The 141,316-nt window shown below is 35.9% G+C and overlaps 4 protein-coding genes across 4 annotated transcripts; all 4 read left to right on the top strand.

The window, feature by feature from the left end:
- Window positions 1-41,271: 41,271 nt before the first annotated feature.
- LOC140158429 (uncharacterized) lies at window positions 41,272-42,921 on the top strand. Its single transcript, XM_072181520.1, has one exon. It carries the CDS (start codon window positions 41,272-41,274, stop codon window positions 42,919-42,921), a length of 1,650 nt encoding a protein of 549 aa, XP_072037621.1.
- Window positions 42,922-43,022: 101 nt separating this feature from the next.
- On the top strand, window positions 43,023-43,820 carry LOC140158428 (uncharacterized). The gene has a single exon (XM_072181519.1). The coding sequence runs from the start codon at window positions 43,023-43,025 to the stop codon at window positions 43,818-43,820; it is 798 nt and encodes a 265-aa protein (XP_072037620.1).
- Window positions 43,821-43,939: 119 nt separating this feature from the next.
- On the top strand, window positions 43,940-45,961 carry LOC140158427 (uncharacterized). Its single transcript, XM_072181518.1, has one exon. The coding sequence runs from the start codon at window positions 43,940-43,942 to the stop codon at window positions 45,959-45,961; it is 2,022 nt and encodes a 673-aa protein (XP_072037619.1).
- Window positions 45,962-68,540: 22,579 nt separating this feature from the next.
- On the top strand, window positions 68,541-140,920 carry LOC140158426 (serine/threonine-protein kinase ATR-like). Its single transcript, XM_072181517.1, has 61 exons — window positions 68,541-68,643; window positions 71,993-72,100; window positions 73,033-73,127; window positions 74,359-74,580; window positions 75,145-75,315; window positions 75,837-75,949; window positions 76,223-76,314; window positions 76,748-76,862; window positions 78,755-78,897; window positions 79,473-79,636; window positions 81,198-81,349; window positions 81,705-81,904; window positions 82,958-83,084; window positions 83,617-83,935; window positions 85,326-85,393; window positions 86,026-86,116; window positions 86,828-86,922; window positions 88,128-88,231; window positions 88,624-88,722; window positions 89,441-89,625; window positions 90,117-90,249; window positions 91,241-91,399; window positions 92,168-92,264; window positions 92,402-92,599; window positions 93,145-93,240; window positions 94,006-94,107; window positions 94,538-94,807; window positions 95,504-95,661; window positions 96,477-96,596; window positions 97,437-97,656; window positions 98,235-98,303; window positions 98,520-98,657; window positions 99,336-99,490; window positions 105,829-106,018; window positions 107,803-107,940; window positions 109,052-109,253; window positions 109,610-109,800; window positions 110,976-111,081; window positions 111,680-111,830; window positions 112,242-112,398; window positions 112,900-113,015; window positions 113,552-113,758; window positions 114,233-114,301; window positions 114,634-114,733; window positions 115,540-115,659; window positions 116,159-116,337; window positions 117,056-117,245; window positions 122,503-122,613; window positions 122,839-122,907; window positions 123,526-123,612; window positions 124,167-124,285; window positions 125,621-125,759; window positions 126,354-126,443; window positions 131,477-131,584; window positions 132,904-132,992; window positions 135,010-135,078; window positions 135,653-135,748; window positions 136,609-136,762; window positions 137,919-138,070; window positions 138,726-138,834; window positions 139,910-140,920. The coding sequence occupies exons 2-61, from the start codon at window positions 72,009-72,011 to the stop codon at window positions 140,081-140,083; spliced, it is 8,244 nt and encodes a 2,747-aa protein (XP_072037618.1). The 5' UTR covers window positions 68,541-68,643; window positions 71,993-72,008; the 3' UTR covers window positions 140,084-140,920.
- The last annotated feature ends 396 nt before the right edge of the window (window positions 140,921-141,316 follow it).

Genomic DNA, 141,316 nt, shown 5'->3' with positions numbered 1-141,316 from the left:
ATTATTAGCGGCCACAACGCATAAAGAGACGAACGGGAATCGGACCCCTAAATCCGGTCATTTATCGGACGTTGACCCCCAAATCCGGTCATTTGTCGGACGTTGAACGATCGAACATAAGACGCCTGCAGGATTATTAGCGGCCACAACGCATAGAGAAACGAACGGGAATCGGACCCCCAAATCCGGTCATTTGTCGGACGTTGAACGATCGGATATAAGACGCCTGCAGGATTATTAGCGGCCACAACGCATAGAGAGACGAACGGGAATCGGACCCATAATCCCACCGAATCTTCTGCCGGACTGGTGATTTTTCCACCGAATAAAATATTTTTGTATTCGGTGATGTACGTTGATCCAGTCCGTCGTAGTGTGACAGACCTACCACTTTGGTGACCACTCTCTGGCTAGTAAGGTTTGACGATTGATTCGTCTTCTATGGACCATTTAGAAAAAAATTAGCCACCATGTCCCTCGCGAAAATCCCGGCATTTTTTGCTAGAGGCCAAAATCCAAAATGGCCGCCGCCACCATTTTGAAAATTTAAGTTTTGAACCAGAGCACCTATAATCATGCACAAAGACACTTTTTTGGATTTTTCGATTACAAGGATTCCGATGCTGACATTAGTTTGACATTACGGCATAATTTTCACCCAGAAATCCAAGATGGTGGCCGGCACCATCTTGAAAAATTTAGTTTTGAACAAGAGGACCTAAAATCGTGTACAAAGACACTTTTTTGGACAAGTCGACCACAAGCATTTCAAATTTGACATTACTTTGACATTACGAACTCATATTTACCCAGATATCCAAGATGGTGGCTGCCGGCGCCATCTTGAAAAAAATAAGTTTTGAACCAGATTACCTAAAATCGTGTACAAAGACACTTTTTCCGGTAAGTCGACCCCAAGAAATCCGAATCTGACATTAATTTGACGTTACAACCATGGACGAAAGAGAAACAGACCGCGTACCATCAGTCAAAGTCCCCGTGTATTGTATGCTACCAGTTCTCGCATATTCATGAGGGCCGATTGTTCGATCATGCCGTGTCTAACAATCACGCCAGCGCTGCGTGCCTTCGCGTATACGCGATAGAGCGTTGCGTGCTTTAGCGATTACGCGACAGACCGTGAAAATACGCGGTAATTGCCTAGCAGTCTCGCCTGTCGCATTTCATGGAACAATCGGCCCTCATTATCGGATGAGGCGGAGACTTTGACTGGTGGTACGCGCTCTGTCTTATCTTACTCCTCTGTGGTTACAACATAATTTTTGCCCAGAAATCCAAGATGGCCCCCATTTGGTAGAGCGTAAATGTGATTTTTGAATGAGAGCAGAAGCACAAGTGTGTCATTTCCGCCTTATCTGGGGTTCATGTCTCTTATATGGGGTTTAAACTGCCTTATCTTGGGTTTACATCCCTTATCTAGGGATAAGGCGCCTTATCTGTGGTTTAGACGGCCTTATCCTGGGTTTACGTTCCTTACCTGTGGCTAAGATGCCTTAACCTTAGCATATCGCAGTCTAAACCCAGATAATGCATATAAACCCCAGATAATGCGTCGTAATCCCAGATAAGCGACGTAGACCCCAGATAAAGCAGTCTAAACCCCAAATAAGGTGCCTTAACCCTTAATAAGGAACATAAACCACAGAAAAGGCATCCAAACCCCACATAAGGTGCCTTAACTCTAGATAAGGGTTGTTAACACCAGATAAGGGTCGTAAACCTCAGATAAGGCATCTAAACCTAAGATAAGGCGCCTTAACCCCAGATAAGAGACGTAAACTCAGATATGGCAGTCTAAACCCCAGATAAGGCGCCGTCAAGGGTTTACTTCTCTTATCTTAGGTTTATGTTCCTTATTTAGGGTTAAGGCGCCTTATTTGGGGTTGGGACTGGTTTATCTGAGGTGTACGTCCCTTATCTGGGGTTACGGTGCCTTATCGGGGGTTTAGACTGCCATATCTGAGTTTACGTCTCTTATCTGGGGTTAAGGCGCCTTATCTTGGGTTTAGATGTCTTATCTGAGGTTTACGACCCTTATCTGGAGTTAACGACCCTTATCTAGAGTTAAGGCACCTTATGTGGGGTTTAGATGCCTTATCTTAGGTTTATGTTCCTCATTTAGGGTTAAAGCGCCTTATTTGGGGTTTAGACTGCTTTATCGTCGGTCTACGTCCCTTATCTGGGGTTACGGCGCATTATCCGGGGTTTAGATGCCTTATCTGGGTTTAGACTGCGATATGCTAAGGTTAAGGCATCTTAGCCACAGGTAAGGAACGTAAACCCAGGATAAGGCCGTCTAAACCACAGATAAGGCCTTATCCCTAGATAAGGGATGTAAACCCAAGATAAGGCAGTTTAAACCCCATATAAGAGACATGAACCCCAGATAAGGCGGAAATGACACACTTGTGCTTCTGCTCTCATTCAAAAATCACATTTACGCTCTACCAAATGGGGGCCATCTTGGATTTCTGGGCAAAAGTTATTACGTCAAATTAATGTCAGATTCGGATTTCTTGGGGTTGACTTACCGGAATCAATCGTCAAACCTTACTAGCCAGAGAGTGGTCACCAAAGTGAACTTTTTCCCCTAACTATATTCAGTAGATAGAACAAAAAACTACATGAGTTTAAAATTATAAACCAAAAGAAAATGTCGCAACATTTGAAATTTTAATTTGATCTTCAGAAGATAGCACACCAGTAACATGATTCTATAAAAATCGCTTTATCTCGTTCAGCAGATAAAAATGACAACCAGCGAGCATTTAAATTTGAGCTATCTGCAGTTGATAGCAAAACTACGCAAATTCAACAAAAACCAAATGACATAAAACTGATAGAGAAATGCAAAGGCTTTATTTCAAAGTTTGTTTCAGCGTCGCACGGTATTCGGTTCTTGAGATATTTTAATTTTAATATTACCCCTGTAAATCAATGCAGGAGCTTTATAGACACAGGCACCAGAATCGAGCAAATTACGGCATGTCTCGCCACAATTTATTTGAGTATAAAGTTATGGTAAATTCATGTTTTTACTATTACTACTGACGGTAGCTTCATTAAATTGATGGTGTAATTTTGGTCTCCAGTAGTCTATCTACTGAAGATCAAGTTAAAATATGCAAGCATCATAGGCCTATCAGTTAAAATATTCAAGCAGTTAGGTCTGCAGACTGAGTGGTGGACATTATTTTTGAAAAAGAGTACGAGAACGTCATGAGCGTAACGGATGCGCGGATAACGCGTGCAGCGTCAAATCATCGCGTGTTTTCCGCAATTACGCGCGACATTCGCTCTATCATCTTCAGTAGAATAGCAAAACCATGGTGAGAAACAAGTTAATACTGAAAAACCTTTATTCACACTGACTTTTTCACAGTCAAAGTATTACTACTCACAAGTTGCGCAACACGGTATTTTGTTTATTTATTTCAATCAAGATATTTTTGCTCATGAAACGTGTTTTAAAATGAGTTTTCCCGTTATAATGTATTCGTGCGCATTTGCTATCTACCGAAGATAGCTCAAATTTAATGCATTTTGTTATTCTTATCTCTTGAACGAAATAGATTGATGTTTTTAGAATTATGATAGTGGCGCTATCTATTCAAGATCAAAGCAAAATTTCTAAGTGTTGCGAAATTTTCTTTTGCTAGGCATGATAATGATCCACGTCGTGCTTTTCTATCTACTGAAGATAACTCAAAATTAATGCATGTTGTCATTTTTGTCTCAAAGAGATAGCTTATTAATTCAGAACCGTGTTAGTGGTGCTATGTACTGAAGACAAGGACATTTCCAGTATGATGGTAAAAAATAAACATTTTAAAAGCGAGCACTAAATAAACATGTTTAAAGCAAGTCTTCACTGCTTGAAATTTTATTTGGATCTCCAGTAGATATATATATAGCACCAAGCATGTAGCGGGATCAATCTATCTCGTTCAGGAAACAAAAATGACAACATAGGCCTGCATTTAAAATTATAAACCAAAAGAAAATGTCGCACCATTTGAAATTTTAATTTGATCTTCAGAAGATAGCACACCAGTAACATGATTCTATAAAAATCGCTTTATCTCGTTCAGATAAAAATGACAACCAACGAGCATTTCAATTTGAGCTATCTGCAGTTGATAGCAAAACTACGCAAACTCAACAAAAACCAAATGACATAAAACTGATAGAGAAATGCAAAGGCTTTATTTCAAAGTTTGTTTCAGCGTCACACGGTAGTTGGTTCTTGAGATATTTCAATTTTAATATTACCCATGTAAATCAATGCAGGAGCTTTATAGACACCGGCACCAGAATCGAGCAAATTACGGCATGTCTCGCTACATTTTCTTTGAGTATAAAGTTATGGTAAATTCGTGTTTTTACTATTACTACTGACGATAGCTTAATTAAATTGATGGTGTAATAATATTTTGGTCTCAAGTAGATATATATATAGCACCAAGCATGTAGCGGGATCAATCTATCTCGTTCAGGAAACAAAAATGACAACATAGGCCTGCATTTTATTTCTGCTATCTTCAGTAGATAAGAAAGAAAACACATGAATTTAAAATTAAACCAAAACAAAATGTCGCAACATTTGAATTTGAATTTGATTCTCAGTAGATATAGCACCAGTAGGCCTAATTCGATTCGAAAATATCACTCTATCTCGCGCACGGGACAAAAATGACAACATAGGCCTGCATTTTATTTCAGCTGTATACCTATTCAGTAGATAGAACAAAAAACTTTTGTCTCTTTCCCAAAGAAATGGTGTTGTTACTTTGCTTCCTAAAAAGGACCGTGATCCTATTTTTGTTAAAAATTACCGTCCTATTTCCTTATTGACGACTGATTATAAGCTTATTGCAAAGACCATGGCTAATCGTCTCAAACTTGTTCTTCAGGATCTTATTCATGATGATCAAACTGGTTTCATGAAGGGTAGGAATATAGGTTGTAACATTCGTAACATTATTGATTTGATTGAATATTCCGATATGAATAATATCCCAGGGTCTATTGTCTTGTTAGATATAGAAAAGGCTTTCGACAGCGTTGAACACAGTTTCTTATTTCAGGTTTTAAGTCGGTTTAATCTTGGGGATAATTTTATTCAGTGGGTCAAAACTTTTTACAATTGCCGGAAAAGTTATGTTATCAATAATGGTTTTCTCAGCAATCCTATTGACATGTCTCGTGGACTTTTTCAAGGCTGTCCTATTTCACCCTTTTTGTTCCTTTTTGCCATTGAAATTTTGGCTATCGCAGTTCGCAGTAATGAAAAATAAAAGGTCTTAAAGTGGGTAACATAGAAAAGAAAATTAATTTGCTGGCTGATGATACCACATGTTTCTTACAAGGGGATTTAGAATCTTTCCAATTTCTCTTCAACGTCCTTGATAAATTTGCTTCCTTTTCAGGTTGCAAAATCAATATGTCAAAATCTGACGCCATTCATATTGGCAGCTTAAAATGTTCTGATTTCCATCCCTTTGAAGATATTGGGCTGAAGTGGAAGACAAACACCTTTAAAACCTTAGGTGTTAATTTTTCTCTTAATACACATGCTCTTTTTGAGCTCAACTTTACCCCTAAACTTCATCAAATTGAGCAAACACTCAATTGCTGGAGGAGTAGATATTTATCTCTCTTGGGCAAAGTTACAGTTGTAAAATCCCTGTTGTTACCCCAGCTCTTGTATCTCTTTTCTGTTCTTTGTATAAACATTCCAAAAAGTTTTTTCAAGAAACTGAATAGTATGCTTTATAAATTCATTTGGAATGGCGGAGGGAATGACAGAGTTAAGAGGGATGTCATGTGTAATGATTATGATAATGGTGGTCTTCGGATGATTGACCTTCTTGTGTTCTCACAGGCTCAAAAATTCGTGTGGGTTAAGCAGCTGCTTGATCCTAATTATTCTAGTTTTTGGAAATCCCTTGAACTTTCTGTTTTATCTTCTTTTTATCCAGATTATACTGTCTTGTTGAAGGCAGATGCTCCAGATTGTGTTTTAAATACCCTGTCAAATTGTCAGCTAATTGAGACTATCAAATTATGGTATTTATACAAATGCAAGATGAAGGAAAAATTAAACTGGTCTGATTTCCATCTCCAGGACCCAATTTGGTGGAATAAAGATGTTCGGTTAAAAACAAAAAAGTTTTTCTTTTACCCTACTTGAGATGAAAAAGGGATCCATTGCATTTCAGATCTTTATATGGGTCACAATTTAGTTAAAACCTTTGAAGATTTGGTTTTAGAATTTGATATTTCCATTAAAGACAGGAGAAAATACAATTATTTAATGAATGGGATTTATTTGGATTGGTTCCAGAACCCTAAGAACATTCAAGAAAACATTTTTGATGCTATTTCTGCTTCGCTTTTAGATGCAGAGAAGGTTTCAAAACATGCCTACTCAACTCTTAGGAACCAAGCCACTGTTGAAGCTGAAAACAAATGGGTTGATTGCCTCGATGTGTTTGATGAAATTGAATGGAACTGTGTGCATAGTAGCAATTTTAAATGTACTATTGAAACCCAGTTACGATCTTTTTATTTTAAAGTTTTTCATAGGGCAATTTGTACAAATAATTTTCTTCACAGAATTGGTAGGGTGGATTCACCCAATTGTTACTTTTGTAATGAATTGGAGGAAACAATTTTACATTTATTTTGTGAATGCAAGAATGTGTCTCCCATGTGGGATGAACTATGTTTTTATGGGGACTGCTCTATAATCCGAAGGTTCTATAATCCGAAGGTTCTTTAGTCCGAAGGTTCGCTAGTCCGAACACGTGTTCATAGCATTCGTTAGTCCGAATTTTAAAAGAGGTTCTCTAGTCCGAAAACAAATTGAAAAGAGGTTCTTTATTCCGACGATTCTTTATTTCGAAGGTTCTATAGTCCGAATTTTAAAAACGGTTCTCTAGTCCGAATATGAAAATAGTCTCTATAGTCCGAATTTAAAAAAGGGTTCTATAGTCCGAATATAAAAATAGGCTCTATAGTCCGAATTTTAAAAAGGGTTCTATAGTCCGAATATAGATAGGCCTATAGGCTCTATAATCCGAATTCAAAAAAGGGTTCTCTAGTCCGAAATTGCAAAACGGTTCTATAGTCCGAAACGGATACCGTGTTCTTTAGTCCGAATCAGTAAAAAGGTTCTATAGTCCGAAATTTAAAAACATTAACATATACTGCGCGCTCTAGCTAGATAATACGTAAGCGTTTATGGTAAACGGGATGATGTGGAAAAAATAAATATTTGAGACCCACACATGAACTTGGATCACCCAAAAAGTTGCATAACACAATTTTTGAATAAAGTAGGCTCTCGGGTTTTCAGTGTAGTGAACGGGTCGAAAATGATGATGATTTAATCACAAGACTACCCGTACATTGAAATATTTTACACCCAGGCACCCCCCCCAATCGCAAGATGAAACTATACTTTAACTATTCTGTTAACTAATTTGTTTAAATGACTAAAATTTGTTTAAATGAAAAAGCCGCAGCATGTATATGGCGGGGTGGCGCTATAAAAATTTGAACTCGACAATGCCCGAATACATCGTAGAGTACTAGTATATAATATTATAATGGAATGAAAAACGGATAAAAATGAAGAATATATCACCAGAATACGAAAAATATCCAGATTAACCAACCATGTTGAACTTCAGCGGATTTGTATTTAACAATTGATTATTTGACACTAAAACAAATGATAAAAATAAAATTCGGACTATAGAACCCGTTTACCAATTCGGACTAAAGAACACGGTATCCGTTTCGGACTATAGAACCGTTTTGCAAATTCGGACTAGAGAACCTTTTTTCAAATTCGGATAAGAGAACCTATTTCTATATTCGGACTAGAGAACCTTTATTTTAAATTCGGACTATAGAGCCTATTTTCATATTCGGACTAGAGAACCGTTTTTAAAATTCGGATTAAAGAACCTCTTTTAATATTCGGATTAGGAAACCTTTTTTAAATTCGGACTATAGAACCTTCGAAATAAAGAACCGTCGGAATAAAGAACCTTCGTAATAAAGAACCGTCGGATTAAAGAACCTTCGGACTAAAGCACCGTCGGAATAAAGAACCGTCGGACTATAGAGCTTCCACCGTTTTTATATCAACAGTGTCACTGGGGATTCTTTTACATTTTCCAAATTTGATAAAATGTTTGGTATCAGGGATACCTCAGAACATGACCTGTGTATTAATTTCCTTTTTCTGTGCCTTAAATTTTACATTCATAAGTGCAGATTTAAACAGACTAACCTTAGTTTCAATGCTTTTCTGAATATGGTCAAATTGAAGCAGAAAATTGAGTATAAAATTGCTGAAAGTAAAGGTAAACTGCGGCTCCATTTCAAAAAATGGACCATTGATCTTGAAGCATCTTAAATTGTTGTCCTTTTCTTCAAAGTTCAATTATTTTCCAACTGATTATGGCAGGATCGAGATGGGTGTAACCAAGTAATGTGTACACTTGTTTGACACAAGACTGGTGCTTGTGTTTTGTTTGTAAGAGTGAATGTTCTCTTTGTCCATCGTCTTTGTCTCTTTTGTAATTGTCCTTTGTACCTGTTCTTAAAAATTTTGACTATAATATTATGTTTTAATTCATGATCGTTGGGAACTGGTGGCCCATTGTGTATATTTTTTCTCCCTCCAACAGTTCCAAGAACAGGGAATAAAAAACTTCAAAAAAAAAAAAAAAAATATCCCGCATATTATGCCTCATCAGTTACTTGGTATAACTGATTTACTATAGAATGTTCTTATACCATAAAATGTATTAAAATATTTTATCATAATCATCAATGCCAAATACCAGGAAATAAACTGACATATGTCAATTCAGTTCGTATAAAAAAAAAATTAAAAAAAAAGTTAAAATATTCAAGCATCAGTTAAAATATCCAAGCAGTTAGGTCTGCAGAGTGGTGGACATTATTTTGAAAAAGAGTACGAGAACGTCATGAGCGTAACGGATGCGCGGATAACGCGTGCAGCGTCAAATTATCGCGTTTTGTACGCCATCGCGCGCGACATTCGATCTATCATCTTCAGTAGAATAGCAAAACCATGGTGAGAAACAAGTTAATACTGAAAAGCTTTTATTCACACTGACCTTTTCACAGTCAGAGTATTACTAATCAAAAGTTGCGCAACACGGTATTTTGTTTATTTCAATCAAGATATTTTTGCTCATGAAACGTGTTTTAAAATGAGTTTTCCCGTTATAATGAATTCGTGCGCATTTGCTATCTACCGAAGATAGCTCAAATTTAATGCATTTTGTTATTCTTATCTCTTGAACGAAATAGATTGATGTTTTTAGAATTATGATAGTGGCGCTATCTATTCAAGATCAAAGCAAAATTTCTAAGTGTTGCGATATTTTATTTTGCTAGGCATGATAATGCTCCACGTCGTATCTACTGAAGATAACTCAAATGCATATTGTCATTTTTGTCTCAAAGAGATAGCTTATTAATTCAGAACCGTGTTAGTGGTGCTATCTACTGAAGACAAAGACATTTCCAGTATGATAGTCAAAAATAAACATTTTAAAAGCAAGCACTAAATAAACATGTTTAAAGCAAGTCTTCACTGCTTGAAATTTTATTTGGATCTCCAGTAGATATATATATAGCACCAAGCATGTAGCGGGATCAATCTATCTCGTTCAGGAAACAAAAATGACAACATAGGCCTGCATTTTATTTCTGCTATCTTCAGTAGATAAGAAAGAAAACACATGAATTTAAAATTAAACCAAAACAAAATGTCACAACATTTGAATTTGAATTTGATTCTCAGTAGATATAGCACCAGTAGGCCTAATTCGATTCGAAAATATCACTCTATCTCGCGCACGGGACAAAAATGACAACATAGGCCTGCATTTTATTTCAGCTGTATACCTATTCAGTAGATAGAACAAAAAACTACATGAATTTAAAATTATAAACCAAAAGAAAATGTCGCAACATTTGAAATTTTAATTTGATCTTCAGAAGATAGCACACCAGTAACGTGATTCTATAAAAATCGCTTTATCTCGTTCATCAGATAAAAATGACAACCAGCGGGCATTTAAATTTGAGCTATCTGCAGTTGATAGCAAAACTACGCAAATTCAACCAAAATCAAATGACATAAAACTGATAGAGAAATGCAAAGGCTTTATCTCAAAGTTTGTTTCAGCGTCGCACGGTATTCGGTTCTTGAGATATTTCAATTTTAATATTACCCATGTAAATCAATGCAGGAGCTTTATAGACACCGGCACCAGAATCGAGCAAATTACGGCATGTCTCGCCACATTTTCTTTGAGTATAAAGTTATGGTAAATTCGTGTTTTTACTATTACTACTGACGATAGCTTAATTAAATTGATGGTGTAATAATATTTTGGTCTCCAGTAGTCTATCTACTGAAGATCAAGTTAAAATATTCAAGCATCAGTTAAAATATCCAAGCAGTTAGGTCTGCAGAGTGGTGGACATTATTTTGAAAAAGAGTACGAGAACGTCATGAGCGTAACGGATGCGCGGATAACGCGTGCAGCGTCAAATTATCGCGTTTTTACGCAATCGCGCGCGACATTCGATCTATCATCTTCAGTAGAATAGCAAAACCATGGTGAGAAACAAGTTAATACTGAAAAGCTTTTATTCACACTGACCTTTTCACAGTCAGAGTACCGTAGAAACCCGTCTATAAGGAATAGAAGCGACTGTGATGATAGCATATTTCACGCTAGCGCCCTCCACAATATTATATCATTATGGAATTTGAGCAAATCATTTACCGACACAAGCAGGTATACAATGTATTATTTATCTTTATTTCGCATCTCACGAGCATAGCTCACTTGGCAAGGCATAAGACTTTGGTTCTTTAGATCGGAAGATGGTGAGTTCGAGCCTCATCACGGTCACACAAACTTTTATAAACAAAATATTGTTCAAACTTTTCATTTATATTTTCTTGCATTTTCTAAAGACTCCTTTCGTGATCATTTTTTTTTTTCATATTTAGTTTAATTTATTCTATTGTTTTTCTTTTATTGTTTCTTTTCTTTGTCTTTTTTTTTTTCTTGTTTATTTTTATTTTTTCTTTATTTTTCTTTTATTCATATAATATTGGCAGGATAAGGAGAGGAGGGAACTAAAGACCCATTCAGTGATTTGCTCATCCGGACGATCGTAAAAATCATCAAAATTCACCTTTGTCATTGTCATAGATGTGGTAACATAGCCTGCTAGTGGTTCAGCAGAAAACCGTGTGACACATAATATACATTTGGCTACATTTTATTATACGATAAATACGAATTTATTAAACATGGTAACAAATATTCTCTAGCAGATCGGTTATACGATGGAACTGGTAGGCATAGGCCTATTATAAATTCGGGATATTAAATATCTTCCTGACGAGACAGATCTGCGCATGTGGTCAAAGACGATTCCTTATAGCCACAGACCGTCCGCTGGAATTAGTTGAACATGAACCATTCGCTATGGCTGTTGGTCGGACCTCTCATCTCTCCACATCGATTGTGACCTATAATCCCCGACATTGCCCTTATGAACTCACATCCTCCTGTTTTATTCAATACACTGGCGAAGTTACGTAATAATCGGATTAACTACCATAGCAATAGGTGAAAACAATTTTTGAATATACCGCGTTATACACTGATACGTTCAGGCGGTACCTCTTCATTGAACCATATCATGCTGCACCTGTAAGATCTTTGAAAAGACCAGTATTGTATTCAATCTATGATTGCAGACATACACAGTACAGGTGATGAGTGTAACCTGCTTGTAGCGCAGCGCGATATGTTCAAAATTGTTTTCACCTATTGCTATGGTAATTAATCCGATTAATTACGCAACTTCACCAGCGTATAATGGCCGAATAAATTCTGACCATCACTTGGCTTGTTGGATTCGTCTATACTACAATTCGCTGTCGAAGTGACGTAATAATCGCAATAACTACCATCAAGCAGATTGCACTAATCACCCGCGTATGTCACCAAACATAGATTGAATACCACTCTTTCATAAATACTAATCTTACATGGCGAGTGATTAGCATTTCTTTGACAACTATGGTTTAATGCATAGGTGCCACGTGAACGATGAAGTGCAGGGCTATATATTCGAAATTGTATTCATCAATTGCTATGGTAGTTAATCCGATTAATTACGTCACATCGACAGCGAATAGCCTATAGTATGGGTTCAAGTGGAACAAAAAATAGTGTATGTCCATTGCTAGCTATGGTAATTAATCATGTTAGTGTTTACATCACTACTTCGGTGAAGACAAGAGAAGTGTGCCTTCTCTACCAACGCCTGTGATATAACAGGTGCAAGCGAAACAAAATTGAATGACCAGAATAGTTTCCTTTGTCAGATGAATTGATTGAAGTTTTTGAAGACACTCTATTCTTGATGGGACAATAGATTCAAATATGGAATAATTATTATTCCTCATCTATTTTTATTGAAAAAACTGCAATTGTGGCAACAGAACAATATTTATTTTGATTTCATTTCAAGTAGAAACAAAATCGTGCTTAAGCCAAAAACGCACCCTACCTACCATTCCTCAAGAATTGGGATGGCACAAAGGTGCAACATAGGTTTTATTGCAAAGAAGAGGACAGACAAGTAGTTACAACACATCTGTCTAACCGTGGGTTTCGCTATTATTTAGAATAAATGCTTTTACTAGTTTCTATAAAACCACAAAATTACTAAAAAAACTATAAAAAACTATTAAAAAAAAAAAAAAAAAATACACACCTAAAATTAAAAGTAGAAAGGTAGATTTGAAGAAAGATAAAAAGAACATGTCAAAAAGTTAAAATTAAACGAGAATGAAAAAACGGAACCGGTGCCCGGACCATGCTCTCTTCAGCATGTCTTCAGTTCCAAAGTCTGACGCTCTATCAATTGAGCTATACGATCCTGATATACGAAACAGTCGTTATTATGTCAATACAATTGATTGGTGTTACAACATACTTAGATGGAATGCATAGCCACCCAGTGCCAGTATATATTTGTTCAAACTCCAAATACAACAAGCAACCAATTTTATTGAGGGCGTTTCTTAGGTATATCCTTGTAGACGGGGTTTTACGGTATTACTAATCAAAAGTTGCGCAACACGGTATTTTGTTTATTTCAATCAAGATATTTTTGCTCATGAAACGTGTTTTAAAATGAGTTTTCCCGTTATAATGAATTCGTGCGCATTTGCTATCTACCGAAGATAGCTCAAATTTAATGCATTTTGTTATTCTTATCTCTTGAACGAAATAGATTGATGTTTTTAGAATTATGATAGTGGCGCTATCTATTCAAGATCAAAGCAAAATTTCTAAGTGTTGCGATATTTTATTTTGCTAGGCATGATAATGATCCACGTCGTATCTACTGAAGATAACTCAAATGCATGTTGTCATTTTTGTCTCAAAGAGATAGCTTATTAATTCAGAACCGTGTTAGTGGTGCTATCTACTGAAGACAAAGACATTTCCAGTATGATAGTCAAAAATAAACATTTTAAAAGCAAGCACTAAATAAACATGTTTAAAGCAAGTCTTCACTGCTTGAAATTTTATTTGGATCTCCAGTAGATATATATATAGCACCAAGCATGTAGCGGATCAATCTATCTCGTTCAGGAAACAAAAATGACAACATAGGCCTGCATTTTATTTCTGCTATCTTCAGTAGATAAGAAAGAAAACACATGAATTTAAAATTAAACCAAAACAAAATGTCACAACATTTGAATTTGAATTTGATTCTCAGTAGATATAGCACCAGTAGGCCTAATTCGATTCGAAAATATCACTCTATCTCGCGCACGGGACAAAAATGACAACATAGGCCTGCATTTTATTTCAGCTGTATACCTATTCAGTAGATAGAACAAAAAACTACATGAATTTAAAATTATAATCCAAAAGAAAATGTCGCAACATTTGAAATTTTAATTTGATCTTCAGAAGATACCACACCAGTAACGTGATTCTATAAAAATCGCTTTATCTCGTTCATCAGATAAAAATGACAACCAGCGGGCATTTAAATTTGAGCTATCTGCAGTTGATAGCAAAACTACGCAAATTCAACCAAAATCAAATGACATAAAACTGATAGAGAAATGCAAAGGCTTTATCTCAAAGTTTGTTTCAGCGTCGCACGGTATTCGGTTCTTGAGATATTTCAATTTTAATATTACCCATGTACATCAATGCAGGAGCTTTATAGACACCGGCACCAGAATCGAGCAAATTACGGCATCGGCATGTCTCGCCACATTTTCTTTGAGTATAAAGTTATGGTAAATTCGTGTTTTTACTATTACTACTGACGATAGCTTAATTAAATTGATGGTGTAATAATATTTTGGTCTCCAGTAGTCTATCTACTGAAGATCAAGTTAAAATATTCAAGCATCAGTTAAAATATCCAAGCAGTTAGGTCTGCAGAGTGGTGGACATTATTTTGAAAAAGAGTACGAGAACGTCATGAGCGTAACGGATGCGCGGATAACGCGTGCAGCGTCAAATTATCGCGTTTTTACGCAATCGCGCGCGACATTCGATCTATCATCTTCAGTAGAATAGCAAAACCATGGTGAGAAACAAGTTAATACTGAAAAGCTTTTATTCACACTGACCTTTTTACAGTCAGAGTATTACTAATCAAAAGTTGCGCAACACGGTATTTTGTTTATTTCAATCAAGATATTTTTGCTCATGAAACGTGTTTTAAAATGAGTTTTCCCGTTATAATGAATTCGTGCGCATTTGCTATCTACCGAAGATAGCTCAAATTTAATGCATTTTGTTATTCTTATCTCTTGAACGAAATAGATTGATGATTTTAGAATTATGATAGTGGCGCTATCTATTCAAGATCAAAGCAAAATTTCTAAGTGTTGCGATATTTTCTTTTGCTAGGCATGATAATGCTCCACGTCGTATCTACTGAAGATAACTCAAATGCATGTTGTCATTTTTGTCTCAAAGAGATAGCTTATTAATTCAGAACCGTGTTAGTGGTGCTATCTACTGAAGATAAAGACATTTCCAGTATGATAGTCAAAAATAAACATTTTAAAAGCAAGCACTAAATAAACATGTTTAAAGCAAGTCTTCACTGCTTGAAATTTTATTTGGATCTCCAGTAGATATATATATAGCACCAAGCATGTAGCGGGATCAATCTATCTCGTTCAGGAAACAAAAATGACAACATAGGCCTGCATTTTATTTCTGCTATCTTCAGTAGATAAGAAAGAAAACACATGAATTTAAAATTAAACCAAAACAAAATGTCACAACATTTGAATTTGAATTTGATTCTCAGTAGATATAGCACCAATAGGCCTAATTCGATTCGAAAATATCACTCTATCTCGCGCACGGGACAAAAAATGACAACATAGGCCTGCATTTTATTTCAGCTGTATACCTATTCAGTAGATAGAACAAAAAACTACATGAATTTAAAATTATAAACCAAAAGAAAATGTCGCAACATTTGAAATTTTAATTTGATCTTCAGAAGATAGCACACCAGTAACGTGATTCTATAAAAATCGCTTTATCTCGTTCATCAGATAAAAATGACAACCAGCGGGCATTTAAATTTGAGCTATCTGCAGTTGATAGCAAAACTACGCAAATTCAACCAAAATCAAATGACATAAAACTGATAGAGAAATGCAAAGGCTTTATCTCAAAGTTTGTTTCAGCGTCGCACGGTATTCGGTTCTTGAGATATTTCAATTTTAATATTACCCATGTACATCAATGCAGGAGCTTTATAGACACCGGCACCAGAATCGAGCAAATTACGGCATGTCTCGCCACATTTTCTTTGAGTATAAAGTTATGGTAAATTCGTGTTTTACTATTACTACTGACGATAGCTTAATTAAATTGATGGTGTAATAATATTTTGGTCTCCAGTAGTCTATCTACTGAAGATCAAGTTAAAATATTCAAGCATCAGTTAAAATATCCAAGCAGTTAGGTCTGCAGAGTGGTGGACATTATTTTGAAAAAGAGTACGAGAACGTCATGAGGGTAACGGATGCGCGGATAACGCGTGCAGCGTCAAATTATCGCGTTTTTTACGCAATCGCGCGCGACATTCGATCTATCATCTTCAGTAGAATAGCAAAACCATGGTGAGAAACAAGTTAATACTGAAAAGCTTTTATTCACACTGACCTTTTCACAGTCAGAGTATTACTAATCAAAAGTTGCGCAACACGGTATTTTGTTTATTTCAATCAAGATATTTTTGCTCATGAAACGTGTTTTAAAATGAGTTTTCCCGTTATAATGAATTCGTGCGCATTTGCTATCTACCGAAGATAGCTCAAATTTAATGCATTTTGTTATTCTTATCTCTTGAACGAAATAGATTGATGTTTTTAGAATTATGATAGTGGCGCTATCTATTCAAGATCAAAGCAAAATTTCTAAGTGTTGCGATATTTTATTTTGCTAGGCATGATAATGCTCCACGTCGTATCTACTGAAGATAACTCAAATGCATGTTGTCATTTTGGTCTCAAAGAGATAGCTTATTAATTCAGAACCGTGTTAGTGGTGCTATCTACTGAAGACAAAGACATTTCCAGTATGATAGTCAAAAATAAACATTTTAAAAGCAAGCACTAAATAAACATGTTTAAAGCAAGTCTTCACTGCTTGAAATTTTATTTGGATCTCCAGTAGATATATATATAGCACCAAGCATGTAGCGGGATCAATCTATCTCGTTCAGGAAACAAAATGACAACATAGGCCTGCATTTTATTTCTGCTATCTTCAGTAGATAAGAAAGAAAAACACATGAATTTAAAATTAAACCAAAACAAAATGTCACAACATTTGAATTTGAATTTGATTCTCAGTAGATATAGCACCAGTAGGCCTAATTCGATTCGAAAATATCACTCTATCTCGCGCACGGGACAAAAATGACAACATAGGCCTGCATTTTATTTCAGCTGTATACCTATTCAGTAGATAGAACAAAAAACTACATGAATTTGAAATTATAAACCAAAAGAAAATGTCGCAACATTTGAAATTTTAATTTGATCTTCAGAAGATAGCACACCAGTAACGTGATTCTATAAAAATCGCTTTATCTCGTTCATCAGATAAAAATGACAACCAGCGGGCATTTAAATTTGAGCTATCTGCAGTTGATAGCAAAACTACGCAAATTCAACCAAAATCAAATGACATAAAACTGATAGAGAAATGCAAAGGCTTTATCTCAAAGTTTGTTTCAGCGTCGCACGGTATTCGGTTCTTGAGATATTTCAATTTTAATATTACCCATGTACATCAATGCAGGAGCTTTATAGACACCGGCACCAGAATCGAGCAAATTACGGCATGTCTCGCCACATTTTCTTTGAGTATAAAGTTATGGTAAATTCGTGTTTTACTATTACTACTGACGATAGCTTAATTAAATTGATGGTGTAATAATATTTTGGTCTCCAGTAGTCTATCTACTGAAGATCAAGTTAAAATATTCAAGCATCAGTTAAAATATCCAAGCAGTTAGGTCTGCAGAGTGGTGGACATTATTTTGAAAAAGAGTACGAGAACGTCATGAGCGTAACGGATGCGCGGATAACGCGTGCAGCGTCAAATTATCGCGTTTTTTACGCAATCGCGCGCGACATTCGATCTATCATCTTCAGTAGAATAGCAAAACCATGGTGAGAAACAAGTTAATACTGAAAAGCTTTTATTCACACTGACCTTTTCACAGTCAGAGTATTACTAATCAAAAGTTGCGCAACACGGTATTTTGTTTATTTCAATCAAGATATTTTTGCTCATGAAACGTGTTTTAAAATGAGTTTTCCCGTTATAATGAATTCGTGCGCATTTGCTATCTACCGAAGATAGCTCAAATTTAATGCATTTTGTTATTCTTATCTTGAACGAAATAGATTGATGTTTTTAGAATTATGATAGTGGCGCTATCTATTCAAGATCAAAGCAAAATTTCTAAGTGTTGCGATATTTTATTTTGCTAGGCATGATAATGCTCCACGTCGTATCTACTGAAGATAACTCAAATGCATGTTGTCATTTTGGTCTCAAAGAGATAGCTTATTAATTCAGAACCGTGTTAGTGGTGCTATCTACTGAAGACAAAGACATTTCCAGTATGATAGTCAAAAATAAACATTTTAAAAGCAAGCACTAAATAAACATGTTTAAAGCAAGTCTTCACTGCTTGAAATTTTATTTGGATCTCCAGTAGATATATATATAGCACCAAGCATGTAGCGGGATCAATCTATCTCGTTCAGGAAACAAAAATGACAACATAGGCCTGCATTTTATTTCTGCTATCTTCAGTAGATAAGAAAGAAAACACATGAATTTAAAATTAAACCAAAACAAAATGTCACAACATTTGAATTTGAATTTGATTCTCAGTAGATATAGCACCAGTAGGCCTAATTCGATTCGAAAATATCACTCTATCTCGCGCACGGGACAAAAATGACAACATAGGCCTGCATTTTATTTCAGCTGTATACCTATTCAGTAGATAGAACAAAAAACTACATGAATTTGAAATTATAAACCAAAAGAAAATGTCGCAACATTTGAAATTTTAATTTGATCTTCAGAAGATAGCACACCAGTAACGTGATTCTATAAAAATCGCTTTATCTCGTTCATCAGATAAAAATGACAACCAGCGGGCATTTAAATTTGAGCTATCTGCAGTTGATAGCAAAACTACGCAAATTCAACCAAAATCAAATGACATAAAACTGATAGAGAAATGCAAAGGCTTTATCTCAAAGTTTGTTTCAGCGTCGCACGGTATTCGGTTCTTGAGATATTTCAATTTTAATATTACCCATGTACATCAATGCAGGAGCTTTATAGACACCGGCACCAGAATCGAGCAAATTACGGCATGTCTCGCCACATTTTCTTTGAGTATAAAGTTATGGTAAATTCGTGTTTTTACTATTACTACTGACGATAGCTTAATTAAATTGATGGTGTAATAATATTTTGGTCTCCAGTAGTCTATCTACTGAAGATCAAGTTAAAATATTCAAGCATCAGTTAAAATATCCAAGCAGTTAGGTCTGCAGAGTGGTGGACATTATTTTGAAAAAGAGTACGAGAACGTCATGAGCGTAACGGATGCGCGGATAACGCGTGCAGCGTCAAATTATCGCGTTTTTTACGCAATCGCGCGCGACATTCGATCTATCATCTTCAGTAGAATAGCAAAACCATGGTGAGAAACAAGTTAATACTGAAAAGCTTTTATTCACACTGACCTTTTCACAGTCAGAGTATTACTAATCAAAAGTTGCGCAACACGGTATTTTGTTTATTTCAATCAAGATATTTTTGCTCATGAAACGTGTTTTAAAATGAGTTTTCCCGTTATAATGAATTCGTGCGCATTTGCTATCTACCGAAGATAGCTCAAATTTAATGCATTTTGTTATTCTTATCTCTTGAACGAAATAGATTGATGTTTTTAGAATTATGATAGTGGCGCTATCTATTCAAGATCAAAGCAACATTTCTAAGTGTTGCGATATTTTCTTTTGCTAGGCATGATAATGCTCCACGTCGTATCTACTGAAGATAACTCAAATGCATGTTGTCATTTTGGTCTCAAAGAGATAGCTTATTAATTCAGAACCGTGTTAGTGGTGCTATCTACTGAAGACAAAGACATTTCCAGTATGATAGTCAAAAATAAACATTTTAAAAGCAAGCACTAAATAAACATGTTTAAAGCAAGTCTTCACTGCTTGAAATTTTATTTGGATCTCCAGTAGATATATATATAGCACCAAGCATGTAGCGGGATCAATCTATCTCGTTCAGGAAACAAAATGACAACATAGGCCTGCATTTTATTTCTGCTATCTTCAGTAGATAAGAAAGAAAACACATGAATTTAAAATTAAACCAAAACAAAATGTCACAACATTTGAATTTGAATTTGATTCTCAGTAGATATAGCACCAGTAGGCCTAATTCGATTCGAAAATATCACTCTATCTCGCGCACGGGACAAAAATGACAATATAGGCCTGCATGTTATTTCAGCTGTATACCTATTCAGTAGATAGAACAAAAAACTACATGAATTTAAAATTATAAACCAAAAGAAAATGTCGCAACATTTGAAATTTTATTTTGATCTTCAGAAGATAGCACACCAGTAACGTGATTCTATAAAAATCGCTTTATCTCGTTCATCAGATAAAAATGACAACCAGCGGGCATTTAAATTTGAGCTATCTGCAGTTGATAGCAAAACTACGCAAATTCAACCAAAATCAAATGACATAAAACTGATAGAGAAATGCAAAGGCTTTATCTCAAAGTTTGTTTCAGCGTCGCACGGTATTCGGTTCTTGAGATATTTCAATTTTAATATTACCCATGTACATCAATGCAGGAGCTTTATAGACACCGGCACCAGAATCGAGCAAATTACGGCATGTCTCGCCACATTTTCTTTGAGTATAAAGTTATGGTAAATTCGTGTTTTTACTATTACTACTGACGATAGCTTAATTAAATTGATGGTGTAATAATATTTTGGTCTCCAGTAGTCTATCTACTGAAGATCAAGTTAAAATATTCAAGCATCAGTTAAAATATCCAAGCAGTTAGGTCTGCAGAGTGGTGGACATTATTTTGAAAAAGAGTACGAGGACGTCATGAGCGTAACGGATTCGCGGATAACGCGTGCAGCGTCAAATTATCGCGTTTTTTACGCAATCGCGCGCGACATTCGATCTATCATCTTCAGTAGAATAGCAAAACCATGGTGAGAAACAAGTTAATACTGAAAAGCTTTTATTCACACTGACCTTTTCACAGTCAGAGTATTACTAATCAAAAGTTGCGCAACACGGTATTTTGTTTATTTCAATCAAGATATTTTTGCTCATGAAACGTGTTTTAAAATGAGTTTTCCCGTTATAATGAATTCGTGCGCATTTGCTATCTACCGAAGATAGCTCAAATTTAATGCATTTTGTTATTCTTATCTCTTGAACGAAATAGATTGATGTTTTTAGAATTATGATAGTGGCGCTATCTATTCAAGATCAAAGCAAAATTTCTAAGTGTTGCGATATTTTATTTTGCTAGGCATGATAATGATCCACGTCGTATCTACTGAAGATAACTCAAATGCATGTTGTCATTTTTGTCTCAAAGAGATAGCTTATTAATTCAGAACCGTGTTAGTGGTGCTATCTACTGAAGACAAAGACATTTCCAGTATGATAGTCAAAAATAAACATTTTAAAAGCAAGCACTAAATAAACATGTTTAAAGCAAGTCTTCACTGCTTGAAATTTTATTTGGATCTCCAGTAGATATATATATAGCACCAAGCATGTAGCGGGATCAATCTATCTCGTTCAGGAAACAAAAATGACAACATAGGCCTGCATTTTATTTCTGCTATCTTCAGTAGATAAGAAAGAAAACACATGAATTTAAAATTAAACCAAAACAAAATGTCACAACATTTGAATTTGAATTTGATTCTCAGTAGATATAGCACCAGTAGGCCTAATTCGATTCGAAAATATCACTCTATCTCGCGCACGGGACAAAAATGACAACATAGGCCTGCATTTTATTTCAGCTGTATACCTATTCAGTAGATAGAACAAAAAACTACATGAATTTAAAATTAAAATCCAAAAGAAAATGTCGCAACATTTGAAATTTTAATTTGATCTTCAGAAGATACCACACCAGTAACGTGATTCTATAAAAATCGCTTTATCTCGTTCATCAGATAAAAATGACAACCAGCGGGCATTTAAATTTGAGCTATCTGCAGTTGATAGCAAAACTACGCAAATTCAACCAAAATCAAATGACATAAAACTGATAGAGAAATGCAAAGGCTTTATCTCAAAGTTTGTTTCAGCGTCGCACGGTATTCGGTTCTTGAGATATTTCAATTTTAATATTACCCATGTACATCAATGCAGGAGCTTTATAGACACCGGCACCAGAATCGAGCAAATTACGGCATCGGCATGTCTCGCCACATTTTCTTTGAGTATAAAGTTATGGTAAATTCGTGTTTTTACTATTACTACTGACGATAGCTTAATTAAGTTGATGGTGTAATAATATTTTGGTCTCCAGTAGTCTATCTACTGAAGATCAAGTTAAAATATTCAAGCATCAGTTAAAATATCCAAGCAGTTAGGTCTGCAGAGTGGTGGACATTATTTTGAAAAAGAGTACGAGAACGTCATGAGCGTAACGGATGCGCGGATAACGCGTGCAGCGTCAAATTATCGCGTTTTTTACGCAATCGCGCGCGACATTCGATCTATCATCTTCAGTAGAATAGCAAAACCATGGTGAGAAACAAGTTAATACTGAAAAGCTTTTATTCACACTGACCTTTTTACAGTCAGAGTATTACTAATCAAAAGTTGCGCAACACGGTATTTTGTTTATTTCAATCAAGATATTTTTGCTCATGAAACGTGTTTTAAAATGAGTTTTCCGTTATAATGAATTCGTGCGCATTTGCTATCTACCGAAGATAGCTCAAATTTAATGCATTTTGTTATTCTTATCTCTTGAACGAAATAGATTGATGTTTTTAGAATTATGATAGTGGCGCTATCTATTCAAGATCAAAGCAAAATTTCTAAGTGTTGCGATATTTTCTTTTGCTAGGCATGATAATGCTCCACGTCGTATCTACTGAAGATAACTCAAATGCATGTTGTCATTTTTGTCTCAAAGAGATAGCTTATTAATTCAGAACCGTGTTAGTGGTGCTATCTACTGAAGATAAAGACATTTCCAGTATGATAGTCAAAAATAAACATTTTAAAAGCAAGCACTAAATAAACATGTTTAAAGCAAGTCTTCACTGCTTGAAATTTTATTTGGATCTCCAGTAGATATATATATAGCACCAAGCATGTAGCGGGATCAATCTATCTCGTTCAGGAAACAAAAATGACAACATAGGCCTGCATTTTATTTCTGCTATCTTCAGTAGATAAGAAAGAAAACACATGAATTTAAAATTAAACCAAAACAAAATGTCACAACATTTGAATTTGAATTTGATTCTCAGTAGATATAGCACCAATAGGCCTAATTCGATTCGAAAATATCACTCTATCTCGCGCACGGGACAAAAATGACAACATAGGCCTGCATTTTATTTCAGCTGTATACCTATTCAGTAGATAGAACAAAAAACTACATGAATTTAAAATTATAAACCAAAAGAAAATGTCGCAACATTTGAAATTTTAATTTGATCTTCAGAAGATAGCACACCAGTAACGTGATTCTATAAAAATCGCTTTATCTCGTTCATCAGATAAAAATGACAACCAGCGGGCATTTAAATTTGAGCTATCTGCAGTTGATAGCAAAACTACGCAAATTCAACCAAAATCAAATGACATAAAACTGATAGAGAAATGCAAAGGCTTTATCTCAAAGTTTGTTTCAGCGTCGCACGGTATTCGGTTCTTGAGATATTTCAAGATACATATTACCCATGTACATCAATGCAGGAGCTTTATAGACACCGGCACCAGAATCGAGCAAATTACGGCATGTCTCGCCACATTTTCTTTGAGTATAAAGTTATGGTAAATTCGTGTTTTTACTATTACTACTGACGATAGCTTAATTAAATTGATGGTGTAATAATATTTTGGTCTCCAGTAGTCTATCTACTGAAGATCAAGTTAAAATATTCAAGCATCAGTTAAAATATCCAAGCAGTTAGGTCTGCAGAGTGGTGGACATTATTTTGAAAAAGAGTACGAGAACGTCATGAGCGTAACGGATGCGCGGATAACGCGTGCAGCGTCAAATTATCGCGTTTTTTACGCAATCGCGCGCGACATTCGATCTATCATCTTCAGTAGAATAGCAAAACCATGGTGAGAAACAAGTTAATACTGAAAAGCTTTTATTCACACTGACCTTTTCACAGTCAGAGTATTACTAATCAAAAGTTGCGCAACACGGTATTTTGTTTATTTCAATCAAGATATTTTTGCTCATGAAACGTGTTTTAAAATGAGTTTTCCGTTATAATGAATTCGTGCGCATTTGCTATCTACCGAAGATAGCTCAAATTTAATGCATTTTGTTATTCTTATCTCTTGAACGAAATAGATTGATGTTTTTAGAATTATGATAGTGGCGCTATCTATTCAAGATCAAAGCAAAATTTCTAAGTGTTGCGATATTTTATTTTGCTAGGCATGATAATGCTCCACGTCGTATCTACTGAAGATAACTCAAATGCATGTTGTCATTTTGGTCTCAAAGAGATAGCTTATTAATTCAGAACCGTGTTAGTGGTGCTATCTACTGAAGACAAAGACATTTCCAGTATGATAGTCAAAAATAAACATTTTAAAAGCAAGCACTAAATAAACATGTTTAAAGCAAGTCTTCACTGCTTGAAATTTTATTTGGATCTCCAGTAGATATATATATAGCACCAAGCATGTAGCGGGATCAATCTATCTCGTTCAGGAAACAAAAATGACAACATAGGCCTGCATTTTATTTCTGCTATCTTCAGTAGATAAGAAAGAAAACACATGAATTTAAAATTAAACCAAAACAAAATGTCACAACATTTGAATTTGATTCTCAGTAGATATAGCACCAGTAGGCCTAATTCGATTCGAAAATATCACTCTATCTCGCGCACGGGACAAAAAAATGACAACATAGGCCTGCATTTTATTTCAGCTGTATACATATTCAGTAGATAGAAAAAAAAACTACATGAATTTAAAATTATAAACCAAAAGAAAATGTCGCAACATTTGAAATTTTAATTTGATCTTCAGAAGATAGCACACCAGTAACGTGATTCTATAAAAATCGCTTTATCTCGTTCAGCAGATAAAAATGACAACCAGCGGGCATTTAAATTTGAGCTATCTGCAGTTGATAGCAAAACTACGCAAATTCAACCAAAATCAAATGACATAAAACTGATAGAGAAATGCAAAGGCTTTATCTCAAAGTTTGTTTCAGCGTCGCACGGTATTCGGTTCTTGAGATATTTCAATTTTAATATTACCCATGTACATCAATGCCGGAGCTTTATAGACACCGGCACCAGAATCGAGCAAATTACGGCATGTCTCGCCACATTTTCTTTGAGTATAAAGTTATGGTAAATTCGTGTTTTTACTATTACTAACTGGCCCATTCCATGTCAACTCCAGGGATGTGCACCGCAGCACCTCTTCAATTTTTTTCTTTTTCTGTGTGGTGGTAGATATTGATGAGAAAGTAAAATCCCGAAAATTTGAGCTTCATACTCCATTTCGTTTTCCCGTAGCATCAATCTGAAATTTAGACGGGTCAGCGTAAAAAATGCGTCGCAACGCGAAAGACGATGTTTGGAGGTTCATGAATGTATAAAGGAACCATTTACAACTTTGAAAAGTTCATGAATGTATAAAGGGAAAAATTTACAACTTTGAAAAACTCCAAATGTATCCTGGGGTACTTATTTGTGTAGAAGCCCTTCAAATCTGGCATCAGAAAACTTGTAACTCCTTTACTTAAAAGATATAGGGCCCTCAAATACCTGCAACTTCGTCCATCCAGGGCACCAACAGGGGGTCAAAACTCCAAAAAAAAATAATTTTACTGTCCATTTTTTGCTAGTCAGAGCCCTTTGGTAGGACATTACTCTTAACTCAATATTGAGCCTATTAGAGTATGTCCTACCAAAGGGCTCTGACCAATAAAAACCCCACAGTAAATTATTTTTACTTTTGGAGTTTTGACCAATGTCAAAGTTGGTCCTGGATGGACGAAGGCATTTTGAGGGACCCATATTTTTAAAGTAAAGGAGTTACAAGTTTTCTGATGCCAGATTTGAATTCTACACAAATAATACCCCAGAATACATACTTTTCAAAGTTGTAAATGGTTCCTTTTATACATTTATGGACCTCCAAACGTTGTCTTTCGCGTTGCGACACATTTTTTACGCTTAACCCCCTAAATTTCAAATTGATGCCACGGCAAAACGAACTGGCGCATGAAGCTCAAATCTTCGCCATTTTACTTCCTCATCAATATCTACCACCACACAGAAAAAGAAAAAAATTGAAGAGGTGCTGCGGTGCACATCCCTGGAGTTGACATGGAATGGGTCTACTGACGATAGCTTAATTAAATTGATGGTGTAATAATATTTTGGTCTCCAGTAGTCTATCTACTGAAGATCAAGTTAAAATATTCAAGCATCAGTTAAAATATCCAAGCAGTTAGGTCTGCAGAGTGGTGGACATTATTTTGAAAAAGAGTACGAGAACGTCATGAGCGTAACGGATGCGCGGATAACGCGTGCAGCGTCAAATTATCGCGTTTTTTACGCAATCGCGCGCGACATTCGATCTATCATCTTCAGTAGAATAGCAAAACCATGGTGAGAAACAAGTTAATACTGAAAGCTTTTATTCACACTGACCTTTTCACAGTCAGAGTATTACTAATCAAAAGTTGCGCAACACGGTATTTTGTTTATTTCAATCAAGATATTTTTGCTCATGAAACGTGTTTTAAAATGAGTTTTCCCGTTATAATGAATTCTTAGTCAGTGGGAGTGGTCTAGTTCGTATACACATTTCTGATTGGATAATCGCATGATTTCGGGTGCCGTCTATCAGGCCGTAGACGACCCCACGTCATCATGCGTCTTGATAATGCGTAACATGCGTGTAGAGGTGCGCGTATGTATCGCGCTGGATGCGTAGACTAGTGCGGAATACGCGAACGCGCTAGCAATACGCGCAACAGAATACGTGAAGTTGTAAACAAGTTTCGTTCATTTTATAATGAGGGGAGTTCTTATGTCGGTAACTTAGTTTTTGCTTAAAAAATTTGTTTACAGTTATTAAAATAATATTTAACTGACTAAGAATGAGAATAAACGATAGGAATTTTTATTTTGCCTATCCTCTACCTATGATAGACGAAAGGTGCGTCCAATATTTTTATCGTAGTGGATACCGGCTGCGCCGGCATCCACTACTCAAAATATTGGACCTGCCTGTCGTCTATCACACGGTAGAGGATAGGCAAAATAAAATTCCTATCGTTATTCTCTAATTCGTGCGCATTTGCTATCTACCGAAGATAGCTCAAATTTAATGCATTTTGTTATTCTTATCTCTTGAACGAAATAGATTGATGTTTTTAGAATTATGATAGTGGCGCTATCTATTCAAGATCAAAGCAAAATTTCTAAGTGTTGCGATATTTTATTTTGCTAGGCATGATAATGCTCCACGTCGTATCTACTGAAGATAACTCAAATGCATGTTGTCATTTTGGTCTCAAAGAGATAGCTTATTAATTCAGAACCGTGTTAGTGGTGCTATCTACTGAAGACAAAGACATTTCCAGTATGATAGTCAAAAATAAACATTTTAAAAGCAAGCACTAAATAAACATGTTTAAAGCAAGTCTTCACTGCTTGAAATTTTATTTGGATCTCCAGTAGATATATATATAGCACCAAGCATGTAGCGGGATCAATCTATCTCGTTCAGGAAACAAAAATGACAACATAGGCCTGCATTTTATTTCTGCTATCTTCAGTAGATAAGAAAGAAAACACATGAATTTAAAATTAAACCAAAACAAAATGTCACAACATTTGAATTTGAATTTGATTCTCAGTAGATATAGCACCAGTAGGCCTAATTCGATTCGAAAATATCACTCTATCTCGCGCACGGGACAAAAATGACAACATAGGCCTGCATTTTATTTCAGCTGTATACCTATTCAGTAGATAGAACAAAAAACTACATGAATTTAAAATTATAATCCAAAAGAAAATGTCGCAACATTTGAAATTTTAATTTGATCTTCAGAAGATACCACACCAGTAACGTGATTCTATAAAAATCGCTTTATCTCGTTCATCAGATAAAAATGACAACCAGCGGGCATTTAAATTTGAGCTATCTGCAGTTGATAGCAAAACTACGCAAATTCAACCAAAATCAAATGACATAAAACTGATAGAGAAATGCAAAGGCTTTATCTCAAAGTTTGTTTCAGCGTCGCACGGTATTCGGTTCTTGAGATATTTCAATTTTAATATTACCCATGTACATCAATGCAGGAGCTTTATAGACACCGGCACCAGAATCGAGCAAATTACGGCATCGGCATGTCTCGCCACATTTTCTTTGAGTATAAAGTTATGGTAAATTCGTGTTTTTACTATTACTACTGACGATAGCTTAATTAAATTGATGGTGTAATAATATTTTGGTCTCCAGTAGTCTATCTACTGAAGATCAAGTTAAAATATTCAAGCATCAGTTAAAATATCCAAGCAGTTAGGTCTGCAGAGTGGTGGACATTATTTTGAAAAAGAGTACGAGAACGTCATGAGCGTAACGGATGCGCGGATAACGCGTGCAGCGTCAAATTATCGCGTTTTTTACGCAATCGCGCGCGACATTCGATCTATCATCTTCAGTAGAATAGCAAAACCATGGTGAGAAACAAGTTAATACTGAAAAGCTTTTATTCACACTGACCTTTTCACAGTCAGAGTATTACTAATCAAAAGTTGCGCAACACGGTATTTTGTTTATTTCAATCAAGATATTTTTGCTCATGAAACGTGTTTTAAAATGAGTTTTCCCGTTATAATGAATTCGTGCGCATTTGCTATCTACCGAAGATAGCTCAAATTTAATGCATTTTGTTATTCTTATCTCTTGAACGAAATAGATTGATGTTTTTAGAATTATGATAGTGGCGCTATCTATTCAAGATCAAAGCAAAATTTCTAAGTGTTGCGATATTTTATTTTGCTAGGCATGATAATGCTCCACGTCGTATCTACTGAAGATAACTCAAATGCATGTTGTCATTTTTGTCTCAAAGAGATAGCTTATTAATTCAGAACCGTGTTAGTGGTGCTATCTACTGAAGACAAAGACATTTCCAGTATGATAGTCAAAATAAACATTTTAAAAGCAAGCACTAAATAAACATGTTTAAAGCAAGTCTTCACTGCTTGAAATTTTATTTGGATCTCCAGTAGATATATATATAGCACCAAGCATGTAGCGGGATCAATCTATCTCGTTCAGGAAACAAAAATGACAACATAGGCCTGCATTTTATTTCTGCTATCTTCAGTAGATAAGAAAGAAAACACATGAATTTAAAATTAAACCAAAACAAAATGTCACAACATTTGAATTTGAATTTGATTCTCAGTAGATATAGCACCAGTAGGCCTAATTCGATTCGAAAATATCACTCTATCTCGCGCACGGGACAAAAATGACAACATAGGCCTGCATTTTATTTCAGCTGTATACCTATTCAGTAGATAGAACAAAAAACTACATGAATTTAAAATTATAATCCAAAAGAAAATGTCGCAACATTTGAAATTTTAATTTGATCTTCAGAAGATACCACACCAGTAACGTGATTCTATAAAAATCGCTTTATCTCGTTCATCAGATAAAAATGACAACCAGCGGGCATTTAAATTTGAGCTATCTGCAGTTGATAGCAAAACTACGCAAATTCAACCAAAATCAAATGACATAAAACTGATAGAGAAATGCAAAGGCTTTATCTCAAAGTTTGTTTCAGCGTCGCACGGTATTCGGTTCTTGAGATATTTCAATTTTAATATTACCCATGTACATCAATGCAGGAGCTTTATAGACACCGGCACCAGAATCGAGCAAATTACGGCATGTCTCGCCACATTTTCTTTGAGTATAAAGTTATGGTAAATTCGTGTTTTTACTATTACTACTGACGATAGCTTAATTAAATTGATGGTGTAATAATATTTTGGTCTCCAGTAGTCTATCTACTGAAGATCAAGTTAAAATATTCAAGCATCAGTTAAAATATCCAAGCAGTTAGGTCTGCAGAGTGGTGGACATTATTTTGAAAAAGAGTACGAGAACGTCATGAGCGTAACGGATGCGCGGATAACGCGTGCAGCGTCAAATTATCGCGTTTTTTACGCAATCGCGCGCGACATTCGATCTATCATCTTCAGTAGAATAGCAAAACCATGGTGAGAAACAAGTTAATACTGAAAAGCTTTTATTCACACTGACCTTTTCACAGTCAGAGTATTACTAATCAAAAGTTGCGCAACACGGTATTTTGTTTATTTCAATCAAGATATTTTTGCTCATGAAACGTGTTTTAAAATGAGTTTTCCCGTTATAATGAATTCGTGCGCATTTGCTATCTACCGAAGATAGCTCAAATTTAATGCATTTTGTTATTCTTATCTCTTGAACGAAATAGATTGATGTTTTTAGAATTATGATAGTGGCGCTATCTATTCAAGATCAAAGCAAAATTTCTAAGTGTTGCGATATTTTATTTTGCTAGGCATGATAATGCTCCACGTCGTATCTACTGAAGATAACTCAAATGCATGTTGTCATTTTTGTCTCAAAGAGATAGCTTATTAATTCAGAACCGTGTTAGTGGTGCTATCTACTGAAGACAAAGACATTTCCAGTATGATAGTCAAAAATAAACATTTTAAAAGCAAGCACTAAATAAACATGTTTAAAGCAAGTCTTCACTGCTTGAAATTTTATTTGGATCTCCAGTAGATATATATATAGCACCAAGCATGTAGCGGGATCAATCTATCTCGTTCAGGAAACAAAAATGACAACATAGGCCTGCATTTTATTTCTGCTATCTTCAGTAGATAAGAAAGAAAACACATGAATTTAAAATTAAACCAAAACAAAATGTCACAACATTTGAATTTGAATTTGATTCTCAGTAGATATAGCACCAGTAGGCCTAATTCGATTCGAAAATATCACTCTATCTCGCGCACGGGACAAAAATGACAACATAGGCCTGCATTTTATTTCAGCTGTATACCTATTCAGTAGATAGAACAAAAAACTACATGAATTTAAAATTATAAACCAAAAGAAAATGTCGCAACATTTGAAATTTTAATTTGATCTTCAGAAGATAGCACACCAGTAACGTGATTCTATAAAAATCGCTTTATCTCGTTCAGCAGATAAAAATGACAACCAGCGGGCATTTAAATTTGAGCTATCTGCAGTTGATAGCAAAACTACGCAAATTCAACCAAAATCAAATGACATAAAACTGATAGAGAAATGCAAAGGCTTTATCTCAAAGTTTGTTTCAGCGTCGCACGGTATTCGGTTCTTGAGATATTTCAATTTTAATATTACCCATGTAAATCAATGCAGGAGCTTTATAGACACCGGCACCAGAATCGAGCAAATTACGGCATGTCTCGCCACATTTTCTTTGAGTATAAAGTTATGGTAAATTCGTGTTTTTACTATTACTACTGACGATAGCTTAATTAAATTGATGGTGTAATAATATTTTGGTCTCCAGTAGTCTATCTACTGAAGATCAAGTTAAAATATTCAAGCATCAGTTAAAATATCCAAGCAGTTAGGTCTGCAGAGTGGTGGACATTATTTTGAAAAAGAGTACGAAAACGTCATGAGCGTAACGGATGCGCGGATAACGCGTGCAGCGTCAAATTATCGCGTTTTTTACGCAATCGCGCGCGACATTCGATCTATCATCTTCAGTAGAATAGCAAAACCATGGTGAGAAACAAGTTAATACTGAAAAGCTTTTATTCACACTGACCTTTTCACAGTCAGAGTATTACTAATCAAAAGTTGCGCAACACGGTATTTTGTTTATTTCAATCAAGATATTTTTGCTCATGAAACGTGTTTTAAAATGAGTTTTCCCGTTATAATGAATTCGTGCGCATTTGCTATCTACCGAAGATAGCTCAAATTTAATGCATTTTGTTATTCTTATCTCTTGAACGAAATAGATTGATGTTTTTAGAATTATGATAGTGGCGCTATCTATTCAAGATCAAAGCAAAATTTCTAAGTGTTGCGATATTTTATTTTGCTAGGCATGATAATGCTCCACGTCGTATCTACTGAAGATAACTCAAATGCATGTTGTCATTTTTGTCTCAAAGAGATAGCTTATTAATTCAGAACCGTGTTAGTGGTGCTATCTACTGAAGACAAAGACATTTCCAGTATGATAGTCAAAAATAAACATTTTAAAAGCAAGCACTAAATAAACATGTTTAAAGCAAGTCTTCACTGCTTGAAATTTTATTTGGATCTCCAGTAGATATATATATAGCACCAAGCATGTAGCTGGATCAATCTATCTCGTTCAGGAAACAAAAATGACAACATAGGCCTGCATTTTATTTCTGCTATCTTCAGTAGATAAGAAAGAAAACACATGAATTTAAAATTAAACCAAAACAAAATGTCACAACATTTGAATTTGATTCTCAGTAGATATAGCACCAGTAGGCCTAATTCGATTCGAAAATATCACTCTATCTCGCGCACGGGACAAAAATGACAACATAGGCCTGCATTTTATTTCAGCTGTATACCTATTCAGTAGATAGAACAAAAAACTACATGAATTTAAAATTATAAACCAAAAGAAAATGTCGCAACATTTGAAATTTTAATTTGATCTTCAGAAGATAGCACACCAGTAACGTGATTCTATAAAAATCGCTTTATCTCGTTCAGCAGATAAAAATGACAACCAGCGGGCATTTAAATTTGAGCTATCTGCAGTTGATAGCAAAACTACGCAAATTCAACCAAAATCAAATGACATAAAACTGATAGAGAAATGCAAAGGCTTTATCTCAAAGTTTGTTTCAGCGTCGCACGGTATTCGGTTCTTGAGATATTTCAATTTTAATATTACCCATGTACATCAATGCCGGAGCTTTATAGACACCGGCACCAGAATCGAGCAAATTACGGCATGTCTCGCCACATTTTCTTTGAGTATAAAGTTATGGTAAATTCGTGTTTTTACTATTACTACTGACGATAGCTTAATTAAATTGATGGTGTAATTTTGATCTCCAGTAGTCTATCTACTGAAGATCAAGTTAAAATATTCAAGCATCAGTTAAAATATTCAAGCAGTTAGGTCTGCAGAGTGGTGGACATTATTTTTGAAAATGAGTACGAGAACGTCATGAGCGTAACGGATGCGCGGATAACGCGTGCAGCGTCAAATTATCGCGTTTTTACGCAATCGCGCGCGACATTCGATCTATCATCTTCAGTAGAATAGCAAAACCATGGTGAGAAACAAGTTATACTGAAAAACTTTTATTCACACTGACTTTTCACAGTCAGAGTATTACTAATCAAAAGTTGCGCAACATGGTATTTTGTTTATTTCAATCAAGATATTTTTACTCATGAAACGTGTTTTAAAATGAGTTTTCCCGTTATAATGAATTCGTGCGCATTTGCTATCTACCGAGATAGCTCAAATTTAATGCATTTTGTTATTCTTAGGCCTATCTTGAACGAAATAGATTGATGTTTTTAGAATTATGATAGTGGCGCTATCTATTCAAGATCAAAGCAAAATTTCTAAGTGTTGCGATATTTTCTTTTTGCTATGCATGATAATGATCCACGTCGTGTTTCTCTAGGGGCCTATATCTTCTGAAGATAACTCAAATGCATGTTGTCATTTTGTCTCAAAGAGATAGCTTATTAATTCATGACCGTGTTAGTGGTGCTATCTACTGAAGACAAAGACATTTCCAGTGTGATGGTCAAAAATAAACATTTTAAAAGCAAGCACTAAATAAACATGTTTAAAGCAGTCTTCACTGCTTGAAATTTTATTTGGATCTCCAGTACACTGTTAAAATAAAAAATGTAAAAAAACAGCGTTTATCGCTGGCAGCTGGGATTCAAAATATGTCCCGCTGTTAAATCACGATGGGGTGTAAACATACAAAAATACCGAATAACTGTTAATTTACAGTAAAACCCTGTGAAAAATAAAACTACTGAAAATCTGTAAAAAAAAACAGCGTTTATCGCTGGCAGCTGGGATTCACAATACGTCTCGCTGTTAAATCACGATGGGGTGTAAATTATATAAAAATACTGAATAACTGTTAATTTAGAGTAAAACTGTGAAAAATAAAACTACTGGACAACGGTATTTTTACAGGCGGCTAATAAAACTGTAAGAAAAAAACGTCTCGAACCGTTAAATAACAGTTGGCAATAAAATACAATAACCACAGGGTTACTGTTAATTTACAGTAAAACCTTGTTAAAAAACAAAGCAGTAAGAAAACGGTTTTTGGGACTGTTAAATAACGGTGTTTGGAACTGTTATATAACGGTGTTTGGGACTGTTAAATAACGGTAGGCGTTTTTGTGACTGTTAAATAACGGTGTTTGGGACTGTTAAATAACGGTACGAGATGTTTTTGAGACTGTTAAATAACGGTAGGCGTTTTTGAGACTGAACGGTGTTTGGGACTGTTAAATAACTGTAGGCGTTTTTGGGACTGTTAAATAACGGTGTTTGGGACTGTTAAATACTTACTTGTCACTTACCTTAGGGTACTTACCGGGAATCGAACCGTGGACCTCTATGTCATTAGTCTGATGCTCTACCGACTGAGCTAACGGGGTTTCTATATTTGATGAAGTATTTTAAGTTAATATAAGCAATATTTTTATAACTAAACCTGCTAAAGTGCATCTTTTGAGGATATTGATCAAATTTACTGTAAATATTGATGACATTATTTTGCTATAAATATTAATTCTATTTATTACATTTTATATTAGGGTTATATTATTATTATTTTTTTTAATTATTATTATTATTATTATTATTATTATTATTATTATTATTATTATTATTAATTAGTGTTATTATTATTGTTATCATTTAATAGGCCTATTAGTATTGTTTTTATTATTTTTTTTTTTAATTTATAATAATTATTATTACTATTATTAGTTTATCCTACTGGGGCTATTATAGTCTTTATTTAATTCGATCGAATATATATATTTGATGTCACATTTAAATACGCCTGGTAAATAGAAAATATAAACTTGACCATTCCTATGACTTCGACAACAGTATACTATACTGTTTACCAATGTTGGTCTGATGTCCGCATTCCGACCGCCATATTAAGGTTGGTCCAACCTAACATGAAAATCTTCGTAAAATTACAAACAGAAGCTTATTATTACGAGAGATATACTACGGTCAACGTAAAATCACGATCTATTCTCAAATACGATGGTATTTTTACCGACAGAATTTTATTTTACTTTAAATTACATTTAAATTGTAATTATACCGCATATATCACTGCAAAAAAAAAACCGTTCGGTTTGTTTAATTAATCCTGTCGGCTGTTGTTTGACACCAAACTTACAATAAAGTTACGATTTCACTTAGTACAATCATGGAGGTATATAAATAAATGGAGGATGATCCAGCCAAGCCTCTTTTGTACTACGTTGGTTATGACCAATTATTGTTGAATAGGCAATTTCAGGTTTATATTGATTATGCTAAGCTGATTACATTGTGAAGTCTGTTTCACTGGCCATTGATTTCAATGGGGTAAAATGAAGTTTATACTTATTGGAAATTAAGTGCTCATGTTTCATAAAAGTTTGATATCAAAATCTCATTTTCGCCAAAAATTGAGTGCTTAAATTGCATTAAAAAATCAAACAAAAAAAAAAAAGAAACACCTTATCTGTTGTCATCTTGTGACTCCCTACATTTTGGTCATGAAAAATTGAATTAGGCCTATGACTTTTTTTTTTCCAAAAGTTATGACCCCCCCTGTATATTTGGAACCCCTCCCTCCAAAGAAAATGATAGCCTCCTAATAATATTAATAATCATTTAGGCCTAAATACTGCTAATTATTTATTATACAATGAGAAGTTTAATGATGATGATTTAGGCGGCCTATACGATTTCATGACAATACAGAATTAAAAGTTTAAAAACAATAACATGACATATCCGTCATGGCACTCAATCAATTTGACCCGAAGCTTCAACCAAAATCACGATTATCATACACTAAACTATGAGAAACTGTTTAAACAAAGTATATAGGGCCTATACATTCCATATATCAATTTCTCTCTAGAAAAGATTGTCTGATCATCACTTTTGCTTGAATTCCGAAGTACTTCCGGTAAATTTTTCTCGCTCGTAACTCAAATGGCCCAAATTGGCCCAACATAATTGTTTCACAATCGGAAGGTAAAAACGTTTTGCTTTCATTTGCACTATATTTGAACTCCCTCAGACCCCTTAAAAGCTTGATATATGAACATGAAAACTAAGTATATTTGTCAAGTTACGGCACAACTAGTGTAGAAAACAGTTTCATAACTTGAGAACAGAACATCCGAATTTCTTCGGGTTTTCGCACGATCATACATTGAAACTATAAGCTATCAAAACTGGTGACTTTGAACTAGCTGATTGACTAGCTGACGTCATTATACAGTCTCTTTTACAAGGCTTCCGGTACGGGTCATTGTAGGGTCAATTCCTATGAGGAAATTTTGGGAGTGATAATCAATGAACCATGGTAGAGGCTCATAACCATCGTGGATATCAATAGCTTGGCTGAAATGGCTGGTCAATTCAAGTTTGGTGACTCATTGAATAGAGGTAACGGGATAATCTCCACTTAGGAGATTAGAATTCTGGCGATCATTCTCCATTTATTTATATACCTCCATGGTACAATTACATGCATTTTTAACAGTTACGGTATTCTTCGTAAAATTACCGCCCAAAAATAGTATAAATAGTATCTTCTTTATCGTAACATGAAAATGTCTGTAAAATTACAGACAGAAGCACTTATTATTACGAGAGATATACTACGGTCAACGTAAAATCACGATCTATTCTCAAATACGATGGTAATTTTACCGACATATTTTTTTTTTAGTTTGTTTTACATTTAAATTGTAATTATACTGCATATATCACTGCAAAAATACCAAAAAACCAAAAAAAAAAACCGTTCGGCTTGTTTAATTAATCCTGTCGGCTGTTGTTTGACACTAAACTTACTATAAAGTTACGATTTCACTAATAGTAAAATTACATGCATTTTTAACAGTTACGGTATTCTTCGTAAAATTACCGCCCAAAAATAGTATAAATAGTATCTTCTTTATCGTAACATCAAACATGAAAATTTCTGTAAAATTACAAACAGAAGCACTTATTATTACGAGAGATATACTACGGTCAACGTAATATCACGATCTATTCTCAAATACGATGGTAATTTTATCGACATATTTTTTTTACTTTGTTTTACATTTAAATTATAATTATACCGCATATATCACTGCAAAAAAAAAACCGTTCGGTTTGTTGAATTAATCCTGTTGGCTGTTGTTTGACACCAAACTTACTATAAAGTTACGATTTCACTTAGAAAAATTACATGCATTTTTAACAGTTACGGTATTCTTCGTAAAATTACCGCCCAAAAATAGTATAAATAGTATCTTCTTTATCGTAACATTAAAATTTCTGTAAAATTACAAACAGAAGCACTTATTATTACGAGAGATATACTACGGTCAACGCAAAATCACAATCTATTCTCAAATACGATGGTAATTTTACCGACATATATTTTTTTACTTTGTTTTACATTTAAATTGTAATCATACCTGTCGGTAAAATTACCATCGTATTTGAGAATAGATTGTGATTTTGCGTTGACCGTAGTATATCTCTCGTAATAATAAGTGCTTCTGTTTGTAATTTTACAGAAATTTTAAAGTTACGATAAAGAAGATACTATTTATACTATTTTTGGGCGGTAATTTTACGAAGAATACCGTAACTGTTAAAATGCATGTAATTTTTCTAAGTGAAATCGTAACTTTATAGTAAGTTTGGTGTCAAACAACAGCCAACAGGATTAATTCAACAAACCGAACGGTTTTTTTTTGCAGTGATATATGCGGTATAATTATAATTTAAATGTAAAACAAAGTAAAAAAAATATGTCGATAAAATTACCATCGTATTTGAGAATAGATCGTGATATTACGTTGACCGTAGTATATCTCTCGTAATAATAAGTGCTTCTGTTTGTAATTTTACAGAAATTTTCATGTTTGATGTTACGATAAAGAAGATACTATTTATACTATTTTTGGGCGGTAATTTTACGAAGAATACCGTAACTGTTAAAAATGCATGTAATTTTACTATTAGTGAAATCGTAACTTTATAGTAAGTTTAGTGTCAAACAACAGCCGACAGGATTAATTAAACAAGCCGAACGGTTTTTTTTTTTTTTTTTTTATTTTTGCAGTGATATATGCTGTTGATGCCATTTACCAAAATCAAAGTTTGTTTAAGTGTTGTGCATCCTTAATCATTGCATTCCTATGGCATGTTTGTTTATGTGATGAGCGCCCTTGAAGTGTTAAGCTAAACATAGCCTGCAGCCCATCAATCACATGTAATTTGGTGCCGAATTTGGCACTGGAGGCTGTCATCTTGGTTTTTGATGTATTGTAGTGTAGAAGCTCTCGGTAAAGACACAATTAATCTTTACCTGAACCAACATAATTATTAGTTGTGACAAGAACAAGAAGAAGAATAGCAAGTGAAGATAATAAACATCATCAAGATACGTTTCAGCTAAAGTGTATCCTTGGATTTGTGATGATTTGTGTCACTTTTTGTTGTTGGTTCCGAGTCATCGAAGATTGTATTATTTAGTACCAAGCTTCTGCTAACCAGGGGAGCAAAGCAAGTTTGCCCCTACATTTGTAAAGATTAATTTTCTGTAAAAAGATGCTATAGTTGGTAAATAGTTACCAAATAAAGGTTCAGTTGAGCGTCTGTTTTGTAAGCTTACCTAAAATAGCTAAAAGCTTAAGGTCGTGTCAGCAGTGTAAACATAAACATTGCATTGGCACAGACAGTCACCACAGCCTCCAGTCATGTCAGACGTCACTGAATATAGCAAATATTAATGAGTGTGCATGTAGATAAATGCACATTTGGTAGAAGCTTAAGGATTAGAACTTCAAAGAAGTTATTGAGGCCTATGAATCCGAATCGTAGAAATCAAAATAAAGATATCAGTAGTAGCTGCCTGTATGTACATTTCTAACACAGACATTAGATCTCTTGCACCGTTGTGCAGGAATGACTTGTAGAATCAAAAGCACAAACTGACACGGGACTACTACTGAAAAATAGCTTTGTGGTATTTTAATAAATATCTAATTAAGGGGTAACAAGTTTACTCCCGCGAGTCGCTTACGACAATTCAAATAAAGTTTGGTAGTAAAGTGCCTGCATGTACGCCTCTAATACTGACATTAGTAATCTTGCAGTTGCACAGCTAGTGCATGCAGGAAAAACTCATAGAATCATACAACACTGACACAGGACTTCTACCTAAAAAAGAGTTTTGTGGTATTTTGTTATCAATAAACGGGCGCAAAGAGCTTACTCCCGCCCGTCGGTGCACTATAAACGGGTGCATCGAGCTTTCTCCCACCCGTCGGTAAGCAACGTAGGGCCTGCATTCAAGCGAAGTTTCGTGTATACTGACATTCGCATTTATTTCAGGTTTCGACACATGTAGCCTCACAAAGCACACCTTACACAGGTCCTACGTATAGTTTCTCACATAAATTTGTGAACCGTTGTTCACTTTAGAAAAGTATTGCGCTTTGTTGCTTGCATCGGCGTCGTTTCGTTAATTCGTTCGTTTCGGTGCTATCGAAAACATCATGTCGAGTCATAAAAGCAGTTCCGAATTAAGAAGCAGAAGATCTTATAAAAGTGATGCATTATCAAAAAGTACAGAATATGCATTATTGCAAGCTGCAACTCGAAAGGTAGAACTAGAATGTCGAGCCAAAGCAATGAAGGAAAAACAAGCTTTAGAAAGTGAGGAATTTAATATCCAAGCAAGGGCAAGGGACTTACAACAACAAAAAGAGTGGTTGGAAATGAAGACCGAAATAAACATACAGCAAGCCAAAATAGATGTATTGGAGGATTATGAACATAAATCCCAGAGCCTAAGAAGTAGACCAAAATCGGTGCTTGATGACCTCACAGAAGCTCAACCAGATACAAACACATCAGTGAGGCAGTGGTTGAACCACAACACCAGAGAAGGTCAAGAAATTGATGGCAAGTTCCTAGCTAAACATGATACAATTGGTGCTGTAGGTCTAAATCCAGGGGCAAGACCAAAATACACACATGTGGAGTTGGGACCTGCAAAAGAGCAGCCAGCAGTGGGCATGACTACTGATGGTAAAGTACATACTGATTTAGGTCAACAAGTTCAGCCAAGAAGCAGGTTAACAACCAGTCAAGTTATGCAAGTCAACTTTCCACCACCAAGTGAAGTCTTGTTTCCTGCAGCAGCACCTGAGGAATCAGAAAGTACAGGGGACAGAATACCCCCACATTATTTGTCAGCCACGAAATATGAAAATATTGATGAACAGTATCGTCAGTATGGTCAAGAACAGTACAGTGAACAGTATGAACATGACGGGCCTTCATCAGTAAAGTATGGTCATAGAGTAACTTCGTCACCAGAGCCTGATGTGAAGAAAAAACAAGTCATGTTGCCACGGCAACATACAACAGAAGTGAAAGAAGAAGATAAAGATACCAGTATAGAAAATTTGGCACGCAACCAAGACAACTTAACAAGGCTGCTGGTGGAACAACATAAACAAGCGAGTCTACCAAAGCGGACATTACAGACATTTACTGGAGACCCGCTTCAGTATGTTACTTTCATACGAGCCTTCGAATTCATAATCGAAAATAAGAGCAAAAGCAATAGAGACCGTCTGTACTATCTTGAACAGTACACAAGAGGTGAAGCCAACAGTTTGGTAAAAAGTTGTATTCACATGGATGATGAGGTTGGTTACCTGGAAGCAAAAAGGTTGCTGGAAAGGAAATATGGTAATAAGCACAAGATTGCAGAGGCCTACTTAGCGAAGATGAGGCAGTGGCCGAATGTGAAAGGTGATAGTTCAGGGCTACAAGATTTGTCATTATTTTTGTTAGAATGCAAAATACCATGACCAGCCTGGGCTATACTAATGAGTTGCAAAGTACAGCAAACATTAGAATGTTGATGATGAAGTTACCATATAGTATGAGATACAGATGGAGGAGACAAGTAGATTATGTAGAAGAAGAAAGAAACAAAGTGGTAACATTTGAAGACTTCACCTCCTTCTTAGAAAAACAGGCTAGAATCGCAACTAATGCTGCCTACGGTAGAAGTGTGACGGAGAAGGAAGATAGTACTAAGAAGGAAGAAAGGGTAAAAAACCCAAACTATCAGACTTATAAAGCTAGAAGAAATCTAGCAACAAACACAGAAGCTGTGTCGGCAAGTGTGACATCAAATAGTCCAGGAGCCAGACCAAATGTAATGTCATATAGTCCAGGAGCCAGGCCAAATGTGTCGTCAAGTAGCCCAGGAGCCGACAAGCCGTGTACATATTGCAAGGGTAAAGATCACACTTTGGAAATGTGTAACAAATTGAAGGAAAAGCCTATAAATGACCGGTTGCAGTATCTAAGAGAGTTGGGAGTTTGTTTTGGCTGCCTAAAGAAAGCAACACATTACAGTAAAATCTGCAAATACAAGCTTACCTGCAAGACATGTAAAAAGCGCCATCCAACAGTGCTACATGTGAAACAGGAAGAGACACAGAAGTCTGGTGAAGTTGCTAATCAGACATGTGGGCTTACAGGCGCCGGAGTTAAATCTAGTGAATCATATCCAACAATAATACCAGTCATAGTCTACTCAAGAGTTTCCAGAATGTCTGTAGAAACATACGCCTATCTCGACAACGGCAGTGATGCTGTATTCTGTTCTGAAAGGCTGCAAAAGGAACTGCATGTTAAAGGCAAGAAAACCAAATTGGAAATTGAAACCATAACAGATGATATCATAGTAGACTGTGAAATCATCCAAGATTTAGAAGTTTCTGACATGAACAGAAATAATATCATCTCTCTTCCAAAGGCATATACACAAGATAAGATCCCTGGTGACTTGGCTGACATCATCAACCAGGATGATATTGATGCAATTCCTTATATGGAAGAAGTTAAGCTAGGAAGATTAAATGATGAATCTCAATGCCATATTGGTCTCCTCATAGGAAATAATGTGCCTAAAGCATTTGAGCCAATACATGTAGTAAATAGCCAAGGTGAAGGACCTTTCGCCTGCCAAACTAGACTCGGATGGACAGTGTATGGTGTCAAAAATAAAGAACACAAAAGGACATCAGTCATCCACAGAATTAAGGCACATGACACTATTGACCAGCAATTAGAGAAACTCTACAATGCTGAGTTCAATGAGCGAATCATTGACGATAAACCAGAGAGAAGCGTGAGTGAAGGACAATTCCTAAACAAAGTAGAAGCATCAATCAAGTATGTAGATGGGCACTACCAAGTAGGTTTCCCGCTCAAAGATGATGACATGAAATTGCCGAACAATATACATCAAGCCGAATTGCGAGCATGCCATCTGAAGAGGAAGTTAGAAAGGGACTCGGTTTTCAACGACCAATACACTGCATTCATGAATGATATGTTTAAAAATGATTATGCAGAAGAAGTGCCCAAAGATGCATGCAATAGAAAGGATGGCAAGGTGTGGTACGTCCCCACCATGGGGTGTTTCACCCCACCAAGGGCAAGCTGCGAGTTGTATTTGATTGTGCGGCGAAGTACATGGGCCAGTCTTTAAACTCACAATTACTAAAAGGACCCGACTTGACAAGCAACTTGGTAGGTGTGTTGACGAGGTTTAGAGAGCACCCTGTTGGAGTTGTAGCAGATATAAAAGCAATGTACCATCAAGTGCGTGTACCAGAATCAGACAGAGACTTAGTAAGATTTCTATGGTGGCCCTACGGTGACCTGAGTCTGCCTCTGAAGGAATATAGGATGAATGTGCACTTGTTCGGCGCAACTTCGTCACCTTCATGTGCGAATTTCGCACTGAGAAAGACCGCTGATGATGGTAAGGAGAAATACAGCGAAGAAGTATGCAACACGGTGCTGTCCAACTTCTATGTCGATGACTACCTCAAATCTATCGAAAGTGAAAGCAAAGCTATTCAACTCGTCAGTGATCTCACCAATTTGTGTAAGGATGGTGGTTTCAAGTTGACCAAGTGGTTGAGTAACTCAAGAGAAGTGTTGCAGTCAGTTCCTGAAGACGATAGAGCTGAGACTACAAAGACACTAGATTTGAAGAATGAAGAGTTACCATCAGAAAAGGTGCTGGGGTTGCTATGGTCACCACAAACCGACAGGTTCGGCTTCCATATTAAAGTAAAAGAGAGACCTCCTACCAGAAGAGGCATCCTAGCAACTGTAAGCTCCATCTATGACCCGCTAGGATTTGTTGCTCCAGCAATCCTGCCAGCAAAACAAATATTGCAGAACTTAAGCAAGCTGCAGCTTGGTTGGGATGAGTCTATTCCTAGCGAGCTACTGACCCGTTGGGAAAGATGGCTTGATGAAGTACCGAAATTGTCAGATTTCACCATCGAAAGATGTTTCAAGCCCAAGGACTTTGAAGAAAGTGAAGTCCAGATGCACCACTTCTGTGATGCAAGTCAGAAGGGTATGGTTCAGTGAGTTACTTACGATTCGTTAATGAGAGTGGTCAAGTGCATCTTACTCTCCTGACAGCCAAGGCAAGAGTTGCTCCTTTGAAGATCATAACTATACCTCGCCTAGAGTTAACTGCAGCTGCAATGGCAGTAAAGGTCAACAATATGTTGCAAAAGGAACTACAGTTGAAGGTCGAAAGCACATACTTCTGGACTGATAGTCAGACCATGATCAAGTATATTAACAATGACACCGCCAGATTCCACACCTTTGTGGCTAATCGAGTCGCATTGATTAGAGATGGCTCCCAGCCACACCAATGGAAGTATGTAGGAACCAGCTCAAACCCTGCAGACGACTGCTCAAGGGGCTTAGCCGTTGATTGCTTCCTCAAGAATAGAAGGTGGACTGATGGTCCAGACTTCTTACACAAAGCAGAAAACCAGTGGCCAAAGACTACCATTGGAAACAGCGCTGAAGAGCTAGCTGATGATCCAGAAGTTAAAAAGAAATTAGTAGTCAACACAGCGTCGACAGAAGAAGCAACAGATACAATGGAGAAACTACTTACACGATTCTCCTCATGGTATCAACTTTGTCGTTGTGTTGCTTGGATCCTCAGAGTCAAGAAATATCTCCGTAAGATCTGTCATGATAGAGATGATGATAGAGTTGATGATAGAGTTGATAATGGAGATGATGACGGTAGAAAGAATGATGAGAATGAAGAGCATGGCAACATTACAGATTTGCTTAATGTTGCTGACATGCAAGAAGCAGAAAGAGCTGTGATAGTATATGTCCAAACCAAGGCATATCCAGAAGAAATTAAGACACTAAAAGAGCTGCAATTGAGAAGTAATGACAGTCAGCCAGAAGACAACTTGCGACAAGTTAGCAAGATTAAGAAAGCAAGTCCTCTCTACAGACTTAATCCATTTATAGAAGATGGAGTAATCAGAGTAGGTGGTCGACTGGCTAAGTCAGCTCTACCTGAAAAGACAAAATTTCCATCAATTATACCAAAGAAGTCCCACATTGCAAAGTTGATTTTACATGACGTTCATGAAGCAACTGGACATGGGGGCAGAAACCACATGTTGGCTCACCTGCATAAGAAGTACTGGATAACAAATGCTAATGCAGCAGCTAGAAAGGTTATCAACAGTTGCATCACCTGCAGAAAGAGGAATGCAAAAGTACAACAGCAGATGATGAGTGATCTTCCCAAAGACAGAGTCACTCCAGGAGAGCCACCATTTTCAAGAGTTGGAATGGACTATTTCGGTCCACTAGAAGTTAAACAAGGCCGTAGTCAAGTCAAGCGATATGGTGTAGTGTTCGTCTGCCTTGCATCCAAAGCCATACACATTGAAATGGCAGCGTCTTTGGATACCGATGCCTGCGTAAATGTCATACGACGATTCGTGTCCAGAAGAGGCCAAGTGAAACAGATCCGCTCTGACAATGGCACCAATTTGATAGGGGCAGAAAGAGAGTTACGCCGAGAAATTGCCGCTTGGAATCAAGACAGAATCCATGACTACCTTCTGCAAAGAGAGATTGAGTGGACCTTTAATCCACCAGCAGGAAGTCACCATGGAGGCATCTGGGAACGTCAAATACGAACAATCAGGAAAGTGATGTGCTCTGTTATAAAGGAACAAATACTAACATATGACTCTCTTCATACATTACTGTGTGAGATAGAAGCCATAGTTAACAGCCGACCACTCACCAATGTTCCTGGAGAAGTATCTGATTTAGAGCCACTTACACCAAATCACCTTCTTCAACTAAAGAGTGACATGATCTTACCACCAGCCGCTGCTGCAGGAAAGCTGAGTCAGTATGCCAAGCGTCGGTGGAGGCAAGTCCAGTATCTGGCAGACCTGTTTTGGCGCAGATGGATCAAAGAATACCTTCCTCAGTTACAACAAAGACAAAAGTGGATTCACCCACAGCGAAATGCCAAGGTGGGAGATGTCGTCATGGTTGTAAATGAATCTACTCCCAGAAACATATGGCCCCTAGGCAGGGTGCTTGAAACACTCCCTGCAAGTGATGGACTGGTTCGACGTGTGCGAGTGAAAACTAGGACAAGCATTCTCACCAGACCCATTGATAAACTGTGTCTGCTGTTAGAATCAGAAGTCACAGACTAAACATCAGTTTACGTTAATTTGCTTCGAAAGGCAAGCTGACACCTTGCTTTCGCTTCAGAACAACTGATGCAAACTGTCAAATTCATCATGAGATCTACCAGATGTGACGACAGATGAACCTACCTGTACTACAGATGTCAAGACTGGTGATTCGTCTCTACAGCGATGTGTCTGCGTTTAGTGTGAAGTTGCCAGATTCGTATACAACTCATCGTCAAGATCAAGAATGAACATGTTTGTCACCGATCACCGCATCTGTGAATTTGATTTTGTAAAGACAATCCGCTGCATGCAATTTGTACCGATGGAACCAGTGTGCATCATTAGCAAGTTTGTTTAAAGTTTGGTACACCACAGGCCCATGGAGTTTTAATTTGCAAGATTCTACATCGTATTCTACTGCTTAAAATGTGTGCACAATTTGTTGGTTGTGTACAGTGATCTTCATGTAATCCATATTTGGGATACACATTTGAAAGTAATGTTCTCTGCGTGTATTTTGGAATCTCGATAATGCTCAAATTTGATTTCTCTTGAAAATATTGCTCTGCTATTAATCAAAGGGTATGCATGATCGAGGTCTGAAATAATTTCACTCAAGTTTGTAATTGTGTATTCCCTTCTACATGTACTTTGCAAGTAAATGCATCAAGTAAATCAGCATCTGGTGTTTTGACTATAACCTGGATTGACTGAATTTGCAAATTTGGGCCATGGCTGCTATGGTTGTGCACAGGCAGTCATATTATATCTAGTTGTGTTTTTCTCATGGCTGCTATGGTTGTGCACAGGCAGTCATATTATATCAAGTTGTATTCTCATTTACAAGGTGTACCAAACAAGATATTCGCATGCAAGGCATTTTGTACTTTCATCTAAAGGACAGCAACAGACTGCATTTCTAGTTTACAAACTGAACATTGTTGTGTTCATGTTGATATGTTGTGATCATGTTGCACTTGAAAAGTATCTCCCATGTGTTCAGTTGGCTTTCCAATCTCACCAAATTTGCCTTTTGTGTGGGCTTTTGTTTGGTTTTGTTTCAAGTAATTTTGGTTGGCATGGGCAGTTATCTCTTGAGTGCAGCATCATCTATCTTGTAAAATGAAGCTAAATAATTCTTTCATGTGAAGTTAAAATCACTTTGAAATGTCCAAAACTCAGTTTATTTTTCTTTTGGATCAAATCACTTGAAATGTTTTGAAATTGTTTTTGTTTTGAATCATAGCATTGATACAAGTTTTTTATCACACAAGTGAATCAGATAAAGGTTTTTGATTTCATAAACTTTATTCATGTTTCAAAATCAGTCAAGTTTGATGTTTTGAAGTTTAAGGGTCACAAAGGCACCTCTTGTAAAAGGTTCAGTTTTGTCAGTAAATGGCACACCAAAACTATGTTTTAAGAAGAATTGTTGCTGGTAGCAGACAATTAGGCGCCGGAATGTTGATGCCATTTACCAAAATCAAAGTTTGTTTAAGTGTTGTGCATCCTTAATCATTGCATTCCTATGGCATGTTTGTTTATGTGATGAGCGCCCTTGAAGTGTTAAGCTAAACATAGCCTGCAGCCCATCAATCACATGTAATTTGGTGCCGAATTTGGCACTGGAGGCTGTCATCTTGGTTGGTGATGTATTGTAGTGTAGAAGCTCTCGGTAAAGACACAATTAATCTTTACCTGAACCAACATAATTATTAGTTGTGACAAGAACAAGAAGAAGAATAGCAAGTGAAGATAATAAACATCATCAAGATACGTTTCAGCTAAAGTGTATCCTTGGATTTGTGATGATTTGTGTCACTTTTTGTTGTTGGTTCCGAGTCATCGAAGATTGTATTATTTAGTACCAAGCTTCTGCTAACCAGGGGAGCAAAGCAAGTTTGCCCCTACATATGCAGTATAATTACAATTTAAATGTAAAACAAACTAAAAAAAAAAATATGTCGGTAAAATTACCATCGTATTTGAGAATAGATCGTGATTTTACGTTGACCGTAGTATATCTCTCGTAATAATAAGTGCTTCTGTCTGTAATTTTACAGACATTTTCATGTTACGATAAAGAAGATACTATTTATACTATTTTTGGGCGGTAATTTTACGAAGAATACCGTAACTGTTAAAAATGCATGTAATTGTACTAAGTGAAATCGTAACTTTATTGTAAGTTTGGTGTCAAACAACAGCCGACAGGATTAATTAAACAAACCGAACGGGTTTTTTTGCAGTGATATATGCGGTATAATTACAATTTAAATGTAATTTAAAGTAAAATAAAATTCTGTCGGTAAAAATACCATCGTATTTGAGAATAGATCGTGATTTTACGTTGACCGTAGTATATCTCTCGTAATAATAAGCTTCTGTTTGTAATTTTACGAAGATTTTCATGTTAGGTTGGACCAACCTTAATATGGCGGTCGGAATGCGGACATCAGACCAACATTGGTAAACAGTATAGTATACTGTTGTCGAAGTCATAGGAATGGTCAAGTTTATATTTTCTATTTACCAGGCGTATTTAAATGTGACATCAAATAAAGACTATAATAGCCCCAGTAGGATAAACTAATAATAGTAATAATAATTATTATAAATTAAAAAAAATAATAATAAAAACAATAAAAACAATACTAATAGGCCTATTAAATGATAACAATAATAATAACACTAATTAATAATAATAATAATAATAATAATAATAATAATAATAATAATAAAAAAATAATAATAATAATATAACCCTAATATAAAATGTAATAAATAGAATTAATATTTATAGCAAAATAATGTCATCAATATTTACAGTAAATTTGATCAATATCCCTCAAAAGATGCACTTTAGCAGGTTTAGTTATAAAAAATATTGCTTATATTAACTTAAAATACTTCATCAAATATAGAAACCCCGTTAGCTCAGTCGGTAGAGCATCAGACTAATGACATAGAGGTCCACGGTTTGATTCCCGGTAAGTACCCTAAGGTAAGTGACAAGTAAGTATTTAACAGTCCCAAACACCGTTATTTAACAGTCCCAAAAACGCCTACAGTTATTTAACAGTCCCAAACACCGTTCAGTCTCAAAAACGCCTACCGTTATTTAACAGTCTCAAAAACATCTCGTACCGTTATTTAACAGTCCCAAACACCGTTATTTAACGGTCACAAAAACGCCTACCGTTATTTAACAGTCCCAAACACCGTTATATAACAGTTCCAAACACCGTTATTTAACAGTCCCAAAACCGTTTTCTTACTGCTTTGTTTTTAACAAGGTTTTACTGTAAATTAACAGTAACCCTGTGGTTATTGTATTTTATTGCCAACTGTTATTTAACGGTTCGAGACGTTTTTTTCTTACAGTTTTATTAGCCGCCTGTAAAAATACCGTTGTCCAGTAGTTTTATTTTTCACAGTTTTACTGTAAATTAACAGTTATTCAGTATTTTTATATAATTTACACCCCATCGTGATTTAACAGCGAGACGTATTGTGAATCCCAGCTGCCAGCGATAAACGCTGTTTTTTTTACAGATTTTCAGTAGTTTTATTTTTCACAGGGTTTTACTGTAAATTAACAGTTATTCGGTATTTTTGTATGTTTACACCCCATCGTGATTTAACAGCGGGACATATTTTGAATCCCAGCTGCCAGCGATAAACGCTGTTTTTTACATTTTTATTTTAACAGTGTACTGGAGATCCAAATAAAATTTCAAGCAGTGAAGACTGCTTTAAACATGTTTATTTAGTGCATGCTTTTAACATGTTTATTTTGACCATCACACTGGAAATGTCTTTGTCTTCAGTAGATAGCACCACTAACACGGTCATGAATTAATAAGCTATCTCTTTGAGACAAAATGACAACATGCATTTGAGTTATCTTCAGAAGATATAGGCCCCTAGAGAAACACGACGTGGATCATTATCATGCATAGCAAAAGAAAATATCGCAACACTTAGAAATTTTGCTTTGATCTTGAATAGATAGCGCCACTATCATAATTCTAAAAACATCAATCTATTTCGTTCAAGATAGGCCTAAGAATAACAAAATGCATTAAATTTGAGCTATCTCGGTAGATAGCAAATGCGCACGAATTCATTATAACGGGAAAACTCATTTTAAAACACGTTTCATGAGTAAAAATATCTTGATTGAAATAAACAAAATACCATGTTGCGCAACTTTTGATTAGTAATACTCTGACTGTGAAAAAGTCAGTGTGAATAAAAGTTTTTCAGTATAACTTGTTTCTCACCATGGTTTTGCTATTCTACTGAAGATGATAGATCGAATGTCGCGCGCGATTGCGTAAAAACGCGATAATTTGACGCTGCACGCGTTATCCGCGCATCCGTTACGCTCATGACGTTCTCGTACTCATTTTCAAAAATAATGTCCACCACTCTGCAGACCTAACTGCTTGAATATTTTAACTGATGCTTGAATATTTTAACTTGATCTTCAGTAGATAGACTACTGGAGATCAAAATTACACCATCAATTTAATTAAGCTATCGTCAGTAGTAATAGTAAAAACACGAATTTACCATAACTTTATACTCAAAGAAAATGTGGCGAGACATGCCGTAATTTGCTCGATTCTGGTGCCGGTGTCTATAAAGCTCCGGCATTGATGTACATGGGTAATATTAAAATTGAAATATCTCAAGAACCGAATACCGTGCGACGCTGAAACAAACTTTGAGATAAAGCCTTTGCATTTCTCTATCAGTTTTATGTCATTTGATTTTGGTTGAATTTGCGTAGTTTTGCTATCAACTGCAGATAGCTCAAATTTAAATGCCCGCTGGTTGTCATTTTTATCTGCTGAACGAGATAAAGCGATTTTTATAGAATCACGTTACTGGTGTGCTATCTTCTGAAGATCAAATTAAAATTTCAAATGTTGCGACATTTTCTTTTGGTTTATAATTTTAAATTCATGTAGTTTTTTGTTCTATCTACTGAATAGGTATACAGCTGAAATAAAATGCAGGCCTATGTTGTCATTTTTGTCCCGTGCGCGAGATAGAGTGATATTTTCGAATCGAATTAGGCCTACTGGTGCTATATCTACTGAGAATCAAATTCAAATGTTGTGACATTTTGTTTTGGTTTAATTTTAAATTCATGTGTTTTCTTTTTTATCTACTGAAGATAGCAGAAATAAAATGCAGGCCTATGTTGTCATTTTTTGTTTCCTGAACGAGATAGATTGATCCCGCTACATGCTTGGTGCTATATATATATCTACTGGAGATCCAAATAAAATTTCAAGCAGTGAAGACTTGCTTTAAACATGTTTATTTAGTGCTTGCTTTTAAAATGTTTATTTTGACTATCATACTGGAAATGTCTTTGTCTTCAGTAGATAGCACCACTAACACGGTTCTGAATTAATAAGCTATCTCTTTGAGACAAAAATGACAACATGCATTTGAGTTATCTTCAGTAGATACGACGTGGAGCATTATCATGCCTAGCAAAATAAAATATCGCAACACTTAGAAATTTTGCTTTGATCTTGAATAGATAGCGCCACTATCATAATTCTAAAAACATCAATCTATTTCGTTCAAGAGATAAGAATAACAAAATGCATTAAATTTGAGCTATCTTCGGTAGATAGCAAATGCGCACGAATTCATTATAACGGGAAAACTCATTTTAAAACACGTTTCATGAGCAAAAATATCTTGATTGAAATAAACAAAATACCGTGTTGCGCAACTTTTGATTAGTAATACTCTGACTGTGAAACGGTCAGTGTGAATAAAAACTTTTCAGTATTAACTTGTTTCTCACCATGGTTTTGCTATTCTACTGAAGATGACAGATCGAATGTCGCGCGCGATTGCGTAAAAAACGCGATAATTTGACGCTGCACGCGTTATCCGCGAATCCGTTACGCTCATGACGTTCTCGTACTCTTTTTCAAAATAATGTCCACCACTCTGCAGACCTAACTGCTTGGATATTTTAACTGATGCTTGAATATTTTAACTTGATCTTCAGTAGATAGCCTACTGGAGACCAAAATATTATTACACCATCAATTTAATTAAGCTATCGTCAGTAGTAATAGTAAAAACACGAATTTACCATAACTTTATACTCAAAGAAAATGTGGCGAGACATGCCGTAATTTGCTCGATTCTGGTGCCGGTGTCTATAAAGCTCCTGCATTGATTTACATGGGTAATATTAAAATTGAAAAATCTCAAGAACCGAATACCGTGCGACGCTGAAACAAACTTTGAGATAAAGCCTTTGCATTTCTCTATCAGTTTTATGTCATTTGATTTTGGTTGAATTTGCGTAGTTTTGCTATCAACTGCAGATAGCTCAAATTTAAATGCCCGCTGGTTGTCATTTTTATCTGATGAACGAGATAAAGCGATTTTTATAGAATCACGTTACTGGTGTGCTATCTTCTGAAGATCAAATTAAAATTTCAAATGTTGCGACATTTTCTTTTGGTTTATAATTTTAAATTCATGTAGTTTTTTGTTCTATCTACTGAATAGGTATACAGCTGAAATAAAATGCAGGCCTATGTTGTCATTTTTGTCCCGTGCGCGAGATAGAGTGATATTTTCGAATCGAATTAGGCCTACTGGTGCTATATCTACTGAGAATCAAATTCAAATGTTGTGACATTTTGTTTTGGTTTAATTTTAAATTCATGTGTTTTCTTTCTTATCTACTGAAGATAGCAGAAATAAAATGCAGGCCTATGTTGTCATTTTTGTTTCCTGAACGAGATAGATTGATCCCGCTACATGCTTGGTGCTATATATATATCTACTGGAGATCCAAATAAAATTTCAAGCAGTGAAGACTTGCTTTAAACATGTTTATTTAGTGCTTGCTTTTAAAATGTTTATTTTTGACTATCATACTGGAAATGTCTTTGTCTTCAGTAGATAGCACCACTAACACGGTTCTGAATTAATAAGCTATCTCTTTGAGACAAAAATGACAACATGCATTTGAGTTATCTTCAGTAGATACGACGTGGAGCATTATCATGCCTAGCAAAATAAAATATCGCAACACTTAGAAATTTTGCTTTGATCTTGAATAGATAGCGCCACTATCATAATTCTAAAAACATCAATCTATTTCGTTCAAGAGATAAGAATAACAAAATGCATTAAATTTGAGCTATCTTCGGTAGATAGCAAATGCGCACGAATTCATTATAACGGGAAAACTCATTTTAAAACACGTTTCATGAGCAAAAATATCTTGATTGAAATAAACAAAATACCGTGTTGCGCAACTTTTGATTAGTAATACTCTGACTGTGAAAAGGTCAGTGTGAATAAAAGCTTTTCAGTATTAACTTGTTTCTCACCATGGTTTTGCTATTCTACTGAAGATGATAGATCGAATGTCGCGCGCGATTGCGTAAAAACGCGATAATTTGACGCTGCACGCGTTATCCGCGCATCCGTTACGCTCATGACGTTCTCGTACTCTTTTTTCAAAATAATGTCCACCACTCTGCAGACCTAACTGCTTGGATATTTTAACTGATGCTTGAATATTTTAACTTGATCTTCAGTAGATAGACTACTGGAGACCAAAATATTATTACACCATCAATTTAATTAAGCTATCGTCAGTAGTAATAGTAAAAACACGAATTTACCATAACTTTATACTCAAAGAAAATGTGGCGAGACATGCCGTAATTTGCTCGATTCTGGTGCCGGTGTCTATAAAGCTCCTGCATTGATTTACATGGGTAATATTAAAATTGAAATATCTCAAGAACCGAATACCGTGCGACGCTGAAACAAACTTTGAGATAAAGCCTTTGCATTTCTCTATCAGTTTTATGTCATTTGATTTTGGTTGAATTTGCGTAGTTTTGCTATCAACTGCAGATAGCTCAAATTTAAATGCCCGCTGGTTGTCATTTTTATCTGATTAACGAGATAAAGCGATTTTTATAGAATCACGTTACTGGTGTGCTATCTTCTGAAGATCAAATTAAAATTTCAAATGTTGCGACATTTTCTTTTGGTTTATAATTTTAAATTCATGTAGTTTTTTGTTCTATCTACTGAATAGGTATACAGCTGAAATAAAATGCAGGCCTATGTTGTCATTTTTGTCCCGTGCGCGAGATAGAGTGATATTTTCGAATCGAATTAGGCCTACTGGTGCTATATCTACTGAGAATCAAATTCAAATTCAAATGTTGTGACATTTTGTTTTGGTTTAATTTTAAATTCATGTGTTTTCTTTTTTATCTACTGAAGATAGCAGAAATAAAATGCAGGCCTATGTTGTCATTTTTGTTTCCTGAACGAGATAGATTGATCCTGCTACATGCTTGGTGCTATATATATATCTACTGGAGATCCAAATAAAATTTCAAGCAGTGAAGACTTGCTTTAAACATGTTTATTTAGTGCTTGCTTTTAAAATGTTTATTTTTGACTATCATACTGGAAATGTCTTTGTCTTCAGTAGATAGCACCACTAACACGGTTCTGAATTAATAAGCTATCTCTTTGAGACAAAAATGACAACATGCATTTGAGTTAGTAATACTCTGACTGTGAAAAGGTCAGTGTGAATAAAAGCTTTTCAGTATTAACTTGTTTCTCACCATGGTTTTGCTATTCTACTGAAGATGATAGATCGAATGTCGCGCGCGATTGCGTAAAAAACGCGATAATTTGACGCTGCACGCGTTATCCGCGCATCCGTTACGCTCATGACGTTCTCGTACTCTTTTTCAAAATAATGTCAGGCCCGCGACACTCCGGCACTTGTTGGAAGACATATGGTACAGCAGACAGTACATGAACAATGTGATTTTCTCATTTATAATTAGGATTACGTCATTGCCAGAGCTTGTTTATTTGTTCATTAGAATGATTGACAGCGGTGGGCGGACTTATACGCTTTGTACCGCTCACAAAACAAAGCTCTGGCAATGACGTAATCCTAATTATAAATGAGAGAATCACATTGTACATGTACTGTCTGCTCACTCTACTGTATTAGATGTCTTCAGCTGCGGTATAGCACGGTATAGGCAGTTTGCAGAGAGTGTCGCTTCTCTACCTTTATTTTCTCTGATAATGTCCACCACTCTGCAGACCTAACTGCTTGGATATTTTAATTTTGCGCTAGCTTGGAAAACACTTCCACTTCAACGTCACATTTTCTATAGTCTTTATCCCTGTATTGTATCAAAATTCAGCATTACATTATCAACAGCAACAAGAATATACATGTGACCTGTTCCCACAACACCACCTTTTGAGAAAGGCATTTAAAACAGGCATACCATAAGACAAATTGTAGCTTTTATAGCACTACATAGCCGTTTTCGCCAAACGTTTGACAAACATTTAGTGGTCACAAACGTTTGCCAAACGTTTACGAAAATGTTTGACAAATGTTTGGCTCCTTATCCGTTTATAAACCGTTTGATTATAAATGTTTGACAAACGTTTGTGATCGACAATTGTTTGACAAACGTTTTAGTAGCGATGTATATTAAATGAATTAAATAAATGTTTGGCAAACAATTAATAAATACGTCTTGTTAATGTTTTTCCATAAAATCATCAGATTGATGTTTGTCAATTTTCATCAAATAAACATTTTGAAACAAAAGCACATTTTAGATTAAAAAGCACATTTTTATACAAAAATCACATATTTTTTTCAAAAATCACATTTTTTCTCCAAAATCACATTTTTTCCCAAAAATCACATTTTTTCCCAAAAAAGTAATTTTTTTCCAAAAATCACATTTTTTTCCAAAAATCACATTTGTTTCCAAAAATGTGATTTTTGGAAAAAAATTACATTTTTGGACAAAAATGAGAGTTTGGTAAAAAAACATGTGATTTTTAGTAAACATGTGTTTTTTTTTCAAAATGGATTTTTTTAATTGTTTGCCAAACATTTATTTAATTCATTTAATATACATAATAATAAAACGTTTGTCAAACAATTGCCGATCACAAACGTTTGTCAAACATTTATGATCAAACTGTTTATAAACGGATAAGGAGCCAAACGTTTGTTAAACATTTTCATAAACGTTTGTCAAACGTTTGGCGAAAACGGCTGTGTACCAGGGGTTGGATTGTACAGATTCATATCTTTATTGGTACAATGTAGGAAAGCAGTATTGTTGTTATTAAATCATGAAGCAGGAAATCAAGGAAGGAAGTTGTGTATATTGCCCTATGAAGACAACAATATGAGTATAGGAAATATATTGACCTGATTGAAATGAACTCTCTTGTCATGCCTGTCTCTCGCTAGCTCTCTTGCAAGTTGCATTCTCTCTTGCTCAGTAAGCCTCTCATTTTCTTTCTCATTCTCTATTTCTCACTGCTAACCATCTTTTTCTTTCTCTCATTCTTTCTTTCTTGCTTTGTCTATCACTTTTCTCTCTTTTTCCTCACTTTATTTCTGAAAAATCCAGACATTCCGTGTGAAACACCTATGACACTGTTTACACAGACCCTGAAATCTACTTCAGTTGAATATGAACTGGAATTTATTTGTGTGTAAAACTGGTCATTGTGTTTTGAATTCCACTTCTGATGACGACCTTTTATCGAATTCAAACTCAACCTTTCCAGTGTAAACAAACATGCAATTCAAAATCAAGATCACTCAATGGTTATTCAAAGCATAAGCAAATGGTGCAAAAGTCAAAATCACAATTGGTTTTGAAGTTGACTACCGTGTAAACACCTGGTCAAGAAACAAATGCTAATCCTTGGTCTACATCTGATTTCGATGTCGCAATTTAAATTGACTTTATCTGTGTAAACGGAGTCTATCTATCTTCCTATTTCTTTCCATCGCCTTCACTTCAGAATTTCTGTCTATTTTTGTGCTCTTCCATTCTCCTATTATTAGTTGTAACGGTTGAATTATCTTTCTTTTGTCTTTCATCCCCTCTCACTTTGCTCTCTCCATCTCTTTATCACATCTTGTTCCCTCTCTCCTCCATCGGTCTGTTTATCAGTCTCTGTCTGTCTGTCTGTCCCCCCTCCCTCTCTCTCTTTCATATCCCATCTTCCTTTGGCTGTCTGCCTGTCCAATCATACATCATCATGAGTTTTCAGCAAATAATTTTGCTAAAAACTGGGATTTAAAAACTACAGAAAATATTGTTGTATTTCAGGCACCCCCCTCCTGAAATCCGCCTCTGTATTTGTACAAAATGAAAGTCGAGTCGATCTATCAGATTTGCAAATCTAACAACTAAATCAGTCATTGTACATAAAGCTTTATTGCACTGACATGGCATGCTTGATATATGATAAGTGTCATCCTCCACAATGAGGATACCTGCATCTTCCATATAGTGACAAAATATCTTGCATTCCATATAGACATGTACACTACTGATTTACACTGATGTATTATACTTATAGATGTACAACTACTATTAATAGACATACTGACATGATGTTGCAGTGGTAATACCTTGCTTGCGTCCTGGGCCTTCACCTTTGGTACTCAGATTGACAGAGACTGTAGGCACTGTGAGGTTGATCATTATGAGAACAGAAACCCGGGGGGTCACTCCCATTGTGGCCTGTACACCATCCGCGATAATCAACTTTTGAAAAGCACCCTAAACAAGGATTTAACCATTGGCTAAAACGATACCCTAAACAGGGATTTTATTCTTTGCATCAAATTTCATACCCTAAATTTCATTTCCGCGTATTAGCAATTTCAATTTTGCTACCCTTTTTTCCAATTTTTGCTGTTTTTGACACCCTAAACACGATACGCGCGTATCGTGCCTACCCACGAAAAACTACCCTTAATACGCGTTTTCATTATCGCGGATGGTGTACAGGCCACAAAGAGAGAGACCCCCGGGAACAGAAAACATTTAAGATATGTATAATTTTGTTACAAGGCTGACACCCTCAAACATGAAATTGGAATTGGGTCAAAATGTAGGAAATAAAACCTTCTCCCTCTCCAATAAATCTAGTTTCTTTTATTAAGTTTGTTCCCTAAATCTTGAAAAGCAGAAATCATTTAAATACCAAATAATGCATATCAAGCTCTAACTTGCACACAATTAAAAAAAAAAAACATGCACATTTGTTTGTTTATGTGAAAATTTTGAAATGAGCAAAATTTAAGGTAAAAACATTTGAAATTGAAATGGAGTTGAAAATTAATTGCAAAAAATTCCACTTTTAATGTCAACATGTAGTTGTAAAAATTTTAGACTAGTGAAATACCTACTACATGTGCACCCCGACTTCTATACTAGTAATTGACATTCTGTTGGCGTTTCTTGATGCTCAATTACTTTGCAGTAAATGCAAATTTCACACGTTGAAACTGCATGGATTAGCATGTAAAATGCCTAATCACTACCTGTATCTTCAGTGCTTAGTGGGAGGCTAGCTAGTGAGAGTCTAAAAGTGGCAGGGAACCATCAAAGATCGGATGTAGGTTTATTTATTTTAGTCTTCCCTCATCAGTGTCAACAAGCTATCATTTTTCTCAGTCTTAGCACCTCATGAGAAGTGTAGTTAACCCAGGCTTGTTTATAGCTTCTGTGCTGTCTCATGGCAGGTACCGACGTCTTCATTGCTCTATTGATTGTTATACTGCATGTAACATAAGTAGAGTTTTGTTTGCAGGATCTGAAAATAGCTGCCTCAATTCTTCAGCATTATTTTTGCAGATGCCATTTCAGAATAAGAATGTGAGGTGAGGTTTTAAAGCAAAATGAGGCATTATTCCCTGAAATGTTTTTATGTTGAAATTCTGATCAGGATTATTTGCTGCCATATAACAATTAGGGCTGCACGACATAGGCTTTTTTAGTCGTCAACTAATCGCCACACACATAGTCGCTTCTACGACTATTGGCGACTATCAAAGGTAAAACTTTGCTTGAAGTTCAAGCTTAATTTTTGTTTGTTCAGAATACACTTAAAAACATACATTCTTTGTGCAGTAAACAGTCGGCCGATTACATTACAATTATACACAGGAAGGAGTAATAGGTTAACTTTTAACTACCTTTCACTAAGATTTTCAAGGCGGTAGCACAAGTTCTTAGACAATTTTTAGCACTTTTTTGTCTTTACTTCAATTTTGTTGCTTGTTGAACTTTCAGGAATAGTCGCCAATCTGCAATCATTCGTTGTAGTCGTGGCTATCGCCAAATAGTCGCGACCTCGACTATTGGTGACTTAGTCATGCAGGCCTAATATTAAATCTAATAGTTTGTTGAATAGATTATAATTATAGCAGATACAAACCTAAAGATTGATCAAGTTTTACTCAAACAAGCAACTCATCTTGTGTGATCCAGTCACTTCAGCGATACTCCCAAACCTTGTTATCTGCATATCAGCAACACATTGCTGAAGCATACTCCCAAACCTTGTAATCTGCATATCAGCAACACATTGCTGAAGAATACTCCCAAACCTTGTAATCTGCATATCAGCAACACATTGCTGAAGAATTGTGACAGCTATTTACATATCCTACAAAAAAAATCTATTTATAAAAAAATAAATAGCAAAATGGGAATTTTATAGTATTCTCAAATTCACCACGTACAGCTTATCCAAATAAGTTGTACACACCAATTTTGGAGTTAACTGAAAAGAATAGCTAGCAAACTATGCAAAGCAAACTATGTAATGAATCTGAAGAAAAATTGATAAACTCAACAAACTCAAACAATCAAAATTAATTTAATGTCCATTGTCTGCATGTGCCTGAAAATGTTGTCTTCAGTAGACAGCATTTAACATAGGCTATCTTCAGTAGATAGCATTTAACATAGGCTATCTTCAGTAGATAGCATTTAACATAGGCTATCTTCAGTAGATAGCATTTAACATAGGTATCTTCAGTAGATAGCATTTAACATAGGTATCTTCAGTAGATAGCATTTAACATAGGTATCTTCAGTAGGTAGCATTTACTAAACATGAAGGGTTTTACTTCCAATGGTATCTTAATAATGTTTTTTTCTAAATCCAATATCGGAATTTGGAACCTCTTCAAATGACCAGAATTATAGTATATTATGACCTTTTTTAATGCAAAATAGGTGGATCTTATGTTACATTTTGGTTTTAGAGTCTTGTCCATAATCACTGGAAATTGATGTGTGTCAATCATGTTTGGACAGCCTGTATCCTGGAATGCTCTCAGTGTTAATACTCAGCCTTTATGGCACTTCTTGTATGCCTGAAGTTGCCCTTAATTGATGATGATGAAAGTTGACTTATAAGCTTAATTGACCTTCAGTCTTGTCAACCTAATCAGTCATAATGTAGATTTATTATATCATAGCTGGTCAAGTATTCCATATTGACCACTAGGACACTGCTAGCTGGCTGGCTGATATGGAAATATGAACTATATATTATTTATTACATTAACATCAATATTATGAAGCTTGATAATTTGTTTGCAGTCAGTCATGTCCTAGCAGAGAGATAAACAGCCAGTCCATCACTTGATTCCAGCAACAAAAGATTTAAATACCTCATTTCCTCAATTAAATGCCCCCGGCGGCGTTGCATTTTCCAAAAGGGGGGCGTTTATTAGAGGCCATTTCTAAAACGATAATTCCCATTAAAATTATTAGGTAATTAAACTTAAAACTCATGCTGAAATGACGAACTATGAACTTAGGATCAATGACTTACGGTTCACTTCCGGGTTTACAATCGGACTCTGATGGCTACTCAGTTGCGGCCATTGAAAAATGTAAGTGTTATGAGATTTTACACACTGTTTCATGAACTTTTCAGGTGAAATTTGTAGTATTGCAGACAAAAAACATGTAAAATTGGGTCATTTGTTCATAGGGAGGAATTAGTTTAAGGGTTATTTTCATCACAAAAACTTCTGGGGGTCTTTATTTGAAGGGGAGCGACTATTTCGAGGAAATACGGTATGCAAATTAGAGCTGGCAGAGGTGGTGTCAGGAGCCATTCCCTCACTTGCTCCCCAGTCAAAATCAGAAATATTTCCACTCTTTGAGCAAGTAATTCCAAATTTTATGGGAATTTGTGGATTTTCCTTCCCCCTGAAATTCACTACTGAGTACTGGTTGCCACCCGAGGGGTCAGTGGGTCAAATCCCTGGCGGGGAAAACAACTTTTCTTCTTTCTTCCTTCCTTGGTTCCTTCACTAAGGCAAAATTGCTAAATATAAGCCCAGAATATAAGCTTACCCAATGCATAGCATGTCATTAGTATAGAAAGAGTGTCATCATGATTATGCAGTACTATTTGTATACATACGAGTATTGCATAGAGAAGATATATTGAAGGAAAGGTCATGCAATTAATCTTGGTAGTATGAAATTAAGGAAATGATGATTAAAGCATCGGTTGATGTGCAACGTATCAATCATGTTTAAAAGAGAAATCAGAGATTCACTAAAGCAGCACACTGTAAAATTAATTGACATTTGACAATTTTTGGAATAATCATAAATGCGTTATAACTTAGCAATTTAAATGGCAAGCTTGAAAGCAATCTATGAAATACGAAATCTGACATTTTGTTTTATTGCATTATCTTTGGTGATGACTGATGTTACCGCCAAACTTATTGGGATGCGGCTGATGTCTTTCCTAGTTGTGTACTAAATGATATAAATACTGTATAATGAATACTGTTGAATAGAAGTAATTAAAATCCCGGTTACATGTGTCCAATGTCTTCTACTGATTGAATCTATTTAATTAAACTGTCCCATTGTTTTTAGAGGAGCCTTGACTGTTTTATTATAGTTTAAGCTTAGCTTGATTAGGACCTTGAAACTCTATTTCCTGTTTCCTGTCGCCTGCGCGCATTATGAAATATCGCCTGCGTTTGTGAACCAAGAATCTGAAAAAAAAAAATCATTATTTGGTAAAATTGTACTTGAGGATATTTTTTTCTAAATATTTTAATGTTCTTCGAAGTGAAAACAGGCCGCAAAATCATTTAGGAAACAGGAAATAAACAATTCAGTGATCCCCCTATTCAGTCCAAGAGAACGCCAAATATGGATCAGGAGTATTACATAATAATACCCTGCTATGACAATAGCTGCACTAGGTTAATGGTATAATCTCCTTATGTGGTTAGCATGACTGGGCCAGGAAATCCACAAGGTCAGCCAATGTATGTACATGTATTCGGTACATGTACCATATCTTTTACAATGGGTGATAAATTTCTGGTTTGTTTTATTTCAAAACGCAACATTCGATATTCTAAAGCTTGGTCCAAATCCAAGAGAAGAACCAACTCTAGTAATTTATGTGGTTTCAAATTATATCAGACGTTGCCTTTTTGATAGAAATGGTGTTTGTTGATGTGCACAGTTTCCCATTAGATCATAACATGCTGCTGTACATCCAAGGTCAAAGGTCTTTTAATCCATATTTGGCGTTGTTCTGGGACTGCTATTCATTTTGCTATTTTGAAGTATAATTTTTGAGCTGACAAGAAAATAAACTGAGAATAGATATTGGGTGATGTTCTATTATTATATAAATCTGTGTTATAGACCTGTAGCTTGAAGGATTCAGTACTAGGTTTCATTATCATTGAGGTATAGGACTTTTTATTTTTTTGGAGAAGAGCAGGTAGGGCAACTACTTGATTATATTTCTACATTATTCATACTACATACTCTGAAAATTTTGGAAAATTCGCACGGGTCAGTTTTTCTAAAATCACATTTTTGTTCCAAAAATGGGGGTTATAGCGCCCTCAACAGGCACTCTCTCCATAGGGCTACATGTAAGACCAGTTATAGACAAATGGCCCTAAAATAAAACAGACTCGTTAATTTTTCCTTAAATTTTGCATATTATATGTAGATTTAACATCTGGAATGTAATGCAAGTGGTGTCGTTGCTGCTCTTCTAAATTCATTTATAAAATGTCCGCCCCAGACCAAGGTGATAACTCTCACAATTATCTATTTTCCCCATGTTAGTTGTGTATAAACTCTATATCAATAACTTCCTCTTTTTCATACAGGTGTTGCCATTAATGACCTAAAAATGCATTAGGCTTGGCACGGAGTGTTGACTATATACAATGATTTACATGTACAATTAAATCGGCCTGTTAGAAGCAGAATTTCAATGAAGTCATGTGATTAAACATACTTGCATGATAGAAATTTCTGAACCACAGTCGAAAAACAATAGGTGAACTGATTCTTAAAATGTGAAAGAACCTTTGGAAATGTCTATAAAGAGTATTAAAGCTTTCCTGTCAAAATATTCATTTCTAAAATTGAACGTTACTATCAATATAATAATCAGGGCATTGGATAAATAAACAGTGTGCTTAGTGGCTGACATAAAAATAAATGGATTTTACATAAAACATGTGACAAGTGAGCAATCTCAACCAAATGCGGATGTAATTCCATGATATCATGAAACATATGTGTCAGTGTTTTTGAAATAGTCATTTTACAGTATTTATACAATCAGTGACTCAGCAGCACCATTTGATTTCTAAGTACTGTTCATAGTGCCATGTGTTCTTCTCATTAGACATAATACAAGGGTGTATCACCAGAGATTGCCAAGACAGTCAACACACAGATGATATTCTGACATAATTTAAATCTGTTTATAATAAAGATGCCATCTGTATACCATAAAGTCATGTGTCTGCACTTAACACTGCCTGATTTAATGAAGTAGAACATAATAAGGAGTATGTGGCCATGTAAAATGTGATATCTACTAGAAATTGTCTTAGGTATTGGCATTTATGTGCTATTTACAGATAGTACATCATTGAGCATGAACTAGACATGCTGTCATTGGTTAGTAGCACATATCATGCCATCTCCAGTAGATAACATAGAATTCTGTCAGCTCTATAGGACCAAACTATATGTGGTGCCTTAATGTCAGTGATACCTGTCAATGAAACCTGTAAAGTGTGCTGAGGCAATGAAACCTGTAAATGAATCCTGTAAAGTGTGCTGTGGCAATGAAACTTGTCAATGAAGCCTGAAGTGTGCTGAGGCAATGAAACCTGTCAATGAAACATGTAAAGTGTGCTGACGATGCTTGTGGATCGACGCAATGTCTAGGCGTTGTGCCTGTGCGTAGCACGCTATAAATCACTGCGCTTTAAAAAAAAAAAAGCAAACCACCTGTTACCCCAATATCATACATGTTATCTTAGATAATACATATGTATTATCTTCAGTAGATAGCATTTGTAACCTTTATGCTCTCTTCAGTAATACTTCAAATACCTAACATAGGGTATATATCCTGTCTTTGGTAATAATGTTTTACGGGCGAAGCGAAAGGAAATACCATTCCTAGCTTGTTGTCTTAAGTAGATATTATGTAACTCAAACATAAAACCTATATGCTGTCTTTAGTAGATAGCAACCATATAGGCTATGGTCTTCATTAATACATTGAATTGAAACCTTACATGATATCATCTAGTAACATAAAGTACACATCTTATATAACCATTTGTCATGTTATGTTTAATAAATAGTATAGTATGTTACCAGACATAAAAACCTGCACTATCTTCAGTAGATAGCAGTTGTAACATTTGTAACCATTATATGTTATCTTCAGTAATAGTTGAAGTAACATAAATTACAACATTTTATCTATGAGAATTACCATTTCTAGTCTGCAGTAGACATAATGTAACTCAAACATAAAACCTACGCTGTCTTCAGTAGATAGCATAAACCTCATATGCTATGATTACCAATAATACTTTGTGATATATGATATATATGTTTTATGTGATATATACCATTTGTATAGCCTGTTATCTGCATAGCATACTATGTAAACATAAAAAACCTGTGCTATCTTCAGTAGATAGCATTTGTAACATTTATAACCTATGCTATCTTCAGTAATACTTGAAGAAGCATAAAGTACACATTTTATCTGTAATAAATACCATTTCCATCCTGTTATCTTCAGCAGATATCACGTAACTCAAACAAATATAAAAATGTATGTGCTGTCTTCAGTAGATAGCATTTATTATTTTATTATATTCTATCTTCAATCAATAGTGTTTATGGTAACATTAATATAACACATACATGATATCTTCAATATTGACCTTTTGGTACATTGACATGTGTTATGTCAACAGGTGTGTGGTCAAAAGTCATCTAGGGGTCACTTGAGGTCATTTTGCAAATATGTTTTGTTCTTTTTTTTACAAACCTTGAAAGCTGAGAAGGGTGGGACACATTTTAGTTACGCTCTGCATTATTTACTAATTAATCTACTTGTTAATATAGCTTTTATACTGACTGCAGTAAATAGCATGTAGGTTATGCATATCTTTCCCAGGTAAAGTTGATGCCATCTTCATTAGACAGTTTTACATAAACATGATTCTATTTATATCATGTGGTCTAATACAATGTGTGTTTATGTAAACTCAAAGTCAATTGACATCAGTGAAACTGATGAAGTCAGAGACACATCTAACAAATGCTTGACCACTCACACAGGGACTGGCTGCACCAGTACTGTGATAATTGATAGTGTACTTGTAGAAATAATGTAACTAACTTAAAACTGAATACTGATGCTATTAGCTATCTACCCCAACTATCAAACAAGCTAGTGTAAAAAAGTTCTATCTTCTTGTACCAATAATGCTAAACATTTTTTATCATGACACAGATAATGTGTACATTAAACATAAAGCTAGCTTTAAATACCTTTATAATGTTAAAGATCAATTTACCAATGGATTTAGCTCTGTGACGAAAATATACTTTGATTTGAAGAAAGAAAACAACATGTAACACTGAAATTAACCATGAATTTATAATGCAGACTATTGCCACTTATTGCAGGTACCGCCCAAAATAGTATAAATAGTATCTTCTTTATCCTAACATGAAAATCTCTGTAAAATTACTAATAGAAGCACTTATTATTACGAGAGATATACTACGGTCAACGTAAAATCACGATCTATTCTCAAATACGATGGTATTTTTACCGACATTTTTTTTTACTTTGTTTTACATTTAAATTGTAATTATACCGCATATATCACTGCAAAAAAACGTTCGGTTTGTTTAATTAATCCTGTCGGCTGTTTTTTGACACCAAACTTACTGTAAAGTTACGATTTCACTTAGTAATATTACATGCATTTTTAACAGTGTAGATATATATAGCACCAAGCATGTAGCAGGCCTAATTCTAAATATCAATCTATCTCGTTCAGGAAACAAAAATGACAATATAGGCCTGCATTTAGCTTTTATTTCTGCTATCTTCAGTAGATAAGAAAGAAAACACATGAATTTAAAATTAAACCAAAACAAAATGTCGCAACATTTGAAATTTTAATTTGATTCTCAGTAGATATAGCACCAGTAGGCCTAATTCGATTCGAAAATATCACTCTATCTCGCGCACGGGACAAAAATGACAACATAGGCCTGCATTTTATTTCAGCTGTATACCTATTCAGTAGATAGAACAAAAAACTACATGAATTTAAAATTATAAACCAAAAGAAAATATCGCAACATTTGAAATTTTAATTTGATCTTCAGAAGATAGCATACCAGTAACATGATTCTATAAAAATCGCTTTATCTCGTTCAGCAGATAAAAATGACAACCAACGGGCATTTAAATTTGAGCTATCTGCAGTTGATAGCAAAACTACGCAAATTCAACAAAACCAAATGACATAAAACTGATAGAGAAATGCAAAGGCTTTATTTCAAAGTTTGTTTCAGCGTCGCACGGTATTCGGTTCTTGAGATATTTCAATTTTAATATTACCCATGTAAATCAATGCAGGAGCTTTATAGACACCGGCACCAGAATCGAGCAAATTACGGCATATCTCGCCACATTTTCTTTGAGCATAAAGTTATGGTAAATTCGTGTTTTTAGTAATTACTACTGACGATAGCTTAATTAAATTGATGGTGTAATTTTGGTCTCCAGTAGTCTATCTACTGAAGATCAAGTTAAAATATTCAAGCATCAGTTCAAGCAGTTATAGGTCTGCAGAGTGGTGGACATTATTTTTGAAAAAGAGTACGAGAACGTCATGAGCGTAACGGATGCGCGGATAACGCGTGCAGCGCCAAATTATCGCGTTTTTACGCAATCGCTCGCGACTTTCGATCTATCATCTTCAGTAGAATAGCAAAACCATGGTGAGAAACAAGTTAATACTGAAAAACTTTTATTCACACTGACTTTTTCACAGTCAGAGTATTACTAATCAAAAGTTGCACAACACGGTATTTTGTTTATTTCAATCAAGATATTTTTGCTCATGAAACGTGTTTTAAAATGAGTTTTCCCGTTATAATGAATTCGTGCGCATTTGCTATCTACCGAAGATAGCTCAAATTTAATGGATTTTGTTATTCTTATCTCTTGAACGAAATAGATTGATGTTTTTAGAATTATGATAGTGGCGCTTTCTATTCAAGATCAAAGCAAAATTTCTAAGTGTTGCGATATTTTCGTTTGTTAGACATGATAATGATCCACGTCGTGTTTCTCTATCTACTGAAGATAACTCAAATGCATGTTGTCATTTTGTCTCAAAGAGACAGCTTATTAATTCAGAACCGTGTTAGTGGTGCTATCTACTGAAGACAAAGACATTTCCAATATGATGGTCAAAAATAAACATTTTAAAAGCAAGCACTAAATAAACATGTTTAAAGCAAGTCTTCACTGCTTGAAATTTTATTTGGATCTCCAGTAGATATATATAGCACCAAGCATGTAGCAGGCCTAATTCTAAATATCAATCTATCTCGTTCAGGAAACAAAAATGACAACATAGGCCTGCATTTTATTTCTGCTATCTTCAGTAGATAAGAAAGAAAACACATGAATTTAAAATTAAACCAAAGTCGCAACATTTGAAATTTTAATTTGATTCTCAGTAGGCCTAGATATAGCACCAGTAGGCCTAATTCGATTCGAAAATATCACTCTATCTCGCGCACGGGACAAAAATGACAACATAGGCCTGCATTTTATTTCAGCTGTATACCTATTCAGTAGGCCTAGATAGAACAACAAGAATTTATGCCTAATGTCCACCCTGTATAAGCCTGGGAGGAGCATGGGCCACGCAGTGACGCCTCTGTCTGGGGACCCGGACGCGATTATTTTATACGATCTTAGGTTAGGCCTATATGATCTTAAAAATTTGCAACGCACTGTGGTAAAATAAGTTGATTTTTTTTAAATCAAATTTTCAGTGAGTTTTGCTTCATTCCGTGTTAGCAACGGTGCCTCCATAGCAACGGGCCAAAATCACTTCCCTGCCCCCCCCCCCCTTGACCTGCTAAAAAACCTTGACCCTCCCCACGCCTTTCGACCTGCCAAAAATGCTTGCCCCACACCGCACTTTGGCCTGCCCAAAAATGTTTGCCCTCCCCCTATATATATAAATTGACCACCCCGGAGTACACTTTTTAGTTGGGTATCGGTGCACCTGCTAAAACAGGGATTTACAATGTTAGGACGCCCTCTTCTTAAAAACAACTGCGGTTTTTTCGGTGCTGGGAAAATAAGAAAATTCACAAGTTTCTTATGGTAAATTAACTTTATTCTTTCCATAGAGCACATCAAAAGTAAGTCAAACTTTGTGATAAATATAAAAATGTGAATTCTAATTCATTTAGACAACAGGCGCCCAAATAGAAGGTGGTAGAAAGTTTAGTTCCTGCGGCACTGTCAAACATGCAAACCTGCCGAATTTTGCTCCTCAGCTGATCTGAATCTGATTTCTAAGGTACGGTATCAGTATCAGTTAGTTCGCAACACAAACTTAAATAACGGGCAAAACAGACACATCGTTTATCGGTATGACATTTTCGTATTGGTGCTGCCCTATCTAAGTTTGCACTGAAGTGCCATCCCAGTTTTGGTGCGCCGATGTGGATCATGTGTTATTGAATTTTTATTTATTCTGGATAAATAATGGGGTATTAATTACAATTACAAGCATAAGAGTTTAGACAAGAAGTACAAGAAGCTGTGTAATTAATATTATGACAAACATGCAACTATTTTAGCTACAGGAGCCTTGTATTTTTTAGTGCAACGTTGCACTAGCATTTTGTATACACTTCATCCCATACATGTACCGTTGTGCAGAGCTACTACGGTATGGGTTCCTCGTACTAAGTATCAGTATCGGTTGTGTTGGATTCCGAAATCGCCTTAAATCGGCCCGATCAGATTCTGATTTAAAAAAAAAATTTCAAACAAGTGCCCTTGGTTGGAGAATTTCTCGATTTACATGGTCACAAAGTTAATGTTTTACTTTATTTTCTTGTGTATGAAAAGCTAACTAAAACATGCACGTCAGATCAAGCACAAAGTGAAATTGTATAAGCCGCACAGGTAGATCAGATACCGATAAGGTCAAAATCGGGCTGATTATTGTTTTGCCGATCATATCGGTTAAAGACACTAATTTTTATTTACAAAATTACTACATTTCACAAATTCTTTGACACTTTCCACTGATCTGATCATCTTTTTATGTGATGGAAGTGATCCTGATTTTATGAAGGATTGAAGGTATGTTTCTTGCTTTTCCGATAATTTTTTTAATGTTTTTTGAGCAAAAACTTTCCTAACAAAATGGCCGTTTTCACTTGTTTTCAAAAAGTTGTAAATTAACCTTTTTTTTTACCCCATAATTTCCCTCATTTATCGAAGCCCTGCCCTCCTTCCAATACATTAAACCTTGACTTTAAAGTGATTGGCAACTGTTTAAACTTGATGCAAAAGTAAACCTTGATGGAAAAGTAATAATTTAGTCCCTATATAGCGAGGGTGGTCTAAAGGAAAAGATCACCCTTATGATGAAGGCGCTGCTTGAAGACTTCCACTGTTGGTGAATTCACAACTTCATCTGGGGGCTCATTCCAATCAGCTACAGTGTGTACAAAAAATGATCCCTTGTGAACATCAAGTCTTGTGTACAGTCTCTGGAACTTGAGAGAGTTACTTCCTCTTGTCCTTGTGTCATTTGCTGGCATCAGATAGTGTTTTCCTATGCCCAGCGAGGTCACGTCACACTCGGGTGTGACGTGCCCTGGTGAACTCCCAATAACTTTCGTAAGCGACAGACAAATTGCAGGAAAGCGTGCCAATTTAAGCTTCCTGTAATATCTATTGCACATAACGTAAAAAGTCACAAACTTACAAACTTCAATATTCACTTCAAATACTGTAGACCAGCTGTTAATTATTACCGATCCTGTAGAATAACTTACATAATCTTCAATTTCATGGAATCCCGCTGCTCAGAATTGCAAATGTCGTTTTATCTGTCAAATCCGCTGTGTATGTGCTCAGAGATTTTATGATATGCTCCATAAATCACAGGTGTGAAACTGACTTTATACCACTCGCTCGCTTTTTAAAAGCTGGCAGAAAAGCGAAGCCTCCGGCTACCTCGTGGCATGACGTCATCATGGATGTGTACAAAATTTCCGATGGGCGCCTTATTTATTTGTAACCCATTTTGTGATTGGTTGCAAACACCGTTCATCGCAATCGTAAGCCAATCAATGAAGGCGACGGCCTTTTACGGTATGAATTAATGTGACCCGCCAGTTAAGTACGTCTAACCCGATTTGTTTACAAAAATAATTGGATAATTGCTAAGCCAGTCAGCGTGCTCGATGCTTAACAACCTGGTCGTAGAGGGTTTTTTTTTAAATAGGCGAATTCACATGGTGATCCAGCGATCGAGTATAAATTCAGCATGACTTCTGCTTTAACAGGTGCAATAACAATACGTGGACACAATCAGTGACATTTACACAATACAATAATGAATTATTTATGACATGCATGGGCTGGATTTTACGATCGAGGTAAGGTTTTCGGCCTGTCCCTGTGTGAATATTGTTTCTTTTCAGCATCAAAGATACTTCCGATGACCATTTTTTTGCGGACACTTTGATAACAGGTAACTTTTATAGGTCATAGGGTAGAAACGAAAGTTGTTTGTACAATTGAACGAAAATATACATTTTGTTATAGGCCTAAAATGTTTACAAAAATATATTGGTCCATAAACGTACGTTGTGCATGTATTCAGTTGTTCGACGTATAGTGTTTTCCCTCGATACCAACCAGTCCCTTGGTGATCTTGTACAGCATTTCTACTCCTCCTTTGTTCTAGTGTATCCCAACCCAGACGTGCGAGCATTGTTGTTACACTGCTGTATCTCTTGAAATCACTGCAGCAAAACCTCGCTGCTCTTCTTTGTATCATTTCAATCCTCTGCTTCTGGATGTTTGAGTGGGGATCCCACACCTCACCAGCATATTCGAGTATGGGGCGAACAAGCATGTTATATGTACAGGTCTTCACTTCCTCATTGCAAAACCATAGATTTCTTCGCAGAAATCCTAGTGTTCTGTTGGCTTTCTTGATTGTATTCTTGATGTGCACACTCCATATCAATTTGCTGTCAATCTCAACCCCAAGATATGGATGGGAGTCTACTTGCTGGAGCTCTTGACCACAAAATGTAAATGTTGAACTTGGAGGGTCCTTCTTGTATGATATTTGCATTGTTGAGCACTTCGATGGATTAAAAGCCATTTTCCACTTGTCCTGTCATTTCTCCAGTTTGTTGAGGTCTTCCTGAAGAACTCTAATATGGTTGTCATCTTTGCCAGCTGCATACACTAGGCAGTCGTCTGCAAATAGACGGACTCTGTCAACACTCCTTGGTTGCTTAGCAAAGTTAGAAGTAAGCTGGACAGGGTTGTGAGTGCACAATACTATTTATTACTCTCTTAGGTGTTTGTGAAGTTTTGATTTGAAAGAAAGAAGCTTTTAAAAGGGACATGACATATTTAGATAAATAAAACCTTTTTTCAATGAATGAATTAGTCAACTAGTGTCACATGTTCCTGTACTAATGATGGCTCATAATATTGATTTTCCAGATGTAAAGACTGAAGAATGTCTTCCAAGGAACCAGTAGGAGCAGGTGTGTCTGCTGCATCTTACAAAGCCTTACAAGCAGCTCTGGCAGTGTTGAAAGATACAAAAAGGTAATTAGACAAGAATCAAACAATGACTTGTGACCCGAGGTCAAATCAGTGACCCTAGTGACTGAGCTAAAAAATCAGGCTAGATGACTTGACTCGGCCTGTACCTTTGGTGGCTCATCACAACCCTGTCAAAGAATTACAAATTTTACGGGGCAGTTAGGAGTAACGATAAAGTAATGTACTTAAACCTAAAGCGTGACCGTCAACCACAAATTAAGTTAAGATTTTTACAGATTTGGAAAGATCATACCTGAAGCTTCAAAATGATGCTTCAACCAACTTTGAACGGTATCTTGAAATAAAGTTGTGTTTCTTCAAAATTTGCCTTACAACAGAGCGCAACACTAAGAAAACTGCACTTAAAAGTTATCAAAATTCTATTATTTCTGTTGAAACCAGCCACATAAAATGTGACATGATCAAGGGGAATGAGTCACATGTCGGCCCTGGTCGAAAATGAGTTTTACACATGATTCTAAAGAGGACATTTAGAGCTTTCAGAAACTGAAAACCCCATGTTGATACAACTTTCCTTTGTGAAGTTATATCAATTTATCAATTGCTGAAAACAATATAAAACAAAAGAATTTTAACACTTTCTTTGCCAATATCTCAAAATCAATATTAGCGACATCCGACTCATTTCCCTTGATTGTGTCACAAATGTCAATTTTTAATTATTTTTAGTTTTTGTATCTATAGCTGTGTAACTTTACAGCTGTGTAAGAGAAATATGAAATATTTCAAATCTGTAAAAATCAAATTTTTCTAAAAATATGACATTTTTGGATATTTTGAACTTAAAATCACATTTTCCGACTTCTGGACTCATTTGTGGTGGATGGTCACAAATGGAGAATTTGATGTCAGCGATAGATTTCATTGTTTTAATGTTTAATATTGCCAATGTTCTTCTTTATACACTCAAATAGTGCTGGCACACAACAAAGAGAAACGGTTGCACTGAAGACATGCAGACAGGGCATATGTCAACAGGTCAATGAGAGACTTACTGATTTATCTAAAGGTATGTATTGTTTATGATGTGTTAAAGATGTAGAATTAAATGTATGTGTGTCACAGTGTGTGCATATGATAATGTGTGTGTGCATTTGTGATGATCTGTAAACGAGAATATTTGCCGTAGAAGTAGTGATGTAACAGGATTAATTACCATAGCAGTAGATGAATACAATTTTTGAATGTTTTGCCCTGCACTACCAGTAGGTTGCACTCATCACCTGTCATGTCTGTATATGTGTGCAATCATAGATGAAATACAATACCGCTCTTTTCAAAGACACTAATCGTATAGGTGTGAGTGATGTTAGCATAATTTGACATTTCTATTGATGAGTTGACCTCAATGTTTATCAACAAAGGCAAGGGACTGGTATATCGATATGCTTGAGTGAACCCCATGCAACTACTACACTGTTCAATAGCCTTATTGTGATGTAGTGGGAGTTTTAAAAACAGGATCCCTGAACAAAATATGATGCGCACGCATACTGCCAGGCAAAAAACAATGGAAATTTTGATGATGCATGCGCATACTGTCAGGTATTGACGTCAGAAGTCAACTCATCTATAGAATTACGATCCAGGTCTTTATGCCTATTTGATAATCAGTGGTATGATGCAGAGTTACCGCGTACATCTAGTGCTGGGCAATGCATTCAAAAATTGTATTCACCTATTGCTATGGTAATTAATCCTGTTACATCACTACATCTACGGTGATTCATTTCATTTCATTTCATTTCATTTTATTTAGGATTCAAACCAAGGATAAAAAACACAGAAAAGAATACATTTAAAAGCACACTTATTTCCACTGTGGTCCTTGATGAGCCTAAGACTTAAAGGTACAAAAGTAAAGAAAATATTTGGATTGCACTTTACATATGATATTACACACATCAAGGTGGCACCACACCCCCTGACAAATCCTGTGACCAGTTTCGCACTCCTCCCAAGAAACAACCACACACCGGCAACAAAAAGCCATGCACACTACCCAAATAGCTTGATAACCAAGGATACCCAGATACCAAGACTACTAAATGTCTCGATATAAAGAAGAGAAGCAAGCAGTCAGCATTGCTAGAACGATATTGTGAACACATATAAAAAACAAACAATACAAAAATCATGCAATTGTGCAACATTAATACATTGTTTAATGAAGTTTGATTGACTACCTCTCATCCAGTAAACCAGAAAAAATAACTGTTTAAATTCTTGTTTCTACATAGTTTCTGCTGAGCTAGCTAAGGATGGTGTACCACAGTGTGTAGTGATCCTAAACTTTCTTCAGTTCTGTGTTGACCACTGCCCACTCATCTATGCTAATGTAAGATACCCTCATCCACATCATCAAAGTCCTCCCGGGAATGGGGAAGGTCTGCCTGGGTTATCACAACCTGCTGAACCAAGACCAGCAGATTCACAAGATGCTGAGTATCATGTATGCAAAGGTGGGTTGTTACTTCAAGCATTACAAAAGTATATAAAATGTGTGTTTCCTGTAAGTTGCTGGAATTTTGCTACACATCTTTATTCAACAAGTCCAGAACATACGATCTGAAAAAAAAAGCTGGGAGAAAAACTTCCAACAAATCATTTGATTACAGCCAACATGTGAAATAAATTAAAAGCAATTTACAACTAGGCAAGACTAAAAAACACACATTCAATTTTTCTTTCACAAGTACTTCTGAATAAGGGCAACATTTAAATAATTAAAAATTATAATCTTTGTATTTCCATGACATGTAACAGGAGAAACAAATACTTGGGACTTTTTGTAAAAAAAATAACAGATTTTAACTTGCATTCTTTTGGGATAGCAAGTACGAGATTTGTGATAACTCAACTCAAATGACTAACTCACATCTTGAGACTCATCTGAAGACACCACCTTTGTGACTTGCTTTCAATGTTTATCAAATATGTGTATTACAATAACCAATATGTCTTGTTAAGGGAGGTTTCAAGTACCTTTCCATTAAAAACTGATTAAATATATTTTCTTTCTACAGGATATATCACCTGGCTTTTATCCAGACTTTTGAGGATCTTAGCAGATCAAGGATGTGTTGAGATTCATGAACAAACAAGAAAACTGATGGTGTCTCTACTTCAGGCAGCCAAGTTTAAGTTCATGCCGCTGTTTCATGAACTGATGAGTGAAGTGTGCCAACTGTTAGCTGGTAAGATGTAAGGCTGTGATTTTCGGGTAATTTTGTGCCCGGGTACACTATGTAATTTACAGGTGGGTACCTGGGGTGCATTTTTCACCAGAGATCAAGTCGAATTGGAGCGCAAATTTGCACTTTTTTGTGTATAAATGATCTCTAAACAGTTGTGTGTATGAAGGAATGATATTTATTGAAAATATATACCTGCAAAATATTTACTGTGAGCAAGTTAAACAACAGCTTTGCATACCTTGTCAAAAGTGTGGTCTTAAGAATAGGAAACTTTTTTCCTGAAGACACCATGTCAACAATGCCTTGAAAAATTTCATTTTGCCTTGTAAAAGTACCATAATTTTTCAGCACGTGGATTATAGAGCATGCCTTTATATTTAGAAATACATAGTCAAAATTGTTCTTTGAATGAACAGTAGCTAACTTCCAAGTAGGCTAAAACACACATTATTAGCCAAAAATATTTAAAGAAATTGACACATTTGGTGGAGCCCTCAATTTTGGCATCATTTTTCTTGCAGAGTGTGCTTGCATCAGTGGTGATCGCTTTAAGAATGGCAACATCCAAGCGTTATCCTTGCCAGTTATTCTACCACATTTTGCCGTTGACGAGACCAAACTTAGAGACATTCCAGTGAGTAAAAGTTGAAAATTTTATGTTAATTTTCAATCAGACTTTCAACATAAAAATAGTTTAATACTACATGCGAAGAAAATGTGATTTATCTTGCACACCCCTGTTTATGATAGCATTTAAATCTCTTCTATGCAAAATATGTCAAAAAGTGGTTATAAATCTAGATTTCCCATACAAAAACAGAAATAATACTCTAAAATGTAGTAAAAAATAACATGAAATAGTCAACATATTTTATTACCATTCACACATTATTCATTTCTTCTTCAGGAAGCTAAAGAACTATCATTGATCTACACAAGCCCAAAGCCTCTTATGCTCCAATGTTATTCCAATTGTCATTTGCTTCAGATGGCTCTAAGGTAGGCTTTCCTCAATGAATTAGTGTGAATGGATTGGTGTATGTGTTTGTAAGTGGTTCGGGGTGTGAGTGAGTGAGTGGGTGTCAGGTGTGAAATAATATAAAATTTTTATGTGGAAGATTTAGCTCTTCCACAGAGGGAGTTCGGGTTTCAAATCGAATAGACAATTGAGTGATACAGGTGAAATGATATGGGTATAGCAGATTTCAAATCGAATAGCCCAATAAATGATGATTGAATGAACATAGTGGGTGAATGAATGAGACACATAGTAATTAATGAGTAGGTCAATTATATAATTTAAGTGTTTAATTAATTATTGTGAGTAGCGCATCTCTTGTTGGTCTGATTTATGTGAGTAAATGATATGATGATCACATTCAAACCATTATTTGATACTACCCTGTAAACATTTTGACATTTTTTCCCACAGTAAAGTACTAAATAGCCTTAGTATTGATGTGTGCTATATGATGAGTAGCAAGCATGCAGTCATTTGGCAAACACTTGGAGTACAGATAGAGGAAGGACATCTGGAGCTTAAACAGGTAATCTATACACAAAATTTGCATTAGTAGAAAGTCCGAGTTGAGCAGCAACATAGCTTGTGACACCATTACAGCATTTCATTCAGTGTGTGTTTGCAATCCTCTAGTCACATGACCACGGATGATCAAGTAACAGCAGATAGTTGTAAACACAAAGCTAAATGAAGTTAATGTGATGTTGTCGCAAGCTACGGTGCTGTTCAACTCGGACTCGGGTAGCATTATTGCTAATGTTAAAATAAGAGTCCAATATCAGTCTACACACTTCTACTTTATGCATTGTTTTTGAAACATTTTGCTGGAAAATTACTTATATATATTTTCAGTAACTACCTAATTGTAAGTAAATATTGCACACAAACATATGGCTTGTAAGATGCTGTTAGAAGTGTTAAATTTGGGCCATCATTGGCAATTAAATCAAAACTATACATATGCATCTGAATCTCACCTTCAAAATTGTTTGTTTTTGTTTGCTTAAGGGATCTAAAATGAGCGTTTATTATGCTTTCGACAGTATTTTTTGTGGGACATGAGAGCACCTCAGACCTATCGAATTGCATTCTGAATCTGAAGCATGTCTTTCTGATATCAAATAATTTTCATTTTTTGAAAATCACAATATAATACAAATTTTATGACAAATTATAAAAATTTGATATTTTTCAAATTTTGATATATAACAGCCCTCGGTAAATTATATAAATCTAATGATATATTCTTAAAGTGTATGTAGCAGGGAGGAAAAAGTTCAATTGAAAATTTGACCTTTCATATTGAAGATATAGATTTTTTTCCCAAAAAGACCTAATTTTTTTGGGTGTTTTGGGGAAAAAATCCATATCTTCAATACGAAAGGTCAAAATTTTCAATTGATCGTCGCATTTCATCCCACCTACATATTACGCTAAGTATAAATCATCAGATTTATAAAGTTTACTTCGAGTACTGTTAAATATCAAAAATATCAATTTTAATGATTTGCCATAAAATGTGTATTAAATTGCGAATTTCAAAAAACAAAATTATTTGATATCAGAATGACATTCTTCGTATTCAGAATGCAATTCGATATGTCTGATGTGCTCTAATGTCCCAAAATAAATACTGTCCAAACGCTCATACCCCAGCCCTTAATGAGGAATTTGATTGTCTCAAAAACATGATTATTCTTTTGGCCAAGCACTATATTTATAGGTGCAGGGTTGAGGAAAAACCATTGAGCAATTTTGTGTTTAAAGCATGGATCAAAATTTTTGAAAAGTCCAAGAGAGTTATTGCCATCAGAAATAATAAATTAGCCAAGCACACTAAAAAATGAGAGCTTTTGGCAATTTGATTTCAGAACTGCCTACAATTTAGTAGAGAAATCAAAGTAAAGCAAGTCCATGAAGTCACTTGTCCCCCAAAAAATTGTGAGTGCCAAAATCGATGACCCAATTCATACACTCACATGTGAGAATGTGATTAAAGCCATAATAATAGCGATGGGAAAATAATAATCTGTAAACTTTTCCATTTAAGATGCGTTATAACTTTCCATGTTTCCAATGATTGTTTCAGGACCAAATTCGGTACTTAATATAGAAAACCCATCAAATTTTAGGGCACATTATGACAAAAGAGTCAGTGCCCTTAACTACTATACTATGTTCAGCTCTTAATATACGAGAATTATTCAGTTTTTGTTACTGCACAAGTCAATAAAGTTCCAACTTACATACATTCACAAAAGTGCACGTCACTCACACAGTACGTAAAGCGCAGTTCGCGTTGGTACTGCATCCAGCTATATGTACGCCATTCTATATCAATCCACAATGTTATGAGTCCCGCCTATTACGAGCTGATCCGAGTATAATTATCTGTTGACATTATTTTCTTATTGTCAGATCTCTTTGGAAGTTGTAGGCAAGATGTTACAGCATCATCACATTGGTCTACCACCAGCCGTCATCTTTGATTATCTATTTGATCTCTTCATAGTCCTCTTCACATTTATTGTATCTTCTCAGCAGCAATGCCAAGAATACAAGTAAGAATTATATAACTATGTAGCATCTATACTATTTTGCACCTTGGCGAGTCAGTGACGTCAGTGCGCATTTAATTTCTCGAGCGTTTGCTTAAAGCACTGTGGTACACATACAGGTATTTAAAGACTCCACATTATATAGATGCACACACAAACAGCTGCCTTTACGCATTGACATCAATGATAGTGACTCAAAACTGTACAGCTTTAGCATAATGAACCACCTGTTAAAGTTGTGGTATTGTGCCCATTACGCAAGTGTAGAGTGCTCAGTTTATTATTCCTGTTGTCATTGAATGAGTAGCACTGATTGAAAACTGATATGGTACTGATTGATATTAGTATTATACCTGTTAATTGAAGTAATAACATTATGAATGGATTTTTACCTATTATGTACTTATTATACAACTTACCCTCTATACTGGGAGGGTAGCTCATTTTAGGTATCTTAGTCTCATAAGCATCTCTTCATTTAAATGTTCCATTGTTTTAATGAAACAAAGATGATGTTATGATAATGTTTTAGTTGTCTAATACATAACATAGCATATATTTTTGCTTTTATCAACCAGGGATGTTGCAGGTTTGGAAAGAGCTCTTGCCGTATGTCTGCTACAAATCTTTGAAGTGTGTGATGGTAAACCTATGTATAACCTTTCCCCATCACTAATAAATAACATGATGGAAACACTGACTAATGACCTGACACAGTATGGTCTACAAAGCTTGAAGACAGGTTAGTATATGCAATGTGACTATACCATTCAGCAAATTACTTCAGCGTTGTCAGTCTAATTATCGCGTAAAAAGAACTAGGTCACATGTTGCTACACAGCTTGACCAGCGAATGAGGTGCCGATGTGATGATGGCATGATTCAATTAGTCAATCGGAACCACACTTCCATATACGCCATAAACTGCACCAAATTGGCAGCCCGATGAAGTTCTCTGCTGAAAACTATAGAGTAAAAAGGCTTTCATACATGCAGAGGTGACACCCTCTCCAATAGGGGATGGAATGGAAAAACCAGCAGACTTATTATTGGCTATTCCATTATGCTGCTTCTTATCACTTCAGTTTAGTATCAGAGAACATAAGATGGCAGGAACAGGTTGATCATAATGAATCCAAATTTTGACCAGTAACTTACACTAGGACTTTGCCTGCCTCTCATCACTATTTCTATTAGTCTATACATAGAGTATGATAGTGGCTTATAGCATTGGTGCAAATTTTGCACAACCTGAAGATCCTATGCACATGGACCATGCAATAAGTTTGGTCAGGCTGTATGCAACTGTGATGATGGTGATGCAGGAAATTTAAATTTAAAGGGGCATTTCGTGATCCACAGCCTCAACCCCCACTTTTCTCAAAAAAAGTTGAGATTTTTATACCACTGAAAACTTCCTACTGGATACATAATGTTTATGTGCAAAACATTTCTTGCAGATTAATTTGTTTAGCAAAAATATTATCAAATTTGAATTACGTTCTGGTTTACCAGAACGAAATTACAGCAGTGGCCTATGGAGCAGTGTGATACACATAATCATGCATAACTGGCAAACACAAAATCAGAATCAACTGAAATTTTGGGAAGAAGCTTTTTACGTGGATATCTAATGAAAATGTCATAAAAAGAGGATGCTAGGATCAGGAAATACTCCTTTAAGTGACTGAAATTGCAATAACCTGTATATTTGGTCAATGGAAGGTGGAGAGAGAGAAAGAGTGAGAAGTGGAGGGGGAGAGAGACCAAAGGCATTGGGCACCAGCAAAGTTATGGACAGCAAAAGTGGATCCTTCCAAAAATCTGAACAAGAAATTGCAGTTTTATCATTTTATGGTACTACAGTTTTATAGTGTATATCGCGGTGAAACTCAATTTATCACCTGCAGAATGAAAGTTTTAGGCTGGGTCAAAGGTCAGGTTTTCCCGGGTAACTTGCTATGGCCAATGGCATGATTCGTTTGGTGTGATGTGGGGTCCTAATCACGTGTGTTGGTATTGCTTGCTCGGTGCCATACTTGTGAGCGGAGCATCATTCTCTGTCGTTGATAAATTCACTGATATTTTTCTAATGTCGACAAGAGTCAAAAAGTTATCTATGTGTGGTGTTATTTCTGTCTGGGGATAACTATAAATCTACATTATGTTTCATTGCTGAATGCTTTTTCATTTTACAGACACTTTCTATTTTGGATCATTGCACAGACACTTTTTAATTTGGATAAACATTAAAATTTCATATTTACATTCAAGTTTTTGCATTCTTGATACTTGTTGTACAGATGAATTGAAAGAAGCCATTTGCCACATCATATACTTTGTATACTGTCATATACCAGTGAGTTATGAGTCTATAACCAATGTGAGGAAAACCAGGAGCTCTCTGATCAATGCATCTCTCTGTGGTCATCTCTCACAGAGCTCATCAACAAGTGTAAGTACAAGTACCAGTATCTCTTATCCGACAGCCTGCAGACTTGCACAAAATGGATTATGGCCATTCATATGTAAATAGCATGTTAAAGTACTAACAAAATTCAGAGTGTTCTGCTCAGATCATTGGCTATTTTACTCACATTTAACACAATAACCTGCCTGCACTCATCTTTAATTGCTCAGTTAGTACCCGAATGAAAGAATTGAGAATATCATGTATTGACTTTGATGGTCACAGTATTGATGCGATAACTTTCCAATTTAGTTTATTTAGCATAAAAAAACTTATTGATAATTACATGGAGAGTCAAGCTTAGTTAAAGTTATTGCCACATTCATATCTCCATGTACAGTATGTGATAACTCCCCTGTGCCAAGCCATTGCAAATGAATTAGAATGGTACGATGCAAACAAAGTAACAATGTCCAGTGGAGAGACAACTCAAGGAGAAGCATCTACAGCAACTGATGTTAGCTCAAGCAGTGGAGATGAAAGACCTGAAAAGAGAAGACGGTTATCCCTTCATAGGACGCCAAAAGCACACAAATCGAGGTCAGTGAAATTTATTAGTTCTTTTACAAGTAAAGCTGAATTTTTACTTGATCGCCAACCAATTATAATGCACCGCTTTTTTAAAGCGATGGGTAATCACCAAATTTTGCGATGCATCCCTCATCACTATTGCATTTATACTTATCACAGTGGTAGCGATTGCAGACGACAATTAAAATATTCTCAATGCCACAAAATACATTTTTAGAACATCTATTGCTGTCAATAATTATTGCTTTGAATTAATTCATTACCAAAAGTGACTAATCGAGAAAGGTAAATTAATTAGCAAAATAATAGATCCAGTTGGTTGTAAATGATTGGTTAATGCATTCACGTGTCAAGCAACATCGCTCGAAAGTTGAGATTTCTTCAACTCGCAAAAGCAACATCGTTTTTGCCTCGGTGATTTGTATCTATTGATCGGTTTGACACTCAGAAAACGGAAGTAAACATTGAGCATGTGTTAGAATTGCTTTTCTGCAAAAGTGATCGGGTATAAATTCAGCTTAATACAGTTGATAAGGAGAAATATTTCTGCATACCTAAAGCACAGAAGTCTGCGAATGAAAATTTGTCCATCTCATTACCTTGTCAAAGACCAAAGCTGAACAAGTTTTGGTACATTGAATGGTTTCATGTGCATTTCCAATTAATGGACTGTGATGCTTCGGGTCCTATGGTTTAAACACATCCCAAGTGTCGATATAGCAAAATATGAACATATAATTGGCAAAAATGTTGAAGCTACTATATGCTCAAAGTCCAGCCCTTTTTACGGCATTTTTATTAAATTGCTTAGGTAGCAGTTTTATATTTGAGGGACCAAACCCAGGATATAACGTTAAAAAAGTATGTGTTCGTTCGCAGGGATTAAGGTTAATTTATTACGATAAATCATATCTTATTTATGCTGTAAATGGGATTAAATTAGGCGATTCTCAACAAGCAATATTTGTTTCTATGGCAAGTGGAAATGGCTCGCTACAAATCGAGTTGAGCGATCGCTCGCCTAAACAAACCAGTGATGATCTTTTTCAACTGTTTTCACAGGGATTCTATTGACAAGGGTAACCTTCCAGCAGAAGACATGACACCAATAGTTGAGAGATCACCAACATTACGAGCAGTTGTAGAGAAAGTAGAATCTCTTGGCCAACTCATCAAATCGGATCAAACAGTAAGCTTTATTTACTGGAGAAAATATTTTATATGCTATTTTAATCTTGATTAAATGATTATTATAGCCACACTCATAGAATTTCATTGTAGTCTTTGTCTTTTAACACAGAAGGCTCCACACAACTACAGGTAAATTAAGTAATTCTTGGCCAAGCTGAAACACTCGCTAGTGGATACGCGATAAACACACATGCACATAGCGGGGTACAGAAGAAAGCATGCACACACCTTACATTGCATACATGCTTAGTGCGATACATGGACGCAACAGGTATGTTCGAGCTTGGCCAAGAATTACTTAATTTACATGTAGCAAATAAAAAGACACCAATCCTACAGAATGCACAAAAATTTCATATAGAATACTGTGACACAATACCCCACTACGACACAACACATTTGGCTTGATATTTCACATTTTTAATGAAAACAGTACAGGATTTCTGCTGATTTAAAAAAGTTGCTAATGTAATGAGAAATAGATATAGTAAATTTGATTACACTAATTAATTAATTTGATTTTTCTGTAGGATAATACCCTTCATGCTCTAGAAGGTATTCAAGTAGGCCTGGAAGTACTTCTTTATTCATTCGCAAATTGGGTCGACAAAAGTAGCAGCCAGCATCCAAACTCTTACTCAGCACCTCACTCCACATCACGCACACCAGGAAGGAAAGCACAAGATAAGTGTGGGTTCTATCTGTGGTTGAGACTGGAACAGATGAAAGAGTTATGTAGTGTGTGGAAATACGCCTTGCAAGCGTTGGCTGGCGATGCTCAGAAAGCCATGGTGGATGAAGAGTATAGCAGAATTCTGCAGAGTATTGGTACTCTGTTGGCTGTTTCAGGTTAGTATTGGGCTATTCTAGTTGGAATCCATACATCCTCTATGGAAGACATGACCTAAATCTTCCACACAGGGAGTGTAGATTTTGAATGGAGTTATACATTCAGGTGACCTCATTTGAAATTCACCTTCCCTGTGGGGAAGATTAAGGTCATGTCTTCCATAGGGGTGTATGGATTTCAACTGGAATAGCACATTTGAAACTCATAAGGGAACAAACCAAACGATTAATGAAAAACTGTAAAGTAACTTGTTACAAGGTTGGTCCTCATGGTAAAACAGGGGCATGATTGACAGGAATTATATAAATAAACATAATTTTTCACCAGGTTGGCCTAGCTACTACATATGGGCTATTTGCAGGGAGGAGATAAATTTAAGTAACCACTTATAGGTTCAAATTTCAAGCAGCCTAATCACATAGCTCCTGTGGCCAAGTGGTTATGGCACAGGTCTTGTAAACCTGAGGTCCTGGGATCGATTCCTGGGTGGGATCACTTTTTCTGCTTGTCTCCTTATATTTGCGATGCTGAACCTGGTGAAAAATTATGTCTATTTATATAATTCCTGTCGATCATGCCACTGTCTTTCCATGTTATATTTCCTCTACAGGGAGGATGGCAATTTATTTCTTGCATTTGCGGCCTTAGCTATTATGGGCTATTGGGGGGGGGGGGAATAAGTTTAAGTGACCACTTATAGGTTCAAATTTCAACCAGCCTAATCATGAAGCTCCTGTGGCCAAGTGGTTAAGGCACAGGTCTTGTGAAGTGCAAGGTCCTGGGTTTGATTCCCGGACGGCGAACCTGGTGATAAATTATGTTGGTTCTCTCCTTCCCCATCTGTAACAGGACAAATTAATAATATTCTAAAGAGTGTATAAGAAATGTGACGTGTCATGTCAAAAGGAGACACTTTTGGGCAGGTTATCAATTTTGAGGTTTTTACATATCTTAAATATAGAAATATTTTGCTCCACAACCCCGTTTCCCCCAATGAAATCGGACATTCCTAAGCGAAGATATTGACTTCGTAAGTTATGGTATTATAAAATTGGAAATTGAGATATTGGCCTTTAAAAATATTATTGACATTGTTGAGAGTATGTTGATACCTTCAAAAATGTCTCAAAAAATACAAGATGCCAGTTATATTCGGTCTGAAACTATCAGACAATATTTTTAACATTAATAAGATCACAAATTTGCAACAAACCCAAAATGTCAAAAAAATCATCCGGGCAGATTTTTGGCTATTTCTCCATTTACGATCCTGCCCAAAAGTGTCTCCTTTTGATATGATACGTCACAAATATCAACATTAATGTCCCTCCTTCCCTTCCTTGTGAAACTAGTTTTGCTCATGATAGATGACATGTTTGTTTCTTTCAGATGTGGTTCACTTTCCAGCATCCATTACCCATCAGTTGACATGGATGATATCACTGCCTTGGCTGCCAGTAAGTAGTATAGTGAATGCATGCTTCATTTTACCACAATGAATTCAAATGAATTATTGTCAGGTTTGGAGAAGAGATTAGAGAGCATCAGATAATCACTATTCAACAACTCTTCCTATTCCTTTGTACACAAGCCAAGCGTTGTTAATCCGTGATGAATCCACAGTCCAGTAGCGTATAATGTGAAAGCAAGGCTACACATTCGCGATACGCTTGATCGCGTAAAATTCGTCATGCCTGGAACTTAGGCGTAAACACCACAGAATTGTTGGAGGCAGCAGTTAACTCATTACCGCTTTATTCTTTAGTTTATTTATTGCTCGTTTTATTCTTTTGTTTTATTGCTAATATCAATAGAGAAATCACCAATCTTCTTGTAAGGTTGAGTGGCAATGACAAACGAACATTCCGAATGAAAGAAGCATGTGAATTAGACGATCTTTAGCTTTGGCAGCTAAAGCTGCCCTCCCGAGGTAAACCACTCAGACGGTGCGGACGCATCGTTGCTAAACGTGATGAACAATGGTGAAACATGATTGAATCCCTAATTACCCTGCTATACTTTTATACAAACACATGCATACTTTGGTTCTGTAATAATTAGTCTATCTCATACTCATTTTCTTCTGTAGATGGATTCCAACTGGTTGGATCTGAAAGTACATGGAGACACATCACCTAAAGAGATTGCACAGTTGAGCAGTAATATAGCTGACAAGATTGGTAAAGAAACCTATTTTACAAGACATCAATACATAATAAAACAGTTTATTATGAAGTATAAAATGTCAATCACTTGCACACCTGCAAAAATGAAGCTGTGGTATTGCTTCCTGATCCAAAGTACATTGCATTAATGGGGAATGTGAAAGTGGACTATCAACAACAAATGATCTAATTAACAATCGAAAAATGACGAAATGTGAGACTGGAAGAAGGAATATGCAGAGTTGTTTGGTACAAAAGTGTTTGCCTAATGCTCCATGTAATAGACGTGATATTACTATTATTAACACAATGGAGCAAGACATGGCTTTTTTATGAACAGGCATGCGCTATTCAAACTTTTCCAATTCCATCTGTCAGTGACCATTTGCCTATCATAACTCAGTCAGTGTGTGTACAATAAGTCAACTGCCTCACTTGCATAGAGTTTTGTCACTGGGAACAAGATATTAGTAACTGTTTGCGACTTATTAATGACCGGGCAAGTTACTAATTACCTGTGTCATTGTAAACATGCAAAACAATTGCAAGTATGGGGGAAAGTGTGATTCAGCAGTTACAAATCCCTCTTAAACATGCTTTTAATTCTAAAATCAAATTTGCATGTAGGTATGTTCGGATTTTTTTTCCTTTTAATTATCACTAACAAAACTGGTTGAAATGTAATTCAAGTGACAGGTGTTATTTATGATTATTATCAATCTGCAGATCCTGCTAGCCAAGCACAATGTATAGAAGTAGCCGGTTTGTTTCTAAGAGAAGCAACACCTAAATGGAGAACACATCTATTCAGGGCTGCAATGGTAAGTGTCTTCCTGAATGATTCGCTAAAGCTATACATCTGAAATTGAACATGCATAGAAAAACATGATTGGGCTATTCCAGATGTATTCCGCACCCCCCCCTATGGAAGACACTTCCGGAATTCGGGGCTAAATTGACAGCCGGAATTCACATGTCAGGAAAACCCCATGGAAGACACAGCCGGAATTGTGGTAATATGTCCAATATGGCCAGCCGGAATTCACGTAAATGTAAATGTCTTCCATAGGGTTCCAGCTGGAATTAGAACAATTTTTTGTTTCCAGCCAGAATTCAAGTAAATGTCTTTCATAGGTTAATCGACATGGTGATCATAAGCGAAGATTCTGCTGGAATTGGAGCATTTTTGATCATTTTCCAGCCGGAATATTAAGAAATGTGAATGTCTTCCATAGGCACATCATGGCCTTTCACAATCCCCACTCTTGTTTTTTCGCTTATTTTAGCAGCCGAATTTAACCTAATCTCAATGTCTTCCATACCCTCCAGCCGGAATCTTTGCTAAAATGACTGCTGGAATTCTAGACACATCTAATTCCAGCTGGAATTGTATTTTTTTAAATGTCTTCCATAGGGGTGGTACGGAATACATCCATCTGGAATAGCCCCTCTGTGAGCAGAAATGATTGATTTATATCAGCACACTTCAGTGTTCATTCAGCTGCCACATTTATGATCTTACTTTAAAAGGTTCTTTTAGCACTAAGGTTGTGATTGTCCCCTTAACAGCTTCCCATTTCACCTGGGTGTGATGAGAAAAGACTGAATGACTTACAGTTTCTTGAACAAGTACATCTTCAAGCTATCATCTAATAAAGCCTTTACCATGAATACTGCTTATGTGTACCTGCTGTACACTTTGTATCATCATAATTTGTACTGAGTTCTAGTGTTTGCTGTGATCACAAATTCATGCCCCAAGCATGATGCATATGCACAACATGGCAGTACTAGACACATAATAAATCGTGTTGTACATATCGTGGAAAAAATTCTACCAGTCAAATTTGATCATATGCAAACATGTTATGTTCTGCATCAAGCATAACATGCAAACGTGCGAATAACTCTGTGCAATATTATGATACAGGATTTCCAGAATTCAAAATCAGGTGCAAACTCTAACTCACTCCCACCAATGCAATGCCATTAAATTCCTTTTTTCTCCTTATCCGTTTGATATTAGGGAAGTAGCCAAGGTGTAGTGAGGAAAGGTGCAGTGAAAGCTTTCCCAATGTTTCTACACAATATGGGACCCAATTCACACCACTTGATACAAGATATCATTCAGTAAGTTAACACACACATTACTAAAACATTGATCCGGACCAGAAAAGATTAACATAATAATCCAACAACCCATTACTGATCTCCTTGAACCTGGTGTGACTGCAAAACTTCTTGCTGCATGAGCATGATTTCATATATATATATCTACAGGGAGGATGTCCCTCCCCTAAAAAGGGGGATTAACTTGACATTTTCCGAATCTGAAGGGTTTCGCATTTGTTGTAAAATTTAGGAGAGCAAAGCAAGATGAAAAATGTTTCATGAGTGCCCCCCCCCTTCAAAAACATGGATTTGCCTGTGATGTTTACTGTGTTGATGTTTACTGTGTTGATGAATCTGAGTGGTACTAAATCAAGTAAATCTTGTGTCTTTTGACTTGGTTTATTTCCCAGTGATATGATGAAAGATGAATCCAGACTAGTACAGGAACAATTAGCTAAAGCTATGGGACCAATAGCTTGTATTGTATGCAGAACAGGTAGCTTCAAAAGGTAATTACAGCAAAAGTACAAAAGAAAATGGTGTACGTAGCAAAGGAGTGAGAATTGATGTGAAGGAACCTAGGTTTTAATGGTTTTAATTCATTATACGACTGCATAGGAACAATGAGCTAAAGTTATAGAGGACTAAAAAAAGTGTATTGTATGAAGAAAACTATAGTTTAAAAGGTAATTAAAGCTAAAGATTAAAATATCTGGTGCAACTCAATTGTGAAAATGTGATAAAGAATGAAACCAGAGGTTTAATTTACTTTTGAACGGTATGAAACATGAAGCGAAAACATTTAATTTAGGGAGATATAATCCAGTTGTCGTATTCCCCCTTTGTACTCCCATGATGTTCTTCATCCCATTAAGATTTCACCTGTTTTCATTATGTTAATAGTAAAAGCCAGAAAAGTAAAAAGTAGCAGTAAATGATTTATAGTCTGCAAATTGAAAGAATAACTTGATATTTGTTAATTCTCACCAGAAAACTTGAAAAAAAATCTGTTTTGATTTCTACAAAGTTTGACAAAATTAAACCACATGACTACTCCCAGTCTATTTTATTGCAATCTCTTTTAATTTTAATATCCGCAGAGGAAAATTTACCCTGTGAAAAATCTTGAGTGCAAAAACAAAGTGTAATTTTCTTCATCTGCTTTCAAACATAGTATTTTTTTTCTGTATTGTAAATGATTACCATCTTACTTCATATTGTTTTCAGAATGTTAAATTCCACCAAGCATAGAAACCTACATAAATCATTGAGAATAGCATGTTCTGTTTGCGATGTCAGCATTTCCTCTAGTGATAAAGAATTCAGCAAGAAATCCAGAAGAGATGGACTGGATCCGTCTCTTGTCTCACCATTCCTGTATCTCATCAATGGACACAAATCTGTAAAGCATGGTAAGTACTGGTATCAATCAAATTACACATGATCAGAGTGAGCACAAGTCATCTTACCCACATCAAATGGGCTATTGCGCACACAAAAATTACCATTTTGTGTATTCTTGGGCCTGACCATTATGATAAGTTTTTGTTGAGCCTCAAAGTAATAGGTAAGATACTATAAATGAAAGTTCATTTGATGGTAAGCTGACCCCTCCCTCACTCCTTGAGACATAAGTGTGACATGTTGAAAATTCCAACCTGAAAGGTAATTCAATGTCAGTATTTTGACATTGTTTTTACCAATGTAATGAGACTTTTTGACCCCCCTCCCCCCTAACAAAGGGACTTTCATTTTTTATTGGATGTAATCGACTTTTAGTTTGTTCCATAATGAATTACTCTTATGGTCACTTCATTGCTCAGCAATATTGAATTCTTGTAGGCTTGTAATCATGGGCATCATGATTTTCATGACTACTATTATCTCATTTCTTACTCTGTAGCCTTGATAGGAAGCTTCCAACAAGTATTCAACCATCTTGATCTTCAGTCTCCCAACTCAGCAGTCACTAATGTATTGAATTCCTGTCTGGTCATCATAGAGGATCCAGATTTTGAAGTTAGGCTTGCATTCAGGTATGTTGTATTTATTGTAAAGCTGCGCATAAATCAAGCCTGTCATTACTTTGTATTTATGCAAGTGTAGTTAGTTACTAATAGTGTCTGTGTGACCGTTATGTGTGTTGTTTTTTCAGTTTTGGCACATAGGGTTGTTGGGGGGGGGGGGAGTAGGAATAATCAACCAAATTTCTAAATACCCCTAAACAAGTCCTTTTAAGATTGAGTGGGTTTAGAAATTGCTCAATATACTGTATTCAGTGTTATCATAGTCCAATGCTGACAAGTAAGTTTGAAAAACCACCCTAAGCAAAGATGGTATGAAGAAAAACAAACCTTTTTCTGTGAAATCAAGCTGTTTTAGACCCTAAGCACAGATCCGCATTTTGCTTTTTAAAACAACCCATAATCTGTTTTTTATTCATACTGATGCCTGCAGGTATTTTTCTAAGCCCCCCTTCCAAGGGTTATATGGAGAAGTTGCATTTCAAAATTGACCAGCTCCAAAACTAAAATCTCAGTGTTTGGTCAAAACCTACATTGTGGTAACAAAGATGAATTTCACAAACTCCTGCTTGATAATGACTTCACATTTTGTCCAAAGTGTTCTTGTAGACAGTGTTCTTGTAGACAAAGTCTCAAAGAGCATTAAGTAAAATTTGGGATAAATAATTTATCCAAAAATGATTCTTACTAATGACTTACAGGAACATATATGTGACATGATCTGGTCCATTGGGGCCAAAGGAGGCATTTTTGACATTTGAGTTACTATGATTATTACATTATACTTACACTAGGCTATCATATACTGAAAGCACCAAAGGCCTAGCATACTTTGTTCTAAAGTTATGAAGTTTTTTGATGTCTAGTTTCTTATGTATTTTATTGTTTTTTAGTCCATATTTTTACCTTTATCTCAGTTTCAAATTTGCCGCCTTTGGCCCCCATGGACCAGATATCACTTATGGTGTTATTTTTGTGTGTCAAATATTTCCAACCCATACAGCAAGCAAATCAAGTATTTAGTAGGCTGTGGAGTCAAATCTAATAGCACCAATGACCAAGCTGTTGTAGGGAGGCTCAAGTCAGCATTTATGCAAGCTAAGGCCAATGGAAATGCTAAACTACAAGAGACAATAGTGGAAACTATAGGACAACTTGGACAGTAAGTACCATTCAATATTTATTTATTGAAGCTTATTGAAGCTCAGGAAAACTGGCACTATAATAAAGGAGAGAAAAAACCAGAAAAGTTTGGATCCAAACCAGCACACACTCACCCCTACATGTCGTTGAGTTCACCACATGCCACAGCAGCTCATAGCGGATCTGCTGACAAATTTATTATATATTTTCTCAGGCATGTTTCCTTTGTGATCCTTGTATTTAATATTTAATGCCTCGCCTTCACTGATGTCCTGCTAGGACACAGCAGATAGGCTGCACTCCCTCTTTATAATATTTTATTTTAGTAAAATAATTCTGATGTGATCCAATGAAATGACTCATATGAGGATTAAAAAATTATGGGATTTGATAACTCTCATTATCATTGCCTGTTTGTGTGATGAAATAATAGTTAACTAGGGCATATCACTAGGCAATCGCTAGGAGCGTAGTGGTTTTATATGATGTAACTTCTGCTGCTTATCGGAAAAGTGATTGCCAAAGTCACGATCATGCCATAGTGTCAAATAGCAAGCAGTTGACTTACTGGCAACTTTGTCGCTATACTGAAGGCTGGTAGCGATTGTGAAACACTACCAGTGTTTGATTACTAACGATTTTTAAATCACACGCTGCGACGACTAATATATACCCTTTACATTGGTAAATCCTGGTAATCATACAAGAAGTGGTTACTAATAGCGAGGTACTATCAATGATAAAGAAACTAATGAAATGCTACATTATTTGTATCATTTTTTGTCAGGGTTGCTGATGGTGAACTTCTTCTTGTAGCCATTGTGTGTCTTCTAGAAAGTCGTCAGTCCACCAAACCTGTTGTGTGTTCAGCTGCAATCATGCAAGTAAGTGTATTGAAAATAATATCCACAAAGATATATAATATGTTGATCCACTTTGGTTGACTTTAGTGGATGTGGTTGGGTTAAACACAAGAAAGGTGAAAATGATTGATGTATATTTTTATTTTTCTCTTCTACAGTTGCGAGAAATTGCAAGAATGAAAGCTGTTAGCCTGCAGTCTCTGTTCCAGCGTTTCAAGAAACCAATCTTTGAGTTCATGATGGAGGTGTTACATAAGGTGCAGTCATCCCCTGGACCTGGAATCAAGACTACTCTTGATATTGTAACAGAAACGGCTAATGCATTCCAGTTTAGGGATGTCAAAGCATTTCTTCATGTAAGTAGCAAAACAAGAGATGTGGCGTGAAGGCTAAGAGTTGATTATGTGATTGTCTTTCACCAGTTAATAAAGGGTAATAGTGGCATTTCAAACTTACAGAGGTAGTTTTAAGTCAGTTTATATTAAAATAGAGCAGCAATTACAACTACAATGTGTAATGCAATCCATTGCCTGCAGTAAAATCAAAAATATTTTGGAGATGAGACTAAGTAAAGATTCCATTATACTCCCCATCCAGGAAGTCATTATTCCTGGTGTATATTAATGAAATTATTATAGTTTCTGTTTGTTGTTGTCACACAAAATTATTTAGAGCTTGCCAGGATTTGGAATATTACCAACAACTTATAATATATAAAACTCTTCAACACGAACTGTATCTTTTTTATTCATGTCTTAACCATTTCTCTTCTCCATCACTTGTGATTCTCTCTCTTTCTCTCCTTTCTGCTTCTGTTGTTTGCACATTATTTGTTTGAACTCACATCAACCCATTGAGATTCACCTTGTTAAGATGAGCATTTACTTGTGTTTTTCAACAGATGGGTCTGAAGTTTACTTTGCCATACATAGTGAGTCGGGCTAATGTGGAGGACACATCAGCAATCCTTAGAGTCATTGCCAAGACTGTCAACATGGTAAGTGTGTTATTTACACATTCATATCTTTAGGCATACCCACCCAGCTTCCTAGTCTAGCTCCATTAATTGTTTGGCATTTTTGAACCTTGTGAACGTATAGTGCTTTTCTACATAAACTGGTATGATCGCACCACTGTCAGTACTTTGAAAACCTATCAAAAAATGCAATTGTGTAGTCATATATATTTGATGTCAAAATTGTCCATTTCTAATCACATTTTGTGCATTCTGTAAAATCAGTAATTTTTCAAATCTGTTTTCCTCTTATGAATGAAAATGAAAATAATAAATTGTATTAATTAATTTTTGCAATGCGATGTTTCAATTTGTACTGTAGCGCAAAACTGAACATCCTGTTTTCTTTTCTGATTTGTTATCTGCACATTATATGATATATAACAATATACAGAGGTTGTGCGTGAAATTATTGATTGACTCCAAACAAAGGATTTGAACCGGTGTCATTCACCGTAATCATGGCGCAGTGCTGCCCATTCCATCAAATGTTGTCATCAACCTATTTGATCGTAGTGCATTTGTGAGACAAACTGTCACGGTAGATTGCAATCATGCTTTTGTTGAATGCATTTGAGTAGTCCGCCATATTTACGGTATGATACTTCATATGCACAACCTCTATGTATACCTTCCTTCTCATCATTACATTTAGATATACAATAAATAATATCTAAATTACTGACTTGAGAAAAGGTATACAGACTATTGTAGCCATTTGTTTAATGTCATTCAAATCTTTCATAGAATCATAAGAAGATGCTGATAGACAACTTCAAGTACATCTTCTCATATTTGGCAAGGATGTGTAATAAGCAGGAACAAGACAGGGCTCTACAGTACATACAGGTAAGAGAACATGTAATAGCTGATTGCCTGGTAACTGATAGTAATGTGCAAATTCCTTGGCCCAAAAAAATATATCATTGTTTCTTACAGATTGAAGTGTAGGACATTTCATTATGAGGATGAGCCTTGATTATACAATTAAATCAAATATCTGAATACTCTTCTGTCATCCTGCAGATAAATGAGAACAATAAATAGGTGTGTTATAAGCTGCAAGTCTAAATTGATTGAACACTGAGGTACAGCTCTGAGACAAACATTTTATTGTGGGCTCATGTGTATGTAACTAGTCAAAACACATGTTTTGTGTACTTGTTTAAAATATTAAGTTCATGCTCAGGTAAGCTGTACAACAAAGAGAGAAAAGGGTCTAAAGTAAGTTCAGATTATTCTCAAAGGATACAAAACACCATTTTTTTTTTTTTTACAGAGTGAAACTGACATTGAGCTAGGTAGCCTGATCCGCAGTGAAATCTTAAGTCTTCACAACGAACTACTCCTTCACCTCAGCACCAACTACTCCAGAGTATTCAATGGCCTTGCTATGCTAGCAAACAAAGATGCTAACTATAAGGGACCTAATCCTATCACAGAAACCAAGGACATGGCAGACTTCTTACAGCCAAGACTACTGGGAATATTGGCTTTCTTTGATTCACAGTTACTCAACTCACAGATTGGTGTGGATGATAAAAAATTGGTGAGAGTTTGATTAGGCTGGGTAACGGGCCTCAAATTTCAGGGAGGACACCAAGGCCATTGCCTGCCCTTTTCAGCGTTGGTCTTGGTGCCCCAAGATCTTTGTCAACTTCAAGGCATTCTTCATCACTTGTTGGCCTTATTGTGCCCTTCTTTGTCTTTGCCCAGTGGCCTTGAAAATGTGTGCCCCAAAATATAAAAATTCAAGGCCTGTTGGACAATCTTGTTTCTTCCATCGTTTTTATTAAAAACACAATGGGCCAGTTAGTTTAAGGAAAAAAAAGAGCATGGAGGCACATTTCTTCTCCATGAGCTCAATGTTGGAGCTCTCTTAGTCTATACATACAAATTTCATGTAATTGAATGCAACTGATGTCCTGATGGCAGAGAACAAACCATTATCTATCGGCTACCAACTGCCGATGAGGAAGCATTTCAGCTAAATATTAGTTGACTAATTCATCTTTCAAAGTTGCCACTTTTCACGTTTTAGCCTGAATTCAGTTTTTTTAAAGTCCAAATTCCTGTGTTTTTAGTTATTTTCAGCCCTTTTTGGGCTTTTTGGCCTGCATTCACATGTTTTTTCAGGTTTTCCTTACCAGTTTCAGGTTTTTTGAGTGAAACTGAGTGGCATCTGTGATCTTTTATCTTCTCTTATTTTATATAACATATCTCTGAATTTATTACCTTTTTCCAGGCCATGGAGAGTCTTGTATGTATCATGAGACTGATGGGAACCAAACACATCACTCAGGTCAGAATGAAAGTCATGACAACATTGAAAATAGGATTACAATACAAGGAACATGGCTTCCCTATGCTATCTTGTAGGGCTTGGAAATGCTTTGTACAAAGGTAGGCTATATAAAGATAAGTGTTAAGTGCACATCCCTGTAATGCTTTCGGTTCTAGACTATTTGCAAAAAGTGTATTACATGTGTGGACAAAGAACCATGGTAAGGTTAAGTCTACTATAGTAAAAGTCAGAGATAAAGAAACTAGTTCTCATGTGATGATCAACATCCCACAGCCTGTGATTGGGTAGTGGTGTGTAAAAGAAGGTTGATTCATCTGGTGCCTTCATCGGAGAAAAGGAATCACAGAAAATGGAGAATGATTTTAATACTTTTACAAGGCAAAAGGCAACTTTTCTAGGCCATGTTCACATGGAAAGAAAGTTTAGTCTTCATCATGAAACTACAGCCTAACTTTTGAAACAGTTTGCAGGTTTGAAAGTGAAAAACTAATCATAGGGCATGCTGTGATATGCTAAGGCCTGAAATTCAATGATAATTTGTGTGTTAAAAGCAAGCATGCTACAAAGATTTGCATGTGTAGTACTTATAGTGTAGTTAATTACCTACAGCTTGCAAACAAACACACACTTCAAATAGAGGTTTGCTGGGAGCATAGTAAAATAATCTGGCGCTACACAATATTCCCTTCCATCATGTAAAGGTTTATTCAGATTTCCTTTTACAAATTAAGCGTACTGCTAGCCGTCCAGCGCGTATTATTTGCACAAGGTCCAATGCATACGCTTGACGTCGCGCACATTTACGCGATGGTTAAGCTGTCAAAGGAAATCTGAATAAAACTTTAACCTCTTTATAAATATCACCATGTTTATCATAAAGATATCACCATGTTTATCATTGCTTCCTTTGCAGTGTGGATCCATCTTCTTTAGGGCCAATGTTTAGTCAAGTTATAGTGACATTACTACCATTGCTACATCAACTTCCAGAGGAAGTGGCCAAGATATATCACTATCTCATTGTGGAGCATAGGTTAGTAATCATGTTTATTTTCACACTGTTAGCAAATGTTAGCCCGGTGATTTCTTAACTTTATGCCTCTTCCTGTGGTGGATGAGAAGATGAAAAGGACTGAAATGCAAAGCTGTAGATTTGATACAGGTCTGACATATTGTTTCCTACAAAGTGAAAACTGACAAGCAACAGTAATTCCCAGATTGAAATCCAGATTGATCAGCAGAATTTAACCCCATGAGAACTACCTGCCGATTGGCCAAAAAGAAATTTTCATTATCAATTGGGCCAATCAGCAACATTGTTAGAATAATTTCACTACGCAAAATAATTGGGGTGAAGTATTTGCAAAGCTCCATTCTGATTGGTGATTAAAGTGAAAATATAATGTAATTGACCAATCAGAGGCATTGTTAGATTGGCAGGTAGTGCTCAGGGGGTTAAGCAAAACTTTTTCTACCTTATTATTAGAGCTAACTCATTGTCATTCTTGTTTCCAGACCTTTTCTAAAAATAATAATATTTAAAAGTTATTGACAAATTAGTTGCAGAAGAATCAACTCATGCCAATCTGAAAGCATTTCATGTTCCAATTACAACATGGATGCGTGAGTATACTCAAGCGGAGGTCTTCTGCACAGTAGTAGAAGATGATGAGATGATAGTTTCAAGAATGGCAACATTTGTGACATCCCACAAAATGTCCCATCTGTCTGTTTTTGTGCTGTGCTAGTAAAACAGTCAGATCAATTTTGTGTACTCATACTTTTTTGTGCAGAATGCAAATAGCTGTTCAAGTACATTAATGTTTTATGTTAGTGCAGTTAGTTAACAAAGAAATTGAATTGTAAATTTCAGAGACTCTTTCAATGCCTACTTCCATGAGTTATACTTCATGCCGGACCTGACGGAACTGAAAGATGTGAACGCTGTACTCAAAGATCATCGTGATGATCCTTCCAGTCAGCCAGATCTACATACACAGTTGAGACAGTCACTTAGAGGAGTTACTCATGAGAGTGTTGATGTCAGACGTCATGCCTTGTCTAAACTCAGAGATTTACTGCATAAGAACCAGGTAGGAAAATATGCTCATAATTGACAGATGCAGGATTGATTAAATTTAGTAGGAAAGTTTTGACATAATTTTCACTATGTTGTACAAGTACAAAAGAGGATGCAAGGAACTAACTAAGTCTTCAATATTTGGAAAACTGTCTAATTTGTAAGAAAATCACACAAAGGTAGAATTTCAGTTGGGAATAATCATGAAAAACTCTTTAAAATGACAAACACTACTTGCATCATCAGATAAATCTGATAAAATAGAATTTTGTTGTAGAAATCAAAGATGTAAATATCATATATTATGACAGGGGGTTTATAATTTTAAAAAGAGAAGTTTTCCCCTCACAAAGCATTTGAAAATGGTTTTATGCTTCTTTAGGTGCTTGTGGTGGGAGAGGTAAGTAGGAAGTGTTCTTCAAAATTGAATATTTCTCCATATCCAAAGAGTACTGCATTCCCAAGTTTATTTGTTTTCATCTCAATTCACATCAATGTTATAACATGGAAAATGCAAGATAAGGAATACATTATTATTCTCGGGAATATAACCCCTGTGATTTAATTAAAAACTGTTGTTTCTTTCGTCAGGATTCTTTGCATGAATATGTGATGGGAAGTGAGACAGTTGATCCCATTGTTGAACAACTTGTTGCTGTGGTAAGTTTGAATATATGCATGTGATGTTTTTGTTGCCTTCAATGTGATCATACCTGGCCTGTTGTAGTCTGCCTATCAATTTATGTCTTCTGCTATAATGTTGTTGTTTTTTTATGTCATTTTTTTTAAAAGTTATATTATCAAAATTTATTTTATTATCATAATTTTCATCTTTCATTTCTCACCCATGCTACAAGTTGTTGTTTTTGTTCACAGTTGCTGTCTGGTTGTCGAGACCCAGACCCAACAGCCCAGAGTTTATTTGGGGAATGTATAGGAGAGATGGGTGCAATAGACCCAGGAAGGCTGGAAATCATCACAAGTAATAAGAAAGAAGATCTATCCAAATTCCATGTAAGATAGAAGAATGTTCACTTCATTGGTTAATATATATTGGAAAGCGGGAGTTTTGTAGATAGCATGAAGGTGGTCAATGTATAGGAGGAATGGATTCACTAAAATCTGTTCTGGACATGATAACAAGTGATGAAGTAGAAGAATTTTCCAATTTCCAAAGAAGATATGAGAGATTTTTTTTGGCAATTGTATATTGGGAAGATGAGTTAAGTTAACAGCCCAGAGTTTGTGTATGGTTTGTGTTGAAAGATGGGGAAAATGAACTCTGTGTCTTTTTGCGCAGTCTATAATCCGAGACAGAATTAAAAAGACTAGTTTGCATCTGATGTCATTGTCAATCAAACACCCACCACCCTGATTTGTTAGTGGAACATAAAAGGACGGTTGGTTCATCGGTTGCCTTCATCGGAGAAAAAGAGTCACAAAAAATGGTGGAAAATTACGGTACTTTTTGACATGGTGCCTTTAATTAATCTTAAGGCACACTGTTTGACCACCGCATTCAGACACTCGATCAAGATTGACTGACATGTGACGTCAGATTCAAGCTAGTCTTTTTAATTATAGTATTGCAGATATGGATTTTGCATCTGATTCATAAGTAGTTGCATGTGTTCTTAGCAGCCCATGTAATGTCAATTTGTTAATTTATTTCACACTTTTTCTTTTTAACAGACTAGTGTTGAGGATACAAATTTTGCCTTTGATTTGATCAGTGAGTTGTCACGGGCCTTCTTGGCAGCTACCGACACCAGGACACAAGATTGTTCTGCTTATGCCATGCAAGAAGTGCTACAAATATATGACTGCAGAGATACAGGAAAAGACTCGTAAGTAAACTGGTTAAATTCAGGAATTTAGAATCTAAATCTAATTAAATACTTAAAATCATATGATATCGTCGGTCGCAACACATAGTGATTTTCAACATTTTCCGTTTCACATAGTGGCGTATAGATTTAGAATTAGGGGTTCATTCATATATTTTCATGACTAAACGATTGTTTATGCCCGTTCATACATACGCAACATTATGCTTGCTGTTCTCCCTCCAAAACTAAAAATACCATCATCCTACACTAAAAACTACCAGTCCCTTATAATTTTTTAACAGTTTCTCCATCGCTAATTGTAAGAAAACGCTTTCTTGCTCAGTCCATCGTGCTTGGACGCCTTGCTGTCATCGCGACATCACTTTCGCGCTTATGTAAATAGCTCGCGAACATAGACGCGTAATATCCTACTCGCGAAGTCCATCAGTTCTCGCGCGGCTTGTTTATGATCGAACGCCGGGCATAAACGTTGTTTATGCCCGCCTATCGACCAATCACGCATGCTGTTATATAGCGAGTATGTATGAACTAGCTATTATCCTATAATAATTATTCCTGGTTAACTATTAAAGATACAGTTTAATAGTTTGAACCTTAAACTTCAATTACAAATAGAATCGCACCACTGAGAGATAACAGTGGAGGAGTATCGACTCCGTTACTAGCAGCATATCCTTCAAAAAATTTTTGATCGGAAACGTTTTTTGTCCTTCACGTGACGCCACTATGTGTTGCGACCGATTTATATGCATTACGAAAAATTGTAGGCGTGCTTTTTGAGCCCACCAGTCAGATTCACATGGGACTTAAACAATCACTGGTGGGTCAAAGCAGGTTGCCCCTACTGTCACACTCAATTAAGTAGAATTACTACCATGGGTAAATAGCAGGGACTTTGTAGTACTCCCAGACTTGAATTCAGGGTGAAGGTCAGCTCCCGGTCAGCTGCAGTTTATACATTCCATTTGTGAATTGTGAATTGGGTTATTCAACTTGCAGTTGGCAGGTCTTTTATTAAATAGTGAAGTTTCCAAAGAAAGAATTTTGTTTCAAAAATCTTCATTTGAACAAATAATTTAAACTTATAAGTTGCACCAGAGATATGAGACAAAGGCAATTATTGTATATTGTTCCACATTTTAAATGCTTTAATTATATCTGGGTTGTATGGATAATACAGCATACATTTTAGTTTGTGTCTTGGGTCTTGTTTATATTACTTAAATATTTTTTTACAAATATTATTTGTCTACAACATACGTACTGAGGATATATACATATATGCATGCATGGCGTCTTTTGATCATCCATGTATCATAAAGAAATCACACATTGTCCATTTTATTTTTATTGTAACTTTTTAAGAACACATCTGCTACAAAAAGTTGTAACACTTGTGAAACATCACTCCTCTCCCAACCACATGATGTATGGTCAATTCTTAAAGTTAAATCCTGGGAGTTAAATACTATTTTGATTACATAAAATCTGCACAAAAAGTAACACAGCTGTTATAAATACGCCTATAGCTTATAGAACTAATAATTGTTTTCACAATATTTCAACATACAAAGAAGGGTGATTTATTTGCATGCATTTTGATACCCCATTTGTCAAATTTTGTTCAATATTAGGAACACAGTAGAGCTTTTAAAGAAAAATACCCGAATTTAAAAGTTGCCGTTCACAACGATCAATGGTTATTATGCAGCATTGGGACACGTAAAACCCTCCATTATCTTTGTGCTGAATTCAAATTAATACAAATCTAGCTGCAACTTTTAAATTTGGGTATTTTTCTTTAAAAACACTGCTGTGTTTTTAATATTGAACGAAATTGGATGAATGTGGTATCAAAATGAATCATCCTAGTAGAACTATCTATGTTGCAATATTGTGAAAACAATTATTAGTTCTGAAGCTATAGGCGTATTTATAACAGAGCTGCGTTTTATAACAGAGTGTCTGACATTCATTTTACAATGTTGCCGCATGCATGAGCATCACATTCACTACAAGGAGTTTTAAAGGCCATGTTAAAGTTTTAATTGATTCTTCTTAGTTCTTTGCATTCGTTCTTTTGCCAGTTTTCCTAAATTGGGTGATGTGCACACCTTGGTTTGAATTAGCATTGTAATGTGCTCTGTATACTTTTAAAATGTTGACTGACGTCCTGACTTTGGCAAATGGCCTCAAACACATGCTCACAGTCACAGATTGTACATATATGTCATCTTTACATAACAGTAACTTGTTCATATCATAAAGACATTGTACAAAAACATTTGGGAAACATTCAAATTCTCATTCTAAAAAAAGCCATCATAATGATGATGAACTTGTTGAACTATGATGAAAGAGAAGACAAGCCAACTGAAAAAGTTGTAACTGATGGACTACACAAAACAATTAAGTGCTACATATTTATGATTCTAGTACTGACATAATTCAAATATTTTCATTTATCTTTATTCATATAGCTCTAATGCACAAATACTGCTGTATTAAGGTTTGTGAATAATTTACCAATGCTGACGCATGGCCAATTTCAAGACTTGTTACACATTATGTACACTTGTTAAACATAGACTTCTTATACACAACAAAGAGACATGTCTTTTAAATTTTGTCTAATAAAGATCCATCCATAAAGTGTGACATGTCATTTCAAAAACAGACACTTTTGGGCAGGTTACCAATTTTGAAGTTTTTACATAGGCCTATCTTAAATTTAGAGATATTTTGCTCCACAACGCCATTTTCCCTAATGAAATCAGACATTCCTTAGCAAAGATATTGAGTTTGTAAGTTATGGTATTATAAAATTAGAAATTGAGATATCAGCCTTTAAAAATATCATTGACAATGTTGAGAGTAGGAATAACCTTGAAAAATGTCTCAAAAAATACAGGATGCCAGTTATATTCCGGTCTGAAACTATCAGACAATATTTGAAACATTAATAACATCACAAATTCGCAACAAACCTCAAATTGTGAAAAAAATCACCCCAGGCAGATTTTTGGCTATTCCTCCATTTATGATCCTGCCCAAGAGTGTCTGCTTTCGATATACCACATCACAAATAATCTTAATTTTTAGAATAATTTTTAACCAAACAGACGATTTCAGTAATACCACACTGATAATTTAAATAAAGATGCTTAATTACACCCTGGGGAGATCCATATTGAAAATTCTAAAAATACATCTCATAGGCCCTATTCATATCGTCACATGCAATACAATCCTTGCATTTTGATGGCTTTTAAACAGGCTAATCCAGATGATGCAGTTTACGAACAAGTGAAAAATATAAGAGGCACTCTCTCACGCCACTGTTCCACGATATAATTGTCGTCTTCGATGTATTCCTTAAAATAACCTGGATGGTTCTTTAATGTTATGTACCTCTACACTTCCATAGCACATATTTCCATGTCCATTGATAATTTGCCTATTCCATTTGGTTTATGGCATGCAGATCTGTATTACAAGATGGATGGAGTGATAAGCGTCAGCTTTGCAGTTACACAATTCTGAAAATAATTCTGGTGCATGTACAATCAAGTTTGATGACAACGTCACTAGACTGTTTGATGTGACACAAAGGCCTTTCCTTCGTTTCTATATTTCAAATTGTTCTGTAAAGTGTGTGGAGGCTTGTGGATCAACGTCTAGGCGTTGTGCCTGTGGGTAGCGCACCATAAATCACTGCGCTTTTTTACAAATATATTCCACAGTGAATGGAAGCGGATGATGAGATAATTATGTTGATTATTGCACATTGTTGAATCCAAGTCAAAGGTTGATGAGTAGGTTTTTTTCACAAACATTCTATCTTCCTCTTCTTTGAAAACCTGCAAAATATAATTTAAAAAAACATAAGAGTCTCCCATTTTAAAACAAACATGCCATAAAACCAGTAGGCCTAAATGAGGTCAGTTCATAGTCATGCATATCATTAATAATCTACCCATATGCAAACTCCCAGCACTCTTGCTCTGTTAATATGGTTTATGTGTGTCAAGTTCACAAGCATATTTGCCTGTTATAAGTTTGTAATGGTGAAAGTCAGGGGCATATAGCCAGTTTTCTTGGTCAAGGATAGAAAAAATTTCTTTTCCTTTGACTTCCCAAATTTCTCTTTCATTTTTGTCAGGGAAATACTTTTCTCTTTAATTGTTTTTTGTCAGGTGGGGGGGGGGGGGCACTCTGATTCCTGCCCACTGCTGGCTACACTATTGTAGAGGATGTTTTGAACTTGCAGTTTCCATTGCAACCATTGCTATAGGCCTACTTTAAGGTGAATATTTTCCTGATTTGGTTCACATTCATATTACATGCAAAATTTGTCTTACATTCTATTAATTAAAGTAGTTTAACATAAGTATTGAAATAAATGTTCATGATGATTTCAAATATTTGTAGGCCTAATATTAATCCCGATAGTTTTCATTTACATCAGGATAATATTAGCCAACACCACCAATGGTATCACATTTGAATTCCTGAAGCATTGCAAAGTACATCACAAGCAAAAATAAGGGTTATGCACTGTAAATGGTAAAAAGATCGAATAGGCCTAGATATCCTAATATTCTGAATTTGGGCAGTTACAATTATTTGCACTGTGTGAGGTTTTATATGACAATTAAAGGTTCAAGAACTTGCTCCCATTTGACTGACAAAGGTGTGAAACAAATATTTTAGGTTGAAAATATCAACAAAACATGTGCTAATCTAGGTCATTTCTAATGTAAAATTTTCTGTCTACAGCTATTACTTAAAACCTATCTAGTATAGTCAAAACAAAAATGATTTTGGGTTATTTTTCTGAATTTGGGCAGTTGCATTGTTTGCAATTTTATTATGTGACAGTAACATGCAGTTAAAGTTTGAAGTCAGTGAAGGTCTTTTTAATCTCTCTCATATTATGATTAAATTGTTTTACCCTTTACAATACTATGGCAATTTTTCTTACTTTACACATGGATAACAATTATTCACATATTGAACATTAAAAAAATAAATAATATACTGAAATTATGTACTCACCATATCTCGACGAGCATGTTTTTGTACGCACTCTCTGTTTATACTACCAAGATTAAATGATGATCGAATCCAATCCAAGAAACTTTACTTCATATTGATTTTCATCATCAGTGTGGATGGTGCAGTAAGGTTCTCATCTGCCAATGTGGTCTATAGCTATTCCCAACCTTAAACACATTATATCATGTATAGCCTGACATAGCTAGTGCAGTGCTGCTGTGCTAGTCCGAACAAAAACTTTAAGCATCTGACAGAACTCAAGCAGTCCTCAACATACATATCACTAGGATCCACAACATGTTCATCTATCAGGGCACAGTTCTTTAACCCCAATACATTTGTACATTCATTGAATGACCTTTGAAAATTTGAGTACACAAACTCATACTCTGCAATTAGAGGTTATTTTGCAATATGAGTGTTTAATTGAGGTTATTGAACTATGCCATTGGGATGAGGCCACTGTGGTCCATAGTGCATGTATCAGTTTGGTATTAAATTTCAGTGTCTCTGACCTGTTCAAGTTCAAGTTCAGGTTGTAATTGGACCAACAGATGTGTTATGAATGAAACTTGATAAACAATACACTTGACCTCCATGACCTATCCAATTACTGATTTCACCCACTACAAGATTTCTGATCAACAAGAGTCCCCAAGGCCTGTCAAAATTTGAATTATGGATTGCAGTCTTGCACAGGGTTAGTGCAAGCCAGAATTCAACCCAGCACGCTAAACTTTTCGTAATGGATGTAAAAACACCACAACTTACATCTGACTGAGAATAATGTTTTTTAAATGGTTCCAGTTCAAAAAAAACAAAAAAACAATTGACAGCCCAGATTTCAAAGTTGCCTATCATTCCAATCTCAGCACAAGTAAAGGAGTCAAGAGAATATAGCCTTCACAACATTTGATGGTATTAGCCCTTTGCACGGATCCGCCATCTTGCTACCAAAACGAGGTTCTTCTTGCAAACGCATGCGAAAAAGTGTTTCTCACGCTTTTCTAGCAATGCGCTAGAAGGCTCTTGCAAAGCGTACGTGGCAATTAAAGTATGCGTTTGACAGGCGTACGCACACGCAACACACTCTTTGCAGGTAGAACCTTCGTTTTGAGATGACTGTGCGATCAGAGAATTGCATGACAGGTCTTTTTGCAATAGAGTGATTTATAGCTCACCTACAAATTTCAAAACCCTGATCTGTTGCACATTGTGGATTATCATATATTTCTGTCTTGTTCAACCAACTGAAATTTATACTCACATTTGTATAGTGTTGGACGTCGTCTTTGGAATCGTTTTCCAGCCCATATTCAAGAGATCTTGGCACCTCTACAGCATACCAGGTATTTAGCTAATGCATCTACATCCTGGGCTACTCTCTCCAAGCCTGTGTATAGGAGTAAACATGGCAGCACATACAAAGACTGGGTCTGTACATGGTCTGGATATCTGGTATCAAAGGTAGGTATAACAATGGTTACCCCAAACCACGGAAGGTAGGCATGTTGGCTATGGGGGCTCAATGATAAGGAACGCGGTAGGGAACTCAAAGATAGTGCAAATAGTGTGAGCGTATACAAATGAGAGTTTGAGGGTAAGCGCTGACAAGTTGAGCACTCCGTTTATACTCAGCTGAGTGATGTCGCCAGGTCCGAACACTGTACCGGTGTCAGCTGAATTCAAGGACACTTAGAGGGCACAGACATGGAACATTCCAATCTACCCTATGTGTTTAAATCTATGGGTTACCCAATATGAAGCCATGCTATATATGCACCATGTATTTGAACTTCCTTTACAACATAGGCCAAAATTTGTGAGATATTAGGGAAATTGATGAAGAAAACTTAATTTTTTTTCAATCTTCTACTACATTAGCTTCCTTGTAGGTGCCATTAATAATTTCAGATTTCCAATTCATTTCCCCCAATTTTAGGACAAAATTTTCATTGGAAGAAATAAATTAGAGCCCATAGTGAATAGCAATGGAAATTAATATAAACGGTTCCAAAAAAGTAAGTCCCCCCCCCTAAGACATTTGAGTATAATCCAAAAATGGCTTGATCAATTCTCTTGTTTTAAAGTTAGGAACATAGACTGATTAGTTATGCAGCAAGTGAGCGGGTTTTTGTTGCTACTTTTTATCATCATCATTTCAAAATGCAGCCATTTATGAAATTTTCGGCCAAAAAAAAGTTGCATTTTTTTTACATAGGCTTTTTATGCTTCAATTTTTGTTTGACAATTTTTTCCCTTTAGGTGAGTAATTTAATCAAAAAGAAGAAGAATTTAATTTAAATAAAGTTAAGCATTTCCTGATTTAGATGTCACACATTCAAAAACAGTTTTTATGGTTCAGTGAATAAATTAAATTGAATGCTGAAGCTTATTAATGTATTTCAATAACGAATAGGCCTTCCATCATGTGAGATGGCTTCCAAGCATCGTTCTTCTCTGCTGTTGTCAAGCTGGTTCCCCGCATGCTGCAGGATTTGCTGCAAAGTCCTTTAAGGCGGTGTTGTTCCTAGCTTGTACGCTTTTAACAAGTTGAGTCTTGATAACGGCCACCCATATATAAATGTTTTTTGAACCATTCAAGGAATGACCAATGAAACAAGTGTATAGGGATCCAGCATAAAAGAGCTAACCAGGAATCTGTTGGTCCATTGGTTAAATTAATCAATGAACACAAGATTTATCATTGAAGTTACAGTTGTTCATTCCTAATAAGTTTAATTAGAATGAAAAACTGGCAAATTTACGCTTTTTAATGCATACAAAAAGCCAATTTAGAAAAGTGCAACTTTTGTTGATGAATAAAATTTCATAAATGGCTATATGATTGCTCACTGAACCATAAAACATGTTTGAAATGTGTAAAAATTAATTCATGAACATCTTAACTTCAGTTATTTTAATAAAAAACAAAAAAAATATAGAAACATTCCTTTTTGATTAATTTTCTTCAAGTGATAGAAGTCTGAAACCAAATGTCATGCATAAAAAGCCTATGTAGAAAAGTGCAACTTTATTTGGGCAGAAAATTTTATAAATGGCTGTATTTCTCAGTGAAGATGACAACAAATCCCCGTTCACTTGATGCATAACTACTCAGCCTATGTTCCAAACTTTAAAACAAGAGAATTCATCAAACCGTTTTTGGATTATACCAAAAATTCTTAGGGGGGGGGACTTATTTTTTTGGAACGGTTTATTTAATAACTTGAAATAATTTTGTATTGCAGGTGAAATCAGACAAGGCATCTGTGGTGTTCAAGGCATGTCAAGCTCTACTCAAGCATGATATCAATACAGCATTGTTTTTACTGCCACATGTGTTGCTTCATGTCCTACTGGATGGGAAAGCTGCTGACAAGAATGAGGTATAGGATCATATATCTATAAAAAATATTTAAAAAAAACATAAAATGATACGGTACGATAAGACAACAGTGCAGTGAATACAAACAGAGCAGTGAAATTTGCTGCTTTGCATTTTGAAATAGTCAGAAATACAACAAAATGATGCCTTAACCTTTGTCTTATTACCATTAAGGTAGCTGCCTCGGATACAACACCCTTGCAGAAAAATAGCTCCTGTGTCAGATCAATCAGGTCTATTCATTTAAATCTTTAACATAACAAAGAAAACTATTTTCCCCACCTATTTTAAGAGTCTTATAAGAATTGTAACAATTCTTATGTTTTTCTTTATTTTTTGAAAATTCCCTTAATTTTGACAGTTTTTGATTTTTGTTTGCCCACTTGGGAAGGAGCTATGGTTACCAAACTTTCAGGGATGGTAACTAAGCTTAATATCTAAATTCTCTCGTCAGTTTTTGTGGATAAAGTGTTTACTTTTTGAAAAAAATTATTTGTTCCATTTTTAATTTTAGGGAATGTTAGAAACACTGTAGCTTAAAATAGAAACACTTAATTGGAAAAAACTGACGAGAGAATTTAGATATTAATCTTATTAACCATCCCTGAAAGTTTGGTAACCATAGCACCCTTTCCTGTTGGCTAAAAAAATCCTAGAATTTAGGTAATTTAGTGTTTCTAGAAAAATAAAAAAATCATAAAAAAGTACCAACATTCCTTTTAAATATATACTTATGTAACACTAAGAAAATAAACTTGGTTTGTATTATTCTGTGATATATTGGCAGCAAAATAAAACTTAAAACTTTTATATACAACTGCTATAAAGGAGAGAAAAATCAGTTTTAATAAAAGTTTTGTTTTCAAAAATGTGGCTATTTTGAGAAATTGGCAAAGTGCCAAAAGCCCTTCCCTGTAGTAATTCAATGGGATTTTGAGATGACAAAAAGTTTCATAAATCAAAAACGATTTTTTGGAAAAAATTAAAACTTGGCAAGTAAGGTTTTCTCATCAATACACACATCCTATATCATTTTCAAGGAGTTCTGAGCAGGACACAGTAGCCGATAAAGCCACCTTAAATTACAATAACATTGGAATACCTTGTTTTAGATTCACACAGAGTTGATGGCTGTACTAAACCATGCTGAGAAGACCTCTGAGAAGGTAGACAGCCAACTATCAGCACAAGTGAGGCATATGAGCACCCAGACTGTGTTCTCTGTGTTAGACTATCTCACCAGATGGAAACGACTTAGAATACAGTCTCTTTGTACTGGCAGGACACAGTCATCTAAATCATCTACTGCTGGAAGTAAGTGGCATTTTATTTGCAGTGTGTGTGTATATGTTGGGGTATATTAGCAATATTTGCAGTATCATTTTTAAATTCCCTTAATGTTCTTAAAAGAGGAATGGAACTTAACTGCTGTCAGACATTTGTGCTGCTCCAGATGTCAAATGTGTGATAACCACCAAATACCGGCGGTGTTTGCACAGTATAGAGCAGAAGCAGAAATCCTTCAAAGAGGGGTAGAAAGCTTGTACCTGTTAAACATACTGTATGTTTGCTATCATGTCTTATCAATCAAATTGATTACTTCCAATTATCATACATTTATGCTAGGTCTCTGCTTCACTTTGAATAATTGCATTTATCTCTTTACTCAGATACACATGTAATAGAGGACCCAGAATATCAATGCATTGAAGGATTCCTCAAAAGTATTCCCCAAGATGTGTTAGCTCGAGCCTCATATAAATGTAGAGCTTACGCTAGGTCTCTGATGCACTTTGAAGCTTTCATATCAACTAGTCCTGGGCACAGGGAGGATATACAGCAACACCTTGGATTCCTGCAGGTATGAACAAGTTTTGTGATATCACAATTTTTTCAGCAAAAAATTGCCTTTCCCGCGATCATATTGTCTGTCTAAACCATAGAGATAAGACTCAAAGAGTCGGTTTGTTTGGTACTCACAGAGGGAAATAGTGTACTTTCAGATTATTTTGCCATGCGCCTGACAAACTTTGATTTAAAGTGTTTATGCTTTGCATATGATACATGTACTGGTTCGAATTTGTTTATTAAAGCCATATTATAACATTTGCTGAGGAGGACGCCCTCACTGATTTTTTAAAATTAATTTTTTTACACGATTATATTGTACTTTATTAAACCAATATACCCTGAAAAATCAAGACTCTAGGTGATGTAGTTTTGTCAAAATCCGAGATTTTGAATAAAACGCCTGAATCAGCGTTTTATTATTACGATGGAATTATTAGTCGAACGCATACACAATGTTCATAACACACAGGACGTACACGGCGTGCGCGACGGTGATCTACACAACAAAGGGCCGTACCATAACATGACCGAAGGAGTGGTACGTATTGGCGACATATGCGCTGGTAGTAAATTCCAATTTTCTTTGCTCTGCCGTAGTTGTTCGGCTCAAATATAAAAAGGGATATATCTGACAGTAAAAACTAATATTTTATGGCAAAGATATGCTAATCTATTTTGTATGAAAATGTTATAATATAGCTTTAAAGTAAATTGAGGTTTGAGTGTGAAATTGTTTTGTTTGGTGTTAACCTGATGAAATACCTGATCAGTTTATTACAAAGTCTACTTTACTTTTAAGTAGTTAGACTTAAAAGTCTAATTTCTCAAATTGCATTGTGAATTCAGGGTTCCAGTGGTCCTTGAAAGTCCTTGAATTTGAAAACACTTTTCAAGGCCTTGAAAGTCCTGGAAATTTGCACAAGGTCCTTGAAAGTCCTTGAAAATTTGAATTTTACCTAAAGTATAATTTTGACAAAATTTGGGGAGTGGAGAGGAGCTGTCACTTTCGTTAATATGTGCCGCATGGAGAGCCACATCATGATTTTTGTGTTGTGGCAAGTCCTTGAAAATCATGCTTTTGGACCTAGAAAGTTCTTGAAATTCCTTGAACTTTAAAGGCTTCAAGTTGATGCGGGAACCCTGTGAATTGTATTCACTGTATGCACTTGTTTGTATGTATTACAGGAGCTGTATGTGGCACTCAATGAGCCTGATGGTGTACTTGGTGTGTCAGCCATACGCAAAGAAGAACCAACTCTACATGAACAAATCATGGAACATGAGAGCATTGGTAAGTATAGATGATAACAACAATACAAAGAAACGAAATAAAACAAATCAAAACAAACATTAAAACATCCAAACCATGATAATTTAATTAAGGGGCTGATGGTGTAGAACAATGGTACAAATTCAATGTCACATAGATTGGTGAAAACAGGTTCACCATGTTTTGAACTCTACTTTCAGAAGTTCTAATGACAACCCAGAGCAACATTTGTTGAATTCAAGCTAATTCTACCTTGACTTTTGCAGTGTATACAAACACGCAATTAGAAGTCAAGTTCATGATGGTTATTTGAAGCATCAGTGATAGCGTAAAAGTTGAATTCACAATTTGTTTTGAAGTCAACTGCAGTGTAAACACCCCGTCAACAAATGATTTTTGCTAATCCTTACTTACAATCTTAATTAATGTTGACTTGTCTCTGTGTAAACAGGGTCATAGTTATGTGATTTGGTTTCTTAAACAATACTTATTGTTCTTTTGCCTTGGTCTTAATCTGATATCATGATCTGATCCAGTTGAGCGAAAGTATGAAAGTTTGAGTTTAAATTAAAATGCACCATCTCGATGTATTAATATTCCTCTTACTTGTACTCCATAGGTAAGTTACGAGATGCCTCAGCGTGTTACGAAAGAGCCACTCAGTTGGAACCAGATGAGATACGGCACCATAAAGGACTACTGCAATCATTGATGGATTTAGGACAACTCAACTCAGCATTGGTCCATGTTAATGGACTCCTCACAGGAAGGTAAGAGAGTAAGCCCTTGGAAAAATCCACTATTCCAATTAGAAAGAAAAACAAAGGAAGAATTTTTTCATGTGAAATTTTTTTTAAATAGCACCCCAAAATCCATTTTAGGGGGGGGGGGGTGAAGTCCACTTTTGCATGCAAGCAATTTTTTTTGGGGGAAGAGTCTACATTTTGGAAAATCCACACCCCTTGCTAAAAAATTCTGAGTTTGGGCCTGGACTTCTCTGCAGTATAAAATTACACATTGTTAATGCTATATATTACTGCATTTGCTATAGAAATTTAATAATTTCTGTGACAATATAATTTTGCATAAACAAGAAACTGAATACATGATTTTGATTTGTCTAAACATAAAACTCATGCTTGACTCCATCACATTGGTTTTGTTTTGTCTTTCTTCAACAGACCAGATTGGAGTGGTCAACTGAATGAGTATCGAGTGGAAGCGTGTTGGAAGCTTGCCAAATGGGATACCTTAGAAACCTACTTGAAGCCTGAAAAACACAACACCAGTAACTGGAATATTGGACTAGGTAAAATACTACTTGCTGCCAAACAAAGGGTAGGTACTACAGCAATCCATATTATAAAATGCTGCACATCAAAATAAAGTGTACTTGTTTGAAATCTTTTGTCAGATATTTGGGAGGTAAATTGTAACAGTTTGCCTGTTGAGAGGTGAATATCTATAGACTAAGAGTAATTTTGTTTTGAAAGATTGACATTTAAATATACTAGTATGGAGATGTTGACTTTGCTGTTGGTAAATTGCTCTGACAAAAGATCTGATATAGTTAAGTACCTAAAATTGTCAGGCACAGTCTCAAATTTTAAATTTATTGTCACAGTCAGTGGTGAACTTTGTTATGTAATCATGATCAGTATGGGTGAAACATATAATGTAACACTTTTTAACTCTTGCAAGCTTTGCTAAAAGGTGCTTATGTGAGTGATAAGAGGTTAGTGCTTACAAATGGTGAATAAGGCTCCTAAGGTGACTGCGCTTGTGATCTATCAATTAATAAGACTCAGCTATTATTTATACATGTGTTTGTTATTTCAGGATGCTGATCAGTTTGAGAAGCATTTGAAGGTAGCAAGGAGAACTCAAATGGGTCCTCTATCTGCAGCTAGCATGGAAAGTGGCTCATATCAGAGAGGTTATGAATTCATTGCAAGGTCAGTGACAATCTGTATTTTTGCTTGCACGAGGATGTGAAAAATATGATAAAGAGTTTTTGCTATCCAAATGTGGACACATACGTTTGGTATGCTTTACCATGGATGTGGTTAAGACTGCGGGCTCGCCTTATACAGGCAACATAGTGCGTCCAGCCGTCCACACATCCAGTTTCCGTGCTTCCACTGTTGTACAGTGATTTCTTAGGTGTTTGACCTCATTGACAGTGTTTATACCCACACCTACCCTCTCACATCCCTACCCCCACCCCCACCCATACACATTTTCCGACACAGATCACCAGTCAATCAAGCACTAATGTGGAAATCTGTACTTATTTTGCTGAATTGACTGCTTAATTTATAGAATATGATTAACTTTCAATCTTATAATACATCTTGAAGAATTCATACCCTGTGTAATTAGTGAGAATCATTTAGTACTAAAAATATCTTTCATTTGCATAACATATAGATGAGATATATTTTCAGAAAAGTAAACTTTATACACATATTTCTATCCATTTTCTTCAAAGACTTCATATGCTGTGTGACTTAGAGAAAGCAGCACACTGTCTAGTGGGTATACAGCGCAGTACAGATGATGACAGTACTCAAGAATACATCAGTCATTCCAAACTACTCTCAATATGGGATGCAAGACTCAATATGGCACAGTACTCATTCAGGAATCAAGAACCAATCCTGTGTCTTAGACGCATCTTGCTGAGTCTCAACGACGGGTGAGTAGCATATAAAATGATTAAGTATTTAAATCCATTGTGATCTGCACAAGAATATACCAGTTATTTCAAACTACTCTCAATGCGGGATGCTACACTTGACATGACGATGATGACTTAATACTCATTTACCGTATAGATTTGCCTAATGGCGCAATAATGGGGTCCCTTGACATACCTGGAATTTTAGACACAATCTAAATAAAAATCTCACCAGCAAATAAGGGCACATACCCTTAATTCTTGTTGGGATTTTCAGAGGAGGGAGTTCTCTATTTGTACATGAAATTTACCCAAGGCAAAGGAGCACATATGTGCGCCATTAGGTGAATGGTATCGGTATTTGAACATCCTTATATTAACAAGCATTTTTAGCATCTTCGTAGTTCAATTTTGATATCAATGTGTAACATGTTTTGAAGGCAGAGGATATATTTAGGTGATTGTCTTGTTTTTTGTTGTTTTGCTTTTCAGGCCAGAAGATGTACACAAGAACAAAGATATAGGACATTGCTGGTTAAAGAGTGCCAAGGTTGCTAGATTGTAAGTTCCAAGTTACATGTAATAATTATTATTCAAGAATATGTTCCTGTTTTATTTATGTATTAAAAATTAACATACGCACAAAATGCAAAACCAAAAAGGCCTCAGCTTACTTTACAGAATTGATGATGGAGGAGATAGGGCACAATACAGTACATAAACCATTTTTAAGCATCATTTAGGGATGAAGCTTTATTGTGAACTTATGTGCAATATTTCTTTGTCCAGGAGAAGTATCAGCCAGCACCAGGTTTTCACAAAAACAAATTAACACCACTGTTACATTTGTTAATAAACACTTGTTAATGTATGCACTAATTGATTATTTACAGAGCTGGACATCTACCAACAGCCTATAGTTCCTTGTTGAATGCTGGTCTCTACTCACTACCAGACCTGTTCATTGAAAAGGCTAAATGGCTCTGGAGCATGGTACGATATTTGTTATAAAATGATCCGTATATGGGTAGGGTCAATCAAGGTTTTCTATAATGCTTTTGATCTAGTGCACTCAGTTATGCTTTGAGGCAGCTTTCTGCATGTGTATCTTTGTGGCACCTTAAAAGGCTCAATACTTTTTGTTGAGTTAGATAGCATGTTTTTGTTGGCTTTTATTGGTGGCATAAACTGTCAGGTTTGGAAAAGAAAACATATTTGTGTGTCATGAAGTGGTCATGAATTAATGACAAGTCTTAAATTGCCTTTTTCAAAACAAAATGCTTACAAGAATGACAATTATGTTTAAGTTCAACAGTATGCCAACTAACAGGGTAAATGTTTGGTAGGTAGTCAAATGGTAAAACGACAGGTCATAGATGCCTGCTTATAAGTCAAATGCAATTTAGACTAGGTCGAACATTAGACTTCGTCTGACCATGGAGGTTAGACTCAGGGAGGAATCGTTTTACTCTTTTCTTTTCCTCCTTTATTCCTAGCAAAGTCCAAAAGTTAAAGTGAAGCCATCTAATATTAAGATACATATATTTGCTCATAGTAGCATTTAAAATTATATACAATAGGGTATATAAATACCTAAGAGTTCCTTCTCCCTAATCTCTATGGTTAGATCAGGTATAAAGTTAGATGTGGTCTAATTTGTTTTGTGCATACGGACCTTATTGTTTTAATTCACTTTCCATTGTGTGTTTGAATATCTCTAACAGGCAATTGATTGATATATTAGTGGATTGATCGAACTATGATAATCTATATATATGTGTGTGTGTTTTGTTCATTAGGGAGATGGGCATCATGCTCTGATCACTCTACAGAAGGGTGTAGAGGAACACTTCTCTGATAGAACACGTCTTACCAGCAATGATGAGGAGGCTCAGGCACAGAAATTTGCTCATGCCAAGGTTAGTTATTAAATTAAATCACATAAGCTGAGACCATTTGACTATTCTAGTTGAATTCTATTCCTCCCTATGGAAGACATGAACTTAATCTCCTACACTTCGCGGGTAGATTTCAAATGTGAGTCACCAATTCAAGTAACCCCATTTGAAATTCACACCCCCTGTGTGGAAGATTAAGGTCATGTCTTCCGTAGGGGATGTATGGATTATTTGGAATAGCCCATTCTACCAAGATATTTGAAACAGAATGTTCATAAAATAGCTATACATATATTTTAATGAACTAGATTCTAGATTCACTGAATTCTATATGATTAGGTAATGTAGGATATCGTCTAAAATTCCAGGCAATACCAAAATGTATGGACTTAGTTAAATACATAAAAGTAATTTTCAAGCAATATTTTGACTGACAGCAGGCTAATAAGAATACAATTGATAAATTTAATTGTTGATAATATTGTTGTTACTAGATAGTTTCTCTCCTTTCTTCCACTAGGCTTTGCTAATGGTTGGTCAGTTTATGGAAGACACTGCAAAAGCAGAGAGCAACTCAGTAATGAAACAATACAAAGATGTGGTAGAGGTGAACCCTCAGTGGGAGAATGGACACTTCTATCTAGCTATGTACTATGATAAAGTCATGCAGAGTGTTACAGATAGACCGGAAAAGGCTGGGTAAGTCAGGATTTATGTTGCCTTATTGGGCTATTTTGAAATCCATACAACCAATATGGAAGATGTGACCTTAATCGTTCACACACAGGGTATAGACTTCAAATGGAGTCACTCATTCAGGTAACTCAATTTTAAATACATACACCCACAGTGGTGTTCACAAAAGGTTTCCCCAATCAGTCGGGGGGAAAATGGTAATTCGGGGGAACTGGAGTGGTCACAGTGAGATTCAAGCTTCTATACATAATTCTAATACACAATTGAACTATACATACATTTTTTTGATATTGGTCGCTAGCACCCGCCTATAATCCTTTTTGTATTTGCTCTTCAAACCATTTTTTAAAAAATGGGTCAACCTTTTTGGACGCAGTCATTTTGGGGGAAAAGGATTGTGTGCCCCCCGGTCAAAAAATCCTGTGCACGCTACTGTACTGTACTGTACTGTGTGGAAGATTCTGATCATATCGTCCATAGTGGGTAGCACGGACTTCTTAGAGGCATCTCACTGTGAAACAAAGGGGCAGTGCTAATAATCTGTATGTAGATAAACCTGATTGTCCCAATCAATCCTACTGATACATTTCTAAATATAGCCATGATGCATGTGTAAAGGTTGGATGAAGCAAATTTTTAATGAAAATATATGTTATATATATGTTTCGGTGATTGATAATTGATTGATTAATTGCATGATTTTATTATTGATTAATTGCAGTGAATTCATCTTGCATGTAATCAAGAATTTTGGTCAGTCTCTGCAGTACGGCAATCAGTACATCTACCAATCTATGCCCCGTATGTTGACCCTATGGCTGGATTATGGTGTGCATGTATCAGAGCTGGAGAAATCCAAGAAGACAGAGAAAACAGCCATGGCAAAGACCATTCTTATGAGGCTGAACAAGGTGAGTCAATGGGGAAATTTATTGTAGAAGGGATTCTGGAAGTAGATAAAGTTACACAAGTCATATTTAAAGTCCTCACATTTTTTTTGGTTTTGAAGTGTCAAAGTGCTATAAACAAACAAAATGTAAATCTATACTATTAAAGAGGAACTTGCCGATAATCGATACTGATCGATACTTTGAAGAGGAACTTGCCGATAATCGATACTTCTTAGGATCGATTCATCGGTATTATCTCAGAGATATTTATAGATGAAAAATAAATTAATAGATAGATAAATAAATAAGTTCTAGCATTTCCAGATGAATGGTAAATGCATAGAAAGCTAGATAAATGAATAAATACAAATAATTATTTGGATTTAGTCGGTAGATCAACCAATGGTGGCCCGCTTATTTACGGTTCGTTGCTGCGTTGCTATACTGCGGATTACGCTGGTCATAGCAATTTCCGGCGCTAATGGTAACAAAATTTCCGGTTTCATCTAAGACGGAAAATATCACATCTCTAAGACGGAACTAACAAATTAATGGCTGAGACAAAGGTGGTTTTAAGGTATCGATGGAGAGTGGGCATTATTAGCACGGTAACCGCAACTGTATAATAAATCAACTGCATTCGTTTATGATAACTTTCGGAAACTTCTTTTGTGATGACTTTCCGAAGATTTTAAATTCAAGGTAGGCATGGTAGGCCTAGGCATATTATTGGAAAGTAATTTGAGTTTATTCGTTTGTCATGTTGTGATGAATTTCGATGGGGAGTGGGGATTAGCATGGTAACCGCAACCGTTATATCTCAACAATGGCGTAGATTTCTTTTTGACATTGGGGGGAGGGATGAAAACATTTCTTGAAGTAGGCCTAGGCATATTAATAGTGAATCCGGCATCTTTTGGCAACATTAACAATGGCGTAGATTTCTTTTGACATGGGGATGGGTCCGTTAAATCAATTTCTTGCAATAGGCCCGGGCAATAGGCCTATAGTGAAGCCAGCATCCACCGGAATTTACGCCTATGTAACTCAACCTTCTTGAAACCCAATGTTGCTATAGGCCTACTTGATGAAACAGAAACAAATATAAAAGAAAGAACGAACGAAAGAAAGAAAGAAACCCATACATGCGTCAACATGGAGGTGATTCAGTAGACCATGCCCCTTATCAAAATATTGAGGAATTTATTACTCGCCCCGGGATTTACGCCTATGTAAAGAAAGAAGAAGGAAGGAAAAAAAGGAAGGAAGGAGGGAAAGAAGGAAGGAGGGAAGGAAAGAGGGAAAGAATGAACGAAAGAAAGAAAGAGAAATAATGGGAAAGCAAGAAAGAGAAAGGGAGAGAGAGAAACGAAAAGAAAGAAAGGGAAAAACAAAGAAAAAATAGACAGACAGAAAGAAAGAAGAGAGAGAGAGAGAAGAAAGGGAAGTGAACAAGCAAGAAAAAGAAAGAAAATGGAACGCAGGAAAGAGAGAAACTGAAAGAAAAAAGGGAAAGACAAAGAAAAAATAAGTAAAAAGGGGATGGAAAGAGGGAAAGAAAGAAAGAAAGAGAAACAACGGGAAAGCAAGAAAGAGAAAGGGAGAGAGAAACGAAAAGAAAGAAAGGGAAAGACAAAGAAAAAATAGACAGACAGAAAGAAAGAAAGAAGAGAGAGAGAGAAAAGAAAGTGAACAAGCAAGAAAAAGAAAGAGAGAAATGGAACGCAGGAAAGAGAGAAACTGAAAGAAAAAAGGGAAAGACAGAAAAAATAAGTAAAAAGGGGAAGGAAAGAGCAAGAAAAAGAAAGAGAAATGGAACGCAGGAAAGAGAGAAACTGAAAGAAAAAAGGGAAAGACAAAGAAAAAAAAATAAGTAAAAAGGGGATGGAAAGAGGGAAAGAAAGAAAGAAAGAGAAACAACGGGAAAGCAAGAAAGAGAAAGGGAGAGAGAAACGAAAAGAAAGAAAGGGAAAGACAAAGAAAAAATAGACAGACAGAAAGAAAGAAAGAAGAGAGAGAGAGAGAAAGAAAGTGCCCGGGAGAAAGTGAACAAGCAAGAAAAAGAAAGAGAGAAATGGAACGCAGGAAAGAGAGAAACTGAAAGAAAAAAGGGAAAGACAGAAAAAATAAGTAAAAAGGGGAAGGAAAGAGGGAAAGAAAGAGGAAAGAAAGAAAGAAAGAGAAACAACGGGAAAGCAAGAAAGAGAAAGGGAGAGAGAAACGAAAAGAAAGAAAGGGAAAGACAAAGAAAAAATAGACAGACAGAAAGAAAGAAAGAAGAGAGAGAGAGAGAGAGAAAGAAAGTAAACAAGAGAGAAAAAGAAAGAGAGAAATGGAATGCAGGAAAGAGAGAGAAACTGAAAGAAAAAAGGGAAAGACAAAGAAAAAATAAGTAAAAAGGGGAAGGAAAGAGGGAAGGAAAGAGGGAAAGAAAGAAAGAAACAACAGGAAAGCAAGAAAGAGAAAGGGAGAGAGAAACGAAAAGAAAGAGAGGGAAAGACAAAGAAAAAATAGACAGAAAGAAAGAAGAGAGAGAGACAGAAAGTGGACAAGCAAGAAAAAGAAAGAGAAATGGAACGCAGGAAAGAGAGAGAGAAAGAGAGAGAGAAACAATAAAAGAAAAAATAAGTAAAAAGAGGGAAAGAAAGAGGGAAAGAAAGAAAGAAAGAGAAACAACGGGAAAGCAAGAAAGAGAAAAGGGAGAGATAAACGAAAAGAAAGAAAGGGAAAGACAAAGAAAAAATAGACAGAAAGAAAGAAAGAAAGAAGAGAGAGAGAGAAAGAAAGTGAACAAGCAAGAAAAAGAAAGAGAAATGGAACGCAGGAAAGAGAGAGAGAGAGAAACTGAAAGAAAAAGAGAAAGACAAAGAAAAAATAAATAAAAAGGGTGCTTGGTATAAAAATTATTTTAAAAAGATTTTATGCTAAGGAAGACGTTTGCAAAGTAGAGGCAACAAATGGTAGGCCTACCACATCACTGACCGCGTAATAATTGAGCTGTTAAAAGCGATACCAATTGCCATGATTACCATTTCCATCGTTTATACTAACCGCTCCCGTTTACTATTACCGCTCCCATTTACTCATCTAGCGAAGCGCGGGTACCCGCTAGTACAAGATGAAAATGAAACACTATATTTATCTCGAAATTCAACTTGAGCAATGAAATCCTCATTTCTGCTGATCTCATCAGAATTGAGAATGTCTACCTTTAACAAATTCAAATACTGTTGAAGTATGATAACTTGTTAATATTAAGACATTTCGTCTACATCACATTAAAAAGAAATCCGGCCTTGGTACATGTGTAGTACATGACTGAGGTTAAAAAGTCAAGCAATATCTAAAAGATAAAAAAAACAAGACACTAAATGTGTGAACTAAATCAAAATAGCATATGTAGTGTACAGATAAATGCTATATATAGTCCCTACAGGTGTAGAGTGATGGTATGCAGGGTTTCCAAAAATTATCAGCCCATTTCATGGGCACCACACTTGAAATGTGGCACAAAAATAATTGTCAATTTTAGAGGACATTTTGAAACAAAATTGGTACAAAATTGTATGATTTTCAGTGGATTACATCCAAAAATCATCTTCAAAAACACAATTTGTTTTTGTATTATTAAAAATTCACTGAAAATAGGCTAAAATTAATGTTTTTCAGCTTAAGCTTAAAGATAGCCCAAAGGTCTTGAAATTGTGGGAGCCATTTTCAAATAGTAAAGTGGCCTAATTGGGCTACCAAAGTGCAGGTTTGGCAACCTTGGTGATGGTGCATGGATGATTGCATACACTGTTAGTTGTAGCATTGTACCATGGTAACAGTTACCAGGCAGCAGGACAGGTCTGCTTCCTCTTTTGACACCATGTCTGTAGACCATAATACCATGGGGAGTTCATGCGTCGCATCATATAATGCCAAAGTCAGCAGATATTTTGAGACTTGGCAACATTTAAAAAAAAAAATCCATGCGTACTTCGTATGTTTGTACCTATTTGAATGCTTTTGAATTTGGTGATGTATTTATTTTGAATCCATTGGAAATTGGTCAGTGGTCACCATAGGTTAAGGTGGCTGTGTACTCTCAGACATGCATGTAGTAAAAGTGCAATAACTTTGTAATTATTCGCGAAAAACATATAAAAGTATACATTTTTATGAAGGCAAGACATCAATAAATCTTAATATAAATACAGATTTGGGGTAAAAACAACAATTTTGAAGAAAATCACAAAAAGTGAGTTTTTGGCAATATTTGTTAGGTACATCATAACAAAAAACACTCTTTCCAAAATATTTTATTTTGTTTTAGCTCAATCTTGAGGCTCCATTCCAAAAAGCGGTTTTTTATTTTTTTGATATTGGCCTTAATTTTTGAGATATTGACCATATAAGGCATCAAAATGAACTTTTTAAAATTCAAAAACACCTATTTGCACAAAATGATGCCCAAAATCGGAAATAGACCAAAATATAAAAAAATGAGAAAACCGTTTCTTGAGTCGATCATGCTTTTTACGATGATCATATTTGCTTACCTATAGATGCTGTATTTATTGAGTTATCGTGTACCTAAATCGTCATTTTACCGAGAAAATGAACATTGAAATAATGGCCGTTGAAGTTTAAAGTGGTCACATTTTGCACTTTCATCGAATCTCACAGGAGAATGCGACAGTTTTCGGTTTTGAAACTTATATTACGTGAACATCGGGTAAATCCACAGCCCCTTGAGAAGTTTGAGCGAAATCCATTCATAACTTGATATTTAAATCGGGGAAAGAACTTGAAAAACCCACATTTTATCAGCTAAAACGGAGCCATTTGACCACTAGGTTTTTGTGAAATCAGTGCTTCTGTGGTGTTTCCATAAGATGCGCCAGCGCAAGCAGATAAGCGTCAGCGTATCGTCAAGCGTATTTGTGCGTTAACAAATTGCGCGATACATAACGCGATGAGTTGTTATTGCGCGTGTACCTTGCTGGTACAACAAAGATTTTCTTTCCTTTTCAATTTCAAACACGAGTGGAATAGTGAAATAAAATCCTTAAAATATTGCAGTTGGAGTTTACAAATCTGGATTTTCATTCCTTGTATTTATAAAAAACATAACAAGGTACAAACATATAAAAACTCAATTTTGAGAAAGAAACAATGGCTAGAGTACACAGCCGCGTTAAATAAGAAATAAATAAATAAAATGAAGGGACTGAATTTATTTGTTCAATTTTATAGATTTATATCCAAAAAATTGTATTGTTTGTTTCTTCAGATCATTTCAGAGTTGACAGAAAAACTTGCTCCATATCAGTTCCTGACAGCTTTCTCACAGCTCATTTCCAGAATATGTCATGCTCATCAAGAAGTCTTTCTCAAGCTACAGGTAACCATAGTAACAAGTAGCCATATTAACCAATGATGTAACAATCAAGATGGTATTATGTGATCAATGTGTTTCTGTAGGTGGGCAGCCTTCTACCATCAAATAGTCCGCCTGCCTTAATATCACTTACTGAAGCACCTGAGGCACTTCTTATTTAGAGTACTGTATATCCAATTTAAGAATATAATTAAAAACCAATGTCTGTTTCTTTTTCTCCTGCCACAGCAAATCATTGCCAGAGTATTGGTATCCTTCCCGCAACAATCTGTTTGGATGTCTATGGCTGTATCAAAGGTATGCTAGTTTAATGAAAATAAGCAAATGAATGAACATTAGTAGGTCTTTCACAAATTTCTTCAAGGGTGGCCTTGTACGAGCCTTGTGCTCTTTTTGGGTCATCCCTCCATCGTAATAGCGTATGTTTTGAATTATATGATTTTTGGTAAATAAAACTGAACTGAACATTATTTTCTGAGCAACAAAATCTGAAAAGAGTTGTGATTTTCACCAAAGTTTCAAATTATTCACTTCAAAATCAAATAAAGAATATGTTGCCCATGAATGTTTTGTTATCAAGGTAACACAGGAAAATATGTCAATGCCCATTGAATCCTATTGAGTTTGACCTATGTTACCTAGGTAACAAAACATTTTAGATGTGACAAATTATTCTTTTTATTTATTTGAATTGTTAGTACAAGGCAACAATTTGAATAATTATTGCTGAACAATTATGTAAAGCTTGATTTGCCAATACAATATCAGAGCCTCTGTCACTTTCAGTTAGACTATAACTTCATTTAGCAAGGTTAAGTCCGGCGGATAACTTTAAAATAATTTTTTTATTATTTAAACTTGCAAGAATATGGGAGGGAGTGTTTTGAAATCAAGTTTGAATAATTTTCATTACAGTCTACATATCCAATGCGCAAGAAACGGTGCGAGGAAATCTTTACAAGAGCTCAGCATCTTAACAAGGATCTCAACAAGTTTATACAGGTATGTTGCACAATGTTTCCTATACAATTTCATGATAAACTTTTATTTTATTCTCATAATGTATCAAGTATAACTAATTTCAAGTTTTTTTTATTAAAAAAACCACTTTGATTATAACAGATGCGTATATTTTGCCCTGTGTCACATGGTAAGAAATTGCATCAATAGTGTATCAAATTTTATCTACTAATAAACTACAAACGATTTACCAACTGGCAAAATATCAGCATAATCTGTTTATGAAGGAAAATCGTTCCATGAAGTGCCCCTAGAAAACTGCTGTACACACACTGCATATTTTTACGGTCTATTGCGTAAACGCAAAAAGCATGGAACACAGGGGAAAGAAGAAAAACACATCACACACTAGCACAATAATTTATTAAACATGAAATTACAAATGGAAACATGAATGCATAGGCAGATATACCAGAGTAAAAACTCCAGACATATTTGCCTGTGCGGGGACTTGAAACCCAGACCTCCCGCTTGCACAGTTATTTTCCCAATGTTTTACATTTCAAATGCTCAATTGTCTCATTTTGTTGATGCAGGATGCCACCAGGTTAACAGACCGACTCCTTGACTTATGCAACAAGCCAGTAGACATGAATTGTAATACACTCAGTATTAATAGTGACTTCAGATCACTCAAACGACTACTGGATGATCAGTGAGTATAAATTGTCTAGATGACTGTGGTACACATGTTTAGACTTTGTATGTGAACTTGTTCTGTACAGTACTAACAGGTGTGCATTGGAACCAGGGGCGTAGCCAGCTTTCTTGGTCAGGGAGGGCAAAAAAAAAAAAATTCAGGGGCACAGCTGAAAAAAATTGCAGTTGCAACTTGAAATTGTTGTTTTTAGAGAGACTGTACATGTTTTCGAGCTTCCAAAAAGGCTCTATTAGGGGCGATATATGCGCGTAAGCGTGAAAAAAAATTGAATTTGACACTATTTTTGCCCATCATCGAGACGAAAATTGCTTTATTGTGACAATGTGCCAGCAAGAAAGCACCAAAAAATTTTGTATTTTACACTATTTGGGCCCATGATCGGGTGAATTTTGATGCAAAAGGGCTCCTTGCCCTTTTCTTTTCCTTTGCCCTTTGGTCAGAGGGGCACTTTTTTCTTTCATTTTTTGTCAGGGGGGGCAGTCTGCCCCCCCCTGTCCCCCCGCTGGCTACGCTACTGATTGGAACTGCGTTTATGATGAAAAGTGCTTAACAAATATAGAATAAATGAACTTTATGGAAGGTAGGAATATGTATAAGTGAATGAGAGAGCTGTTAAAATGTTTTTTCCATTAATTTCTTTCAGCCACAATACTTATGAAATAACTGGATATACTGCAATTAGCTTTAAACAGACATTCAACACAAACATAAATTGAGACTTTCTTTTACATATTAAAGACATGGATGGAAATGGAGTTGACCTCATAATGAGTTATTCCATTTAAATTATGTACTACCTCTGTGGAAGATATACCTGAAGTATAAGGGCTTGGGGTTATAAGTTTTGAATAGAATAGACAATTGGGTAACTTCTATTTTAACTACTCACTCCAGCTGTGAAAGATATAGTTAAAACCATAATACAGAGGGAGTATGGGTTTCAAAACGATCAACCCTGACAATTACATTTGAAAAACATACTCTCCTTGTGGACAATATTTCCAAAATCTTCCACAGGGGTAGTGTGGATTTTAAATGAAATAGCCCAATGGTACTGCATTTATGATGAAAAGTGCTTAATAAATAGAGAATAAATGCACTTTATGGAAGGTATGAATATGTATAAGTGAATGAAATAACTGGACATATTGCAATTACCTTCTAACAGACGTTCAACACAAAAATTGAGACCTGCTTGTACATAGACATGGATGGAAATGGAGTTGGTCCCAATTCTGTTGAATGACTCTTCAAACTTTAATTGGTGTTTATCTACCAATATGTATGCACATTCAATTGAATAACTGGACATACTGTTTGTGTTAACAGGAATTTCAGCCAAATCATTGTGCCATTACAGTCCCTTATGATAGTGACATTACCTACCAGTACTCAAGGCTTAGTCTCACACAGAGATCATGATCCGTTCCCCATGGCATCTATATTCATTACAGGCTTTGATGATATGGTAAGTTTCAAATGTTTAGTTCAGTAATGTAATATATGATTTAATTTTAATTTGGTTATTCTTTGCCAAATATTATAAAATATTATTAGTAACAACTTTCAGGAAAGTTTTCTGGTCATTTTAAGCCAAACTTATGAGGTAAAATGAAAGAAATTCACTTCCTATCTTAGCTGCTAAACTGTGGTGTTCTGTGGGAGTTTAAAGCCATAGTTATGACTTTAATTCAATTCTAATTCAAACATGTGCTGTTGTCCTAAAAACTAAGTGAATTTGGCTGAATCCAATTAGGTGTAAGTTGGGACATGTGTAAACATTACAAATATGACAAAAAATCAGGTTTAAAAATATTTACCACACTCATTTTGAAAGATCATACATTATGGCTTTAATTGATAAGTAAAGTGGCTGGTACCTTAAAACATCCATGGTATATCTAACTGATAAGAATATTGAGTAAATTTAGATTAGCCTGCTACTTTCACTAAGTCAGTATTAAGGACCGTGGAAGGGAAAGCAGCCTGCCACTGGTCTTCTACTATTCCTTGTTTTTACCGTAAATTAAATGCTACCAAATGCCACTTGTTTGTTTTATAGGTTGAAGTATTGCCATCCTTACAAAGACCTAAGAAGATTGGTATTCAAGCCAGTGATGGGAAGCTCTATGTCATGATGTGTAAACCAAAGGTATACTCAAGGTTTAACCCCTGCTCTTCATGCAAGTTTTATCTGTAGAATTTTAAGTAGAAAAAATCTCAACATAAAAGCAAAACCACTTCTTCCTTCATTTAATATGATCCCCATCACTTTATAATGTTCACATGGTAGTGTATTAAGTAATGATATGATAAATATTAAAATCCATTCTGTGGTTTCCTAGAGGACAGGACTACTTATATCTCGTAACTTGGATGGTGATGACATGTTTAACAGTATGTCAGTATTAAAGGTGCACACACAGATTGTTACAAAACATTTTGCCCAACTTACCTAACTTGATTAATCTACATAAATAAGTGAATTTGAATGTGATAACTGATCCTTTTTCTTTAACATTAACGATTAACTTTAATACTGATACGACATGCAAATGTGGTTTCCAACATGATTACTTCACTTATGCAAGAATGAAAGTGCATTACCTATTTTAAATCCATATTTAATTCATATTTAATAGCAGGTTTTTTTTTCTATATCAGGATGTTTTCAAATTTGCCATGTGCCCAGGTTGTTTTCACAGATAATGTTCCAAAATGCCAAAAGCTGAACTTTGATGGATTTGTGAGAGCTCATGGGTCCCTTTGATGAATAGTTACAATACTTTGTAAATTACAATGCATCATGAATTTAGACATTTTTGTCTTGCCTGAACTTTGTTCAGGATGGGACTTAGTAATCACTATTTACAAGCCGACGACGGATGTCGGCTTGTTCTGTCTCTTCTCAATTCTTCTTCTTCTTCTTTCTTCTGGCAACCTCGTGACATTTTATGAATTGCCACGTTTAGCCCTAGCTCTCTTATGCTTCGACAGATTTCAACCATACTTGAGCCAAATGACCACTGGACTAGGCCAAACCTTCCATTTGACTTTGACCTTGCTGTGACCTTTGACCTAGCTATAATGGTCAAAAGTGTGAATTCAAAAAAAATGCTACTCCTTCCACAAATTTCATGCAATGATCATGTGACTCATGCATATGAATCAACATGTGGCAGTGCTTAAAACTTCCTAAAAAGAATTGAGGTCAAAGGTCATTAAGGGGGTCATTTCCGGTCTGAAAGCTAAAAATATTCAAAAAATCACTGTCTTTACAAAATATATAGCAGAGAGTCGCCATTAGCACACATGCATTGCTACTAGCCAGGGTCTTTAGGATGCCTACAGGTTTGGGGTCAAAGGTCATTAAGGGGTTACTTCCGGTCAAAAACCAAAAATGTTCAAACAAATTTTATCTCAAAATGTAAACAGACCAGAATAATATAACCAACATACATGAATTAGTGTTCCCTGATGTATGCATGGTATTTTTATTTTGGGGGTCAAAGGTCATTAAGGGGTCACTTCCTGTTTTTAGCTGAATAACTTCAAGAATTTTTGTCTCAAGAACTGAACATGTTAGAATTTTTTAATTAAAATTGGAACAATGCATTTTGTCGGTGTACATAAGGTTTTTTTTACATTGAGGTCAAAGGTCATTAAAGGGGTCAAAAGGTCAATCAAAATTTTCAAAAAATCAAAATCCATGTATAAGTTCCGATTAAGCTGAAATTCACCAGGAATATTTCTTATGACATCCTAAGCACAGTGCAAGAGCAGTTGACCCCATCCGTAACCCAGGGGTCAAGTTATAGGGGTCAAATTGCGGCTTGTATTCAGCGTCTGTTGACTCTAGTTCTGTCTGTCCGTCCGTGTGTGTGGATGGATGTGTGTGTGGATGTATGTATGTGTGTCCGTCCGGAGCTGTATCTGGGGAACCGTAAGACTTACGGCGACGCTACTTGGTGGGAGGAAGGGTATCCAAGTTTGCTCCGTAACCGTATGTTTTGGGAAAAATATGCAAATTAACATAGCTAATTTGCATAATTTATCTGAAAATCAGCACAAATTGATAGCGGAGTTTGTGGACAGACTATCTCAAGATCCGTCGGGCGCATGGTAATGAAACCTGGTGTCAGCTATGATACACATCTGCTGATCACCTGATTAGTTTTTCGGCGAAAAGTATGCGCATTTAGTTGTTAATTTGCATAATTTATGCGAAATGATTCTACAAATATGGTTGGAAATCTGAAGAAATCCGCCTTGTGGAGCTGTATCTGGGGATTCGTAAGATCCTAAGCCCTATGATGATGAAACGTGGTAGGGGTAGTATGACCAGAGGATCTCAACCCGATTCGATTTTCAGCGCAAAATATGGTAATTAAGTACCTAATTTGCATAATTTATGCATAAAATGCAAAAACCTATTTTCTCGGAGACTAGAGGTCGCACATTCTTCAAACTTGGTGGGTGGGTGCATCTTCACCCCAGACAGAACAAGTTTGTATTGGTTAGTGCGTCAAGGTCATCCAGGGGTCATCTAAGGTCAAATGACTAAAAACTGTCGTATGGGCACGATGCTTGGTGGGTACGGTCAACATAATGTGGTAGGGGGTAGTATGACGAGAGGATGCACATTAGTACCCCTCCCCCCCCATGTAGCCCCTCCCACACACTCAAAGTTGGGGGGGGGGTCAAAAATTAAATGAAATATTGTTTTTATATTGCGCATTACATATATCAATTTCGGTCATGTAGGCCAAGTTATTAGGCCAAAAAAAGACTGAAGAATGTCTCTCATGTACAAAAGTATAGGAAACTGAAAATTTAAAAGCACCATTTTAGGGTGAAGGAAGCATTTTTTCAAAAAAATGTCTAAAACGGGTTTTATGTCAAAAATGTCTCTGTTGGGGTGCTACATCAAGTCAAATGTTCACTAGCACCCCCCCCCCATGTGGCCCCCTCCCACACACTCGAATTTGGGGGTGGGGGTCAAAAATTTAATGAAATAATGTTTTTATATTGTGCATTATATATATCAATTTCGGTCATGTAGGCCAAGTTATTAGGCCAAAAAAAGACTTCGAAGAATGTCTCTCATGTACAAAAGGATAGGAAACTGAAAATTTAAAAGCACCTTTTTAGGGTGAAGGAAGCATTTTTCAAAAAATGTCTAAAACGGGTTTTATGTCAAAATGTCTCTGTTGGGGTGCTACATCGAGTCAAATGTTCACTAGCACCCCCCATGTGGCCCCTCCCACACACTCGAAGTTGGGGGGGGGGGGTCATCTGAGGTCAAATTACTAAAAACTGTCGTATGGGCATGAAACGTGGTGGTTACAATCAACATTTAGAGTAAAATGTTCGGAAGATTCTTTTGGGGTCATCCGAGGTCACCCAGGGGTCATCTAAGGTCAAATTACTAAAAACTGTTGTATGGGCATGAAACTTGGTGGGTACAATCTACATTTAGAGTCAAATGTTCAGAAGATTATTTCGGGGTCATCCGAGGTCACCCAGGGGTCATCTGAGGTCAAATTACTACAAACTGTCGTATGGGCATGAAACTTGGTGGGTACAGTCAACATTTGGAGTAAAATTTTCAGAAGGTTATTTCGGGTTCATCCGAGGTCACCCAAGGGTCATCTGAGGTCAAATTACTAAAAACTGTCATATGGGCATGACACTTGGTGGGTACAGTGAACATTTAGAGTCAAAGTTTCGGAAGGTAATTTCGGGGCCATCCAAGGTCACACAGGGGTCATCTGAGGTCACATTACTAAAAACTGCCATATGGGCATGAAACTTGGTGGGTACAGTCAACATTTAGGGTCAAAGTTTCAGAAGGTAATTTAGGGGTCATCCAAGGTCACCCAGGGGTCATCTGAGGTCAAATTACTAAAAACTGTCGTATGGGCATGACACTTAGTGGTTACAGTCAACATTAAGAGTCAAATTTTTGGAAGGGCATTTCGGGGTCACCCAGGGGTCATCTGAGGTCAAATTACTAAAACTGTCGTATGGGCATGAAACTTGGTGGGTACAGTCAACATTTAGAGTCATGTTTTTGGAAAGTCATTTCAGGGTCATCCAAGGTCACTCAGGGGTCATCTGAGGTCACATTACTAAAAACTGTCATATGGGCATGACACTAAGTGGTCACTGTCAACATTAAGAGTCAAATTTTTGGAAGGGCATTTCAGGGTCACCCAGGGGTCATCTGAGGTCAAATTACTAAAAACTGTTGTATGGGCATGAAACTTGGTGGGTACAGTCAACATTTAGAGCCAATTTTTGGAAGGTCATTTTGGGATCATCAAAGCTCAATCAAGCTCAAATTGAACAGGCAAATCGCCATGGGTTGTTGCAGGTTCATTTACTTCTACCAAAAGTAATCGTAAAAGCAGGCGATCGCGAAAGCAGGCAAGACTCGTGGTTCGAGAACCGCCTTGTTAAAAGGAATAGGGAGTTATAACAGACACCCATAGAGGTATGATGAGTAAAGATTGCTCCTAAGTTTATGATAAACTTACAGTATGATGGGTCAAAAGCATTTCGAAATGGACTTGTAATTCACTGTTTGCGCTCAGATTGAAAGTGTTAAGCTGAATTTATACTCGATCACCAAGCGATTGCAATGAAATGCTTTTGGAAAGCAATGGGCAATTGCTGAATTTTCCATGCATCACTCATCGCTTTTGCTTTTATACTTATCGCGGCGATGGCGATTGCAGATGAAAATTAAAATGTTCGAAATGTCACAAAATACATTTTTATAACATCCATTGCTGTCAATAATTATTGCTTTGAATTAATTCATCACCGAAAGTTAATAATCGAGAAAGATAACTTAATTAGCAAAATAATAGATCCAGTTGGTTGGAAATGATTGGTTGATGCATTCACGTGTCAAGCGATATCGCTGGGAAGTTGAAATTTCTTCAACTCGCAAAAGCAACATCATTTTTGGCTCAGCGATTTGAATTGATTGATCGGCTCGACGCTCTGGAAATGTAAGTAAATACTAAGCATGCGTGAGAATCGCTTTTTTGCAAAAGCGATTGAGTATAAATTCAGCATTAGAATGTAACTCTCTCTCACCTGCAAGTCAATACTAATCACACATTAATGTCTCCTTCCTTTCCTTCCTTCCTTTGTGGCTTACTGCCTACCTATTAGGATGATCTAAGGAAAGACAATCGTCTCATGGAGTTCAATGGAATCATTAATAAGTGTCTGCGTAAAGATGCAGAGTCTAGAAGAAGACAGCTTCACATCAGAACCTATGTGAGTATACACTTGGACAATTAGTGGGTTTTTAGAGGATTCGCCGTCGGACAAGTTTAGAACTGTCAAGCTTTCGTCAGGAGTAGCTCTGACTTCTTCAGGACAAAGTACCTAAGAATGAGACATGTAGACCGCCCCTTGCCTACTGATGGCTCTGAAAAGAGCCGTTCACTGAAGACTGCACCTTGTCAACAGAGAACAAGCAGATCTCGCCTATCTGCTAATTTTAAAGGTTTTGGTGGCTCCGAAAAGAGCCTTTCACTGAAGACTGCCCCTTCTCTACAGAAACAAGCTCGGATACACTTGGAGTTTGTGCAGGTTTATCTGTTATGATGAACTGTTACCTATTTCAACACTGGCCATCCAATGGGATATTCCAGTTGAAATTCATACGCCCTATGGAATTTATGACCTTAATCACCCACACAGGGGGTGTTGATTTCAAATGGAGGCACCTATTCAGGAAATCCCATTTGAAATTCATATTCCCTGTGTGGAGGATTAAGGTAATGCCTTCCATAGGGGTGTATGGATTTTAACTGGAACAGCCCAATGCATGTGCTTACCTACAGACAATATCAATACTAAAGTTTGTTCGGCTTATATAAGGCGGAAAAAATAAGACTCATAACACTGTGTATTGATATAGAATGTATGCAGTTAGATGCAATGCATGACTGGCGCACACTTATGTGAATTTATGCGAGCGTGAGTTGGGACTTTATTGATGTGTGCAGTATCAAAAGCCAAATAATTCCCCCTTATATAAGCCAAACAAATTTAAGGTATTGTGTACTTTACTCAGGTTGTTGCACTGAAGATGAGCAACTAGTTTGGGTTGCTAATTTACTAAATGTAATGCTCCACTGTAGTTCTTAGAAGATATGAAAAGATTATGGCATGGTTTGTAATTTATTATCTAAAAAAACACTTTCATAGTGCTGCATAGGTTTGTGTTCCATTCAAAACAGAATTATCTACTTCAAACTTTATCTCACAAATTCAAAGTTTTACTTAAAGTAATAAGCAAAGAAACCTATGTAGTGCTGCTAGAAAATGTGTATTGAAGGAAGAATGAGGCCCCTAAAACTCAATAGAGAATACCCAGCAGCCCACACGATGGGCACTCCGCTCTATTTGGATACAATATTATTACAATTTAGGCGGTGTGTTTTTACATTAGCAGTTCTGATCCAAGTAAAAACTTGATCTATCAAGATTTTGGAATTCCTGAGAAATAGTACGCATGAGTATGTTTAATGGATAAGTACAGGAGAATATTGACCATTTTTATAATATTTTGTTGTGTTCCTATACAGGCTGTGATCCCATTAAATGAAGAGTGTGGTCTGATAGAATGGGTACCCAATACAGCAGGATTGAGGCACATTCTACACAAGCTTTACAAGTAAGTTAATGCCCCTTAAAGTATGCAATTTCTCACCTAAATAAGCTGAAAAAACCTAGCTCATTCCCATCGTCCTGAGGCCACAAGTGCCTCAAGCTGATGTAATTGAATGTCAACATTCAACCTTTAATTGACTAGGGCAAAAGTCACTATTTGGCAAACTAGATTAAACAAGTTCATTACAAGTACCTTACCCCATTTTGGTAGCATCATTTTTTGTATGAAATCAACATCTGTGTCAAACATCTGTGTGAAAGACTTTAGTAGTAATCCCATTTCCACCTTCTAAATAAAGTACTACAAACTGGATGGTAGTGCTGCAAAGAATGTTTGAATTCTGACCCCAATTATCATGTCCATTGTGTTCCTGAGTGTTGCCATTGTTAGTACTTGTAAGTCTCCTTGACCACCCTGTCTATCTTGTAGATCATTATCATCATCACTTATTTGATTTGATGGAGGGGCTTCATTCCTCTCTCTGTCTGTTCTTTCCTCCCTCTTTGTCTGTTCTTTGGTAGAATCTTCTTGTGATTCCTCAGTTTGTAAAGCAATCTTTGGGTTGCCTTGCAAGTTTTCAGCCTCTACATTTTGTAACTCTGTAATTTCATTATCGGCAAACATCAGATGAACTACCAACCACAACAAGCAGGAGAGAGGGCCTGGATCTCTTGTGAGATACAATTATACATATAACAAGTTCCAACAAAGTTAACAGTCCACAGGTTTAAAGTACCTGCACACAAAGCTTTCAATATATTATCATTCTCAGATACTTTCATTATCATTATGAGTTTCTTGTTTCTCTTCTTCAATTTTGAAAGTAGTTGTAGGTTGGTATATGGATTTCCATAATCTCTGGTCCAACTTAAGAATGATGCAAAAGCTAATGATGCCAATCCTCCTTGATTCTCAGGGAGGCTCCCTGAAATTTAATGATATTTTGGTACATTCCTACTAACAAATTTGACAACCTCCCTAATTCAGGAATGTTTTGCACCCATTAGGTTGCATGTAATTCTGAAAAACCTCCCTGATTTCTGTGTGAAGCCTTCCTGATTGCTGAATCAGGAACAGATTCAGCAATCAGGAGATTTGAACTCAAATTCAGATGGTTGAAGGTCTGTCTAATGATTGGACCCAGTCAAGATCAGCTTGAGTGGTATCACTTTTGTATCACTATCCATGCTCATGGAAGAAGTTGGTTATGACCTCATGCACTTGATCAAGATCATTGGTGTAACTAAATATGTGCTTGGCTCTGAAGAGCTGACTCTATGGGATTCCCTTTTTTGCAGGCAGATGGGTGACTGGAATTGAACAGTAAGTAACTATGAGTGTCCGCTGGCTCATAGTGGATTGTAGTGGTGATCATATTTTGGTAGTTGTTGAGTTTTATTTGACACCACTTGGGGGTTCATACCCTCGTGGCATTTAAAGATATGTCCATTTCATCAGACCAAATGGTTGGTAAGTAAGTAAGTAAGTAAGTAAGCAAGTAAGTAAGCAAGTAAGTAACATACACTCATATAGGCTGACCATTTCATGGTTCAGCATAAATAAACAGATAGTGGAAACAGGTTACTGACCAGTGCTTTTAGACTAAAAGAAATAATATAAATCATATCGAGAAAGTACAAATTTAACAAAGTTCTCACGACTTACATTGTGGAGGTTGGTGGCCTGCGACCAGCATCCACTGGTCTTCAATGCCGACTGATGTTTTGGTTGGTAGCGGGAGATTGGGTCATCTGACCGGAAGTAGCAACTGATGTTGACCTCCATATTTTAATGCATTTCTTTTACTATAACTGATGCCCTTTAAGTGTATGAGGGATTGTACAAATGCATTCATCAAGATAATTGCACTTGACTAGATTTATTGCATTTAGTCTCAAGCCTATGTCTTTCAACCTAAACGCTCCACAGTCTTGTGTGATCATTATCTTGACTAAATGCACTGTACTCAGTGAATTATCCTGATCATGATTTGATTTATTTTCTCTCCCCTCTCTCTCAGGGAGCATAATATCTACACCCCTGGCAGAGCACTGAAGAATTTTATTCCATCATTCAATACACCATTAGAGTAAGTATAGTAATACATGGTTTAATATCCCAGTCAACTACATGGATATCTCATGTGGGGATATGGGAGGGGGGCAACCCTTGAACAGAAGATCATAGTAAGTTGATAAAAGGTTTGTTACATAACATAAAAAGATGTAATTTAATCAAAAGTAGCCTCCCAAACTTCCCCATAGTAAAACTTCAGATACATGTTTTTGCATGTTGTGTAGACTATAGACATACTGGATAACTTCTGTATTTCTTTTGATAGCACTTCATGGATAGCAACCTCAACCACTTTTAAACCTACTCATAAAATTGCATCTCATGAGAAGGAATTGCACCCCAACTTGAAGAGTGAGCTGCAAGCAATTTTGCACTTCACAAAAAAATGTTAATTCATTAGCTTTTGACACGCATCCCATCCCAATCTGTTTGCAGGTACACAATCAAATACCACATTAGATATCCCATGCATTACCTTCAGTAGCTATTGCCATTTAATATCACAATTGTCTTAATTATGGTTTATAATGGGTAATGTTGTATTAGAGATGACTAATTTCCTCTCTACATCTTGTTTGAATTTTCAGTGAGAAGTTGATAATATACAGAACTAGGCTGTTACCAAGATTTCCTCCAGTGTTTGGAGAATGGTTCTTGAAGACATTCCCAGATCCAACCTCATGGTAAGTGAGGGTGTGTGAATATACATATTTTGTTGTAGTTGTGCTTCTTGTTTCATTAGCTTCCGTTTCGCTTGTTTTATTGTTTCCCATTAAAAGTTACCAGCCCGACAAAAATTATACATGCCCTACACGTACCACAAGATCCAGGATCTGTGCATATACTTAAAGTGAAAGCTCCACTTTTGGTTCAAGTTCCTTGAGGAATTAATCAAGGTTCAAATTTATCCATGTAATTTCTGTTCTGTCTGTCATCAAAGTAACAGGTGTATTGACAGTTCTTCTGTGGAGAACTGGTCAGACAGGGCTACCTGTTTAAGCCAGAGCCACACTCAATTAGTGATATAAAAGAAGCACAATTTGCACCGTGTTGCTTTGCGTGTGTATTTATTGATACATGGGAAAAGGAACCTATTCAATTTTCTGAGTTTTCATATGATATTTCACTATATCCACAACGATTTACACACACTTTCAATCAATGCAATATAGTATTGTCAGGCCTGTATACATATTTATTGGGAGGGTGGGGGATTTCCATTACGAGGACCTTTTTTCAAATTGGACATAAACCCCCTAAATAGTACCCTTTTTAGGATTTTCTGAACTTCAACACCAAAACAAAAAGTGGACCTAGAAAAGTTCAGAAAAGACATCCCAGAGTAACTAAGGGCTGTAATATTAAGAGTTTATCATCCTCAATTTCTTACCTGCCAGGCGGTTGGGCACTTTTGAAAATTGACCTGCCAACATCAAAGTTACCGGCCCCTGGTATTTGGGCGAGTGTTAAAGTACATCCCTGTTCCCATTTAACTCATAGTTAAATTTAAGTATTTCACTCTTGATTTATTTTGACATGTTAGGTACTTGAGTCGTTTGGCATATGCTAGGACCTCTGCTGTGATGTCCATGGTGGGTTACATACTAGGTCTTGGAGATAGACATGGAGAAAACATACTCTATTGTTCTACTAGTGGAGACTGTGTACATGTGGATTTCAACTGCTTATTCAACAAGGTAGGGCCCAGGAATGTGATAATGTGTTATATAAATATCCCTCTCATTGGATTGGTGGATACTGAATTTCATCCCATAAAATGTTTCGATTATTTCCCTGATATTTTGTGACAGGACAACAAGCTCCCATAAGAAGTGACTCTTCAGGTATTTTTGTGACCTCAGTGGATCAATCAGACAAATGATATGCAAAAAAAAAAAGAAGATAATGCATGAAAAATTTATATCAATTCAAAATGAGTCATAATGTTACTGTTTCTTATGACTTTCACAAATAGTATTGCTATATTGCTTTCTGTAATTAACATGTTTCATTTATTTAAATTCCTGCATAAATTGCATCTATTTGTACTATTTGATATGATAATACTAACGAGACAAGAAACCTGTTGAGGATATTGACTGTATGCTTGTTGATTCCACAGGGGAGATGGTTGATTGACCAGAAAGTCTTGTGTTGTGTATGCTTGTTGATTCCACAGGGGAGATGGTTGATTGACCAGAAAGTCTTGTGTTGTGTATGCTTGTTGATTCCACAGGGGAGATGGTTGATTGACCAGAAAGACTTGGGTTGTGTGACTAATAGGTGGAATGGATAGTAATGTTTAGAGTCTGGGGTTTGGTGCAAATAATACAATCATTTTATTTTCAAAGTTATTGGGTTTTCATTTCCCTGACAGGGAAAGGCATTTATTTCTTCAGAGATGGTCCCAACTAATTTTGATTTCAAGGTGGAATCAACGGAGCCTAACGATTATGACGTATTGGCCTCTCTAACTCAATAATTTGTAGGTTCTCAAAATGTTAATGATATTGCAACAATGTTAAAGCTAATATTGGGCTATTCCAGTTGAAATCCACACTACCCCTGTGTTAGATTTTGGAAATATCTTCCACAGGTGGAGTATAATTTTCAAATGATATGAACACTTTGGGCAGCTCTATTTGAATTTCATACACCCTCTGAGAAAGATTCATTCTGAATCTTCCACAGAGGTATGGTGAGTTTCAAATGGAGCTGCCTATGTGTTCATTTCATTTGAAAATCATACTCCCCCTGTGGCAGATATTTCCAAAATCTTCCACAGTGGGAGTGTGGATTTTAAACGTAACAACCCATTGTTTTATTTATTCCTGATGCTGATTACTCCCACAGGGAGAGACATTTGATTGGCCGGAGAGAGTTCCATTTCGAATGACTCACAATATGGTGGAAGCTATGGGTCCTATGGGATGTGAGGGAATCTTCCGTAAAGCTTGTGAGGTCACTATGAAGGTCATGAGGGACCAGAGAGAACCACTAATGAGGTATGTCTTCAATTAGATGATGTCAATCTTAATCATTATGACAATATGATTATGTGGTGATAGACATGTTGAATCATGGTGAAAAAGTTTTGTACAATTTTTTGGCCGAAATGAAGATTGTGGCTGTAACACCTGATTTTCTGGATTCATTTTCTGCCCCTAGTTGTATGTCTGCAGGACCTATGGGAAGGTTGTCTCTTAAAACTTAACTGGTGACATATTGGAGGGGGGCATAGGGTAGCAGAGTGTCCCCTGAAAAAAAAAAACCAATGTTTCGCCAGCTTGCTCTACCAAGTAGAAATGGGATTAATATTGCAGCATGCATCTTCTTTTTGGTCTGATTAAAACCAAAATTGAAAATTCATGTTAATTATGTCCCAAAATAGTGTAAATTGCAATAATCTGTGTGCTTCTATGGAGCGGGTCAGCATCGTCATCTAAACTTTTGCCATATATATATATATATGTATACACCACTGAACATACCCAGGCCAAACTGATGCACACCAAGGAATTGTTACCTTTCCCCCTTGACCCCTGATACGCCATTGAACATAACATTTGATGACGAATCCATGCTAACTATGCATAAAACAGACAGTATAGTGTTGGCTAGATTTGATGTGTAATTAATTGTGATTGTGTATTTCCTTAGTGTCCTCAAGACGTTTATCTATGACCCATTGGTGGAATGGAGTAAGTCTACTACACGCTCCAGGGGCACTACGTCTGTTGCTGAGTCTGGGGAAATCAACAATGAAAAGGTACAGTTTATTCACTTTGCCATTTATCGAGTAGTTATTGCACTTTATTGCTGATCTAGCGCTTATACAGGTTGTATCAGAATTAATGGTACCCATCAGTTTTGATATTTATTGAAAAGCCTGCTTCTTCCAAATACAACATCAGATTCTCTTGAAATGGCAGAACTTACTAGTTTTATTACTTTTCTGAACATTAATCTACAAATTAGGTGGATCTTATGTTGCATTTTGATGTGGCAGTCTTGTCCATAATCACTGGAAATTATGGGTATCAAACCTTCTGATACACCATATAGAATGAGGTCATGAAGAATTGGTACCTTGTTTGCTAAACAAGTAAAGGATTGAGCGCAGCATGACCTGTGTTTTTTCAGAAGATGATCAGGGTGCACATTTTGGTTTGTGCAAAAGGACGATGCAGAGACCCATAAAATTAATTCATAGTAACAATTGCATCAATTAAGAGACCAATCCCTGGGTCATTAAATATACTAGTAAAAATGTGCACACAAAACTGACAATTGTCCTGTGGTTAGAATGTTTGCGGTAAAATAATGGTTGAAATGTCATGAAAATCTCTTGAGTGACCAGAAGTGATGTCATCAATGTAAACATCAGATAGATCCTAACTTGTCATCATATGCCACAGGTATGACAACAAAACAACATGAAAGGTTTAATAAATTGAAAAGCAGTTGTTTTACAGGTACCGTATCAGACAAGGCCTAAAAAAATTGTTTGATTGCCGTAATATAAAAAAAAATTAGGGTAGGTCGGTCGGCACACATTTTAAGCTGTAAATTGCGTATGATAAAGGCTTTGGAACTTTTTTTTAAATTTAAATTTTTAATTTTTTAATATTTTTTGTTTGCAAATAAATAAGAAAAAAGTCTACTGTCGGGCCTATTGTTAGGGTCAGTCAGGTTACGCCAATCAAACAATGTTTTTAGGGCCAAGTGTATTGCAATTGAATGAAACCTTTCAGAATTTTTTTAAAAATCTTAATGACAGTACAAGGTACTTATCATTGTTTTTATTCTTCCAATTTTTTCTCCCTTTTGTTCTTTATTTGCAGGCTTTAACTCATGTGCGTGATATTGATCAGCGAATGCAAGGACTTCTCAAGAGTAAGAACAAAGCTCGTGGTTTGCCACTATCTATTGAAGGTCATGTGCATTACTTGATATCAGAAGCAACCGACGACAAGAACCTATGTCAGATGTATGTAGGATGGGCAGCATATATGTAGACAGCAAAGAATTCAAAAGAGGAAGAAGTAGTCTTGTGGTTTACCTTTGTCTGTGTTTACATTCTGCTTCGATGGCTGTATGCAGAGATTAAAATTCAGTGGAGTTGTTGTATGTCCATATCATTTTTGCTCTTATGTTTCTTGCCATTAATCCATGTATACTCATGTGCCTACTTCATCATGGGATGATTACATGTCAGATTTTATTCCATAACTGATGATTCAAGTATTAGCAACAACAGAAACACATTCTGCTGGCTCACACCACAGCAGCTGAAGGGAGTATCCCATCATGCATTGCAGTCTATCTGCTTGCTTCATAGCAAATACATACAAAATAAAAGTAAGAGCCGCTTAAATATTGAGAGCTATGTATAGTTTCACAATACTTTGGAGATCATATTTTTTCAAACAAAAGTCTAAGCTCCCCTGATATAAGAGAGTAATTGAAAGTTGAAGTGAGGGATTTTGTATACAATTTCTATGCAGAGCATGATGGGATACATCTATCAGCTGCTGTGGGCTCACACAGTGTAGTCTAGATGATGGCCTTGTAATGAGTAGATTGCTGATTCAAGCCTCTTGGGGATAGAGAAAATCTTAAATAGAAAAAAGGTAGAGTTGATTGTGAGGACTCATACATTCCTGTAACAAAATTGAAAGTGTCCAAGGAACCACACAGTGAAATATATTTACCATGCTAAAATTGTTCTCATTTAGTACTCTGGCAAACTAGGACTGACAACTTTTGTCTCATGTTGCACTTGAGCTAGCAGTTGTTATTGTTGAGAGACACAGGTTGCCAGGTCAGCTTGGTATATATATTTTCCCTGGACAGTTTAACGCGGCTGTGTACTCTAGACATTGTTTCTTTCGCGAAATTGAGTTTTTTTATATGTTTGTACTTTGTTATGTTTTTTATAAATACAAGGAATGAAAATCCAGATTTATAAACTCCAAATGCAATATTTTAAGGATTTTATTTCACTATTCCACTCGTTTTTAAAATTTAAAAGGAAAGAAAATCTTTGTTGTACCAGCAGGGTACACGCGCGCGACAACGCATCGCGTTGCGTATCGCGCAATTTGGTAACGCACAGATACGCTACGCATACGCAACGCTTATCTGCATGCGTGGCGCATCTTATGGAAACATCACGGAAGCACTGATTTCACAAAAACCTAGCGGTCAAATGGCTCCGTTTTAGCTGATAAAATGTAATTTTTTTCAAG

This window comes from Amphiura filiformis, chromosome 8 (assembly GCF_039555335.1).
Source record: "Amphiura filiformis chromosome 8, Afil_fr2py, whole genome shotgun sequence".
Lineage (NCBI taxonomy): Eukaryota > Metazoa > Echinodermata > Ophiuroidea > Amphilepidida > Amphiuridae > Amphiura > Amphiura filiformis.
The sequence above is the reverse complement of the archived record's forward strand: the minus strand, read 5'-3'. Positions and strand labels throughout refer to the sequence as shown.

Bases quoted from the DNA above. Each gene is read 5' to 3' on its own strand.
- LOC140158429 (XM_072181520.1), top strand. From the start codon at position 41,272: ATGTTGATGATGAAGTTACCATATAGTATGAGATACAGATGGAGGAGA.
- LOC140158427 (XM_072181518.1), top strand. From the start codon at position 43,940: ATGGCAGTAAAGGTCAACAATATGTTGCAAAAGGAACTACAGTTGAAG.
- LOC140158428 (XM_072181519.1), top strand. From the start codon at position 43,023: ATGTACCATCAAGTGCGTGTACCAGAATCAGACAGAGACTTAGTAAGA.
- LOC140158426 (XM_072181517.1), top strand. From the start codon at position 72,009: ATGTCTTCCAAGGAACCAGTAGGAGCAGGTGTGTCTGCTGCATCTTAC. The intron at 73,128-74,358 runs GTATGTATTGTT...GTTTCTACATAG, and splicing joins ACTTACTGATTTATCTAAAG to TTTCTGCTGAGCTAGCTAAG. The intron at 106,019-107,802 runs GTAGGTATAACA...TTTGTATTGCAG, and splicing joins CTGGATATCTGGTATCAAAG to GTGAAATCAGACAAGGCATC.